Source organism: Pseudorca crassidens, chromosome 6, assembly GCF_039906515.1.
Source record: "Pseudorca crassidens isolate mPseCra1 chromosome 6, mPseCra1.hap1, whole genome shotgun sequence".
Classification (NCBI taxonomy): domain Eukaryota; kingdom Metazoa; phylum Chordata; class Mammalia; order Artiodactyla; family Delphinidae; genus Pseudorca; species Pseudorca crassidens.
The window spans coordinates 26,452,854-26,597,032 of NC_090301.1; the positions used below are offsets into that span (position 1 = coordinate 26,452,854).

Consider the following 144,179-nt stretch of genomic DNA (forward strand, 5'->3'; position numbering starts at 1 on the left):
AGGAGCTTAAAGTTCTTAAGAGCTGTGATTTGTGTTTTCATGTTATTTTCCTTAAAGTTTTGGCAATTGCTATTTGATACCTTGCCCTTGGCCACTCACATCCACCGAGAGCCTTTGAGGTTAAATTATCATGAATTATTTTCAAAGATTTTTGTCACTGTTGTTGCTGATGGTAGTGGTGGTGTTTTGTTTCGTTTGTTTGTTTTTTAAGAAATGAAAGAAAAAGTTTGACAAGTCTCTGGAGAAACATAATCCTCCCCAATTTTATTCAGTTCTAGCGGTAGGACTATGAATATATTCAGATCTCAAAGCAGTCATTTTTTCTCCTCCAGATTAAAAAAAAAAAATTGAATTGAATTCTTATGAATCATCTGGACTAATATTAGTTTACTTAACTGTTTTAAAAAAAATTTTAAAGAGAAGAAAGGTAGGAAATATTGGGTACAGCTGCACATTATTCTAAGATATGTCCCCACTCCAGCCCTCCAAGAATTACATCACCCTGTATCATCCTTTGGAAACCACACTTCTGTCTCTTTAACAAGTGAAAATGAGAAGGGGGCGGGCCTCCGGAGTGGCGAAGGCTCTGATTGGTCCAGCTGGCAGGAAGTGGGCCGTGAAAGCGTCCCTTCTGTTTTTGTCCGGAGGCTGCGGGGTGAGTGGCCCGAGACCGTGCAGGGCTTAGGGACCCTGGGCTGGTAGTTACTTTGAATCGCGAGAGTGCAAACGTGGGGTGCGAAACGGGTCGCATTCTTTGCTGTGGGTTCGGGGCCCTGGCAGCCTTCTTGCGGAGGTGCCACGCCCTAGCGGCTGGGCCGCGGTGGGCCCGGGGTCCGCTCGGACCGCCAGGACCAAGCAGTGGTCCGGCAACTGGAAGGAAGGTGTTCCCGGGGCGCTGGCCGCCGCCTTTGCAACTCGGCCGAGGCCCGTATCTCAACGTAGATTTTCTTTTTCCCCTGTTCTGCAGGCTCGTTTCTGGCATCATGGCGCAAAGGGCCTTCCCGAATCCTTATGCCGATTATAACAAATCCCTGGCTGAAGGCTACTTTGATTCTGCTGGGAGGGTGAGTTTGGGAAATATCTGCCTGCACCCCTACCTCCAGCCCCGAGTGTTTGGAAAGTTCAGTTTTGCCTGAAAGAAAGGGATGAGCATCCTTTTTTAAAAAATATAATAGAGTTTCACTATAAACATACAAAATATATTTTAAATATATAAAGTATATGTGAAAATATACAATTTGCGCTCTAAAATGTTGAACTTCTGTAAGGAGGCACTGTTAATATTATCAACAATAATTAATAATTGAAAGAGTCTCAAACATTGATATCTAAATTATAAAAATTCGCGGCTCTGCAATTTTCTGTGTAATCTTGAATTTTTTGATCACTTTTGGTTTGTTTTTTAAAGAGAGGTGAGAAATCCTGATGGCATTTCACGGGTGCCGTGTTACTGTTTTATGATTGAACAGGCGTATGGACAGGGTAAGGACGAGAGTAAACCAGAATGGGGTGAAGACATCTTTAAACTGAAAGTGCTAAGAGAGATTTGGGACATAGTCCCTGAAATCTTTGTATCATTTCCACTCTTCCCAGGACATCCCCACAACTGGAAAATAAATAAATACATAAAACTGGTCAGTTTAACTGGTGAGCACCTCACAAGTCAGTGTAAGAAAGAGAACCTGGATGTGAGATACCAGAAGCCTGTGTTTTCTCATGCCTCTGCATATAGTTGTTAAGAGGGAATACAGTTCTTTTTAAGAATACCTAGTTGAGAAATCCTAAGAGTGAGTTAGGTTGGAAGAGTGATATCTTTAAATGTGCACACATTTTTTTAAAATTTTACCAGTTTATTTCTTCTAAGCTTATCAGCCATATGAAAAGCATTTTGCATGTGATGTAAGGGCCTTAGAGATTTCATATCTGCCAAGTGAACTTTCAGTGATTCTGTTGGTTCTTTCCTTAAAACACTTGTCATTTATAAATTAACTTGGGTGAGTAATGCAGGTAGGAGGAATGAAAGAGATGGCGAAGAGCTGTAAGATAGAAGGCTGCCGAAGTGTATATGGAGCTAGAATCAATCTGATTCTTTTAAGACCAGAATTGAACTCCCTAAACAAAGCCTGTAATCATTACCTTGAAGTCAGATGGCTTCCTTTTGGCTATTTGGACTTGCATTCTGCCCAGCTCTGCAGATCCTGAAGCTGAAGCATTTGTCTTGTCTTGTTGGAGGAAGACCTGCTGCTTCATGCTTACTTGGCAAAGAGAACACTTGAGGATGGATCCTAATGAAAGCAGCCTTCAATAAAATGTATCTCACTATTTAGGCTGTTTATAAAGTAAATGCTTTTTATAAATTTAACTCTGTTTCTAAGGGGGAAAAAAAATGTTCATAAATTTGAATTCTGGCCCCCAAATAATAGTGTAATTTATTGCCCAACACATGGTTTTTGGACCCATCACAGAAAGAAATTAACCTACCAGTTTTAAAATTGTTTAATGTTGAACATCAAGGATTGGACCCTGAAGATCTGTCCTCCTTAATTTGTTAATGCAAAGATTTCAATAAGGAACTGCTCTATTTCCTGGCATCTATCAGAAAAAAGCGTTTTTATACACTCTTCAAATTATTCCTAGGTTTGAATAATTTTGTGGTCTGCTACAAGCAATCAGTATTCTTAGGCAGCTCACTTCTCTTAAATGCAATTATGTGCCAAATAGAAAGTGACTTCCCTTCTTGAGGCTGAGGCATTCTCATCATTCTTGGTTGCTTACAGTAAGGCCAGGCAAGATGATGAATTATCCATGATCTATGAACAGAATATGACATGTTCTTATGTAGATGCACTCTTCTATCTAGTTGAGATTTATAGACCTTTTATATCAATACTGAAGTATATTTTACCTTACAAAATGTATTTTTAAGGCTTGTTGAAATCTTAACCCCTTGGCAGGCATTGTTAAATAAAGGGAGTGTGTCCATCAAACACTGGTTTCTTCTTCAGATAGTGAAATAATGGATCATAGTGGTGCTTAGAATAAATAACCCAGATATGGTTAATCGTCTGATTTGCCTTATCAGAGATACTCTTCAGAGTATCAGTAAACCTTAATATCTTTTATTATTATTAATAATTCTGATACCACTTTTTCTACTTTTTTCAGTTTTTAAATGCCCTTTTTAAAAAAATGAGGTTATGATGCTAACAGGGAGTAAGTTAGGTTTGTTTTTACAGTCCTTGTGTGATGAAATGTCTTGTATCCTTGTAATGTTCCCCAACATTGTTTCACAGTTTTACTGCTTTGTGAAATCCAAGTCTGGGAATCACAGCAGATTCCTAAAAATATTGAAGGATACATTAAAATGTTCTTTTAAGACACTTCATGATTCAGTGTCTACAGAACTTTCAAAATACTTTTCAGTTACTTTTAGAACAAATAACATAATTATTCGGTATGCCTCACCGTTTGTGCCACATATGTGGGCCTTTATATGGATGTCACTAACCCCACACCCCAGCCTCAGTGTGCTTTCAACCTATATCCAAATTATTACACTTTATAGACCATTGGACTGCTTAAAATAGTAAAACTATCAACATTTACATCCCTGAATGCAAACGACATGAGAGACACAATCTCATTTGATCCTCAATGCACCTTTTGAAATTGGTGGGACAGGTATTATTATCCTGACTTTACAGAGGCAACTGAAGCATAAAGGAGTTATGGGTTGAGCATGGTCACTCAGCTAATAGTGGATAAGGATGTAGCCGGGCTCATTCATTGAGCAGTATTTATGAGGCCCCAAGCCTTCTGGGCACTGTGCTGGGCATGGGTTTTTGATACTTAGTCTGATGTTCTTTCCACTCTGCTGAAGGCTCCTGATATCTGTGAGGTTTTTTTGCTTTTCTTATGCTACTTCTACAATTTTTTAAAAATGTTTATACATTTTTAATAAATGGATTTTTTATAAATGTTTATCTTCATTTTTCAAATAACAGAAGCAATTAGAATGTTTCTTTAGGGGATTAACATTGCTGCTGCTTGAATACTAAAACTCCAGTGGCTTGAAAACAGCAAACATTTATAAAATGACTTTTATTATAATAAAAAATATTGGTTTAAATAATAGATGATTCTTAGTAGGTGGAAATTACTATGATCCAGTTTATCATTGGCAGCCTTTTTTAGTATTTAACTAAAAATTTTATGTAAAACATTTAAGTTACATCAAAAATATTTCCCAACTTGAGTAAGAAAACACAGTAGTACTTTTAAGTTTTGTTAATTTGTTCTTGTTTAAGAATAAAGTAATTGTCCAGTTCTCTTAGGCAAAAAAAATGTAGCTTAAGTGGAAATGAAGTACCCTCCTATTTTTAATAGCCTATAGTCCAGGACACCCAGTGCCCCATATTTTTTGATATTTGTTTTCCCTTTAATACCTACAGCTGACTACCGAGTTCTCACAACGCCTGAACAATAAGATTCGAGAGCTTCTTCAGCAAATGGAGAGAGGCCTAAAGTCAGCAGACCCTCGGGATAGCACTGTTTACACTGGCTGGGCAGGTATGAAGTGCTGACTGTGAACTGGCATAAGCGTGGTAGAGGAGAGCTGTCTGGCTGAATGCTGCACCCTTAAATGCTTCCTGCATCTGCACAGGAGTAATTGCTTCTGGGGAGAATGCTGTGCTCTCAGCCTAACCTGGGCATCTTCTGGATCTTTAACAGTGCTCAGAATTTAGGGCAGGGTAAGCATATTCCTGTAGTTCATGCCTGACACAAATTTGGATGGCTGCCATACTTGGGAGAAAAATTGATGTTCAGCATTACATAGTTAATTCAGAGATGGAATTTCAGTGGGAAGAGTTGGGAAGATTCCCAAAATGCAGTGCATGAAACAGAGGAATTTGCCCATGGAAAATAAAACATGTCCAGAATTGTCTTTTTTTTTTTTTAACGTTACCACATAGCAGGGATCCATACAGGAACTCAGGGTAGAGGATAGATTCCGTGAACTAATCCTCCAGTATAGTTGTTGCTGGCTGGTGTACATTCACTGTTTTACTGGTCATTGAGAGGTTGAGAAAGTTTGGGAGGAAACAGTACATAAATGCCAAAAAAGTGAGAGCGAGAGAAACCAAAGAAGGAAAGTTGAATAACTGCAGCTAGCTTACTAATACAGAGAGATAGACAGCTTTCTAATCTTGAAGAAAGCACAATTTAGAGACTTAGTGTTTCCCAGTTACTCTGAAAAGCAGACAAGGAGGAATAGGTTTTCAGCTTAAGGAGTTTGGATTTGATTTTGAGGCAATGATGCTTATCATAAACATGCAGGTTCCTGGGCTTCACAGCAAGATTCTGCTTCGGTAGTCTTGAACAGGCCAGGAATCTGCAGTTTGCAAGCCTGGGTGGTCTTGATGTAGATGGTCATCTTTAGAGCATACTTTGAGAGCTTTTCTGAGAGGAATTTACTAATAGCAGTCTCTTAGCAATCCTCTCAGTTATGGCAAGTGATTTCTTACGAGGATGGGGAAGGCAGATAAAATCAGTAAAATGATAATCTCTCAGGGACGTTTACGGTCAGTATTTTATAAAATAAAAGCAATAGTGTTGGACCCTCCCTTTTATAGTTTAGTTTTATGATTTTTGTAGATTTTAGAAGCTTAACACAAGAAATGTTAAGGTGAGAATAAAATGAAAGTATTTTGCTTCAAGAGACATTATAGCAACAGCTGTCATTTATTGAGTAGCTGCTGTTTCCAATTGCTCAGTAATTGGTAGATGAATCTCATTAATGAGCATTACTGTTCTTTATTTTAAATTATGAGGATTTGAACAAAACAGGACAACTGAGACAGATGGTTAGATTTAATTCCATAACTGATTGTTAAAAGAATGACTTGAGCTTCCCTGGTGGCGCAGTGGTTGAGAGTCCGCCTGCCGATGCAGGGGACACGGGTTCGTGCCCCGGTCCAGGAGGATCCCACATGCCGCGGAGTGACTGGGCCCGTGAGCCATGGCCGCTGAGCCTGCGCGTCCAGAGCCTGTGCTCCGCAACGGGAGAGGCCACAACAGTGAGAGGCCCGCGTACCGCAAAAAAAAAAAAAAGAATGACTTAAATCTCTAACTCACCTGCTTCAGGTGAGCTTATATTATTTATTATATATTATAAGGTACCTTGCTTTAGGAGAAAAAGAAGTGGTGATCGATTTCAAGTTTGAATTGATAGTTTGGCAGTGTAAGGAAAAGCTCCTCTATTGGCAGGGCTAGTTGAGAAACAAAGTTAAAATTTACTTGGAAATAGAAAGAAAAAATGTTACTCCAAAGTAAAATGCAAGTTTGTTTAAATTTTTTTGGCACTATGGAGTTTTTGGCATCATTTTCTTTGAATTGCCCATGTCCTTCTACTTTTTATGCTTCAGTGTCTATGATACTCATTGCTGTCTCCTGAAAGCAGCTCACAGGGGCAATTGGCACACTAAGCAGTTTAGGATGTCTTCAGTTGCTGGTTAGTTCATGACGTAGCATAAAATTTTCTAGATAAATTTGCTAATGGCTTTCAAGGCAAGGTTCCTAATGTCTCCCCATCAAGCACTGTTAAAAAGCCATTGTTCCTATGTAAAATGGAGTCTCCTCCAGTGTTTTTATAAGTAAAATGCTTTCCTGTGCAGTGTTCCATCTGAATAGCATAAAACTCTGAGTTGCATGAGAAACTAAAGCTGATTCAACCGCAGAAAATCATAATACCTTTTCCTCCCATTATATTATATCTTATCAAGAATCATCTATTCATAACTGCTATTACCAAAAATACATTCACAAACATCTTAACACAATAGAAATACTTGGTGTTATGTCTCAAAGCTGTGTTTACATAATTATGTGTGACTTTGTATGTTACTTTTTGTGCCTCATTATCTTTTCTTTTTTAAATTAATTAATTATTTATTTTTGGCTGCGTTGGGTCTTCATTGCTGCGCCTGGGCTTTCTCTGTTTGCGGCGAGCAGGGGCTACTCTTTGTTGTAGTGTGTAGGCTTCTCATTGCAGTGGCTTCTCTTGTTGCGGAGCACGGGCTTCAGGCCCACAGGCTTCAGCAGTTGTGGCACACAGTCTCAGTAGTTGTGGCACACGGGCTTAGTTTCTCCGTGGCATGTGGGATCTTCCCGGACTAGGGCTCAAACCCGTGTCCCCTGCATTGGCAGGCGAATCCTTAACTTCTGCACCACCAGGGAAGTCCCTTCATTATCTTTCAAAAAGTAATAGTTTTGAGGAAAAGGGGATTATATATTTTTAACTTTGTTCACCAAATTTAGGGTCATATTTCTATAAATATTAACTTATTATTTGCTCTTGTTATTAACTTGTCCAAAATAATATTACTTTGGGAAATACTAATTGTAGAAATCCTTTAAAACTTTATTTTCTTCTTCAGCATTCATGTTTATTAAGCATTTGTTGTCAGTGTGCAATGAAAGCTTTTGCATACAACACATAGTTTATTTGAGAAACTACATGATTGTTAAAACTAGAACCTTAAATTACCATCTTATTTTGTTAAGTTTCATTCCCCAGTGGAAGTACGGTCTGATATTTGTGCTGATTCAGATAGGCTTGGTTTTGGAATAGGATTGGGTTCAGCTGCATATACCCAAAATAATCAAAATTGCAGTGACTTAAATAAGATAGAAGTTTTTTTTTTTTTTTTTTCCTCTAATGTAAAAGAAAGCCAGAGGGAGGGGCTCCAGGGCTGCTATGATGGCCTCAGGATGTCAAAAGGAACCCAGGCTCCTTTCTTTCTGCTACATCATCCCTCAGCCACTAGCTTCTAACCCTCGGCCAAATAGCGACTATATACAGCCATTACATCGGCCTTTCAAGGCTGCAGGGAGTAAAAAGAGGCAAAGATGAATGCATTTCTTCCCTTTAAAAAGACTTCCTGGAAGTCCCACCCAGCATTTCAATTCTACTTTCTTTGCATTGGCTGGAGCATAGTCACATATTCATACCCTTTAGCAAGAAAGGTTGGTGAATGTAGTCTGTTACCTGAGGTTCTGTTACTAAAGGAAAGAGGAACATGGATTTGGGGGTAAGACCTAGCAATCTCTGCTATAAGTCCTGTATAACAAGAAAAATGACCCTTTTTTGTTCCTCTGTTTGCACAGAGTATTTAGTCAGCAACACACAATTTTTTCGTCTGCCAAAGGATCTCTAGCTTCTGCCCACTTCGGGGAAATTTTTATAAGGATAAATTTACCAATGTCTATAAATATTTGAAATTTGCTAAGCAATATTATGCCTGCTCTATATTTCTAGGGAAATTGATATTTGATTTTGACTGAAAATTTCTTATTCATTTTTAAGTTCATTTGCTTATTGCAGTAAGTAATAGTCTTTTCATAAAGCCTGCCATAGAAAGGAAGTGTTATAGAAATGCCAAATCATAAATAATTCTTGAAGAGCCAAGTGTAATTTCAATTTAGAAAGGGGCTACAACAGGTTCTAAATTTGATACTGGGAAATATTATGGTTTTCTCAGCTTGATTAACAGCTCTCTGCCTCCCCTTTCTGCTTCCTCTCAAGTCTTGTTTGCTTCTTTCAGGGTATAAAGTCGTTAATTTGTTTTTTGTTTTTAGTTTTTTCTGAGATATACATTTTAAGTAATAACTAGAATTATGACTTATAACATTATACCAGAACATATAAGACTTTTAGAAATTTCATATAAGATCTGAAACATTTATATTAACATATTTCCATACAAATAACCCAAAGAAAGTTCAGTATTAGTTGTTTTTTTTGTTTGCTTTTTTATACTGCAGGTTCTTATTAGTCATCAATTTTATACACATCAGTGTATACATGTCAATCCCAATCGCCCAATTCAGCACACCCATCCCCACCCCACCGTGGTTTCCCCCCCTTGGTGTCCATACGTTTGTTCTCTACATCTGTGTCTCAACTTCTGCCCTGCAAAGGGGCTCATCTGTACCACTTTTCTAGGTTCCACATACATGCGTTAATATACGATATTTGTCTTTCCCCTTCTGACTTACTTCACTCTGTATGACAGTCTCTAGGTCCATCCACGACTCAAAAAATGACTCAGTTTTGTTCCTTTTTATGGCTGAATAATATTCCATTGTATATATGTACAACAACTTCTTTATCCATTCGTCTGTCGATGGGCATTTAGGTTGCTTCCATGGCTATTGTAAATAGTGCTGCAATGAACATTGGGGTGCATGTGTCTTTTTGAATTTTGGTTTTCTCTGGGTATATGCCCAGTAGTGGGATTGCTGGATCATATGGTAATTCTATTTTTAGTTTTTTAAGAAACCTCCATACTGTTCTCCATAGTGGCTGTATCAATTTACATTCCCACCAACAGGGCAAGAAGGTTCCCTTTTCTCCACACCCACTCCAGCATTTGTTGTTTTTAGATTTTCTGATGATGCCCATTCTAATTGGAGTGAGGTGATACCTCACTGTAGTTTTGATTTGCATTTCTCTAATAATTAGTGATGTTGAGCAGCTTTTCATGTGCTTCTTGGGCATCTGTATGTCTTCTTTGGAGAAATGTCTATTTAGATCTTCTGCCCATTTTTGGATTGGGTTATTTGTTACTTTAATATTGAGCTGCATGAGCTGTTTATATATTTTGGAGATTAATCCTTTGTCTGTTGATTCATTTGAAAATACTTGCTCCCATTCTGAGTGTTGTCTTTTCATCTTGTTTATGGTTTCCTTTGCTGTGCAAAAGCTTTGAAGTTTCATTAGGTCCCATTTGTTTATTTTTGGTTTTATTTCCATTACTCTAGGAGGTGGATCAAAAAAGATCTTGCAGTGATTTTTGTCAAAGAGTGTTCTTCCTATGTTTTCCTCTAAGAGTTTTACAGTGTCTGGCCTTACATTTAGGTCTTGAATCCATTTTGAGTTTATTTTTGTGTATGGTGTTAGGGAGTGTTCTAATTTCATTCTTTTACATGTAGCTGTCCAGTTTTCCCAGCACCACTTATGAAAGAGACTGTCTTTTCTCCATTGTATATCTTTGCCTCCTTTGTCATAGATTAGTGGACCATAGGTGCATGGGTTTATCTCTGGGCTTTCTATCTTGTTCCATTGATCTATGTTTCTGTTTTTGTGCCACTACCATATTGTCTTGATTACTGTAGCTTTGTAGTATCGTCTGAAGTCAGGGAGTCTGATTCCTATAGCTCCGTTTTTTTCCCTCAAGGCCACTTTGGCTATTCAGGGTCTTTTGTGTCTCCATACAAATTTTAAGATGATTTGTTCTAGTTCTGTAAAAAATGCCATTGGTAATTTGACAGGGATTGCATTGAATCTGTAGATTGCTTTGGGTAGTATAGTCATTTTCACAATATTGATCTTTCCAATCCAAGAACATGGTATATCTCTCCATCTGTTTGTATCATCTTTAATTTCTTTCATCAGTGTCTTATAGTTTTCTGCATACAGGTCTTTTGTCTCCCCAGGTAGGTTTTTCCTAGGTATTTTATTCTTTTTGTTGCAGTGGTAAATGGGAGTGTTTCCTTAATTTCTCTTTCAGAATTTTCATCATTAGTGTATAGGAATGCAAGAGATTTCTGTGCATTACTTTTGTATCCTGCAACTTTACCAAATTCATTGATTAGCTCTAGTAGTTTTCTGGTGGCACTTTTAGGATTCTGTATGTACAGTATCATGTCATCTGCAAACAGTGACAGTTTTACTTCTTCTTTTCCAATTTGCATTCCTTTTATTTCTTTTTCTTCTCTGATTGCTGTGGCTAGGACTTCCAAAACTATGTTGAATAATAGTGGTGAGAGTGGACATCCTTGTCTCGTTCCTGATCTTACAGGAAATGCTTTCAGTTTTTCACCATTGAGAATGATGTTTGCTGTGGGTTTGTTGTATATGGCCTTTATTGTGTTGAGGTAGGTTCCCTGTATGCCCACTTTCTGGAGAGTTTTTATCATAAATGGGTGTTGAATTTTGTCAGAAGCTTTTTCTGCATCTTTTGAGATGATCATATGGTTTTTATTCTTCAGTTTCTTAATATGGTGTTTCACATTGATTGATTTGTGTATTTTGAAGAATCCTTGCATCCCTGGAACAAATCCCACTTGATCATGGTGTATGATCCTTTTTTGGGGGGGGGTGGGTGGGTATGCGGGTCTCTCACTGTTGTGGCCCTTCCTGTTGCGGAGCACAGGCCACGGACGCGTAGGCTCAGTGGCCATGGCTCACGTGCCTAGCGGCTCCGCGGCATGTGGGATCTTCCTGGACCGGGGCACGAACCCGTATCCCCTGCATCGGCAGGCAGACTCTCAACCGCTGCGCCACCAGGGAAGCCCTGTATGATCCTTTTAATGTGCTGTTGGATTCTGTTTGCTAGTATTTTGTTGAGGATTTTTGCATCTATATTCATCAGTGATATTGGTCTGTCATTTTCTTTTTGTGTAGTATCTTTGTCTGGTTTTGGTATCAGGGTGATGTTGGCCTCATAGAATGAGTTTGGGAGTGTTCCTTCCTGTGCAATTTTTTGGAAGAGTTTGAGAAGGATGGGTGTTAGCTCTTCTCTAAATGTTTGATAGAATTCACCTCTGAAGCCATCTGGTCCTGGGCTTTTGTTTGTTGTAAGATTTTTAATCACAGTTTCAATTTCATTACTTGTGATTGGTCTGTTCATATTTTCTGTTTCTTCCTGGTTCAGTCTTGGAAGGTTATACCTTTCTAAAAATTTGTCCATTTCTTACAAGTTGTCCATTTTATTGGCATAGAGAGTTGCTTATAGTAGTCTCATGATCCTTTGTATTTCTGCAGGGTCAGTTGTTACTTCTCCTTTTTCATTTCTAATTTTATTGATTTGAGTCCTCTCCCTCTTTTTCTTGATGAGTCTGGCTGATGGTTTATCAACTTTGTTTATCTTCTCAACCAGCTTTTAGTTTTATTGATCTTTGCTATTGTTTTCTTTGTTTCTATTTCATTTATTTCTGCTCTGATCTTTATGATTTCTTTCCTTCTGCTAACTTTGTGTTTTGTTTGTTCTTCTTTCTCTAGTTCCTTTAGCTGTAAGGTTAGATTGTTTACTTGAAATTTTTCTTGTTTCTTGACGTAGGCTCTTTAGCTATAAACTACCCTCTTAGAACTGCTTTTGCTGCATCCCATAGGTATTGGATCATTGTGTTTTCATTGTCATTCGTCTCTAGGTATTTTTTGACTTCCTCTTTGATTTCTTCAGTGATCTCTTGGTTGTTTAGTAACGTATTGTTTAGCCTCCATGTGTTTGTATTTTTTACATGTTTTTCCTTGTAATTCATTTCTAGTCTCAAAGCATTGTGGTCAGAAAAGATGCTTAATATGATTTCAATTTTCTTAAATTTACTGAGGCTTGATTTGTGACCCAAGATGTGATCTATCCTGGAGAACGTTCCCTTGCGCACTTGAGAAGGAGTGTAATCTGCTGTTTGTGGATGGAATATCCTATAACTATCAATTAAATCTATCTGGTCTATTGTGTCATTTAAAGCTTCTGTTTCCTTATTTACTGTCATTTTGGATGATCTGTCCATTGGTGTAAGTGAGGTGTTAAAGTCCCCCACTATTAGTGTGTTACTGTTGATTTCCTCTTTTAGAGCTGTTAGCAGTTGCCTTATGTGTTGAGGTGCTCCTGTGTTCTGTGCATATATATTTATAATTGTTATATCATCTTCTTGGATTGATCCCTTGATCATTATGTAGTGTCCTTCCTTGTCTCTTGTAACATTCTTTATTTTAAAGTCTATTTTTTTCTGATATGAGTATAGCTACTCCAGCTTTCTCTTGATTTCCATTTGCATGGAATATGTTTTTCCATCTCCTCAATTTCAGTCTGTATGTGTCGCTAGGTCTGAAGTGGGTCTCTTGGAGACAGCATATATATGGGTCTTGTTTTTGTATCCATTCAGGAAGCCTGTGTCTTTTGGTTGGAGCATTTAATCCGTTCCCGTTTAAGGTAATGATATGTATGTTCCTGTGGCCATTTTCTTAATTGTTTTGGGTTTGTTTTTGTAGATCCTTTTCTTCTCTTGTGTTTCCCACTTAGAGAAGTTCCTTTAGCATTTGTTGTAGAGCTGGTTTGGTGGTGCTGAATTCTCTTAGCTTTTGCTTGTCTGTAAAACTTTTGATTTCTCCATATAATCTGAATGAGATCCTTGCCAGGTAGAGTAATCTTGGTTGTAAGGTCTTCCCTTTCATCACTTTAAGTATATCATGTCACTCCCTTCTGGTTGTAGAGTTTCTGCTGAGAAAGCAGCTGTTAACCTCATGGGAGTTCCCTTGTATGTTATTTTTCATTTTTCCCTTGCTGCTTTCAATAATCTTTCTTTGTCTTTAATTTTTGCCAATTTGATTACTATGTGTCTCGACATTTTTCTCCTTGGGTTTATCCTGTATGGTACTCGCTGTGCTTCCTGGACTTGGGTGGCTATTTCCTTTCCCATGTTGGGGAAGTTTTCGACTATAATCTCTTCACATATTTTCTCTGGTCCTTTCTCTCTCTCTTCTCCTTTTGGGACCCCTATAATGTGAATGTTGTGTTTAATGTTGTCCCAGAGGTCTCTTAGGCTCTCTTCATTTCTTTTCATTCTTTTTTCTTTATTCTCTTCTGCAGCAGTGAATTCCACTATTTTGTCTTCCAGGTCAGTTTTCCGTTCTTCTGCCTCAGTTATTCTGCTATTGATTCCTTCTTGTGTATTTTTTTTTTTTTTCAGTACGCGGGCCTCTCACTGTTGTGGCCTCTCCCGTTGCGGAGCACAGGCTCCGGACGCGCAGGCTCAACAGCCATGGCTCACGGGCCCAGCTGCTCCGCGGCATGTGGGATCTTCCCGGGCCAGGGCACGAACCCGTGTCCCCTGCATCGGCAGGCGGACTCTCAACCACTGAGCCACCAGGGAAGCCCCCTTCTAGTGTATTTTTCATTTCAGTTATTGTATTGTTCATCTCTGTTTGTTTGTTCTTTAATTCTTCTCCGTCGTTGTTACACATTTCTTGCATCTTCTCAATCTTTGCCTCCACTCTTTTTCTGAGGTCCTAGATCATCTTCACTATCATTATTCTGAATTCTTTTTCTGGAAGGTTGCCTATATCCACTTCATTTAGTTGTTTTTCTGGGGTTTTATCTTGTTCCTTCATCTGGTACATAGCCCTCTGCCTTGTCATCTTGTCTATGTTTCTGTGAATGTGTTTTTTGTTCCACAGGCTGCAGGATTGTAGTTCAAAGTCCTTAATGTGTTTGAAACATTTATCAATCCATAGTGCACCCCATAATAATGCATCTGTGTTTCCGGTTTATGACTCTAAAGGAAACTACACAGCTAGGCTGCCCAACTTCATCATACCTCATTCATGCTATGCCTAGATTTGTCTCAGTTACTCACTTGATCTTGAAAGAGTTTTATTGAAGAGAGGAAGCACCCAGATGTTTTTAATGTTACATATGTACTTCAAACTGAATAACTGGACTCATGTCATTTTTTCCCATTTTCTGTTTGTTTGTTTGTTTTCCATAAAAAATTGAGATAATTAGTGACAGGGTCCTTATTGGAATGTGTGCTAGAGCACCTTTGTGTGTTGTATGTGCTTTAGAAAACAATATAATGCTTTATAGGTAAGGGTGATACATACAAGTTTAAGTTGAAATTTAAAAGAAGCAAATCATTGCTTTAGAAAATAAACATTCATTTCACAAACTATTTTACAGCTGAAATAATGTTGGCTTTTATTTTTAAATGAACCAGAGGATATAATAGAGTGATGAGAGTGGTTCACATAAGCTTTTAATAGGATTCAGACATCATCTTCTCCAAAGCCTGCATATTTATTTATACATGTGGGTTGTCATAGTGCAGTTTTATAAGCTGTATTCTTGGCTTTTACCTTTATTTTTATTCACAGCAGAGAGGTAAAATGCCTTGAGACCCTTAGGAAGGAAAGGAGGGAAGAATTTTTAAAACCCCACAGCTGTCTCGTATTGGCAAATGAAGCAGTTATTACCGTAAATCCTCTCTGTTACTTTTTCAGGAATGAAGTGTCATGAATAATCAATTTTTCAGTTAGTAACTGAGAGTTAACAAATTATTACTATACATTAATGTTCAAAAAACAAGAATTCAATACTTTAATAATAAAATACATTGATTGAATGAATTTTGGTTCCTAAAGGAATGGGGATCATCATTATGCAGTGTTGTCATCATTTGACTGTGGAAAGACAGGAGTAAAGATTAAAACATGATTCTTGTTAATAAAATGTTAATAGGATTGACATTTGAATGACGGAAGCCAGGGGGTGTGTGCATGTATGCCAGTAATTAATGTTAATGCCAGGCACTGATGTAAGTGCTTTGCATTAAATAACACATCTAAATCTCAGAACAACTCTGTGGTGTGGATACTGTTCACATCCTCATTTCACAGATGAGATGTCTGAAGCAAAGTGAAGCTGAGTACCTTGCTCAAGGTTACACAGCTAGTAAGTGCCAAAGATAAGATTCAAGGCAGCAAGCCTGGCTTTAGAACCCTGCTCTTTACCCCATGAGAGTGTGAGTGTGTGTGTGTATGTGTGTTACTTTCCACTCCTACATTCTGGTTTACTCCATGCATTTTGTAAGTGAAGAAGATCTACACAGAAGCTGTAAGATGGAATAATTTGAGTGATACCTACATGATGATGCTCATGATATACAAACTTTTTAGAAATGGCTAATGACTAGTCAATTTTAAGTGTTTTAGGAAAAAAAATTAGAATAAGCCCTGCTCAAACATGACAGGGATTTGGAAAGCTAGAGGGAAACATAGCTTGTTAGACAGGCAACAGTAATTACTATTAAAATGTCTACAGGAAAAAGTTGTTTGGAACTGGACACAGAGGAAACCCTAGAAAGATTTATGGGCATTGGCAGCTAGAAAAGTGTAATCTCCAGCATTGTTCCATAGAATGTGTTTTTCCCCTTCCTAATCCTGATTTAATATATTCAGTGTGGTTTCAGGATAGAAAATTAACTCGGCCAAAACAGAAGCTTTTCCTCATAATTGCTTGTATTTGAAAAGGCATGTTGAGGATCCTCTTGAGTAAAATATTACCCCTAGTCTGAAAGCAATCAGTAGCTCTTGCAACTGTTTATAAGCGATATTTGAAATAAACAGCCTCAGTTCTTTTCACCGAAGTCCTCCTTTATAAAACTTAATACACTGAAGTGCAGCGCATCATGATATTGATGTATGACATACACCAGCAGTAAGCATTGAGTTGTTCTTTTTTAGCCTTAATCCTATCCTGGTAGATTTTCAAGAATTCTTTGCTGCGTGATCCCAGTTTGGGGGCTAAGGGAAGCCATTTGGTTCTTTATGCCTGTGCATATAGCAGACAGTGTAGAAAAATAGCAGGCATGGAAGCCCCTTAAGATCAAATCTAAAGGCCAGCTATTAAGTGATGGTAGGTGGTGTCCAGGGATCTCCGGGGACTCACCAGAGAGCATGACGCCCCCTGCCACCTGGGTTTTGTTTGAAGTATATCTGTTCTAGGGTGGAGAAGATTTTAAAGTGCTTTATAAAATGGAAAACATGAAACACTGTTGAGGAATTGCTGTTATAAAGGATTAAACGAGCAGATGAAGTATTCTCGTGTTTGAAGTAAGCATTTAGTAGGAAAGATCGCTTCCCTCACAGATAACAAAGTAGGAAAGTTAAGTAAACCCAAGGGATGGCTGATCTCACTAGTATCTTTAAGAGAGAATGAGGGAAAGTGCTAGCCCTCATTTAATTGCACTTTTTCCCACTCTTAACTATGATAATTCCCAAGAGAAATGATGATCAGCTCACACTTAGAAAATATACACAGGACTCTAGGGGCTTTAGTTCCAGAAGACATGACCCAATCTTCTATAACCAACTCACAAAGTTAATGAGGCTAAGATTGGCATACATTTCCTCTTTTCAAGTATTAGATAACATTTTAAATAAGAGGATATGCAGCATAATCCCTAGAGTAATATTAACTCACGCTCTAAATGCAAGTTATTAAAGTGTTTCAAGATGCTGTTCCTCTGATCTGCCAAAGGTATACTCTGAGCTACAGCTTTAGCATGTGGGTCTTAGTTTCTGCAGATACCAGACTTGTTTGAAAGGAATTGCACTGGCCAGGTGTCTTTTCTTTGCAATTTGATAATTCTTATCAGTAGCTCTTCATCAGAGCCAGCATTTCATTGTCTAATTTGAGCCCTGACCAAGTGTCCTTCACCTTTATGAGAAGCACTAAACTGTTAGGACCAACAGAAGGCATCAGTGGCGTGGACCTACACCGGGTCTATTAGAGCTCTTCACAGTGACTGCTAGACAGATGAGTGCACCAAGAATGTCGCCTGCTTTCTTCGTGCCTGCACTTTCTATGGTGCTGATATCACTGTGCTGTCAGTAATCTTAAATGGCTGAGACACAAGCTTGAAACAGCTGGAGGGTTTCGATATCACCAGTGTGCTTGGGTGAAGCACAGAGCAGGATGAGAATGTTTGTAGACAGATCAGAAGAAGTAGGAAGAGGTAAAGAAAGAAGACATCTAAGCATTTGATTTTTACGGACAGCACCAGGAGGCTGAGGCCTGTCTTGTCATTTTCATTCCATTAACTTCAGCAGTTAATACAATGCCAGGTCCATAGTTGGTGCTTAATAAATATTTGTTGAATGAACAAATGAATGAATGAATGGAGAGTAGCCTCCTGTTACTACTCTAGCTACCATCTAAGCAAACTAAAAACAATAACAGACATAACTAGGTGGAATGGGGAAAGGGTGGGAATCCAACTCATTTCATGTCTTTTAGGATGTAAAAGAGTCAGTCACATCTCTTTCCCTTCAACCTCTGATGCAATCGAGCATGAACTCAGAAATGAGACAGGGCTCGTAATAGTCACTTTACACCTGGTAAAGCTGAATAAAGAGCATACTGTTTAGACCTGGACATAAAGTGGGCTTCCTTCTTCTTGCACCCGATTTGAATTTACCTCCCTAGACTCAAAGAACGTCTGGACAGCCAAAGAATGGATTATGACATGAGAAACATGATTGAGAAGAGAGAGCGCGTGATGTGGGAAGACTCCCAGAAAGCTCAACATGGTACATATATAGGGAACACTGTGCTAATTCTCCCCAGTCTGAGGAGCCAGTGAGGGAGGAGAGAGGCAGGAAATGGGAAGAGGAAGAATATGGTTCCCTCTGTACTTTCTGTCCCTTTAGATCAGGCATCAGTGATGAGACAAAGTGACTCATTCAACACTCATGGAGATTCACAGTCTAATGGGGTTTGGACATTTATTGAGTAGTTACTATGTGCTAGGGACTATTGTACTGATCAGAATGATTTACAGTAACTGTGGAGTAGCTACTGCTATTTTCATTTTATAGATAAAGATGCTCAGGCACAGAAAGGTTTAGTAAGTGGGGTAAGATCTCACAGCTGGGAAGTGGCAGAGCTAGGCTTCAATCCCAGGCAGTGATTCCTGAACCCGTGCTTCTTAATGACTACTATGCCGAAGGAGTTATCACCTATTATGGTAGTCTGAATAAAAGACTAGAAGCTCTTCCTAATTTGACAGTTACAAAGCAGTACACTGTAGGGCACTGAGGGAAGAAAGGAGGAAAGTATATATCTCCTTTTTTTAAATTTTCATCTCTTTTCCTATTTAGCTCTGGAAATAGATAACAGAGAAAAGAAGACACATCTTCAGAGTGCTCATTGCCTTTCTTAATTTACATTTCCGCTTCTTTGGGCCAATATTATTAAATTAAGGGTGTGGAGTCACAACTAGTTTCCTCCCCACGTTACCTGTATTAAAAGTACTGGAGTATTTGGAAAGCCAGCACTGTGCCTGGCTTTAATCTGAAGACTGACTGGATGCACTAGTCGGTGTAGTGTTTACATCCAGGCTTTGTGGAGAGTAACTACAGTGACTAGGAATGGGAATCCTGCCCTGAAGACCCTGTCATTTAGTTAAAGAAATGGAAACACACACTCAACACACACACTCAAAACACAAACAAAATTTAGACAGTTACAGAACAGCACATTAGAAAGTACCAACCTGCTTAAAAAGCAGGTGATCGTGCTGTATGGGGTTAATCAGAGAAAACTTTCATTTTTTATATTTCCATTAATCTGAAAGGAAAAAAAATTAATTAATGAGCCTTTAAAGTTTCAACTAGGGAACAGTTTATTTGAAACTTAGGTTGGAACAACCCATGCCCCCGCCTTTAGGAAGTTCTTGTCTCCGTATCACTCAAAACTATTAAGACCCATTCTTGGGCATTAGCTGAACATCTCTAGTGGCTCCAGCAGTACCCGTAATCTGAACATGATTTTTCCCACCAGAGTACATGGAGAGAGTCTTCAAAAGCACCTAACCTACAAGGAAATAACTTGCAGATCTGAAGTACCAACGGTTTTTACATCAGTGTAGGCTGGTGGTAAAATAAGTGAATAATGTTAAGGAATAATCTCTAAAATGCAGAATTACAGAGAAGTGCTTTGAGAGCTTCTTACATCTGCGGAGATTTGTATCATCTCCATAGACGTTTGAGATGCATCGAGGTCTTGATTGGTCAAGATGAATAGGACTAATGATCCCTCAGAAATCCAAAGGCTTCGTATTAATTACTTCTCAACAGCTGGCTATATTTATAGTACTACTGGGGATAAGCAGCTGAGTAAGGAAGCCGCAGATTTAGAAGTGTCCCTAAACAATTTACCCTCCCTTCCCAGAGTTGTAGCTACAGAAGGAAACAGAATAGAAAAAATGTGGTTCAGAGCTTCCATGCTGAAAGCCAGGACATATTCCTGTTACAGCGGAGTTTTATTTGTTTTTGTCTTTCAAGTAAATTAGTTTTCAACATTTCAAAACCAAGAGATTCGTGGGATGAGCTGTGAGGCAGTGCCAGACATCCTGAACTTCTTATAAAGAATGACATCTGTCCCTGGTGTTCAAAACAGGGCTGTCCTTAGGCCATTCTGCTGTGATGGATAGTTTCTTTGCTGTCCATACAGCAGCCACTAGCCACATGTGGCTATCAAGCATTTGAAATGTGGCTAGTATGACTGAGAAACTGAATTTTAAATCTGTTTACCTTTACCAACTTAAGTTTCTATAGATACTTATGGTTAGAGTCTGTCACATTGGACACTGCAGTTCTGAGCAACCAAACAGGCTCCAGGAGTTATAAGGTCAAAGTAATAGATATCTGGGTTTCTACCGGCCTCTGAGATCACAGGAGATAAGTAGGTTCTTTTCTCATTTTTTGGAGGACATTTGTCCAGCCTCTCTTCCCCGAACTCAGACTCATATATCCAGCTGCCTACTTGACATCTTCACTTGGATGTCTAATGAACATCTCAAACCTGACCTGTCCAAGGTCTGGCTCCCTCCTTCTGCCACCTCCCTGCCAGGCCCCGTGTTAGACACTTCTAGTGCTCGTCCATATCGGGTTGTCCCTCTCCTTCTGGGGTCCCGGGAGGACAAGACCTCTCAACTTCATTGTAGTTAGATGAGGCCACTTCTTCTGGTCCAGGGGCTCGGGTGGAACCCCTGGACCAGAAGAGGTCACTTCCAAGCCAAAGCATGCAATTGCTGGTATGGTGCCCTGCAGTACTCTTCATGTTATATATGTCCCTAATAAAGTCCTATATATTCAGTCCCATCCTAGAGGACCTGGACTAACACATGTAGCCAAATTTATCTTTGAAAGTTGCTGTTTTTGAATACTCCTCCTCTACATAAACTGACAGTCAATTAACATCAGATCTAAATTTCTATGTCTAGTTTTTAATAATTTGAACCCCCAAGGAGTCCAGCCTAACCAGGTCATCCTCTAGTCTTCTTGTCCACGAGGATTTGCTCAGATAATTCCACGTGCTGGGAGTACTCTCTGCATTTGCTCCATTTCGGGCTTCCCACAAATGAAGCTCCGCTTTCAGTCCACACCCCACCCGTAACTACTTCCTGATGGTGTTTTTTTTCCCCTGGGATAGAGCGGATACTCTGCCCACCTGTCTGTTCCTTCTCCACCAAGTCAGCTTCCAAGGCTGTGAATAACTACGGAATTAACATACCATTTCTAAAATAATTACTGACTTCACATGCTTAATTCTAAATGGTACTTTACTGATATTACTTAAATTTGTCTGGTTTTGCATGTAAAATAGAGATGATATCCCTCTAACAACTTTCCTATACCCTCTGGGAAATAAAGTAAGACATCATCCAGAGTAGGAATAATCTCTTGTTCCTGAAGGAAGGTACTCATTACTTAACAGAATTAGGATATTATCCAAATATTTATTGTAAAGTCACCTTTAATGACTTGAGAATTAATGGGAAAATAATGGATTCGATTTTGCTTTATTGATTTCTCAGCATATCTCTTCAGGTGGATTATTTTTTAAATATATCAGAATGTTTAAGTCATTTATATGAGCAAATCTAACAAGATAGTAAAATTAAGACCAAAAGCATGAGTTTTCATGGCTTTGTGACAGTCATTATCATGGAGTGGACCAGCTGAAAAATAGAAGAATATTTAACTTAAATTTTATATCAATGAAAATGTCAAACTTCATCCAGATTCATAAAAGGTAGGGTGGTCTTCCATTTTTTTAACAAAATAATTCTGAAGTCTAAAACAATTTGGAGCATATTTTTACAATTAAATTCAATCAATTTTAAATCTCATTTCAATCTTTTCTGGTCTAGAAGAAGAGGTGAAAGGGGTAGAAGAAGGAAGCAAATCTTGATTAGTCTACCTTTTGCTTAGCAAACAGTATAGAAGGACATTTTATCTGCTGCTCAGATTTAAGCCCAAGAATATTCTTGATTAAGTAACATATTCTGTGATTAAAGAAAAAAACATTAAAAAGTTTAAACTCCGTTCATCATCCTGTATTGAGCCTCGTGACCAGTTTTGATGGTTGTTATCCTAGAAGCCAGTAAGAAACATTCTTTCTCATTATATTAAATGTCCTTTAGGGACTGGAATCGTATTTGGAGATGAGTTTATGAATGGATACAACTGTAATCTTCCCTCCCAAACCTGGCCCTCCCCTAGAGGTGTTTGCCATCTCAGAGGACGGCACCATTGCCCATCTAGCTGTTGAAGTTAGGCATCTGGGAGTCATCTTGATATTTCCCTCTCAGTCGTTCCCCACCAGGTTCTGTTGACTTTTACCTTCCAAGACAAGTATCTTTCCAGTTCAGTCTCACATCATCTCCTGCAGCTACTCTTGTCTCTCGCTTGTGCTCCTGAACTATCCTCCTGAAATTGCTCCTCCTGCATCCACTGTGCCATATACTCTTTTCCAAACCCTACAGTTCAATTACGGTGAACTTTTAAAAACACAAATTTAGTTATGCTCTTGAATGGTGCTTTTCAAATAAAACCCATAATCCTGAGCTGGTTTACAAGACCCTATGTGGTCTCCCTTCAGCCTACCTCCCCAGCTTTGAAGAGAGCTGTATTCTTTAGGAGTAGGCTTACTAGCATAAGGGGAATGCACCTAAAATAACAGTGGCTTTAACACAACAGAATTTCTGTCTTGCGTAAGGCAATCGGTGTGTGGCAGCTTCACAGTCCTTCGGGTTCTAAGCTTCTTTGATCTTGATGCTTTACCATCCTCATCACAGAGCTTCCACGTCATGGTCTAAAATGGCTGCCCCAGCTACACCATCACATCTGCATTCCAGCCAGGAAGGAAGAAATGGCAGGTCCCCTCCCTTCAAGAACATTTTCTGAATTTACCCCCATTATTCCCACTGTGTCTTATTGGTCAGAACCTACCCATGCACATGGCCATACCCATCTGCAAAGGAGACTGTTCTGGGCCGCCATGTGCCTAGCTAAAAGCCAGGGCAGTATTGTTTAGAGAAGAGGAAGATAGATTTGGGGGGACCACTTAGCAGTGTCTATTATAAGCGCTAAATCCTTATCTTCCAGAGTGAGATGTGAATCAAAAATAACTGATAAAGAAAAATCAAGAGAAAGTACATAGCATATTATTAGAAATATGGAGGCAGATATTAGAGGAAATAGATAAAATGATTGAAAGTGGTTGCTTCTGGGAGACAGGAATAGACTGGGGCAGGAGACTGCAAATGCATATTAAGCCTTATAGTACTGTTTTGACTTCTTCCATGAAGAACAAATTTATTTTGAGAAAAATTACATTTTGAAAAGAGTTTTTAAAAGCATGGACTGAGGCCACGGTTGTGAGTACACATAAGGACTGGATGAGTTTACCCTGCAGAGCCCTTGAAGTTGTGTTTTTATTTCCCACCTTGCCAATTATCGCTCAGCCTTCAGTATTTATGCAAAGGTGTTGTTATATGCGTGAATATTGTCAAAGGTTAGAAGATCATAAGAATCAAGTTCAAGATATTTGGTCACAGGCGATTCCCCCATTTTTTCTATTACTAAATTAGGCCACCTGGGGTATAAAATATTGATGAGGCATTAAATGTCTTTGACTTAGGCGTTTTGTCTTATTTTCCTGACCTAGGCTGATTTGTAATAGGTTGTCCAGGAGGATTTTTCTGATTGGCAGCAGCACTCCTCACTTGAAACCCTTTTCATCCTTTAGTGTCTTGTAGCAGGGAAGAAGGTAGGCACTGTAAACTACAACCTACAGAAGACTGCTTCATCAAAATATGCAGACACAGAGGCCCAGAATGAAGAGACAGAGAGAAATAGAACCTGAGGTGATGGAAAGCTAATTCTCTGCTGATCAAAAAGAAAAAAAAAATTTCATCTAAATGAAATATTGTGAGACTTGGGAAATGATTACCTGCTTTTCATGAGAAATGCATCAAACCTTAAAATTGCACACCTTAATGGGTTTTGTTTGTTAAATGTTTAGGCCAAGAGGAATTGTTGATAATAAGAGACAAAGGTCTGAAAAGGAAAACCTTCATTGGGCTTGTATTTAATCACTTTTTATTTTCTCAGATCTCAGTCATGTCATTATCTGGCCTCGGTGCCTACATAACTTAATTAGGGGAGTACAGGCAGTGATGGGAACAGGAGGGCAAAATGAAAGGCTAACAATTTGAACGGACTGCCTGCAGATGCCTGGTATGGGTGGAGATGAAGCCTATTAAGGACCTAATTCTAGAAGAAGCTCTTGACATTGATCATTTGTGAAAAGCAGAATTTTTTTCTTACCCACGTACAGGTTTTGTACACTTATGTCTACAAAGCTTAAGTATTGGTACATCTGATCAGCAGCTTGTAGAATTACTAACACCAAGTCACTCTGAAAGAATAGACAAGGTTATTAACTTTGGCAGAAAATGAAAATTTGGCCTTAATATACATGTGAAATTGAATTGTCTGTAGCACAAAGCTTTGGAAATTACCCATGCAAGATAAGAAAACTATCTAAATTTAAAATTGTCCTCAGTACAGTGAAAAGTAATTTTGCAAACTGCATTTTTACTGCATTGAAATCCATAAAGAGATTGGCTCTGTGAATTTAGATTTAGACAGAGGTTCAGTGTCTTCTAAAACTGGTAAATGAGATGGAAAATGTACTTTAAGGGGAGAAATGAGTTTCTGGAAATGCTGCAGGAAGGCAGGCTCCCTACCCCACATCCTTGAGTCTGCCCTGAGACTAGTCAGCTTCAGAGGAAAGGCTCTATCTACTGTGGCAGGCATTTGGAATGAGGACATGCAGACAAGGCCTCAATTACATATAGCAGGCTTCAAGAGTAGGATAAGCAAATCAAGTAAAGCCCAAAGCAAAAGGCATTGGCAGCTTTTCTGGTTATAGTTCCTCAAGTGGCTGGGTCCTTGACAGTGAAAAAAACTGGGAAACTGAATATATTTTCTTAGATCTCAAATAACTTAATAGTTTTCTTATAATCCCCTGCCTGGAACAATACTGGGATAGAGGATTTGGTTACTCAACCTGTCTTCTCATGCAAAAAATGATCTTCTATATAAAGAAAAATCTAGTTTTTCATTCCCTAGTCTTTGAATTTCTTTAGCTCATAAGAACAAACATTTCTTGTTTATTATTAATTACATAAATTATTATTTGTAAAATAAATAGGTGATTATTTACCAAAGGTTGATTACCTATCATTTTAACCATCAAAAAGAATACATCAGCACAATAGCCAAGAGTGCAACAAGGATTAATATTAAACTTGGGTTTAGAGTTCTTAGGGTTCCTATTTTAATTTAGAGTTGTAATGATGAGGAAACTGAGAACAAGGAAGTGTCTGCCTACTGTTCTTAGAGCTGCTTAGTAATAAAGCTGAGTCTAGACTGAGGTCATCTGAACTTCCAGATAATTTACGTATTTGTTATAGCTTATCAAAAATCAACACTGCTGAGTAGACAGTACACCAAAATAATATAGTCAACTGCTCTTTCCTCATCTGTACATGATTTTCTTTTTGCTTTTCAGGTATTGCTGTGCTTTACTTACACCTCTATGATGTGTTTGGGGACCCTACCTACCTACAGAAGGCACATGACTATGTAAAGCAAAGTCTGAACTGTTTGACCAAGCATTCCATCACCTTCCTTTGTGGGGATGGGGGTCCCCTGGCAGTGGCTGCTGTGGTGCATCACAAGATGAACAATGAGAAGCGGGCAGAAGACTGCATCACCCGGTAATCATGTTTCTTTCTGAGAATTGTTATCTAAACATTATGCCTTAATTCTGTGTGTGTTAGCAAAAGAACACTTCATTGAATTTACTTTTCTCTGAGCAGTAAATCTTACTGCTGTCATTTGATCAATCACATTATTCCTGAGTTGTAGTTAAGGAACAACCATTATAATCCTTGTTTTATTGCAAGGTATAATGACACTGGGCTTCCCTGGTGGCGCAGTGGTTAAGAATTCACCTGCCAAGGCCGGGGACACGGGTTTGAGCCCTGGTCCGGGAAGATCCCACATGCTGAGGAGCAACTAAGCCCATGTGCCACAACTACTGAGCCTGCGCTCTAGAGCCCACAAGCCACAACTACTGAAGCCCGCACGCCCTAGAGCCCGTGCTCCGCAACAGAAGAAGCCACCGCAATGAGAAGCCCGCACACTGCAACCAAGAGTAGTCCCCACTCGCCACAACTAGAGAAAACCCACATGCAGCAAGGAATACCCAACACAGCCAAAAAATAAATTAATTAAAAAAATTTAAAAAAGAAGATATAATGACACTGAAATGTTCCAGATCAAACATCAGTTCCTTAGCATAAATGAGATCAAAAGCCTAATCATGTGATTACTAATCCAAGGTGCTATCCAGGATCAATAATTTGAAGAAACATGGTGCACGTGCTGCAGTGGGCTGAGAGAGGCCTCCGAAGGGAACACAGAGTCAAAACTGCTTTGCTTACAGGCAAATGACATGCAAATCCAGATTTTCATTTTTAATGTAAATCAGGGCAGCCCACTAGAATTTTGTGAATCATGAAGAATTATGAAACTTTTGTACAAATAAACTACAGTTTTTGCTGTAGTAGAGTTTATTGAACACTCTTTCAGAATTCTACTAAGAAATCTGGCTGCCATGCAACTCTTCATGCCGTGTTAGGCTCCCCATAAGTATGCTAACATGTAGATAGTTGCAATTACAGCAGAGATTTCTTTGTTTTGTTGACTTGTTTTGTTGACTTTGTTTTAATAGACTTGACTTTTTAGAGCAGTTTTCAATTCACAGCAAAATTGAGAGGAAGGTACAGAGATTTCCCATACACCCCCTGACCCACACGTGCATAGCCTCCCCTGTTATCAACATCCTCCACCAGAGTACACTTGCTGCAATTGATAAACCTGCATTGACACCTCATAATCACCCAAAGTCTGTAGTTCACTCTTGGCATTGTACATTTCATGGGTTTGGATAAATGTGTAATGACATGTATCCAGCATTATAGTATCATACAGAGTAGTTTCACTGCCCTAAAAATCTTCTGCGCTCTGCCTATTAATCCCTTCTCTCTTCTTCCTAACCCCTAGCAACTATTGGTCTTTTTACTGTCTCCACAGTTTTGCCTTTTGCAGAATGTCACAGTGTTGGAATCGTATAGTATGTAGCCTTTTCAGATTGGCTTCTTTCACTTAGTAATATGCATTTAGATTTCTCCATGTCTTTTCATGGCTTGATAGCTCTTTTTTTTTTTTAGAGCTGAACAATATTCCATTGTCTGGATGTACCACAGTTTATGTGTTCATTCACCTACTGAAGGACACCTTAGTTTCTTCCAAGTTTCGGCAATTATAAACAAAGCTGTTAAAAACATCCATTTGCAGGTTTTTGTGTGGACATAATCCAGCTGTTTCTGGTAAATACCAAGGAGCATGATTGCTGGATTGTATGGTAAGACTATGTTTAGTTTTAGGAGAAACTTACAAACTGTCTTCAAAAGTGGCTGTGCTATTTTGCATTCCCAGCAGCAGTGAATGAGAGTTCCTGTTGCTCCACATCTTTGGCAGCATTTGGTGTTGTCAGTGTTCCAGATTTTGGCCATTTTAATAGATGTGTACTCGTATCTCATTGTTAGCTTAATTTGCATTTCTCTGATGACATATGTCTCGGGGCATCTTTTCATATACTTTTTTGCCATTTGTATATCTTCTTTGGTGAAGTGTCTGTTAAAGTTTAGCCCATTTTTTAAGTGGGTCTGGCAACATTTTAATTAGTGATCATCTCTGAGTTGACCATGGTTTTTGATTCCCACTGTTCATTCTTATAAATCACTGTTAGAATAGCATTATCATTTCTGATTTTATTTGTTGAGGATCCCTCTGCTTTAGAGGTTCACAAGCTAGTCTCATTCAGTGAATCACTCTTAACTTTCATAAAAATAAATTGTAGTGGCCTTTATAGTCTATTATTATAATGCCAGCCTCTCTCAAAATATGTACAGCCAAATAGTAATAGTTTGGTATGTGAAGAATGTTAATAGGTATTAAATGAAAACAAGAGTTGTGTATTCAGACACAGTGGGGAAACGCTAATTAAACAAAGTTACGTATGTGCCTTTACTGACTGCTCAGAGTGTTCAGTAGCTTTTATACTTGGGGGAAACCCAGGGGACTCTAGGGAACAGAATTTGCCACGCTTGTCATGTAGGCAGCCCTTTTTCCTCAGGACATCTTCAGGCCTGTGGTTCTAACACTTTTTGGGGAATAATACCATATATTAATACTGGTTTATTATAAAACACTCTTAAGAGAGTAAACTAAAATTTCTTTTTTTTTTTTGATACCTTGGTATTGAAGGTGTTTTTCTTATTTATATCTTTTTTTATTACATTTCAACAGTATTTTATTTATAGACTTGCTAAGGTTAAAAATATAAAATGTGGATATATGATAGGAAATAGCCTGTTTGTGGATGCAGATTTAATTTTTTAGATTTCGAGAGTTCATGGCAGACCAGAAGGAAAAAAAGAATTATTTGTAAATTACTTCCACATCTCCTCCCTTTTAAGGGAAAAATTTCTAAGTCTTTTCAGTTCAACTTCAGGAAATCCAACATTACTTGATGTCATCAATTATTTAATAAACCTACTTACTTGTTTTACTTTCTACCTCACCTTTTTCATCACATCACACAGCCCTTTTATATCACAGACACTCATATTCTCCGTGTGGTGTCTGTGTTGTGCTCTACTGCCAGCATAGTATTTCATCTTACCATTCCTGTATTTGCTTAATATAGTGGTCTTTCAGAATCATAATCTTGAGTTTTAGAAACCAAAAGGACCTTTGGGATTAATGAAAGTCTAATCCTTAGACAAACTGAAATCCAAAGAAATCAGTTTCCCTAAGGTAGGGGTTCTTCGCTTTGGAATTTTGAGAATCTTAGGGCTTCCAGAGGTATATAGAAAACCCCCAAACTGCATTCAACATGGAGAGAACATTTATTACACTTTTCTTGGAGGGGTCTGTGACTCCCCAAAAGGAGTGTGTGTGCATGTGTGTGCGATCATGTTCAAATTGTCCTGCAGTTGTCTGAAGCAAGTGTTGGGGAAGATAATAAATAGCACTAGTTCTTCCTACTGCTTGATTTATACTGTCTGTTTTCTCCCTTCCTTCTATATAGAGATAGCTGGTGTCACTACACAAATAAAGAGCATTGCCTGTTTTGTGCCCAGTTAAGTGACTATAGCATATAGCGTGCTTTGGGGCCAGCACTTAGAGTGATGAAGCACTTTGGCTTTCTGGTCAGAAAATGTTATACCCTGTTTCTTTTGTAGTGTGATGAGTAGGAAAAGGACTTCTTTTTAAAAAGTTACAAACTTTTGATGACAAAAGGCAAAAACTCTCCCAGTAACACCCTGGGGAAATATTGCTAGGAGTGGAACAGAATTATCCTGTTTTTATATGTCTTTTTTCTTCCTTCAGTGACTTGCCTCTTCTAAAGATCAGTTGCTATTAATATCAACATAGCAAAACAAATAAATGGAGCTGCAATGATACGGGTTTGAGAGTTTCTGAAAACATATAAAATAACCATTTGATTGATAAATGCTGTCATTTCTTCATTTTATCTTAAGAATATAGCATGTAAAACATGGATTTAAAGTCCTGCTTTTAGTAATTGTCAGATCCAACTAATAAGTTTTATTTTTCATTTTTTTAGGGAACGTACCAACAGTTTTTTTCCTTTGTCTTTCTCTTTCTGACTTTGTTTTTAACGTTTATTGAAATACGGTTGATTTACAATATTGTGTTTCAGGTGTACAATAAAGTGATTCAGTTATATATATATAATATATATATATTCTTTTTTAGAATCTTTTCTATTATAGGTTATTATAAGATATTGAGTACAGTTCCCTGTGCTACCTAGTAGGTCCTTGTTGATTATCTATTTTATATGTAGTAGGGTGTATATTTTAATCCCAAACTCCTAACTAATCCCTCCCCCCACCCTTTCCCCTTTGGTAACCATAAGTTTGTTTTCTCTGTCTGTGAGACTGTTTCTGTTTTGTAAATAAGTTCATTTTATCATTTTTTTAAATTCCATATATAAGTGATATCATATATTTGTCCTTCTGTCTGACTTACTTCATTTATAATAATAATCTCTAGGTCCAGCCATGTTGCTGCAAATGGCATTATTTCATTCTTTTTTATGGCTGAGTAGTATTCCATTGTGTATATATGCCACATCTTCTTTATCCATTCATCTGTCACTGGGCTCTTAGGTTGCTTGGTTGCTTCCATGTCTTGGCTATTGTAAATAGTGCACTATGAACACTGGGTTAGATACATGCAACTAATGAGTTTTAATGAATTTAAATACAGAAAAAATGGAATACTTCCTTCTTAAGTATTATTATAATGAGATGCACTGAACAATACTTTATTTTCGAGTATTTGAAAGGTACCTGCTATCAACTTCCCGGATGCAAATGTGTTTGGTTGCAAAATAATTGGTATGCTAGTTATATATCGCCACCTAGTGGTAATGCAGGTCATAGCATTGGCAAATAAAGGAATGGTGTTTTCTAATTCAGTGGTTCAAACACATTTTATTTAGGTGAGAACATCATTGGAGTTAATGCAATATGCAATAATTGTTTTTAGTAACTCCCACAGAGCAGTGTTTGTTTAAAAAATTGATAGTCATTTCCCTCTTTGAATAGTTCTTTCAATACCCTTTACAAAAATCAAGAGTGCTTTTCTATCTCTAAATTCTATACGGTTTGATACATTTATATTAAAACTCGATAATAAATTCCTATGAAAACTCTGAGATGTTCATTCTGTTTACTACAACAGTTAAGTTTGTATCTAGTAACAGATTTTATTAAGTTCTCAACATTACTGAGCTGCCAGTTCTGGTGTGAGAAAAAAATAGAATTTTTCTTAATAAATGTTATTAAGTTATTTAAAAATATTAGGGGTATTGTTTGTGTGTGTGTGTGTGTATGTGTGTGTGTAGTATTGAAGTAGAAAAAAATGGTCCATAACCACCCAGATAACTCTGTTGGCACTGGGGGGAAAAAAGTCAATCAAGGTATTACAAGCAAATTGAAAGCAACCTCTGACCACTGTGGCCCTATTCCTAACATAACCACTGTTCCACTGTGAGTTAAATGCCTGCGTTTGTAATAGAGAAAAATGCATGAGCCAACATTTGCATATTTAACCAATTTGATTGAGATGCCTCCATTTGTTGAGATATAATATGGACAAATTTAACTTTGTCAGTAACTGCAACCAGCCAAGCTTTTTCAAACCCCTCTTTCCTGTTGGGGAGTAAGTTCCCTTAAGGATGCTTTCATAACTTTTTCTCAGTCATTGTTTCATAACTGTAAGCCCTTTTTACTCACTAAAATCATCTCATTCTGCTTATTTAAACATGTCGTCTTCATTTTTAAGCCTAAGTGTTCCCCTCCCACCACAGGCTTGTGGAAGTGGGGAGGGAGGGGTTGGGAGAGGAGGATTGTTTTCTCTTTCACAAGTACCTTCCTTTCAGAGTTAGGACTCTCTACCTACTGATGTATAGCCTGGTGGTAGCAATTGTTAGGTTTTTGTTTTCTTGTTTGTAGATATTGGTTGCCTCCAGAGATTAGAGGTAGGGGCTATATACCCTCTCAGCTATCACCTTACCACTGAGTAAATGAAGGCACAAGCAGTTAACCAAACTCTACCAAATGTACAAACATTAGGAAGAAGACACACACACACACACACACACACACACACACACACACACGATTGGTCCTCTGCCCTGTTCTTGTGGCTCAGAGAAAGCCACATCATCCTTTGACCCTTCTTAGATCTTACTCATCAAACGGTGCTAGAGCCCGTACCATCTCCCAGATGTCCCACCCATCTTCACCACTCATTCCACCAATGAAATCCATTTTCTAACATTCCTTACTACACTTATTATCAAATCCTCTGGTGTAAATTTTGATAAAGTTATTTGAAGTGCCAAGTCTCTCTGAACGTTGATTCCTTACTAGAATACTTCAGATATAACCAATCACTCCAGGGATATGATTTTTGATACTTCAAATGCTTATTAACCATTCTTAGTATATAAAGTTAAATAATATACATACACAGGCATCGTTTATACGTAACTACTTTAAAAATACATTTTTAAATCAGAAGGGACCATTCATTTTATAGATGAGAAATTTAAAGTATAGAGATTAAATAGCATGTTTAGTGTCATAAACTACCTGGTGACAAGGTCATTTTTTTGGTAAGGCTAATGTCTTCTCATTACTACTCTTTTCCAGAAATTCCCTGACTCTACCCCCCATACTTTTATAGTATACCAATATCATTTTGTCCAGTTTCACAAAAAATTAAATTGTTTTAATAATTTAAATGGTCTCACATTGAATTTATAGAATAATTGAAGGATAATTGGGATGTGCTTTCAAAATTTCATGAAAAATGTATGTGATGAAAAATGTAGAATAGCAAGGACATTTTCCCTACCTATCATATTTCCTGCCCCCCCCCGACCAAAAAAAAAAAAAAGGTTCATTCTCAGAGTTCAGACTGCAAGTACAGTTGCGTCCCTGAGCTCTTATCCCTCTGTGAGCTCCACCTACTTTCTGGTTCCCTGGTACTTCCCTTGTTGGTTCTCTGGATAGAAATCTGAGGCTTTGGTTATCCTACTCAGGCACACACTTCCCACGAATGTGCCTGCATCTTGGGAGTCAAGTGATGGGGAGGCTAGAAGGAGAAGTGAGGCAATGGGCCTTCCCTCACCCCCTCACCCCTGGGACCACAGCCCCTCCAGTCAATGAGGACAGGTCCCTCCCTCAGAGTTTTGGCTCCTGTTGCCTTGGCTTCTGCTGCCACCATGAGATTGCTTGTGGCCTAGGGAGTGAAAGAACAGAAAAATGCAAATAAAGAAAAATGAGGTGTTTTACCCACTCTCTCTGATACTAAGAGTTCCCCTTCCTGGTCTTTCTTGAGATAAAACTAAAGGGCTGGGGCTTCCCTGGTGGCGCAGTGGTTGAGAGTCCGCCTGCCGATGCAGGGGACACGGGTTCGTGCCCCGGTCCGGGAAGATCCCACATGCCACGGAGCGGCTGGGCCCGTGAGCCATGGCCGCTGAGCCTGCGCGCCCGGAGCCTGTGCTCCGCAACAGGAGAGGCCACAGCAGTGAGAGGCCCGTGTACCGCAAAAAAAAAAAACCTAAAGGGCTCTTGCCGGGACTGTCTCTGTCAGCACTTTGATGCCCACTTCCAGGTTTCAGGCGGCACTGAGTTCAGGCCAGGGAAATACCAGAGGGGAAAATGTGGTAAACTCACCACTGATTTGGCAGTACTTCGGATTCTGGTCATCCCCATTCTGCCAGCTACTGGTTAGTTTTCAGGGTTCTCAGTAGCAGCTTCACACATTCTCTCTAGGTTTTGGAGCTACACATACTGACTGGGAGAGGCAGGTTGGCATGTGCTTAGTTACTCCACCTGACCTGGAACCAGAACCGAAAACAACTTTTTTTTTTTGAGAAGTTTAACTGAGTCTATCAATAGGGAGCTAATAAATTATAATACATTCATTCAGAGGAATACTGTACAACTGTGATAAAGAATGAGATCACTCTGTATGTAATGCTAAGGAAGGGTTGTCGAGATGTATTGTTAAATAACAAAGCCACAAAACACTTGGGGAAATATGTTTATAAATAAGTATATGTATTCGTATATGTGCATACAATAGTTCTAGGAATATACAAGGTACTGGTAATCATGGTTCTTTCCAAAGAGAAGGAGTAATAGCTGGGAGACCGACTGATCCCTTTGTGCTGTCGGTATGTGCTACCGTTTGTGGTAACTCAGGCTGCTATACAAACACTTCAGCTAGGCCAGTTGACATATTTAAGAAATAAATCAAGCAAGGAGATAACTGGGGTGCAGCAGGCATTTCATTTTATGGAAATAGGCCCTTTGAGTGTTGCCTTAGTCCTTTCCTCAGACTGAATGTTATAATAGCCAGTAGGTCTTGGCTTCTCTGACCCCAACTGCTGGTCTCAGAGCATGCCTCCATGAGGGGCTAGGGAGGCTGCAGGTGGTCCCAGCCACACTCATGTATTCCTTCATTCTTTGGACTTCTTATTTGTCAGTTCCATTGTGGGCTGAAGAAAAGAAATGTAGTTGATGGTTCATCTTTGAACCCTGATTATTACCCTTTGTGGTCTGGCCCAGCCCTCTTAGTATTTAAAGTATAACAATATATAGGTTATAATATGTAAGTATATTTAAATATTTATATTTTATATATTTTATTATTATATATTTAAAATAATATAATAATTCCATATATGTGTATATATATAACTATATATATATTTGTGTGTGTTGTTTTAAACATATCATTTTTTAAGTATATATCTCTGCCTGGTCCCTTTTACATTATCTTAAGCATGTATTTTTATTCCCAGGCTAATTCACCTAAATAAGATTGATCCCCATGCTCCAAATGAAATGCTCTATGGACGAATGGGCTACATCTGTGCTCTTCTCTTTGTGAATAAGAACTTCGGAGTGGAAAAGATTCCTCAAAGCCATATTCAGCAGGTACTGCGTTTTTGTGCTTTTTGGAGTCTTTTTAGGATCCCACCTACTATCTGCCTAAACTATTGGTTTTGTTTCCCTGGTTGGCACATCCCAGGTAGCTGGAAGGTAAGGTGTATCTTAACCTCTGAAGGTCAGGCATGATCAGAGAACCAGCAGCTTCACTTGGAGTGCTGTTGGAAACTGTATAGAGAGTGACTTGGACTAAGAAGTCCAGCTGCTCCATTTGAGAGTTTAGAGGCCATTCAGAGGAAAATACGGGCCAGATTTCACCTCCGAGGTGCAGGTGTTCCTCTTGTATCTGAAGGAGCTTTGCTTTCCTTTGACAGGTGAATTCTTGTGAGCTGTAGTAGAAAGAGTTCAAAATCTTCCAGACTCTCCCTCTTTTAGGCAGAATAATCCCATGTGCTTCTCTGAGTACAGAAGCAAACTGTGCCCGTCCATGGCCATCAGGTGGTGTCGAATTTGCCATGTTCTCCAGTACCTCTTAGCAAAAAGTTCCTTGGCGCCATTCTCATTCTTTCCTTATTTCGGTCAATTTCTCCCTGCAGATTTGTGAAACAGTCTTAACCTCTGGAGAAGACCTAGCTAGAAAGAGAAACTTCACAGGAAGGACTCCACTGTTGTATGAATGGTACCAAGAATATTACGTGGGGGCCGCTCATGGCCTGGCAGGAATTTATTACTACCTGATGCAGGTAAGAGGGGATGATGATGCAGCTAGAATGTGATTCCTGACTGTACTCTCTAGGGTGAGAAGACAGGTGCTCCAGCCCTATTTTTTCATTTTGCCAACCACTGCATCACTCTCCTGGTAATCACCTGGCCTAGGTAAACAGGGACAGTGCTTGTGAAAGTGCATTTAAAGTGTGTAAAAATAAAAGCCAGTGTGCTTTGAGATGATTGATTTGTAGGTGAGCACACTTGCCCAACTCACGCCGCTTGTGCAGACTAAAGTGTTTTGACCTATTCTTTTAGATGAAGTGCCTTCTGCTCTGCTCTCTCTCAGCAGATGCCTTGAATTAGTATTATTCCACACGATAAGGCACAACCCATTGAGACAAATTTCAGGAGTAAGAACAAAATCAGTAGAAAACAAAGGAGAATATGCTGCCTAAAGCTCAGTTAGAGAGCAAAACTAAGGAGCCTTTTCGGTGGATTTTGTGTAACTTACCTGAAAAATAGCTGAATACGCCATGCTCAACGGTTCTTCGGATCTAAAACTATTGGGGGACATCAGCCAAAGCCAAATAGACTAAGGGCAAATAGAGTTTACTGCATCAGGCATAACCCGGAAGGGGAGGTCAGAAGAGGGCTTCTCATGAGAGCATCATTTCCAGGGGCTTGTTTAACTCTCCTTAAGGAGAAATCGGCACTTTGTGTAAGAATAAGAATTCATGGTAAAAGAATATTGAATTTTTAATGATGGTAAAGGTGCCCCCCTCAACTTCCCAGAGTACAATGTGGCATAAAGAAAAGTGTTTCATTGATATGTTCTACAAGAGTGGTTGGATATAAATACCAATAGCTGGTTGAGTAGCTGGCTATAATAATGCAAAATCAACATCAGACCTATCCTCTCCCTATAACTAAACAAGGACAACAAAGCTGAAAAACAGGGTTATTATTGCTTTTCAATGCAGAGTCACTGAATGTTAGTGGCAGTAGGAGACCAGCTCTTGTATTTATTCTGCACTTCTCAATTCAGAGTTTTATAATTAGGGGTTTTGACAATTCAGACTTAAATTCCTTTACCTTGCTGGCACACTCCCTTGTTGGCTCTCTATTTCCAGAAGTAAATATAGATTCTTGAAAGTTTTCAGGAAAGAAGAAAAACCTTGAAGTTTCAAGGTGAACTAGAATCATACATGTTAATGACTGGATGGCCTCATGACCTTTCTTTGAAGCAGATCATCAGGTGTCTTACCCTCTGCCTCCATGTGTCGGTTGTAGTAAGAAACCTGGAAACCCAAGTATTGAATTTTCCATTTGCACATAATTATCCATTTGAAATGATTTAATTTTTAATCCTAAAAGTACATTCTGGTAGGTGCCTATGTATCAACATAAAACATTATTTTTAGGCCATTTTGGATAACTTCTGCAAGTTTGAGGAGAATCCAGTCATTCACCTCTAGAGTTTTAAACTGAGCTTGAACAATATTCTTTGGGTAAAGTGAAATCTAAATGTGCCCTAAAGAACTTCGTTGCGTGTTCGGTATCTGTGAGCGCCTTATGGTCGGTATCTCCTCGTTCCCTGCCGCCTCTGCCTGTGCTTCACAGCACTGCCTCCCTCTCATCCCAGGTGCTCGCCCCCTGCCTGGCAAAGACAAGACTGAGTTTGTTGTTTAAAGAAGTGTGAGGTGCATTGAATTAAGACCAGGACCAAAAGGAGAAACTAAAAATTGTATCAAAAATGAAGGCTCATATGCCATATGGCAACGAGTCCTATAAATCCATACATTGTTGTATCAAAATAATCCTTCATAAGTATCAGTCCCAGATCTTTTGCAGAAAGGCTTAATCTAGAGTCACACCAATGCCGGGATCTAGATCCCAGGTCTCCCAACTTGTTAGCATCCTCTCCTATTGGAAATATCACCTATCACTTCTCTAAATGCAAGTTGTGCCTGGTTTGTCTAATGCATCTCTTTGTGGTCTTTAAAGTGTATTTAAGGTATCAGAACCTTAGGAAACTTCTCATACACTCACATTCTTAAGCATTGGCTTTGGAAAATTATTCATATGTATATAGATAACAATAAATATCGAAAAATAATACGTACATAAGGCTCCAAGTATTAACTGATAGCCTAATTTTAGTTTGGACCAATAGGTAAAAAAATTGGATGGAATCCAGAACCTCTTAATGACTTTCAGTTCATTTTGGTCATATTTTCCTTCTTATTTAAAACTCATCCCTGAGCCTTAGGAAGGTCTGTTTGTTTCCGCAGAACTGATAATTCCCTTTCTTGTTTTTAGCCTAGCCTTCAAGTGAGCCATGGGAAGTTACATAGTTTGGTCAAGCCCAGTGTAGACTATGTCTGCCAGCTGAAATTCCCTTCCGGCAATTACCCTCCTTGTGTGGACGATACTCGGGATCTGCTAGTCCACTGGTGCCACGGTTCTCCTGGGGTAATCTACATGCTCATTCAGGCCTATAAGGTACCGTGAATTTTCTCATTTTTAGAAATAAATTGGAAAACATAATATAAAATTCTATAATTTAAATTAGTTTTCTGTATAATTCTTGAACAATATATAGACAAACCATTTGTTGGACCTAAAATCACTTTGCTGTATGCATTAGAATTCATTTTCACAGTATCCATCTGTACCACAGCACACATTATTTCATAGAACAGGGGACTGCTTCACGGACAGGTAGAGGAGCCAAGATTAGCATCAGTGGCAGAGCCAAGATAAATATCCCAGGAGCTCAATTAAAAATAGAAAGAATCTCCTTGGGCATTGCTGGTGGGATGTAAAATGGTAAAGCTACTGTAGAAAGCAGTTTGGCGGTTCCTCAAAAAATGAAACACAATTAACATATGATCCAGCAATTCCACTCCTAGGTATATATACCCAAAAGAAGTAGAAACAAGGTTTCAAACAGATACTTGTACAGCAGTGTTCCACAGCAGCATTATTCACAGTAGCCAGAAAGTAGAAACAATCCAAGTGTCCATCAACAGATGAATGGATGGACAAAATATGGTGGATACATACAATGGACTATTATTTAGCCATAAAAAAGAATTAACTTCTGATCCATACTACAACATGCATGAACCTTGTAAACATTATGCCAAGCGAAGTAAGCCATATCCAAAAGGACAAATACTGTAGGATTCCACTTATGTGATGTGATGGTTAACATGAGGTATCTAGAACAGGCAAATTCATAGAGAGTAGAATAAAAGTTACTAGGGGCTGGGAGGGTGAGAATTATTGCTTAATGGGTACGAAGTTTCTGTTTGGAATGTTGAAAAAATGTTGGCAATAGATAATGGTGATGGTTATACAACATTGGGAATGTAATTAATACCACTGAATGGTCCACGTTAAATGATTAAGATGGTAACTTTTATATCTGTATTTTACCATAATTTTAAAAATTCAAATATCACTTCTAAAAAGCATGCTATGACAGAGCCATAATCGAAGAAGAAAAGGTTTTTCTTTGAGGGGGAAAAATGGAAGTAAACCAAGATATCTATGTCCATTGGTGCCCGTTCTACAAATTACAAACCTATAGACTCTAAGTAGGGACTGGCATCTCATGGCCTAAGTAAGCGTTTAGTATATCAGATTTTGCCTTCAGGAAGCTAAATATAATGCACAAACTTTTAAACTGTCTTATTCTACTTCTCTACTGCAATGAGATATTAAAAATGTCAGGAATTCCCAAGCGGTCCAGTGGTCGGGACTCCATCCTTCCACTCTAGGGGGCACAGGTTCCATCCCTGGTCAGGGAACTAAGATGCCACAAGCCATGCAGTGTGGCCAAAAATAATAATATTTTTAAACCTTTGATCAAGATATAGGAGGCCACAATAGATTGTTAAGACGTATCTATTTTTCTGAAAAGTATAGTGTTTTATAATCAAATCAGTTTTTGTAATCAATTTGATAAACAGTTTCTTCTCCAGTGTATAAAGAAACTTTCTAGTAGTGAAGGGTATCATTGTTAGAGAAAAGACAGTGTTTATTCTTTGGAAATTGACTAACGATAACAGCAAGTTGCAAGTAAATAAGGCTACTTCACCAATAACACCCGCATACGCAAACATACATACATATAAAACTTACACCATGCAGACAAGGTCATGCCCAGTTATGTATTTAAAAACAAAAAAAAAAACCTAGTGAATTCTTGTAATTTGTCCCCACTGATAAAACACATCTCTCTGTCTCTGTATTCCTACCCTTCCTTGCCGAGGCACCTCCCTGTCTCCTCCCTTACCCTGTCTCCCTTTCTCTCCTATCAGGAAGGAAGGTCAGTGGAGGTTTCTTTTCTATCCCTTGTAATAAAACTATGTCCCTTGACTCTGCAGGTGTTCAAAGAGGAACGGTATCTCAATGATGCCTATCAGTGTGCTGATGTGATCTGGCAGTATGGCTTGCTGAAGAAGGGGTACGGGCTGTGCCACGGCGCTGCAGGGAATGCCTACGCCTTCCTGTCGCTGTACAACCTCACGCAGGACGCGAAGTACCTGTACAGGGCCTGTAAGGTAGGAGTCAGAACCGCTGAACAGAACGCACCTTTGCACAGGAGGCTGTAGAAGTGTCTCTAGTTAATCTGATTTAATTCATTTATTTTTTTACACCATAAGTCTATAGAACAAACACAGTTTAAGAAAAACCTTCAAAAGCTATTCAGTTGGTCATTTGTAGAGATGTGGATGGACCTAGAGAGTGTCATACAGAGTGAAGTAAGTCAGAAAGAGAAAAGCAAATATCATATAATAACGCATATATGTGGAATCTAGAAAAATGGTACAGACGATCGTATTTGCAAGGCAGAAATAGAGACACAGACGTAGAGAACAAATGTATGGGTACCAAGGGGGGAAGGGGGGGTGGGAGGAATTGGGAGACTGGAATTGACACATATACATTATTGATACTATGTATAAAATAGACAACTGATGGGAACATGCTGTATAGCACAGGGAACTCTACCTAATGCACTGTGGTAACCTAAATGGGAGGGAAGTCCAAAAGGGAGGGGATATCTGTATGTGTGTGGCTGATTCATTTTGTTGTGCAGTGGAGGCTAACACGACATTGTAAAGCAACCATACTCCAATAAAAATTTTTAAAAAAGGAAAAGAAAAGAAAATGAGAGAAGAGGGCATTGGTGGGGCAGTTCTATAAACAGGACTGCCTTAGTTAGTTATTTAGAACTTTGGACTACCCATGTGTTATTAAATGTTTTGCTGTGGAAGAAAAAAATTTTTAATCAAAAAATAAAAATTTAAAAAGCTATTCAGTTGAATTAGCTTTTTTTTTTTTTTTTTAAAGGACATAAATCTACTCAGCAGCATTTGTGGTGGGGTTGGAAGAGTGCTGGGAGATGTAAGGTGGTTTTGTTCCTCTCTTTCTTCTCTGATAACCTTGGAGATGGCTCAGACAGCTCATTAAATTCCTCCCATGCTTCATTCGTACTCTTTTAGACCGTCCATTTCTCTGCATCAGCCCCTTTCTCTGCCTTGAAGATAGTTTTTGACTTTTCAGAGTAAATGTTAGAGACAATCTCTGTCAACTTTTAGGGGTCTCTAGAAGAAATCACTTCAGTAATTTAACTTGGTCTCATTTTCAGTTCGCTGAATGGTGCTTAGATTATGGAGAACACGGATGCAGAACACCAGACACCCCCTTCTCCCTCTTTGAAGGTATTTTTCACACGTTACTTACTTGCCTTATAATATCAGCATCTGCTTCTCTGCTTAGTAATTAATGTATCTTAATTTGAGTTTTGTCAACAAATTAATTTCATAGTTATTTCTTAAAACTGCTTCTTTATTTCCTAATACAATAACTCAGTATTAAAAATCAGTTTTTTTATGGACCACCATGGACCCAATAGTAGTAGTTATTATGGTGACTACTGTTTATGGAGCCAGGCACATGCTGGGCATTTTGCAGATGTTTTATCATAAATCATCGCAGCAAAAATATACATTATTCCTCATGTCACAGATGAGGTTCCTGAGGCTCAGACAGGTAAATGGGGCCACGGTGAAGGAGCTCACATATGGTAACTGGCAGGGCCATGCCTTGAACTTGTCTGGCTCCGCTTTCCCTCCTGTCTTCCACCTGGGTAAAGAGGCTGAGCCTCTCACTCGTGATCTTGTCTAACAAGCTGCAACATATATAAACAGGTGCCCACTTCATTTAAATCATTTAAGTTAATATAATGTCGTTTATGCTGCAAAATGAAGCCAGTCTATAATACATTCATCATTTGGTGTAATAACTTGTGCCTCTTCCTTTTCCTTCAGGAATGGCTGGAACAATTTATTTCTTGGCTGACCTCCTAGTGCCCAAGAAAGCCAGGTTTCCTGCATTTGAACTGTAAGAGGAAAGTCCCCCCAGTGCAACTCACTGCATGAGCCTTTCTGTATATCATACCTGGGCTAAAGCAACAATAGAGTCAAACTGTGTACTTGATTTAGTTGATTTTTTTTTTTCAGAATATGTCTTTAATTCAGTTCCTTTTTTATTATTTACTTTTATTTTAAAATATCCAGGGAAATCTAAATTAACTTCAGTTTCTCCTAAAGGGAGGACAGGTGATATATGTACAGTATTTCGAGGGCATATATGCATATATTTCAGAACTTGGAGGCAGTCGTATTCTTACTAAAGCTTATGAATATAACCGTCTGTTACGGTTCTAAAAATGTTTAAAACAACTAAATGTAGATAAATACATGCTTATCGCTGGATAGTGACCTCCACCTCTTCCCTTTAGTATTTTTTTTTATGACAGTTTTATGACTTTGCTTTTCTCTAAGTGGTTGATAATGAAAGGGGACAAAAATATAACTATACGCTTCCAGGACAAAAATTGCAAGAGTTGCCAACTGGGCTAGGGACCTAAACACCCTTTTTCAAATTCACAATGCTTATTTAAACTAGAGATAAACATACTTTCAAATTTGCCTCTTTTTGTTAGTAGAGCATCCAGGCTCTATAATCCAACATCTTTATCGAAAACTTCTGAAATGTGATGGTCATTGTATGAAAATTCTGATTTGAAAGTTATTTCAAGATAAGCTAACAGAAAGTTTGTTTTCTCCAAATAAGCTAGTATGTTTTGGAACTACTTATGTATATTTGTTTCTTCTTTGGGATTAGTGTAAGATCGGGAAATGAGATTTCTGTGTGTAAATATATTATGACCTAGGATTTGAGTCCACCCTTTCTGACTGACCTTCTAAATTCTGATTTGTGTCTTACTTACTTTGCAATGACTATGCTTTATAAAGCGTTGGCTGCTTGGTACAAGCCATAAGATGTTTTCCTTCCTATCTATCTAGATGTTGATCTTTTCACTAAATAGTAGAGCATTCTACTTGTTTAAAAAGGGGGGGAGGGCTGCTATATTGCAAAATCGCTAAGCTTTCCATAGAAATGCTGGTTCCTGAGAAGGTATTATCCAGTGATTATTCTTAGAACAAATGGCTTTTGTCCCTTTGCATAGCCTAGGCTTTAACACTCATCCATTTCTGAGCCCTCAGGATCGGGTACTGATAAGGTAGGTGAGGAATCCCTGATGCTTCAAATTCTGTACAAGTGTTTTGACTCATCAGCTCCCATTCCTCCTCCTTCCATTGCTGACTTTCCCAGGCTTGTTTTGTCTTTTCTATGTATTTTGACTGATTTTGAAACATTTTGCCGCTTTTAAGAAAACAGGCTCTAAGAATTTTTAATGTGCCTATTTCACAGCTTTCTCGGTCACAAAAACATGCTCTTTTTATTGGAACTTTGAACCAAATCCCCACTGAGTATATGTTGGTTCCTGTGGATAGCAATCCCCTATTCTTTTCCATTTAGCACCAAAATAGCTAATATTATTGGCAATTGCCTGACCCTTTAAAGGCTACTGACAGTAGGATCTAAAACACAGCCCACTGCTCAGTTCCCAGGATTAGCTTATTCCTCTGTGACTCATGCTAGTCAGGGACAACCTTGTGCCTCTCAGATTTTGAAGTGTTGCTGGCAAGCTGTGTGCAAGCTGTGCCTTTCTCGTGAACATTTCACATGAACAGTGTCAGCATCCACAGGAAAGCTAACCTGCCTTTGGATGGGTGTCCAGCTTGAAAGAATAGACCCCGTTTGGTTTAAATGTCTTACTGTACTGTACCTGCACTTTTAGCTACTATAGTTACTAACCAAGGGAAAAAGAACAAAACACTTTCTCTTAACCAGAGGAGACTGATCACAGTGCTTCAGCAAACATCTTAATTTAACCCCAGGAAGACATCAAGGCAGGGAGAAGAACATTTTGAATAAGATTCTTATTCCTATTTGGATCGCTGTTTAGCTACTGCCATCCCTTAACAAATTTATCAATGCAAACACAATTCAGTTTTCATTGTTTACTTTAGCTTTGTAAGTTATTAAACTGGCAGGATTTTATATTTGTGCCATTGTTTGTTTTATTTATGTTTAAGAGCTCAGAACGTTTGGTAGGATTTTAAACTCAGGCAAAGGCTATAAAACTCAGACTAATACCCTAACACCATGGTAGAAACTGAAATTTTTACACTAGTTTCTTAGTTTTGAAAGGAAGAGGCATCATTTCAGTTCTATTTCTGTTACATCATTTTTCCCTCAGATATTTTTCTTTTTGTTAGAAAACAGAACAAGATGAAAAACTGTGCAAAATTGCTTCCCAGAAAACTCAGAAATATCTTGTATCTCCATGTAAAGACTAGGTAGTGAAACCTTAAAACCTTGTCAAGCAGTATTCATTTATCCTGTCGTGTGTTTCTATGAACGTCACGATCAGTTATTTACATCAATCCTATTGGTCCCATCAAGAAGTCAGTCTTTAATCCTTAGAGTCGTTTGACCCTCTTTCATCTTTGATGTCACTTCCAATTATTTGGCATCAAAAGCCTTCACGGTAGGTAGAGTTTTAGGTAAAAGCGGCCGTTTTCTCTCTTATTACAACTTCCCCGCATAACTTGAGAGGTATACTTTGCTCATAAGTCCTCAGGTTAATTGGTGTCTAATCTTATAATGCCCTGCCTTCTCTTGACTGAGTTTGAAATACAAAACGTGAAGAGTAAACATTAATTCATCTACTCCTTTGGCTACTTGAACTCATCTATAATCCTTTGTTATCCATACTCAATTCTGACTTCACCGCTGCTCCCCCTAAATAGGTCAGAGCACCCCACTTCTGTATTGTTAAGCTGTAGAAGAACTGTTTCTCTCCTACAGGTACAAAACACAGTAGGATATTCAGGGATCCTACGCCAATGTTATATTGCCATTTATTGGAAAGGGCTGGAATTGTATGTATTTCTGTGTTCCGTAAAGGATTTGACTTAACTGCTTCTCAATAAAATTTTATTAGGACCATATATTGTCATGTGCTTCTTGTTTGCTTTGGTTTAAACTTAAGAAATATATTTCTTCAATGGCTTTTTCTTTATGCGCTCATTCCCTAGGGTTTGTCCCTGACTTTTTCTTCTTTGTTGGGTCAAACAAGATTTGAAGTACTTCATGAAGGTAAAAATTTATTAGAGGAAAATATTTAAAAATCTGATCATTATAGAATTAGGAAAAATCTACTAGGCTTCAAGCAAAGCAGTATATCAACCAGCTCATACATATGAGAATCCACTCTGAGGTTAGTAACTAAAGGTCTCATTCTAGAAATCGATTTCCCTGCTGACCAGTTCTGAAAGGAACTTTGACTAGAGGGGGAGATTAAATGGGGCATAATTATAAAGTGTATGTGCAGATGTTGGAAAGGAGTTCTGCTGAATCCCCTGGCATGACTGTACTACTTCTTTTCATGACACAGCTATTCAGTGTCACTTAGCACACCAAAATTTGCCAAATTATAAAATACTTGTTTCCATCCCCATATTACATTTTGTCCCCTGGTACATATGATTAAAATGCTTTTCATTCCCCTTGTCAATGGTTTGAATGACTCACAACACTAAGGATAAATGCACAGTTAATTTTATTTTGCTCCTTTGAGTAAAGGTATAGATGATGGCATCACATCTTTAGATGTGGGCAAGGGGGTGTGGAGAGGACAGTGCTTTGTAGAGGCCACCCAGAAACTCCAAAGTGATGCTTGGAGCATTCTCCCTAACTCTCCACAAGATGACATTTCAATTGGTAAGGACAGCTAGCTCTGTTCTCAGGTTTACCATTCCCCGGCTCATCTTCTACCAGAAGAAAAATAATGACAAGCACTTTAAGTTGCACCACAGTTGTAACCTCATGAGCAAACAAAACTTGAAGAAGTAGTTCATCTCCTGCGACTTACCTATAGTAGTTTATTTTTTCCTAAACTTTGCATTAGAAAAGGCCTTTGCCTCCCTGCTTCTCATACTCTCTGAATAGAATAATAATTGTTGTGTCATTTCTTCTTTCCCAAGACAGTTCCCACTGTGGATTCAGTGTCATTATAAAGCCTCATGTATTCTCTACTCTTATAAGCATCATTTAAAGTGAGAAAAATCTACAAGTCAGTCCCCTGATAATTTGCTTTCGCATTGTGTTTCCCATTCAAATTCGCCCTCTTACTTCTGAAGCTGAGGGTCAATTAACAAGGCAAGAGAACACTGGGCTTTTTTTTTTACAGTGGAGAGCATGTTGGCTTCATTGGTCCCATTATGTAAGCTTTCCAAACACTATTTTCTAGAAGCCGTGTGCTAGCGCATCCTCTGGGACTGACTTGACAGTTCTGTGAGTAATGAAAGCAAGCGGCAAACACAGTCAGCCAAGAGGTGAAATAACGAGGACAGATGAATGGATGGTAGCAGGACTGCCGCTGATAGCCAACCAGTTTAATTTCACATTTCTACATTATGTTAACTCTTCATCCACATGCAAATTACAACCATGGTGACGTTACATCTGCAGCTAACGTTCTGTAAGGCACTTAGTCATTGTGCAGGGAAAGGCAGGACTCTTGATAAATCAGTTTATAAAGTAGTGTCACAGTTACCTAATTTCTCTTCTCTAATGGAGCTGGGATATTGAGAAAGGTATTTGTAACCGGAAAAACCCTGATATGGCTCACGGTGAAAGTTGATGCTTAATATTGATTGTTCTCTGAGGATATGGCATTCAGGAATTAACATCACCCCCTTGCTGGTATTATAATCCGAAGTGCTGGCACTGTTTATATGCTGCAGACATGTCATTTTATTTAATAATGCCATGAGCAATGCTTTAGAACCATTTTATCCCCCAAATTCAATGAATGTGTATGTTGCATGCGAGACGCCTGGCAGGGGATTCTGTGTGCATAAGATATACATCCCCACTCTGACAGCTCAGAGTCTGGTGAAGGAGACAGGTAAAGAGACAAGCAATTACAAGGAAATGTTTTCTAATATTCCTGTTAACTCCCCAGTTAACTCTCCAGCTAGTCTTTCCCTTGTTCCACAAATTTCAGGTACATCCAAGTCTCTCCTGTGACCCATGTTTTCTGGCTGTATTTGTAGATACTGGAGTTCAGTACTCCTTCAGAGAGAAGGCACTTAAAAGCCACTCAGGCAGTGCAGAAGCACTCAAGAGTTCTTTCATGTGGACCACCTTGGTGACGAGCAAGGCGGAGGGAAATCTGAGAACGAAAAGTCACTTGCCCCCAAAATTGCTTGCGCTTAGTTGAACGACTTCTCAAAAACTCCCAGCATTAGGTTAGTTAATGATTTAGGTTAAATCCATTTCCTTTAGGAATCCTGTAAAAATGCAAATATTTTTGAAGAGATAGTTCATCCATCTGTGATATATCGCATCTTCGTAAATGGTTCATGACGTAGCAATTAACTTGAAGAACTTTAATCCAAACAATGTTAATTGTACTGCTAGAATATGATAGGTACCTCATTTAGCTAGGATTAGGAAGATAAGGTGATGCATGCTTTCAGCCAAAGACTCAAACAAAAGACTGTTGAAATCAGGCGATAGATATAAACAAGTGATTGCAATGCGATTCGGAACCTCATCAGGACTGGCTTTTAGTGAGTAATCAAAGGGGGAAGATAGTGTGTGAGAGTCACGTAAACTTGTATAAAGAAACATTGCGGTCAGGGCTTCACCACCACCTATGCATACAGATCATTGGGAATCTTGTTAAAATGACTCTAAAATGCCAGTGTGATGGGACCTAGGAGTCTGCATTTCTAACAAGCTCCCAGACGATGCCCATGCTGCTGGCCACAGAGCCTCTGAGTACCACGGGACTAGACAATGCACCATGGAATCCCGACTCAGTACAGAAGAAGGAAGGAAATTCAGGAGTTGGCTGACGAGTTGAGAGAATTGACGTTTGTGATCAAAGAGCACATGCACTAATAGCAAGAGCATGAAAGAGCTGGAATGATTGGAGTCTGATTTCTGATGTGACACGATTCCAAATAATGTCAAGGCAAGGAGTACAGTCTTGAGGTGATCAGTTTTCTGTGATAGTGACTGTAGCAAGTGAAGGAAATGGACTTGGAACAAATATGTGTTTATAATTTTAATGGAAAAATTGCCAAGGATTTGGAATCTTTCAATCCAAAGAGTCATAACCTTCTGGTAATATGAGAATCATGTGGAAGATAATCTAGACTAAATAATTAATTTGAGTCATCTGGAATCAATGCTTGTATGAGGAAAATTAGACCCTTCTGCCCTTGTTTAGAATTTAGAAGGAGCCATGATTAGCCAGCCAACTGTTAAAGGTGTTTGAATAGAAAAGCAGATCAATCACACTCCTTTCTCCATTTTTTTTTCTTAGCGTGTTCTGAGTAGTAAGTGTACACCAGAGGCGTCATCTACCCTTACTTGCCATCATCTGTCATTTGCCATGTTTCCTAAATGAGAATTTCATGAAGTGATGTGGGTCTGTAGTGCCACAGAGGTCATCTATACAGGGATACTTCCGTGCATAAGAACAGGGCTCAACCAGGAAGCTTAGAAACATCATTAGAAACAGGAAAAACCCATTAGTTCTCAACTCCTAAACTGAAAGGCTTATACAGGTGAGTCTGGTCAGATACTCTTGTTCACATAATCGTATTCCCTGCATGTTCTATACCAGGAATTGATCCAAGATTAGATGACTCACATAACCAATGCATTTTCTACCACTTATTTCAGTGAATGGACAGCATGTTTTATCTTTCACCAGTTCTCACCTGCCCAGTTAAAAATTAGTTTCATTCACACATTATTGAAATATGTTAAAAGAACCTCTGTAGTTCTGGCTTTGATGGTCTTTTCTTCCGTTTCCTTGAAAAAGCCAAATTTATCATCTTTCTACCTGTCATTTCTTCAAGTTGACCTTCTGCTGAGTTTCCTAATTCAGCTAATGATGTTACTAACTACCAGGGTGCTCAAGTCAAAAAGTGTGAATTAACATTCTCAGACTGTTGGTTTCCAAAGTGCAGTCTCTGGCCCAGCAATGTGAATTAGCATAACCTGGAACTTGTTAGAAATGCAAATTCTAGGACCCAACAAAGACCAACTTAAGTCAGATATGCTGATATAGAAAGCAATCTGCTTTAACAACCCCAGGTGATTCTGATCACAGTCAAGTTTGAGAAAAATTAAATTTAAAAATAATGAGGTTAACATTATACTGTAGACATTTAATTTAAAATTTAGTGGTTTCAGTTTTCTGTTTTCTTGTATTTTAGAACACACACACCTATCTGTAGGCCCATGAAAAATACCTAGGCCCAAGGTACTGTGTTATTACCTAATGGGCAAAATGATACTGCTCTGGTTGATCCCCTCCACAAAGATGTTCTTGGAACAAACAAACCCCATGATTGTCTTGCTGCTGAAAGAGGAAGCACTCTGGATAGAACACTTTCTGAAATAACCTGTTTAGATACATGTCTTCCCCCACCAGACCCTCCACTCCTTGCAAAGGGCCCTGTCCAAGTACTGAACCCACTGTGCATATAAAGAGGGTGACACATAGAGGGCACTCAGAAAGTACGTGTTTACCAAACTGAATATGGCTCGACCAGCGAAAGAAATGGACTTAGAAGCCTTTTCTTAGATTTATTACATTCTGATTAATGATCTTATGTTTAACTTAGTTCCATTTTCTGTTTTGTTTAGTACAGCTTTGCTAGACTGATTTAATAGTAACAGTCTAGTTAGTAAAACCTGAGTATTAATGAGTTGATAATATAATGAGAAACAAGATTTTGTCCAGCAGATGTCAGTAGAGCTCAGTTTAATAATTTCAACTGTTAATGAACTTAAAAAATTAATGGAGATGATGGGTGGGAGAAAATACTTGCAGCCAGAATTTTTCCTTGACATTTGAGGAAATGGTGTCTACGTCAAAAAATCTACACAGTATTTCAGGCATCTTGGAAATGCTGCAAGTATTAACTTTAAAACCAACATGGCCTTAATGGTAAATTTCTTGCACTTCAAAGTTCAAAGCAGTTTAAATTGGATATTAAGTTATTGTTAACCAGAGCCAAAATCGTGAGACATGAAGAGAGTGCAAGCCTGTATATTTAAGATTATATAAATGTGGGTTATGATGCCGGTTGAGACTCTGAAGATCAGACTTTATTTCACTTCACTAGTTACCTGGATCACTCTTCTTTCTTGAGAGTAATATTAAGCCATACTCTTATACTTTAAGAAATACAAAGGTCCTTCCGTGATTTTACTTAAAAGGAGAGAGGGCAAGGGAAAAGGGAGCCAGAAGTATTGTATTTTTTTTTAATTGAAGGAAAATTCACTTAAAATTCATCAAACCCAAAAGAGACTGATGAAGCCATGACACGAAAAAATTATTATAATTATCATTTGTATTACTAGGCTTTTCTTAGCTCTGAATGTCTAATTTGCTTATACCTAAGAAAGTCAGACCTTTCTAGTGAGCCTTAGAAGGCCTATCTCTATCTAGCATTGTGGCTGGGAATCAGGCCTTCTATCTTTTGGCCTCTGACTCTCTTTCCAGGCTCCTATCCCCTTCCAGCCTCCAGTGTTCTTCTCTCCACACTCTAACCACACCTTCCTTTCAGTGCCTTGAGGGCAGATACATGAAATCCTACGGAAGGACTTCTTTGGTGGTCATTACTTAGATGTCTGTCAGGGCTGCCACAGGGACAGGGCAGAGGTATTAGGTACAAGGTGGAGTAAGAGTCCTTCAGGCATCCTGCCTCACTTTAACTAGGACAGGTCCATTCTAATCCACTGGATGTTATGGTAGCTATTCCTATTTTATTGGCTTATTCTCAGCCAAAAGTAAATGAAATGGATTTCTTGATGCTCAGTCCCCTCCAATACGCATACACACACACACACACACACACACACACACACACAGTCAAACTCAGAGCTCTGTCACGATTTTCTTCATAACCCCCTTTACTCTCTCCCACCCACAGTTCCACCAAGCCTCAAATTGCCCTAAGAGTCCCTGATGTACCATGCACAACAGATAGGTAATTTTATAAAAATCAACTTCCTCTGCAGCAGCCCAGTTACTATACTTTTAAATTACCATATCTTAATGGGGAGAAAGGAAGTTTATATTCTCAGCAATATTAGAGGATAAAGAAAGGCAGGAAGCAACTGACTCTTGTTAATAATGCTGGAAAGTGACAAGGCAACATCTGGAATACTTATTACCTATTTGACATGCCGTTCATCTCCATGGATAAGATTCAACATGACAAGCTCTGTCAAAAGGAAATAAGCTCTATCTAGTTAAATTAGAATGATTAGGGTCATTTAGACAGAGGAAGTTTAATTTGTATGGGTCCAGAAAATTTATACAAACTGGAATAAATACCTAAGCATTTAATGTTCCCTGAAGCTCAATTTAAATTGAAAGAGACGATTACACAGGTCTATAATGAGATGAGACATATTAGAAATTAATCTGTTACTGCACTGTGAGCATGTGGCCCAAGAAATCAAAGAATGTTTCACTTGCAGTTTGTACACACTAATAGAAGAAAACGTTCCGCTACAACTCATTAACCGTTCTATTCTTTTATGAAGTCCTTGAATGGAAACGTGAGCATCCAGAGTGTACTTGAATATATTTTTGCTGCTTTTTAAAAATTCTCCTACCAAATTGATGCTGCAAAGTAAATGTCAACAGAATTCAATCCTAACCTTACCTTCTACAACGGGGGCATTAACCTTTCTGGTGTCATGGACACCTTTCACAGTCTCTTGAAAGCTATGGATTCCTTCTCAGAATAACATTTTAAATATATAAAATAAAATACATAAGGTTTTTGTTTTAAATATGTAAATACTATTTGGATATGTAGGATTACAAAGGAAATCAACTACACTGAAATACAGATGACAAAGTCATTTTAAATAGGATGTAGTACATGTGCTTCTTTATTAGGACATCTAATAGCAAAATCTGGTGATTCATCTAAAAACTAATGTAATATTAAAGCACTGATGAATAGAAATAACTGCTATCATGTAATATAAAAATATGGGTGATTTCTATCAATGATAAAGCCTCAGGTAGTGCAAACACAACTGTGTTTGTTGCCTACATTAACAACTGAGGGAAATGCTTAATTTCAGCTAGAACTTAGTGAAAATTAATACGTGATTGTTTCCCATCCATGTTTTTAGACCACCAAATCTATTTAACGACCACCAAGGGTTGGTTAAGAACTGTTTCTATAGTTAAGTAGATGGGTTATGATGCAGTTAAGAGGACTAAGCAAAAACAGGACGCAAAGCGGGATTGGCAATTTCTTAGCTAATTAACAGCCTGGTCAGATATGAAGGCTAAATTACCCGTCCTGATCACAGAAGAACTGCCAAATCTCTGTTTCACTCCGTGCCATGTAGCCCAGCCTAGACTGATTCTCATTACCTGTTGTAAAGAACTGATCAGAGCCTAAGTCATTTAGCTAATTCTGTATCTTAGGGTACTCTCTTATTTACAATACCCTTTTCACCTGTAATGTAGCAGTAATAAATCTTGAAGTGTTCTTATAAACTCTTTATCACCTTCTTTATTGTAAACAGCATAATACCATCCTTGAAAAGGTTGTGTTTCATTCAACAACATTTATTCAATGCCTAGTCTATGCTAATGCTGTGAGAGCTGAGTGCTAGAGAGTAAGAGCTGACTTTGGCACTGTCCTGCCTTTAGAGAACTCATAAACTACTGGGAGAATCAAATGAGTAAACAGGGCTTCCCTGGTGGCGCAGTGTGAGAGTCCGCTTGCCGATGCAGGGGACGCGGGTTCGTGCCCCGGTCCAGGAAGATCCCACATGCCATGCAGTGGCTGGGCCCATGAGCCATGGCCGCTGAGCCTGCCCGTCTGGAGCCTGTGCTCCGCAACGGGAGAGGCCACAACAGTGAGAGGCCCGCGTACCGCAAAAAAAAAAAAAAAAAAAAAAAGAGTAAACAACCAAATCCAACACTAAGTTGTAATTCTCACAGTAAATATTATCAAGTATCATCAGACTGCAGAAGAGAGACAGTCCTTCTAAGGCTGGAGGAATAAGGACAACTGCAGAAAGGGAAGCCAGGATAGTTGTGGCAAAATGTGGAGAATTATGGAAGACAAGGAAGCATGGGCAGACCAGGCAGGGGGATTCAGATCTTCAGGGGCCATGCAAAGATGTGAAAAGGAATGGCATGTTTAAGGAAAGGGTAAGGTGGGAGGTAAGTCCAAGGATGTAACTGTGAAAGGGTCTTGGGTTTCCTGTTACGCAGCTTGGATATTACCTTGTCGGCCAGTGGTTATCTGAACCGGCATCACCAGCATCACCTGGGAATCTGCTGGAAGTGCACATTGTCGGACCCCATCACAGGCCGACTAACTCTGAAATCTAGGGGGTGGAACCTATCAATCTGTAGTTTAACAAGCCCTCCAGCTGATTCTGATTTATACTAAAGTTTGAAAACCACTGCCATCAGTATTAGGGGGCCATATCACCAGTGAAAGTTTCAGAAAAACCATCCTCTTTTATCTTCAGTATAGTGAAAGAAAAGGCTGGATTTGCCAATGGAAAGACGCTTTATGCTCCACATGGAAGATGAGTGGTAGGAAGGAAAGGCTGGAGGCAGTAGGATCATTAGGAGGCTCCCAGGGAAGCCCCAGGGAAGGACTAGGACCCAAGAAGCAGCAGTGAGGTTGAGCAGAAGGGATGGACTTGTGAGAATGATGGGTGGCAGCCAGCTGGACATGGGACATGAGGGAAGGAAAATGTAAAGGGTGACCTATTATTTTTAGTAACTGCCTTAAGAGTCTTGTGAGGAAGTCCCTGTGGAGGCTAGCACACCTGGCTTTAGATAGTGTGGTCAGAAGTCACATTCCAGGTTCTTTTACAATCACAGCTTAGAAAAGGAATACATAGGCCCACTCTTAGTGATTGATAATGCATATATGTGCGCTGCTTTAGGAAACAGCCTATCCAAGACCCAGGACTTTAAGAACAAAAAGAACATACTAATCAAAAACACCTGATATTGGGCTTCTTGTGGAAGTGATTGATTCCAGGGTCGGGGGAGGGGAAATACAAGAGGAGCCTGGAACGTCTTTTGGTGCCACGAAGCAAAGAAATGCTTGAAAAAAGGTTGAGGAATGTTGACATGACACAGGAGCCGCAGCTCCTGAGGGCCACATGCTGAAACAATACTCGGAGATATTCGGAGATATTTTGGGTTTGGTTCCAGGCCACTGCAATAAGGTGAATATCACAAAAAAGCAAATCGCACGACTTTTTTGGTTTTCCGGTACATATAAAAGTTATGTTTACACCATACTCGAGTCTATTAAGTGCAGTAGCATTGGGTCTAAAAAAACAATGTACGTACCTTAATTAAAAAACACTGTATTGCTGAAAAATGCTAACCGCCATCTGAGCCTTCAGCAAGTCATAGTAGTGACATCCAAGTTCACTGACCACAGATCACCATAGCAATGATAATAGTAAAACTTAAAAGTGTGAAATATTGTGAGGATTACCAATAGAAGTGAGCAAATGCTGTTGGAAAAATGGCACCAATAGACTTGCTTGATGCAGGGTTGCCACAGACCTTCAATTTGTCAAAAATTCGCTCTCTGCAAATCACAATAAAGCGAAAGCACAATAAAATGAGGTATGCCTGTATTGGAGGATGACCCAGGAGCACATCACTTTTGTAGTATTCTTGCCAAAAATATATATATATAAAACCTCAATCTTATTATGAGAAAACATCAGACAACACACATTGAGAACATTCTACAAAATACCTGAGCAGTACTCTTCAAGGTCATGAAAGTAAAGGAGAGACTGAAGGACTGTCACAAATAGGAAGAGACTAAAGGGACAGGACAAGTAAATGTGTGGGATCCTGAACTGCATCCTAAAACAGAAATAGACTAGCGGTGAAAATCTGGTGAAAAACAGGTAAATTTTAAGGAAAGTCTGTACTTTAGTTAATAGTATTGTAAGAGCGTTAATTTCCGGGGTCAATAATTGTATATTGTAAGGTTCAATATTAAGGTGAGGCGGATGAAGACTATATGGGGGGCTCTGCATACTATTTTTACAATTTTCCTATGAGTCTAAATTTATTTCAAAATCAAATTTTTAAACAAAATAAATGACTGCCATGATTTGCATCCTCTCGCTGGCCTGTGGAACTGATCCAGTTACATCAATAACACTAGATAGCTCTTTTCTTGGAAACTCTGATGGCTACAACCCACTGCAATTATCTTGAGGCTGGGAACTCTACCCTTTGTTTCTTGATTCCCTAAAGAACTAGAGGCAGATCTACTTTGAAGCTTCATGAAGATTAAACTTCAGAGTTGCTCACTGGCACAGGCCCCATTGAGCACTAAGAGTTGCTGGGAGCTGTTGAATGTCCCCTAGGTCAGGGGGAAAGCCAGGTTTCATTCAGAAGCATTTCTATGTAAGCAATTCTGGTAAATTGCCTATAGAGAGCTCAGAAGAAAGGGGCTTAAATCTCTAAGCTTCAGTAACTTGTTATGATTTCTTTTCTCACTCTAAATAAATATTCACTTTTGCACCTAAGTTTGTATTTATAATTGCCTTTTTGTAAAGTGGGTCCCCCAAATCATAGAAGATCCAGTTCCAACAAACCTGGATAAGCTTCTGTACCTAGCACAGGTGCTCAATAAACATTTCAATTAAATTATTAGAAAAATAACCCCCACTTCTGTAAAATGGAGTTGATGATATTTAGTCACCTAACAGCAGACTTGGAAAGGACTAATTTGGGAAAGATTTTTATACAGTAACAATTCACTATACAAAACCTTTAATCTTTAAAGATACTTTTACATTTACACTCATAGCATGTTAGCACTTTCAAAACCTTAGAGATTTTTGAACATTTCCTTTTGCAAATGTGTGAACAGTCAGTCCCAAAGAGGTTAAGCAACTCAAGGACACACAGCTAGTGGCAGATTGATTGGGGGTGGAGGTGTACAAAGTACTGATTTTAGTACTTTGAAGGTCAGAGGAGGGTTGTCAGGATTTCTATACATTCCCTAGAACAAAGTCTTCTACTTTTTCCTCTTACTGGTAACTACTATCCCAGAATAGTAAAAGACAGCTTTGCCCCTTTTTGTACCCTTTACACAACATAGTGCAATTTTAAAGGACAATTAAATATTTAGCTAGCCTAGTATATACCAAACTAGCCTAGTAACCAAACTCTTTGCAAAACTCTAAAGTCTAAGCCACCATGCAGCTGTATTAAGAGAATAAAGCAGAGTAATATAGGGTAGGAGTTGGAGTTGAGTTTAGAGTTAGAGGAATGTTCCTTAGGGGCTGCGGAATCTCCTCCAGGCAGGTATGTGCTCCAGGGAACACTTGATGCCCACAGACTTTTGCAGTGACTGCAGTCTGTCGCCATTTCACAATGACTCCAGGCTGAAACCAAATCCACTGTTAGTTCATCCCCCATCAATCTGGAGCCAAGCCTAGAAATAGTTCCACTACTGCTTTAATGTCATTTGGGATGGGAGCAAATGTTCTACACGGTGGCGCCTGTTGGCTCTAATCAGATAAATTAAGGAGTTGAGCGTGTTTCCACCATTTGGTTTAGTTTTATTTTAGTCCCTAAGTCCCCTTGCTCCCATTTTAAGGCCTGGCACTTTCTCACCGGCGAAGCCCATACTGCCTTATCACTGAGAGAAGCTTCCTTAAGTAGAAGCACCACATGCCATACTCATCCTGAGGGACATCCAGGGTCCAGCAAACCAATTGTGCAGCTGTTCTGCAACATGACAGAGGCCATCTCTTTGTTTTGACATGCTTAAGATCATCACCCTTCAAAAATAAACTATGAAGTCTTCCTGAGAGAGAACACTGGGTGCATTTTTAGAGTTAAAGGGTGTTTCTCCAGATTGGGATGTAAAGTTTGGGCAAATTGGCTCTGGCTCTGTTTATAGAGACAGTATAAGGTTAGAGTTTAAGAATAATACCTAATTTCATCTTTGAAGACAGTTACTACACAAATCACAGTTTTTCCTCCATTGCAGTATTATTCAGATGAATCACATTACTTTGACGATAACTACTGGTTTGGACCTACAAAAAACTACAATTTTATATAGTTCACATAAATATGTATTTGTATCTTCAGATAACTGGTTCAGCTCTCTCCTTTTACTTCCCTGTGTAGATACCTCTTGGAATTCCTAATAGCAGGAAAAATCCCAAAATCACAAAAAACTGCAAATGACATTGTTCTGGGGTTACTAGGAAACTTCTTCTATAGTTAATAGTTGATTCAGTGCTGACATGAAACAGCTTCTCTTTGTAAGTTCATATATTGCCCTCAAATATATATAAAGAAAACAGGGACTTCCCTGGTTGGCACAGTGGTTAAGAATCCACCCGCCAATGCAGGGGACATGGTTCAAGCTCTGGTCCAAGAAGATCCCACATGCCGTGGAGCAAGTGGGCCCCTGCGCTACAACTACTGAGCCTGCGCTCTAGAGCCTGGGAGCCACAACTATTGAGCCCATGTGCCACAACTACTGAGCCCATGTGTTACAACTACTGAAGCCCACGTGCCTAGAACCCATGCTCCGCAACAAGAGAAGCCACCGCAATGAGAAGCCCACGCACCACAACGAAGAGTGGCCCCTGCTCGCCACAACTAGAGAAAGACCACGTGCAGCAATGAAGACCCAACGCAGCCTAAATAAATAAATAAATAAATAAAATACAGGCAGGTGAATATGGAATAAAAGAAAACAATACTAATTGCCATTACTTTTGTTTTCTCCCTCTTCCTATCTGCCTAGTTAGCTATAAACTGTGAACCCATGCTATTGACTATAGAAAGACTTATGCCAATCAAGTCATTTCACCAATGATAAGTCTATCTTTTATTTTAGAGATGAACTATTGGCATTGGAATAACATTTACATTTCTAGCAGAAGATTGGTATAATGGCAGAAAAGATTTCAATCCTGGTTCCAATACTTACAAGTTGTGTGATTTGGGACAAACTGCTTAACATTTCTGGGACTTCAGATTCCCCAAATGCAAAATGGGGACAATGACACGGACTTCCACTTTATAGGGCCGTTGTAAGGGTTCGACAAGATAATGTACGATGCCTGGCCCCCAGGCTCCTGGTGAGCGCTCCGTGAATTTTCTTTCTTTTTCTCTTCCTTCCTTCCTTCCTTCCTTCCTTCCCTCCCTCCCTCCTTCCTTCCTTCCTTCCTTTTAGAGCACGATGTTAAAGGCACAGACAGCTAGCTCTTTATCCTTTCTGGAAGGAGTGAGGAGAAAGAAAAGCTGAGCAGTGCTTATTCTATGTTTATCCCACTATCTTTCTGTTTGTGTCTTTCACATTCTGCTTCTTTTCTACCTTCCTTGGAGTCATGGCAAGAAATTACCAATCCCTGCTGCTATAGCAGTTTCATGAGCCTTTGAATTCAAAGGATTTGAGACCAGATAGAAAACTTGACAACAAATCTTGAAAATCAGCTTTACCTGAAAATCATTCAAAATGGCTTTCCAAGGAGGCATAAGGAGGCCTTCTGAGATGTCGAGAGTATTCTATAACTCGATCTAGGTGGTAGTAAAAATTCATTGTGCACTTTAAGTAAATCACTCCTCAATAAAAAAAGAAAATTAGGAAAACAAAAGCCAATTTAAGATTCGCAATCGGTTGGTCCTTTCGGTAGATGTCAGTCTAACAGTGAAAGAGAGAGGTGAGAGCCAAATCTCCTGGTAACCTGGCTACTAGGTTGGAATATTATCTAAGAAGCAAATCTCAGACAGAATTCTGTCATTCATACATGCACCAATTGATGAGCAGTCACAAAGGCATCCATACAGGCATACAGCCTGCTCTGGGAAGCTTTGTGGAGTCCAGCTCACTGGACTTTAGGCACACGAATGAGCACCTTGCACAAAACGGTGTCCCAAGGCAGATACAGTGATGCTCTAGAAGAAGGATCATCAACTTTGTGATCAGGGCCAACAACTGAATTCCTGGTTAAGTTGTAGGAACCAGCAAAAACTCAGTCCTTGGAATAGAGCACCTTCCAAAGGGTGTGGAATTGTTGATTTTTCCATATTTATAAATCCCTTTCTAGAGATGCCTGTTCTATATTTCCAGCCAAACCACATATCTTTAACACCACTCAATTCACCATTGAAAACGCATCTCTAGGGCTTCCCTGGTGGCGCAGTGGTTGAGAGTCCGCCTGCCGATGCAGGGGACACGGGTTTGTGCCCCGGTCCGGGAGGATCCCACATGCCGCGGAGCGGCTGGGCCCGTGAGCCATGGCTGCTGAGCCTGTGCGTCCGGAACCTGTGCTCCGCAACGGGAGAGGCCACAGCAGTGAGAGGCCCGCATACCGCAAAAAAAAAAAAAGAAAACGCATCTCTAACTCCCCTCATGCAAGTTAATGAACTCTCTAACGTGGATTCAGAGAGCAACATTTGAAGGACTTACTGTCTTTGGAGTCCACACTCTTTGGAGTTTTGAATGCTAAAGAATCACCGATGTAAGGAGCATTCCTGCTCCGAGGGAACATATTAAAATAAACTATATACGTACATATCATATTCTCTGTTTTAAAGTATTTAAAATTAAATTACAGACAATATGCTTGATATGCGTTCTGCATCACATATTCAAGTACACAGCCTGGACTCTTGAAACAGCAATAAAAGTGACCCTCCAAGGATCAACACTGACATCCCATTCTCCCCTCCTCCACCCTTCTCCCCAGGAGCAGAAGCTTAGATATAAGCCTTGGGCAAAATGGAGTCATAAGACACATATACATGAACCCGTAAATCATGAAGGTTTAGTGGAAAGGCACTAGAGCAAACACTTTGTAGTAGACCTGTGTTCCTCCTGGAATTCTCCTTTATACAGTGTTCTTTCTATCTCTCCTCTCTCTCCCTTGCAGCTGGCTGGTACGGTAAATGGGGCCTGGAAGTGTCCCCCCATCCCACTTTGGAGGTCAAACAAGGCCTGGTAGAACCAGATGAAGGAAAACTTAAGGTTCAGGCCAGTTCTGTTTGGGGAGTTAAGGATATTGCTCTGGTTTTTCTGTATGTTTCCTTACCTCCTTCTCTAGCAATTAAAGGTAAGCTACAAAGCCTCATAAAGACCTAGGCAAAAGGAAAATAGAAGCAGGTCCTTTTCACCTGCATCAAATCTTAAAAGAGTAAAAGGAGCCATCAAAACTCACATAGATCTGACAAAGTAAAAGACCAGGGGGATTCAGAGGGATCCAGAAACAAATCCCTAGAGACTAATAAGTTGTATGTATGCTCGGAGCATTTCTCAGTACTCTAGCAAGAGTGGCCATGCAGTATCATCAAGACCCAAGTTTGCATCTGCAGCCTACAGCTGTGCCACACACACCCTAGACACTCATTCCTGTCAATTATTTATAGTTTCTGCCGTTTAAAATCTGTCTGAGCGAGAGTTACAAGAAAGAAGAGAGAAAAACAAAAATAAACTGGTATATCTGCTGATAAAACTCATACTCAAACTTGCCAGGGCAAGTACAAAATGTTACAAATTCTGCAATTACATTACCATTACATTTGTTAAAACAATGAAAAAATAGGTGACAGCTCTCAAAAGATATTCCAGTGAGATCTGGCACTTAATGGCCTCCACACTGAAGAGTGCTTAAGATAAAACACTATATTTTTGAGCCATCTAGATTTCTAGTTGGAAAGTCTTCCTGGTTCCAGATGTCTTATTGCTATGAACATTTCCCAGCATCATTTTCTTGGACTTTTTCCCTCATTCATTTTATTCTGAGCTGCTTAGGAGAAAAGAATATTGTTCACATAATCTCTGGGAATGGAGAATAAAAAGACTCAGAGAAGAGAGTTCAGAAATATTCTGCTGGTGTTCATTTTAATACCATAGCTGAAGCTTTGTCCCTTTCCCTTTGAATCCTTCACACAATCAACAAGATGTGTTTCAGGACTAATTACACAAATACCAGCTTAAGCCCCATTATATTCTACAATAGCCTTCAATTAAATGCAACCATACTGAATTTCAAAGAGAACTTTGCACTGCCTCAAAAGCTCCAGTTGAAAAGAAAACATGCGCGTCCAGAGAATTCCATGCAAAATGTTAAGTATTAATGATTTCAAAGAGACCCTCAGACTTTTAGAAACATTTGTCATTAAATTTAGTTACTAAGAGCACTAAATTTTAAAAACATTTAAACCATTCTGGGTACATATTAATTCCTATTATGAGTTACTTATTTGATTTGCAACATTACTAAATAAACTGATATTTATATTTTAATTAAAGAAAAACCCTGCAACTGTTGACTATAAAACCATTATGAAATTAATTAAGAAAACACTAAAATCAGAAACCCATCAACACGGAAAGCAGCAAAGGTGAATTGAGGATTTCTCATGAGCTGGCGTTTTCTCAGTGTAGGAAACCCTAGGATGTGGTTTAGCCCTCTTCCCCTCCTCTACTTGGAACTCATGTATTATTTATTCAAAAAGTATTCATTAAACATTTCTGCCAGGTCTATCCAAGTTCTGACACCCATAATCCAGTTTGACAACAGCTTTACCCAAACCTGGAAACATCTGAGGCATTTCTTTACTATATGAATGACATGTATGACCTCTTGAGGGAAGTCCCACCAAAAACATGACATTCTGAGTAAATTCCATGGGAAATATAGCAACTGTGGGGAAGCAACACTGGTCACTATTTATCACAGTCATGGAGGAAGCCAACCAGAAGAAAAAATTGAATTTTCTCCTGTCCCTGATGTTTTCATTAAAATTCCCTCAATCAGAAGATGAAATGGAATGAGAAGACACAGAGCGAGCAGTAACTGTGGGAAGAATCCTGATCTTGCCTGAATCTCCAGGTTGTTACTGGAGTCTACCTTGAATGGGGATCCATGAACTTTCTATAACCCACATGTTAAGGCTGTATGGTTATGTAAAATTGCTAGAAATCTTGTTTTGAAATTTTCATTCAAGGACATGAGCCGTTCAAATCCTAATAAAGATTTGAGGGGGCATGAAGAAACTTAGGTGTGATGGATGTGTTTATTAAATTGATTGAGGTGATGGTGTCACAGATACAGATATAGGTAGATATATGCATATAAACAAATTGTACACTTTAAACACATTCAGTCTCTTGTATACCAGTTAAGCCTGTTAAAGCTGTTTTAAAAAGTAAACTAAAATAGATCAATAACGAAAAATAATTTGAGTAAGAGGAAGACAAAATTTTAAAGGAGTTTTAGAATTAGGCAAATAATTATTGTTAATATCAAGATGTTTTTTGAAGAAGATTCATAATCAAAAAAGTAATGCTCTGGGTCTACAATTCCAGATTACATCAACAAATTCTAGGAAATGAGGAGAAGGTAAATGTGTACTTAAATGTTCATCTTTCTTAGGGGGAAGCTAGTAGAAACTGCTTAATTGTTAAAATTCATAGTGAAGTATATGTGTAAGTATCTTTAATGTAAAGTTATCCAACAGTGGGTGTAAAACTCCTAAGTAGTAAAAAAAAAAAAAAAGAAAAGGCAAAAAATTAAATAAAGAAAATGTGATCAACTTTTAAAGACAGAAAGGTTTATGTACACTAGATTCATTTTTAAATAAAATTATAGTGAGAAGATGAAATATACAAAGTTGCTACTAGTGACACTAATTTCCCTTCTTTAATGGGATTTTATTGGAAACACTTAATGCCACCAGAAAGCGCTACAAGGTTGGCTTCCCGAATATTTTACAATCATGTCACTTAGCATAGGCCTGTTCTGTGAATATTAATAGCCTGATTCCAAGCTGTTCATCAGCAGTGAACTTCAAGCATGCTAAGAACTCTTTGAAAAGCTTGAATGTAGAGAAAGAGATCTTATAGCTGAGAGTCTAATTTCTTCTTCACAATATAAAAATGAGAGAACTGGAGGGAATAAGGAGGTGCTTGGTTTCTTCTATTGATCATACAATTAGCACTAAATGTATTTTAATTTAAACATAACCATCAACATACTTGAATGTGATATTTCTCCAAAATGGACTCAGTGGGAAAATCATCCTTCTGTGTTGCATGGTTATTGTGCAACTATAGTGACTGTCCCTTGAGATTTTAGCACAGGCATAGAGAAATAGACCAAAAGGGCACAGCAGAAACTCCAGAAACAGATTATCAGGTATATGGACACGCTGTTTATAGGAAGTGTTACAAACCAGTAGGGGAAAAGAAGAACTGTTCAATACACAGCCTTGAGACATTTTATTATTCCTATGTTAAAAAAAAGTCACTACTTTACGTCATACTCAAAAACACAGAAATATGGAAGACAATATGGGAAAATACCCTAAAGAACTTGGATTAGGAAAAAATTTCTTTAGAATGATTTCTTAAACAAAAGGCACAAGCCCTAAAAGAGAAGATTAATAAAATTGACAACTTTAAAATTTAAAACCTGTATATAACAACATATAAATAAAAAGATATATTACAGAGAGAGCATATTTACAAACCATATACAAATTATCTGTATTCAGAATAAAGAGCTCATTCAAATGAATAAGAAAAAGACAAAAAACCTAGTCATAAAACGGGCAAAGGTTATATACAGGCAGTTCACAACAGGTAACTCTAAATGGCCAATAAGCATTATCAGTAGCAATATTCAACCTCATTAATAATTAAAATGCTAATTAAAGTAAGGATATTAATTTATTCCATTCAGATTAACATATATTTTTAAAGCCTAATCTTTTTTTTCAAGTTTTAGTGAGAACATGTAGCATCAGGAACTCTCAAATATGATAGGAATGTACAATTAAGTTCTGTCTTTGGAGATCAATCCAATAATATGTAGCAAAGTTAATACCTGTATCCTATGGACTAGCAAGTCCATTCTATATACCTTAAAGAAACTCTTGCAGGTATACAAAGACATACATACAAGAATGCTCAAACGGCATCAACAGGAGAATGGATAAATAAATTATGTTGTATTTGTACAGTGAAATATTATACAGTCATGAAAAACGACTGATTAGAGCAACATGTATCAGTATGGATAAATCTCAAAAAACAGTTTTGAATGTATGAAGTGAGATACAGAAGTATATGCATAATTTAAGTCCCTATATTTTTATATGGATTAAATACTTTATAATTTTATAGGCAAGGAAACAGAATAAAGACTTTCATTATGAGTACCGGTAAACAGACAATTGGTATCCCTTTTCAGTGTGCCCCATGGCAGCTATATTAGGCATAGGGTTAACTCAAAGTCCACAATGGGTCTTACGTTAACCAAAATTTCTTGAGAGGGCATTTATATTTACACGTGGTTATCCATTAAAAAAAAAAAAAAAGGTTGGAGTCTGACAACATTAAAGGCAAGCACGTAATGCAGAAGCCTCAGTAACATCCCTTTAAATTTGCACAGTGAATCTCAGTATCTCCTGGCACATCTAAACTGTTAGAGGCTGCATCTAGAAGTGTTAAAGAAAAAGAAAGGAAAAGAAGAGAATCAGCCGGACTAACTGGAGAAGGCTATAACTATATGTGAGTAGGGCTGCGAGATTCAGCAAATAAAACTACTGGGTGCTTAGTTAAGATAGAATTTCAGATAAACAACAAATAATTTTCTAGTGTAAGTATATTGTAACATAAAGGCACTCTCATAACTCAGAAATTCACTCTGAGCATGGGAACCAGATCCCACATGACACAACTAAGAGCCCGGGTGCTACAACTAAGACCCAGTGCAGCCAAACAAATAAATAAATATTTTTTTAAGAAAACAGACAGACTCGTCTGTCACCTGCAGTAGACGGGAACACAGTTTATTCATTTTTGCATCACCCCTACACATAACATATGGTACATGTTCAGTAAATGCTTGTGCTGCCTTTCCAAATGGAGCTAGGCTATTATTTCTATAATGCAAATAAACAATTATGATGACAAAATCCCTTCTCAGGCATGTGCCTGAGGATAAGGTTTTGAATCCAGTTGAGACATGAAAACTTAACACATATTTTTTGAATTAAGTGACCCCAAATTGGCAATACAGCATAGCCCAGATGAAAAGACAACTAGGATATATTGTGAAACAAAACAAAAAAAGTTGCACAACAATATGTAAAATATAATCTTGTTTTTATAAAAAATACCATGTTATTATTATTAATGTTAGGCTATGTATAGAAAAAATGCAAAAAATATATGCTAAACTATTATTGCTTAGAGTGGAATTATGGAAAATTTATCTTTTCTAAATTATGGACTTCTGCAGTATTTAAATGTTTTACAATGAGCAGGTGTTAGTTTTACAAACAGAAAAGCAATAAAATTATTAACCTACATTAACTAACCCAAAGAGTCTTGAGTCATGGAGTCTTTTGCCCACTATTGTTTTCATGTTAAAATTTTTACTTTTGCCTAGCATAAAAAATAAGACTTTCCCAAAGGTAAATGACTGGCAGTAAATCTATTGTTAAAGTAAATAAACCCAAACCCTTCCCATGCCCTTCTTCTCTTTTGTATTGGAGTCCCCAAGAAAACAGCAACCTGGAATCAGGACATTAGGACTCATATAAAAGGCAAAAATAGTCAACCAAAATTATTTCCTGTTTTTTTTTTTCTGTCCTTATTAGTCTGACAAACTTAGGTACTTCTTTTTGGTCTAATCATCTTCGATGTTAGTTGAAAAAAAATTTTCTCCCATACTAACATAATGAGTCAAGTGGAAACCAGTCAAGTGCAGCACTGATTTAGCAGAGGGTTAAGGGAAGCACTTCAGTATTTTCCTGCCTCCTTTGGGAAGGTTAAGGAGAACTTAATTCAACCTGAAGTGGTGTAAATATCCTGAGATGAAGCCCCTTTAACAGAATTGATGGAAGGAGGTAGCCGCTGTCTCAAAGCGAAAGTCCATCTTCTATGAACCAGTTTACAGCAGTTTGGTGCAGAGGGCAGAGGCACAAGCCTGGGGGAGTGGGAAGCCTAACAGGCTTCTTGAGCTGGTAAGGAAATTAAAAAGCCCCAGAACTATCATTCATCAAATGTTCTTTTCAATACTTAAGGTACTGCTGAGAAAGTAAAAAAAGAAGCATATCTCATCGGGAAATGTCCTTGAATGTTCAGTGTTTAATTTTATTTGGGGAGCCTCTTGATCTTGGCTGTGAAGAGCTTCCCTTTTCTAGCGTCCTGGGAGGGAACTGAATGGTAGGTGAACCCAAACCAGAACTGAGATGAGCAGCAATCTCCATCCTGTTTAGGATTAGGGAGAATCAACATTACAAGGATACAGTTCAACAAATGCCAAGGGAATAAACAGAATAGAGATGTGGGACTTTCAACTTTGTTTTAGAAATGTTATAGAATCGCTAGGTAATTTTAGTTCTCACCAGCGAGATGCCTTCACTGAGTATTCCTTGTATTTAAAGTTCCCTTCTTTTATTCATGTATTCACCCGTTAATTCAATGAATATGTATTCAATGCTCACTATGTCTAAAGCATTGCTACGTACTCATGATACCATTTCACAGGTGCTTAACACCCAGGGACTCTAATAATAAGTTTCTGCTTCTACTCACATAAGAGGGAAAAATGGACATTACTTCTCCTTACGTGCATCCTGGCTGCCAGCTCTCATTTCTGTGTGCATTGGGCCTGGCTCTTAACAGCATTCATTTAATAAGTTACCTTTAATCTGCATAAACTGATTAAGTGGTGGTTAGTAATATATGTGAATTGAGAGTCAATAAGTTTTGAATCGCACTTTCAGGCCCTCTCATGGAGAAAAAAAATTAATTTAATGCAGTAGTTCATAAACTTTACATTAGAACCACTTGGAAGGTTCTTTAAAATCCTGTTGCCCAGGCTGCATCCATACTACATAAATCATAATCTCTGGGAAAGAGACCAAGCGTCAGTGTTTTTTTTTTTACAACTCCCCAAGTAATTCCAATGTGCAGTCAAGGTTGAGAACCAATCGTTTAATAAAACTTGGGACAACTATGTCTTTGCATTCTGGGATTTATTTTTCCTTATTCCCTAGGTTTTTCATTTGTGGGGTTTTGGGTTTTGTTTTGATTGTTTGTTTGCCATATTGCTGACAGCTAGGATGCTGGAAATTTCAGTTCGTGATACTGAGGTGCTGTTTTTTTTAAGATCATAGAGATTTAAATATGATTATTAGAACTTAGAATAGTACAGCCATTCCAGGATAGCCAATGCCACGTGTCAAAACCCATATTTCTCCAACTAAGGGTAGAATGCTCAGAGACTGTATGAGGGAATTTCCAAAGCACTTGCAGAAATTTAATCTGCAAGTCTCTGAGCACTTGCCAGGTGACAGAAGTGCAACTCTACCATATACAGAAAAAAAAGCTAGCAACCCTCGGAGTGTCCCTTCCTTCATTGTTTCCTCCCTTTCTTTTCCTGAGCCCTCTTGCAACCCTAGAAAGGCAAACAGAAAGAGCAAAAGCACAAATAATTGTTAAATGTTTATATTTTAAAGATTATTTAGAATATGTGGGGGAAGCAGTTTAAAAAATTTTAAGAGGCTAATTCTCCCTTTTATGAACCTAGATTTATTTCTTAAGGTCTTAATTTTTAATATTCAAATTTTTATACTTAAACCAAGTCTTACAGCCAAACTATACATTAGGCCAAAAATGACTTAATGCAACCAACGCACTTTTACAGATGAAAGTGAGAAAGAGGTACATTTGATTTTACAAAAAGTAATCAGTTGGACAAAAGGAGAAATCAACATTGGCAGCAGCAGAGGTATATATAAAAATATGGAAACTCCAATTTAAAAAATCACATAAAATATTGTTTGCACACATGTTGACCATTGTTATAACTCTATCTCAATTTTCACCATTAAGCAACCAAGCTTATGGTTCTCAGAAGATTTCAGCACTTCTTGAATATTTTAAATTATGAATTATTTTGCAAAATACAAATAATAAAACAAAAATTCATTCACCTACCATCTAGCTCAAGAAATAAAACATTACAACTACAATTAAATCCCTCTATCTACCCACCCCAGATCCTATTTACCCTCCCCTCCTTCTTAGAAGGAAAATTTCTATATTAAATTTGAGGTTTGTAATTTTCATTAATACTGTTGTATTTTTATTGTCTGTTTAGACCATAAATAATATAATATTGGTTTACATGTTTTAGGCTGTATAAATGGAATCATATACTATGTATGCTTGTACAACCTGCTTTTTATCTTTCAATGTAATGTTTCTGAGATTCACTTAAGTTGATATGTGTACTATTTTACTGATTTTTGCTTCTGTAGTATATTTTGTTGTATAAATTATATCAATCTTTCATGTTTGTAATGGTTTCTGTTGTCATCCATTTGTGCTTTTACCTTTTACACTTTCAAAATTTTCACTCTAACAATGTTGCCGTGCACATTCTCACGCTTATGTGGTTGAGTGTTACTAATGTATATACTCAGGACTGGAATTACTGGTCCATAGAAAATATATAATTTCAACTCCACTAGATATTGTTAAATTGATCTACAAGTAGTTATGCCATAAATGTATACTCCCACAAGCCCTGGATGAGAGTTCCTAATTTCAGTTTTCTGGCAGTGCTCTAAAATTATCTTTAGCAAAGCCTAGCCACCAAATCACTTAAATGAGAATCATAATAAATGGTATTCTTATGATATAATACTGTCACTTGATGCTCCATTGCTAAAGAAGGATCTTATAGTCTCTGAGCCTTTTAAGGAAAAATAACTTGGGTAGGTATTATTGGAATGTAGATATTATTTTAATCGCCAAAACATTTTATAAATAAGTAGGATGCAAATTTAATGACAGTAGTCGGGTCCATAGGGGTAACATTTATAGATTAGTTTTGTTGATTGATTATAACTAAGGCAAGTAGGTAAAGGATTAAAAATATGCATTCTATGTATTAGTCATTAAATCTAATGGTCAGAATAAACTCCACAAAATGCAAATACTTTTTTTAAAAACCAGAGAAGAAGAACGGGATAAAACTGCTCATGAGTGAAAGTGAAATCGTCCGGTTTGTGTTGAATGGGTTTCAAGTCAGATGGGCATCTACCCAGACTCTGAAAATTAAAAGTTTAATAGCAGGTTTAATTCTTTTTGATTAAAATTTATGGTATTTCCGAAGGCTGGAAACTGTGTATGTAAGTCACAGCACAAAACCAGACCTCAGGTTCATGAGGGAAAAAAACAGATCCCTTTGTTTTTTCAGTCTCTCATTCAAAAAAATTATATTAGTGGAGAACCTTCTATGTATTTTTTCTTTGTGCAGGCACAGTGAGATCTCTGTGCATACAGAAATTGAAATTAGTAAGCACAAACAATGTTATTTTCTTGCATACAGATGTCTATGATGTTATCTCTGTGTCCTGAGGTATCTCCTTATTAGAGGGTCGATGTTGCTATTAGCTGACTGAGGGAGAGAAACAGGATGAAAAACCCCAGAAACCCAAGAACACAACCACATAGGGATTTGAGGAAGCCAGTATCCAAAATGGCCTCCAGTGATTCTTGCCTTCTGGTACTCACACTTTACGTAGTCCCCTCCCATATCAAATAGTAATAGACTGACGTGAGTAACAAATAATATATTGAGAATGAAAGTGTGTGACACCTGAGGCTAAGCCATGAAAGACACTGCAACTTCAGCTTGCTGTCTTGGATCACTTGCTCTGCTGGAAGCCAGCAGTCATTTTGTGAAAACACTCATTCAGCCATACAGAAAAACCTACATACCAGGGAACTGAGCCCTCCTGTCAACATCCAGCCCCTACCAGCTAGCCACCTGCACGGACCACCAGCCCCTTTGCAGATGACTGCAGCCCTGAATAACATCTTAATTACAACCTCATGAGAGTCTCTGAGCCAGAATCACTCATTTCACCTGGCCCTGAGTTCCTGATCCATGGAAACTATGCTAGATAAATGTTTATTGTTGCTTTAGGCTGTTACATTTTGGGGTAGTTTGTGATGCAGCAACAGATGACTAATACAGGGTTGGAAAGAGAAAATAAGACCAACTCTCTTTCTTCCTTTCTCCAAAACTGTAATAAATGTTTCTCTTTACTTTTTCTATTTAAAGGGCTTTAATAGTCTCTATGAGAGAAAAACATCTAAGACACTTGCCTCAGGAAAACCCTGTACAGTAAAAAGAAAACTGTATCACCCAAAATGAGTTTATTCGTTTATTTATTCAACAAATACTGAGGGAGGAACCAAGATGGTGGAGTAGAAGGACGTGCTCTCACTCCCTCTTGCGAGAACACCAGAATCACAACGAGCTGCTGGACAATCATCGACAGGAAGACACTGGAACTCACCAAAAAAGATACCCTACATCCAAAGGCAAAGGAGAAGCTACAATGAGATGGTAGGAGGGGCGCAATCACAGTAAAATCAAATCCCATAACTGGTGGGTGGGTGACTCACAGATTGGAGAACACTTATACCACAGAACTCCACCCACTGGAGTGAAGGTTCTGAGCCCCACGTCAGGCTTCCCAACCTGGGAGTCTGGCAACGGGAGGAGGAATTCCTAGAGAATCAGACTTTAAAGCCTAGTGGGAATTGATTGCAGGAATTTGACAGGACTGGGGGAAACAGACTCCACACTTGGAGGGCACACACAAAGTAGTGTGTGCATCGGGACCCACGGGAAGGAGCAGTGACCCCAGGGGAGACTGAACCAGACCTACCTGCTAGTGTTGGAGGGTCTCCTGCAGAGGCAGGGGGTGGTGGCTCTGTTTCACCGTGGGGACAAGGACACTGGCAGCACAAGTTCTGGGAAGTACTCCTTGGAGTGAGCCCTCTCATTGTATGTCATTAGCCCGACCAAAGAGCCCAGGTAGGCTCCAGTGTTGGGTTGCCTCAGGCCAAACCACCAGCCCCACACATCAAGAGTCAAGTGGATTAAAGTTTTACTGAGCTCTGCCCACTAGAGCAGCAGTCAGCTCTACCCACCACCAGTACATCCCGTCAAACCTCTTAGATAGCCTCATTCACCAGAGGGCAGACAGCAGAAGCAAGAACTACAATCCTGCAGCCTGTGGAACAAAAACCACATTCACAGAAAGATAGACAAGATGAAAAGGCAGAGGACTATATACCAAAAGAAGGAACAAGATAAAGTCCCAGAAAAACAACTAAATGAAGTGGAGATAGGCAACCTTCCAGAAAAAGAATTCAGAATAATGATAGTGAAGATGATCCAGGACCTCGGGAAAAGAATGGAGGCAGAGATCAAGAAGATGCAGGAAATTTTTAACAAAGACCTAGAAGAATTAAAGAACAAACAAACAGAGATGAACAATACAGTAACTGAAATGAAAACTACACTAGAAGGAATCAATAGCAGAATAACTGAGGCAGAAGAACAGATATGTGACCTGAAAGACAGAATGGTGGAATTCACTGCTGTGGAACAGACTAAAGAAAAAAGAATGAAAAGAAATGAAGACAGCCTAACAGACCTCTGGGACAACATTAAATGCAAAAACATTCGCATTATAGGGGTCCCAGAAGGAAAACAGAGAGAGAGAGGACCCGAGAAAATATTTGAAGAGATTATAGTTGAAAACTTCCCTAACATGGGAAAGGAAATAGCCATTCAAGTCCCGGAAATGCAGCAAGTCCCATACATGATAAACCCAAGGAGAAACATGCAGAGACACATGGTAATCATATTGGAAAAAAAAAATTAAATACAAAGAAAAATTAATGAAAGCAGCAAGGGAAAAATGACAAATACCATACAAGGGAACTCCCATAAGCTTAACAACTGATTTCTCAGCAGAAACTCTACAAGCCAGAAGGGAGTGGCATTATATACTTAAAGTGATGAAAGGGAAGAAACTACAACCAAGATTACTCTATCCCGCAAGGATCTCATTCAGAATTCGATGGAGAAATCAAAAGCTTTACAGACAAGCAAAAGCTAAGAAAATTCAGCACCAACAAACCAGCTCTACAACAAATGCTAAAGGAACTTCACTAAGTGGGAAACACAAGAGGAGAAAAGGACCTACAAAAACAAACCCAAAACAATTAAGAAAATGGTCATAGGAACATACATATTGATAATTACCTTAAATGTGAATGGATTAAATGCTCCAACCAAAAGACACAGGCTTGCTGAATAGATACAAAAACAAGACCCATATATATGCTGTCTACATGAGACACACTTCAGACCTAGCAACACATACAGACTGAAAGTGAGGGGATGGAAAAAGATATTCCATGCAAATGGAAATTAAAAGAAAACTGGAGTAGCTATACTCATATCAGATAAAATAGACTTTAAAATAAAGAATGTTACAAGAGACAAGGAAGGACACTACATAATGATCAAGGGATCAATCCAAGAAGGAGCTATAACAATTATAAATATATATGCACCCAACACAAGAACACCTCAATACATAAGGCAACTGCTAACAGCTATAAAATAGGAAATCGACAGTAACATAATAATAGTGGGGGACATTAACACCTCACTTACACCAATGGACAAATCATCCAAAATGAAAATAAATAAGGAAACAAAAGCTTTAAATGACACAATTCAGCAGATAGATTTAATTGATATTTATACGACATTCCATCCAAAAACAGCAGATTACACTTTCTTCTCAAGTGCGCACAGAACGTTCTCCAGGATAGATCACATCTTGGGTCACAAATCAACTCTTAGTAAATTTAAGAAAATTGAAATCATATCAAGCATCCTTTCTGACCACAATGCTATGAGATTAGAAATGAATTACAGAGTAAAAAACACAAACACATGGAGGCTAAAAAATACATTACTAAATAACCAAGAGATCATTGAAGAAATCAAGGAGGAAATCAAAAAATTCCTAGAGACAAATGACAATGAAAACACGATGATCCAAAACCTATGGGATGCAGCAAAAGCAGTTCTAAGAGGGAAGTTTATAGCTATACAAGCCTACCTCAAGAAACAAGAGAAATTTCAAGTAAACAATCTAAACTTACACCTAAAGGAACTAGAGAAAGAAGAACAAACAAACCCAAAGTTAGCAGAAGGAAAGAAATCATAAAGATCAGAGCAGAAATAAATGAGATAGAAACAAAGAAAACAATAGTAAAGATCAATAAAACTAAAAGCTGGTTCTTTGAGAAGATAAACAAAATTGATAAACCATTAGCCAGACTCATCAAGAAAAAGAGGGAGAGGACTCAAATCAATAAAATTAGAAATGAAAAAGGAGAAGTTACAACAGACACTGCAGAAGTACAAAGCATCCTAAGAGACTACTACAAGCAACTCTATGCCAATAAAATGGACAACCTGGAAGAAATGGACAAATTCTTAGAAATGCACAAGCTTCCAAGACTAAACCAGGAAGAAACAAAAAATATGAACAGACCAATCACAAGTAATGAAATTGAAACTGTGATTAAAAATCTTCCAACAAACAAAAGTCCAGGACGAGATGGCTTCATAGGTGAATTCTATCAAACATTTAGAGAAGAGCTAACACCCATCCTTCTCAAACTCTTCCCAAAAATTGCAGAGGAAGGAACACTCCAAACTCATTCTATGAGGCCAACATCACCCTGATACAAAAACCAGACAAAGATACTACAAAAAAAGAAAATTACAGACCAATATCACTGATGAAATTAGATGTAAAAATCCTCAACAAAATACTAGCAAACAGAATCCAACAACACATTAAAAGGATCATACACCAAGATCAAGTGGGATTTGTCCCAGGGATGCAAAGATTCTTCAGTATACACAAATCAATCAATGTGATACACCATATAAACAAACTAAAGAATAAAAACCATATGATCGGGCTTCCTTGCTGGCACAGTGGTTGAGAGTCGGCCTGCCAATGCGGGGGACATGGGTTCGTGCCCCGGTCTGGGAAGATCCCACATGCCGTGGAGAGGCTAGGCCCGTGAGACATGGCCGCTGAGCCTACGCATCTGGAGCCTATGCTCTGCAATGGGAGAGGACACAACAATAAGGGGCCTGCGTACCACAAAAAAAAAAAAGACCATATGATCATCTCAATAGATGCAAACCAACTTTTGACAAATTTCAACACCCATTTATGATAAAAACTCTCCAGAAAGTGGGCATCAAGGGAAACTACCTCAACATAATAAAGGCCATATATGACAAACCCACAGCAAACATCATTCTCAATGGTGAAAAATTGAATGCATTTCCTCTAAGATCAGGAACGAGACAAGAATGTCCAGTCTCACCACTATTATTCAACATACTTTTGCAAGTCCTAGCCATGGCAATCAGAGAAGAAAAAGAAATAAAAGTTATGCAAATCAGAAAAGAAGAAGTAAAACTGTCACTGTTTGCAGATGACATGATACTATACATAGAGAATCCTAAAGATGCCACCAGAAAACTACTAGGGCTAATCAATGAATTTGGTAAAGTTGCAGGATACAAAATTAATGCACAGAAATCTCTTGCATTCCTATACATTAATGATGGAAAATCTGAAAGAGAAATTATGGAAACACTTCCATTTACCACTGCAACAAAAATAATAAAATACCTAGGAATAAACCTACCTAGGGAGTCAGAAGACCTGTATGCAGAAAACTGTAAGACACTGAGGAAAGAAATTAAAGATGATACCAACAGATGGAGAGATATACCATGTTCTTGGATTGGAAGAATCAATATTGTGAAAATGACTCTACTACCCAAAGCAATCTACAGATTCAATGCAATCCCTATCAAATTACCAATGGTATTTTTTATGGAACTAGAACAAATCATCTTAAAATCTGCATGGAGACACAAAAGACTGCGAATAGCCAAAGCAGTCTTGAGGGAAAAAAACGGAGCTGTAGGAATCAGACTCCCTGACTTCAGACGATACTACAAAGCTACAGTAATCAAGACAATATGGTACTGGCACAAAAACAGAACCATAGATCAATGGAACAAGATAGAAAGCCCAGATATAAACCCACGCACCTATGGTCCACTAATCTATGACAAAGGAGGCAAAGATATACAATGGAGAAAAGAGTCTCTTCAATAAGTGGTGCTGGGAAAACTGGACAGCTACATGTAAAAGAATGAAATTACAGTACTCTATAACACCATACGCAAAAATAAACTCAAAATGGATTCGAGAGCTAAATGTAAGACGGGACACTATAAAACTCTTAGAGGAAAACATAGGAAGAACACTCTTTGACATAAATTACAGCAAGACCTTTTTTGCTCCACCTCCTAGAGTAATGGAAATAAAAACAATAATAAACAAATGGGACCTAATGAAACTTCAAAGCTTTTGCATAGCAAAGGAAACCATAAACAAGATGAAAAGACAACCCTCTGAATGGGAAAAAATATTTGCAAATGAAGCAATTGACAAAGGATTAATCTCCAAAACATGTAAACATCTCCTGCAGCTCAATATTAAAGAAACAATCAACCCAATCCAAAAATGGGCAGAAGAACTACATAGAAATTTCTCCAAAGAAGACATACAGATGGCCAAGAAGCACATGAAAAGCTGCTCAACATCACTAATTATTAGAGAAATGCAAATCAAAACTACAATGAGTTATCACCTCACACCAGTTAGAATGGGCATCATCAGAAAAGCTACAAACAACAAATGCTGGAGAGGGTGTGGAGAAAAGGGAACCCTCTTGTACTGTTGGTGGGAATGTAAATTGATACAGCCACTATGGAGAACAGTATGGAGGTTCCTTAAAAAACTAAAAATAGAATTACCATATGACCCAGCAATCCCACTACTGGGCATATACCCAGAGAAAACCATAATTCAAAAAGACACATGCACCCCAATGTTCATTGTAGCACTATTCACAATAGCCAGGTTATGGAAGCAAGCTTAATGCCCATCGACAGACGAATGGATAAAGAAGATGTGGTACATATATACAGTGGAATATTACTCAGCCATACAAGGGAACGAAATTAAGTCATTTGTTGAGACGTGGACGGATCTAGAGACTGTCATACAGAGTGAAGTAAGTCAGAAAGAGAAGAACAAATATCGTATATTAACGCATGTATGTGGAACCCAGAAAAGTGGTACAGATGAGCCCCTTTGCAGGGCAGAAGTTGAGACACAGATGTAGAAAACAAACATATGGACACCAAGGGGGGGAAAACGTGGTGGAGTGGGGATGGTGGTGTGGTGAATTGGGCGATTGGGATTGACATGTACACACTGATGTGTATAAAATTGATGACTAACAAGAACCTGCAGTATAAAAAAACAAACAAAACAACTAATACTAAACTTTGAGTTATTTGTATGGAAATATGTTAATATAAATGTTTCAGACATTACATGAAATTTCTAAAAATTTTATATGTTCTGGTATAATGTTATAAGTCATAATTCTAGTTATTACTTTAAAATGTATATCTCAGAAATAACTAAATTTCCTTGTCAATTGCATTACTATGAAGTTTCATCAAATCTTTAACCGTGGTCATTTTTACGTCTTTTGTCATTTACAGACAGTTCTGGGTGTACTCTGATGCTTTTGCAAAAATGTTCCTATAAAAGGGTTTCATCTTCAAGGAATTCATGGAAAAGATTCTGACAAGTGGAGAGAGGGGAAAGATGGCAGAAGAGTAAGACGTGGAGATCACCTTCCTCACCACAGATACATCAGAAATACACCTACACGTGGAACAACTCCTACAGAACACCTACAGAACGCTGGCAGAAGACCTCAGACCTCCCAAAAGGCAAGAAATTCCCCACGTACCTAGGTAGGGCAAAAGAAAAAAGAATAAACACAGACAAAGAATAAGGACGGGACCTGCACCAGTGGGAGGGAGCTGTGAAGGAGGAAAGGTTTCCACACACTAGGAAGCCCCTTCGTGGGCGGAGACTGCGGGTGGCGGAGGGGGAAGCTTCGGAGCCATGGAGGAGAGCCCAGCAACAGGGGTGCGGGGGGCAAAGCAGAGAGATTCCCGCACAGAGGATTGGTGCCGACCAGCACTCACCAGCCCAAGAGGCTTGTCTGCTCACCCGCCGGGATGGGTGGGGTCTGGGAGCTGAGGCTCGGGCTTCGGTCAGAGCCCAAGGAGAGGACTGGCGGCGTGAACACAGCCTGAAGGGGTAAGTGCACCACGACGAGCCTGGAGGGAGTCCAGGAAAAGGTCTGGAACTGCCGAAGAGGCAAGAGACTTTTTCTTGCCTCTTTGTTTCCTGGTGCGCGAGGAGAGGGGATTCAGAGTGCCGCTTAAAGGAGCTCCAGAGACGGCCGCGAGCCGCGGCTAACAGCGCGGACTCCAGAGACGGGCATGAGACGCTAAGGCTGCTGCTGCCGCCACCAAGAAGCCTGTGTGCGAGCACAGGTCACTCTCCACACCTCCCTTCCCGGGAGCCTGTGCAGCCCGCCACTGCCAGGGACAACTTCCCCGGGAGAACACACGGCGAGCCTCAGGCTGGTGCAACGTCACGCTGGCTTCTGCCGCCGCAGGCCCGCCCTGCATCCGTACCCCGGCCTCCCCCGGCCTGAGTGAGCCAGAGCCCCCGAATCGCGGCTACTTTAACCCCGTCCTGTCTGAGCGAAGAACAGACGCCCTCCTGCGACCTACACGCAGAGGTGGGGCCAAATCCAAAGCTGAACCCCGGGAGCTGTGTAAACAAAGAAGAGAAAGGGAAATCTCTCCCAGCAGCCTCAGGAGCAGCGGATTAAATCTCCACAATTTGACGTACCCTGCATCGGTGGAATACCTGAATAGACAACGAATCATCCCAAATTGAGGAGGTGGACTTTGAAAGCAAGATATATTATTTTTTCCCCTTTTCCTCCTTTTGTGACTGTGTACGTGTATGCTTCTGTGTGAGATTTTGTATGTATAGCTTTTCTTTTACTATTTGTCCTAGGGTTCTGTCCGTCCATTTTTTTGGTTTTTTTTTTTATTTAAAAAAATTTTTTTTTCTTAATAATTATTTTTTTAATAACTTTATTTTATCTTACTTTATTTTTCTTTTTCTTTCTTTCTTTCTTTCTTTCTTTCTTTCTTTCTTTCTTTCTTTCTTTCTTTCTTTCTTTCTTTTCCTCCCTTCCTCCCTTCCTCCCTTTCTCTCTTTCTCTCCTTCTCTCTTTCTCTCTTTCTTTTTCTTTCTACTTGTTCTCCCTTTTATTCTGAGCCGTGTGGATGAAAGGCTCTTGGTGCTGCAGCCAGGAGTCAGTGCTGTGCCTCTGATGTGGAACAGCCAACTTCAGGACACTGGTCCACAACCGACCTCCCAGCTCCACGTAATATCAAACGGCGAAAATCTTCCAGAGATCTCCATCTCAACACCAACACCCAGCTTCACTCAACGACCAGCAAACTACAGTGCTGGACACCCTATGCCAAACAACTAGCAAGACAGGAAAACTACCCACCCATTAGCAGAGAGGCTGCCTAAAGTCATAATAAGGCTACAGACACCCCCAAACACACCACCAGATGTGGACCTGCCCACCAGAAAGACAAGATCCAGCCTCATCCACCAGAACACAGGTACTAGTCCCTTCCACCAGGAAGCCTACACAATCCACTGAATCAAATTTAGCCACTGGGGGAAGACACCAAAAACAACGGGAACTAAGAACCTGCAGCCTGCAAAAAGGAGACCCCAAACACAGTAAGATAAGCAACATGAGAAGACAGAAAAACACACCGCAGATGAAGGAGCAAGATAAAAACCCAGCAGACCTAACAAATAAAGAGGAAATAGGCAGTCTACCTGAAAAAGAATTCAGAATAATGATAGTAAAGATGATCCAAAATCTTGGAAATAGAATAGACAAAATGCAAGAAACATTTAACAAGGACCTAAAAAGGAAACAAGCAACAATGAACAACACAATAAATGAAATTAAAAATACTCTAGAAGGGATCAATAGCAGAATAACTGAGGCAGAAGAATGGATAAGTGACCTGGAAGATAAAATAGTGGATATAACTACTGCAGAGCACAATAAAGAAAACAGAATGAAAAGAACTGAGGACAGTCTTAGAGACATCTGGGACAACATTAAACGCACCAACATTCGAATTATAGGGGTCCCAGAAGAAGAAGAGAAAAAGAAAGGGACTGCCAAAATATTTGAAGAGATTATACTTGAAAACTTCCCTAATATGGGAAAGGAAATAGTTAATCAAGTCCAGGAAGCACAAAGAGTCCCATACAGGATAAATCCAAGGAGAAACACGCCAAGACACATATTAATCAAACTGTCAAAAATTAAATACAAAGAAAACATATTAAAAGCAGCAAGGGAAAAACAACAAATAACACACAAGGGAATCCCCATAAGGTTAACAGCTGATCTTTCAGCAGAAACGCTGCAAGCCAGAAGAGAGTGGCAGGACATATTTAAAGTGATGAAGGAGAAAAACCTACAACCAAGATTACTCTACCCAGCAAGGATCTCATGCAAAATTGATGGAGAAACTAAAACCTTTACAGACAAGCAAAAGCCTCTCAAGTTCAACACCACCAAACCAGCTTTACAACAAATGTTACAGGAACTTCTCTAGGCAAGAAACACAAGGAAAACACCTAAAATAACAAACCCAAAACAATTAAGAAAATGGGAATAGTAACATACATATCAATAGTTACCTTAAATGTAAATTTAAATGCTCCTACCAAAAGACACAGACTGGCTGAATGGATACAAAAACAAGACTCATATATATGCTGTCTACAAGAGACCCACTTCAGACCTAGGGACACATACAGACTGAAAATGAGGGTATGGAAAAAGATATTCCATGCAAATGGAAATCAAAAGAAAGCTGGAATAGCAATTCTCATATCAGACAAAATAGACTTTAAAATAAAGACTATTACAAGAGACAAAGAAGGACACTACATAATGATCAAGGGATCAATCCCAGAAGAAGATATAACAATTGTAAATATTTATGCACCCAACATAGGAGCACCTCAATACATAAGGCAAACACAGACAGCCATAAAAGGGGAAATCGACAGTAACACATTCATAGTAGGGGACTTTAACAACCCACTGTCACCCATGGACAGATCATCCAAAATGAAGATAAATAAGGAAACACAAGTATAAATGATACGTTAAACAAGATGGACTTAATTGATATTTATAGGACATTCCATCCAAAAACAACAGAATACACATTTTTCTCAAGTCCTCATGGAACATTCTCCAGGATAGGTCATATCCTGGGTCACAAATCAAGCCTTGGTAAACTTAAGGAAACTGAAATTGTATCAAGTATCTTTTCCAACCACAACACTATGAGACTAGATGTCAATTACAGGAAAAGACCTGTAAAAAATACAAACAGGTGGAGGCTAAACAATACACTACTTAATAACGAAGTGATCACTGAAGAAATCAAAGAGGAAATCAAAAAATGCCTAGAAACAAATGACAATGGAGACACGACAACCCAAAACCTATGGGATGCAGCAAAAGCAGTTCTAAGAGGGAAGTTTATAACAATACAATCCTACCTTAAGAAACAGGAAACATCTCGAATAAACAACCTAACCTTGCACCTAAAGCAATTAGAGAAAGAAGAACAAAAAATCCCCAAAGTTAGCAGAAGGAAAGAAATCACAAAGATCAGATCAGAAATAAATGTAAAAGAAATGAAGGAAACGATAGCAAAGATCAATAAAACTAAAAGCCAGTTCTTTGAGAAGATAAACAAAATTGAGAAACCATAAGCCATAAGCCATCAAGAAAAAAGCCATCAAACAATAAGCCATACTCATCAAGAAAAAAAGGGAGGGCTTCCCTGGTGGCGCGGTGGTTGAGAGTCCACCTGCCAATGCAGGGGACACGGGTTCAAGCCCCGGTCCGGGAAGATCCCACATGCCACGCAGCGGCTGGGCCCGTGAGCCATGGCCGCTGAGCCTGCGTGTCCAGAGCCTGTGCTTCGCAATGGGAGAGGCCACAACAATGAGAGGCCCACATACCACCCCCCCAAAAAAAGAAGAAAAAAAGGGAGAGGACTCAAATCAATACAATTAGACATGAAAAAGGAGAAGTAACAACTCACACTGCAGAAATACAAAAGATCATGAGAGATTACTACAAGCAACTCTATGCCAATAAAATGGACAACCTGGAAGAAATGGACAAATTCTTAGAAATGCACAATCTGCCAAGACTGAATCAGGAAGAAACAGAAAATATGAATAGACCAATCACAAGCAGTGAAATTGAAACTGTGATTAAAAATCTTCCAACAAACAAAAGCCCAGGACCAGATGGCTTCACAGGCGAATTCTATCAAACATTTAGAGAAGAGCTAACACTTATCCTTCTCAAACTCTTCCAAAATATAGGAGAGGGAGGAACACTTCCAAACTCATTCTACGAGGCCACCATCACCCTGATACCAAAACCAGACAAAGATGTCACAAAGAAAGAAAACTACAGGCCAATATCACTGATGAACACAGATGCAAAAATCCTCAACAAAATACTATCAAACACAATCCAAGAGCATATTAAAAGGATCATACACCATGATCAAGTGGGGTTTATTCCAGGAATGCAAGGATTCTTCAATATATGCAAATCAATCAACGTGATACATCATATTAACAAATTGAAGGAGAAAAATCATATGATCATATCAACAGATGCAGAGAAAGCTTTCGACAAAATTCAACATCCATTTATGATAAAAACCCTGCAGAAAGTAGGCATAGAGGGAACTTTCCTCAACATAATAAAGGCCATATATGACAAACCCACAGCCAACATCGTCCTCAATGGTGAAAAGCTGAAAGCATTTCCACTAAGATCAGGAACAAGACAAGGTTGCCCACTCTCACCACTCCTATTCAACATAGTTTTGGAAGTTTTAGCCACAGCAATCAGAGAAGAAAAGGAAATGAAAGGAATCCAAATCGGAAAAGAAGAAGTAAAGCTGTCACTCTTTGCAGATGACATGATACTATACATAGAGAATCCTAAAGATGCTACCAGAAAACTACTAGAGCTAATCAATGAATTCAGTAAAGTAGCAGGATACAAAATTAATGCACAGAAATCTCTGGCATTCCTATACACTAAGGATGAAAAATCTGAAAGTGAAATCAAGAAAACACTCCCATTTACCATTGCAACAAAAAGAATAAAATATCTAGGAATAAACCTACCTAAGGAGACAAAAGACCTGTATGCAGAAAAGTATAAGACACTGAGGAAAGAAATTAAAGATGATACAAATAGATGGAGTGATATACCATGTTCTTGGATTGGAAGAATCAACATTGTGAAAATGACTCTACTACCCAAAGCAATCTACAGATTCAATGCAATCCCTATCAAACTACCGCTGGCATTTTTCACAGAACTAGAACAAAAAATTTCATAATTTGTATGGAAACACAAAAGACCCCGATTAGCCAAAGCAATCTTGCAAAAGAAAAACAGAGCTGGAGGAATCGGGCTCCCTGACTTCAGACTATACTACAAAGCTACAGTAATAAAAACAGTATAGTGCTGGCACAAAAACAGAAATATAGATCAATGGAACAGGACAGAAAGCCGAGAGATAATTCCACGCACATATGGTCACCTTATCTTTGATAAAGCAGGCAGGAATGTACAGTGGAGAAAGGACAGCCTCTTCAATAACTGGTGCTGGGAAAACTGGACAGCTACATGTAAAAGGATGAGATTAGAACACTCGCTAACACCATACATAAAAATAAGCTCAAAATGGATTAAAGACCTAAATGTAAGGCCAGAAACTATCGAACTCTTAGCGGAAAACATAGGCAGAACACTCTATGACATAAATCACAGCAAGATCCTTTTTGACCCACCTCCTAAAGAAATGGAAATAAAAACAAAAATAAACAAATGGGACATAATGAAACTTAAAAGCTTTTGCACAGCAAAGGAAACCATAAAGAAGACCAAAATACAACCCTCAGAATGTGAGAAAATATTTGCAAATGAACTAAATGACAAAGGATTAATCTCCAAAATTTCCAAGCAGCTCATGCAGCTCAATAACAAAAAAAACAAACAACCCAATCCAAAAATGGGTAGATGACCTAAACGACATTTCTCCAAAGAAGATATACAGATTGCCAACAAACACATGAAAGAGTGCTCAACATCATTAATCATTAGAGAAATGCACATCAAAACTACAATGAGATATCATCTCACACCATTCAGAATGGCCATCATCAAAAAATCTAGAAACAATAAATGCTGGAGAGGGTGTGGAGAAAAGGGAACACTCTTGCACTGCTGGTGGGAATGTGAATTGGTTCAGCCACTATGGAGAACAGTATGGAGGTTCCTTAAAAAACTACAAATAGAACTACCATATGACCCAGCAATCCCACTACTGGGCATATACCCTGAGAAAGCCATAATTCAAAACGAGTCACATACCAAAATGTTCACTGCAGCTCTATTTACAATAGCCAGGACATGGAAGCAACCTAAATGTCCATTATCAGATGAATGGATAACGAAGATGTGACACACATGTACAATGGAATATTACTCAGCCATAAAAAGAAACGAAACTGAGTTAACTTGTAGTAGGTGGATGTACCTACAGTCTTTCATACAGAGTGAAGTAAGTCAGAAAGAGAAAGACAAATACCGTATGCTAACACATACATATGGAATCTAAGAAAAAAAAATGTCATGAAGAACCTAGGGGTAAGACAGGAATAAAGACACAGACCTACTAGAGAATAGACTTGAGGATATGGGGAGGGGGAAGGGTAAGCTGTGACAAAGCGAGAGAGAGGCATGGACATATACACACTACCAAACGTAAAATAGATAGCTAGTGGGAAGCAGCCGCATAGCACAGGGAGATCAGCTCGGTGCTTTGTGACCACCTAGATGAGTGGGAGGGAGGGAGATGGAAGAGGGAAGAGATATGGGAACATATGTGTATGTATAACTGGTTCACTTTGTTATAAAACAGAAATTAACACACCACTGTAAAGCAATTATACTCCAATAAAGATGTTAAAAAAAAAAAAGACTCTGACAAGTACAGGTTTCTGGTAACTGACTATACTGCTGAACTGAATGAATAAGCATTTTCAGAACTCTAATGGAAAACTGATGAATTCATATAAGTGCTAACAAAAGATCAAGATAAAAAAAAATAATTACATAGGACTGAGTGAACTGATGAGGATGATTATAATTTTTGTGACTTTCTGTTTGAATAAAAAAAAAAGTCCCAGAAGGACTCAGAGGCAAAAAATATACAAATCAATTTTCACTGCAAAGTAAAGGAGCTGTTACAGTGGTGGATTACTGGACCGAATGTCAATATTATGACATAGTATGAGTGTGTTTCGTGTTTGGTAATTGCAATCATTGTTGCTTTTGTTGTGGTCATCCATTTACAATGCCTGGTGTCAGTTCATTTATCTCTTGTAAAAATATAATACAATGTGTGTGTGTAAAAAAAGAAAAACAAATACTGTGCATAATACTATATATGTCAGACACTATGCTAAGTTAGAGAAGTACAACACTAAACAAGAGAGCCATGAATGCTGCCTCATGGAATTTACATTATAATAGGTAAAATGCACAGTAAGCAAGTAAATAAATAACTCAAATTCTGATAAGTGCCAGGAGTCCCTCAAATGGAGTGTTGCAATGTGGAATGGGGGAAATAAAATACTTTACATAGTGCGATAGGTAAGGCCTCTCTGAGGAGATGACATCTAACACTTAAAGGACAGGAAAAAATAGTCACTGAAAGAAAATTGGGAAGGTCAATCCAGGAAGAGAGAATAGCATACCCAAAGGTCATGAGGTACAGAGACATAATGAATGAACTGAAAAGCCAGAATGACCAGAGTCCAATGTGTGAGGAGGACATGAGATAAGGTAGGAGCTCGTTCATTTTTCTTCCACTATGAAAATAATCCCACTCACACACAAGGCCTGCTTTAGATGGTCCCTCTCCTTCACACCTAAAGAAATATAGACTGAGGTAAGACATGGGACCAAACCACGCATCAAACTTGAGCACTCAGATTTCCCACTCCTCCAAGCCCCAACCAAAGGTCTTTGTCCCTCTGCCAGGATATCTTGGATTTCTAGACTTGCAATATCAATGCACGTCCCTATAGAAGGTCTCCATACCCCTATGAAGGTGGAGTCCAGTCTTAATGCTGGAGAAATGTACAGGAATATGTATACAGCTCAAAAGACTAAATTTGAGGGGAAACCTAGGGCATGTTGGATTTAACAATTATTGGAGACATAAAAAGTTTACTTGAAAAGTTCCTGGCACTTCTCAGGGGATTGTGTGACAGCTTTGGAGTTTGAAGATCAATTTTCCTGAGTGTTCAGACTTAAAATTCTGTCTCTCTGTAAGACCTTTCAGACTGTTTGCTGAAGAAAGAGGCTGTGAAATGTAAAGGCTGGAAGTCACATTGTAGCACTGCTTGCTGGCCAGGTGCTGAGGGGCCCCATGCTATTTATCTAGCCACAAAGTAATGCCCTTTCCAATCCCAAATTCATTCTCATCTCTAGAAGATTATTGAAATGGGACTTGTGAGATATACAGTCTATTTCAACAAACAGCAATCTAATTCTTCCTTTACACATTCCAGGGAAGGATAAAAAAAAAGATCACCTTGCCAGCTGGTACACAAGCTGCAGTGCACTGAAGCTCACAAGCATCCTAACTGCCAAAAGGACACTGAGGGGATTTTAATATATACAGTGTGGATGTGTCAGAAGAAGCATCTTATGAGGAGTTTAATCTGTTCATTTGAAAGAGTGCAGCAGGAACGGTCCCATGGGGCTCACCTCCAGGGCAGGCGATGCTTTCACTCTAAAGAATCTCACTTGATGAGAATCAATACGCGAGTGCTTGGTCTTGACTACAAATAGTTCATTACAAACTGAGAAAGAAGCCGGCAGCTCCATTTTGCCTTCTTCCCAGCTTTCATGGTCCTAACTTCCCCCATGTCAGAAAAGCCCACAATTATTTGACATACAAGAATGTATGAGGTACTTAAAAAGCCAGAAATCTCACGTTGAAATTTCTAATTACAGGGGAACAGGTGTCTGGCATTTTTTAGACCCTGGTGCCGGTTTACAGTGGGACCAGCATGCCCTTTGTGCTGTCCTCTCTTCTAGAACTCGTCCAAATGCACGGGCTGAGGCTGCCAGTCCCTAGAGAATGCTTAACGTGCCACAGTGTGGCCTCCTAGAGATACGGATACTCTCCTGGACACGAATTAGAAAACCTTGACCAGGATGACAAGTAGCAAATGCACTGTCAGCCACGGGCTATTCCTGTCCCTGAAGTTGCTGGCCATCCTCAAAATGGAGACAGCCACACACATGCCACCTGAAGCCCCTAAAACACACTTGAAAACAGGGTCCCTCAGTCCCTTTGATTCCATCTACTGTCACTTTACTTTGGAGGGCAGTATTACTTCTTTTCCTTACTGAGCCTTTTGTTAAGTTATAACATACATTTGGGACAGTGCAAAAATCTTCAGTGTACAGGTTGATGAATAACCACAAAGTGAACATAGTCATGTAACCACTGGCCTCTTTACTCATCATCACTTCCCCACTCTCTTCTCAGAGTTAACCACCACCCTATCTTCTAATGCCATCAGTTACTTTCACTTGGTTTTGAACTTTATACAAATGGAATCATATTATCCATACTGTTTTTTAATCTGGGTTCCTTAACTCAACACTATGTGAGACTGATCTGCGTTATTACACGTACCTGTAGTTTGTTCCTTCTTATTGCTGTGTAATGTATCATTATATGAATATACCACACCTTACTTATCCTTCCTACTGTTATTAGACATCTGAATTGTTTTCGGCTTTGTGCTGTTTTGATAATGTTGCTAAGAATGTTTACGCACATATGTAGACATTGTTGTAAGGCATGTGCATAGGAGTAGAATTACTGGCTTTTAAGGTATGCACATAATTAGAACTTCTTCTTAATATTTTCGCCCTGGAAGATACTTTGCACTTTATCTTCCAGAAAAACATCAACTCTCCAATGCCTCCTCTTTGGCCAGTTTGTTCTTGGAGCTATGCTCAATACTATAGAATGATAGTGAGCTAACAGACAGTTATTGTCCTTGGGCACTTGTGCTCTCAGCTGTCCTTCTCAGGAGATAACCACAAAGCATTTCTGACCGGGAGTCTGACCAATCAGCGAGTGTTCTCCTGCTGCCACAGCCCCTTTGCTTGAGGTAGCATCCATACCATGTGCCCTTCCATGACCTTACCCTCTGGGATTTTCTGTCCCTTTCATACTCCCCTCTTACCGAAATCACATACTACAGTATCAGAATTACACAATGAAGCAAGCTCTGAGCAATTTTAATCACTATAAATGTCCTTCCTTAAGAAACATTACACCCCACCTCCAAGGGAAGCAGCATGCTAACCATGTAAAGAATCACGCTGACTCCGTTTCCACATGGCTCACCATCTTCCTCTGAAGACAGGATTCCTAAGCACTGACCCCAGCTTGCCCTGGATGTGGCATGACCTCTAAGAAGGTAACTCTAAGAGCAGAAGGAGAAAAAACCACCAGCTTCTACTTACACAAGGGTGGGATTTACTGACTGTTAAATAAATAACACTGGTTAAAAACTTAGTGTAAATATCAAAAAAAAATTTATCTTTATTATCCACCCCTAATCCTTTAGCATACTTGCACTTAAATACCTATTTACTCTTAAGAAGAAACAGTTTACAACATCTCAGAACACTTTTAGAGTATCTCACAATCCCCAGTTGGTAAATTATTCATTTTTAACAGAAAATCTCTTCACTCACCCCACTTAGTCTCATATTAAGAACCACTGATGAATAGTCTCATAACAGTAACATTTTACATAATTAAAATTGCTTTTAAGCCACTGTTTTCCCTTCCTTCCACTAAATAATGCCAAAGTCTTTATCATCTCAGAATGGGTTCTAGTAGTCAATTATCTACTCATTGCCATTCTTCTAATCTAGCTATCCAAGTTCTTCCTAGCTCTCAAAATTAGAGCTCCAAATTGTCGAGTCATTTAATTATAATTAACCAACACCAAAACCCATTCCACTCATTTATTTATTCATTCATTCAATAAATAAATGAAATATTTTGGGACTTCCCTGGTGGCACAGTGGTTGAGAATCCGCCTGCCAATGCAGGGGACACGGGTTCAAGCCCTGGTCCAGGAAATCCCACATGCCGCGGAGCAACTAAGCCCGTGCGTCACAACTACTGAGCCTGCGCTCTAGAGCCCACGTGCCACAACTACTGAAACTCGCACACCTAGAGCTCATGCTCTGCAGTAAGAGAAGCCACTGCAGTGAGAAGTCCGCGCACCGCAACAAAGAGTAGCCCTCGCTCACTGCAACTAGACAAAGCCTATGCGCAGCAATGAAGACCCAACGCAGGCATAAATAAACAAACAAACAAATAAATAAATGTTTTGAACTTACTATGAGTTGAGAGCTTGAGATTCAGAGTAGAACCAGACAGATGAGTCCCTCATCTCATGGAGCACACTTCCTAAAATATATTAGAAGACAAATTTAAATGTGAAACTTATAAAGGCTATGAGGAAAATAAAACCAAATGCTGGCCTAAATAATGGACTGGGATAGGGACTGCTTAAGATAACATGACTGGGGAAAGTCTTTCTGAAGAGGTAACACTTAGACTGAACTCTAAATGATCTCAGGAGGCAGACATGAAAAGGTGTGTGGAAAAGTATTCCAGGCAAAGGATACAGCCTACGTACAAATAGGATACAGCCCTGAGATGGGAAGGTCAGTGTGACTACAGCTTGATCTGCAAAGATAAGAGAGCAGTGAGGGGAGGCAGATGGGAACCAGATCAAATCCACCTTGTTGAACATTGTTAGGAGTTCATCTTGCAAGTTCCATAGGGTAATGATTCCATTAATGAAAGATCGTATATATGTTTTTCCCTGGATAGTAAATGCCAAGAGTATGATCCTATCTGATCCTATCACTATTGTGTACTCTCTTCCACTCTGTGGTTTCCAGTATTCCCAAGGTCTCTCTGCCATTGGCATCTCTAGCCCCCTGGTAGTTCTCTTCCATCTTTGAGCTCCTCTTCTGAAACATAATGTTCAGATCAATCATTTTTTACAAGGCAAGATTTAATTCTAACATAACTGAACAGCTGAGGTGCAATCCACATAGTTTTTCACATGTAATTATTCTTCTCTCGGCCAACAGGAAGCAATAGTTAAGAGCTTAGGCTTTAGATTATCAAAACCATGTTCTATTTCTGTTTTTGACACTTTTACTGTGTGTACCTAGTGCATTACTTTATCTGTCTGAGTTTTTTTGGTCTGAAAAATGGATAGTAGGCTATATCCCTACCTCAGAATTGTAAGTTTTGATGGAGATAATACACAGTAATCCTCAGCAGATGGCCACTAATAATAATGCTGTTCAACAAGCAAAAACCATAGAACTTTGCAGTAAAAAGAGATGATGGATCTTACCTTATCAATTTCTCTCATTTTGTATTTAAGCCTTTCTGAAAATAAAATAACTGTCAGTGGTAACTTCCTTCCTTCTTTCCTTCCTTCCTTCCTTAGAAGTAAACCAGATTTCCCTAGCCAATATTCTCATGGAGAAATAATTCAACTATTCACTGCTGGCTTTAGCTTTGAGGTTGGGCTATAGGAACTACACAGTCATTACTTAAATAAATCACAGATACAGTCTTATTCCTGATGGGGCAAACTGTGATTGGAGTAGGTATGATTTAATAAATGCTACTCATTAAAGCTTGAGAGACTCAGAAACATGAACTCTACTTTTTATTCAATTTGTTAAGTGGGAAAAGACAATAAGAAGATGTGATTTCCATACAGATCTTACCCACCAAATGTGGACTGTAATTTATAGACAAAACTCAGACAAGGAAATAAATTGTAGGCGATAGAAGAGCTGTAGTAAGCAAATATTGGGGCTTCGTGGATATGTCAACTAAGGGCTAACATCTAGAGAAGTAGCTGTTGGGGCATGGAATTGTGTGAAGCCCACTTATTCCAAGTGCCTGTCACTGGCAAGTTTTCACATAGTTATCACACAGACATGAATTTAGCTATATAAGCATTAAGGGAAAAAATCCTGAACCTTTAGTGAAAGTTTAACAAGTGGGCTTTTACATGAACTCTGAGTATTGTACCCATATCTAATCCTTATTGCTGGCTTTTAAAATTATTTTATTATTTATTTATTACATAAGCAAACGGCAACCACAGAAGAAAAACAGAAAGTATAGATTAGCAAAAGGAAATTCATTCATAATTTTCCCACTCAGAAAGAACGATTATTAACATCATGCTCTTTACCCACACACATATACACATTAATTCTTCACACATATATTTTACCTAAAGAGATATAACAAAGGAAATTGAGACAAATTTCTAAACCTAATACTTTGTCACACCAAACAAAAAATAATTATCACAAATGAAAAACACGTTTCATATGGAGAACTTCAAATTTTCACAGTTATTGTTTACTACATAGTCATCCCTCAGTCTCCAAGGGAGACTGGTTCAGGAACCCCTCCTTCTCCAAAGGTACCAAAATCTGCAGATGCTCAATCCCCTCTATAAAATGATGTAGTTATTTGCCTGTAATCTATGCGCATGCTCTTGTATACTTTAAATCATCTCTAGATTACTTATAATACCTAATTCAATGTAAATGCTATGTAAATTGTTGCTGGCATGCAGCAAATTCAACTTTTGCTTTTTGGAAGCTTCTGGAATTTTTTTTCAAACATTTTTGATCCACGGTTGAATCCGAGGATTCAGAACCCATGGATATGGAGAGCCAACTGTACTCAATTGATTAACAACTCCTTTTCTTCAGGAATGTATAAAGGGGTTATGACAACAAATTCCATTCTAATTCAGTAAGACTTTACTAAAAACTTTTTAGTGTGGGGAAATACAAAATAAGTGTCTATGCTTTTGAGGAAATATATCTGCAGGGAACACACACACACAAACCTCAATTATTTGGGCAGAATAATTGGTGAGGGGCAAGAAAAACACATTGAGTTTCTGGAGCTGACGAGGTCAACGTCCATCTTTTTCAAAGTCTTAGCTATGAAGTTGGAATAATACTACCTTCTCCTCCTTTCCTCACAAGAGGAAAGATAGCGTGTAAAATCCATTACACACTTTGCATTCTCAAGATTTTTCTGAGTTTTCTATCCCTACTTTTTATTCCAGTTTGCTGGACAGATGGGATTTCTAAGTTAGTTTGCAGATACAGACTCAACCAAGAAGGCAAATATTTACATGTTAAATGTCTTTTTGATTTGTCATGAAGGGCAACTGATGCAGCCACTTTCAATCCCTTTTTAATTTTAACCTCCACTTAATTTTTTCTAATTTGCTTTAATATTTATTTGTTTTATTATGTATGGCAACCCTTGTTAAGATGTCCTATACACTGCTGCACCCATTGGCTAGAATCCTCATCCACTCTCCTTCACCTATTACCTCCTGTCTTCCTGTTCTGAACCCAATTATCCTTTCCTCAGGGAGAACTTCGTTTATGCCCTCAAGATTCTCCAACTTCATGGTCTCATAGCCCCATTTACATACTCTCTCAAATTCTCATCTCAGTGTAATTTTAGATTTATTCGGGTGATGTTTCACTAGTGCTTTTCTCCCTCACCAGACTATAAGCTCAAGTTTTTGGTCACAACTGTATTCGCAGTGCCCAGCGCAGTGCACAGAACATGGGAATATTTAACAAATGTTTGTTTGATAAAATTTCCTGAGACAACAGATACTTTTTTTAACCTCATTTGATTGCATCCCCGATCTCTATTCAGTGCTGTCTATAAGGTAGATGTAGCATATGCTAAATGCATGGCTTTCAATAAGTCGCCACGAAGGAACTACTACACATTTGCATGACTCTAATTTTTCAAGATTCATAAGCAATATCTTTTTACCCATTCTACATCTAAAGTGAGTAATCCCTTTTTAACAAGAACAGCTTGCTCTAAACCTGGTTCAGTCATAGAAGTACATACAATAGGCTCTGTATCCTGTATTATCACCAAAACAGGAATAGAGTAAATCTTTACTCTCTGTCCATGGCTTATGGAAAGATCTGACTCTGAATTTAGCAATGATTTATCTTATACCTAAGAAATAGGAGTACCAAATTAGCTCACGGCCCTGATATAAAAGAGGAATCTAAAAATTCTATTAAAAGTTGTTGCCAGGGCTTCCCTGGTGGCGCAGTGGTTGAAAGTCCCCCTGCCGATGCAGGGGACGCGGGTTTGTGCCCCGGTCCGGGAAGATCCCACGTGCCGCGGAGCGGCTGGTCCCGTGAGCCATGGCCGCTGAGCCTGCGCGTCCGGAGCCTGTGCTCCGCAACGGGAGAGGCCACAGCAGTGAAAGGTCCGTGTACAGAAAAAAAAAAAAAAGTTGTTGCCATTTATTCACTTGCTAGTTGACACATTTTTAATTTAAATTGACTTTATAAAAATCACCTTGCTTTTCCTTGTGGTTTCAAATAAAACTCATTTAATTAATACAATTACATGTTATTATCCAAAATTATCTATTCATCATAAACTTTGAGCATCTAATACAAATCAGCCACAACACTGAGTGTTGACACAATTAAAGAAATCCAGCCTAGACAACAGTTTCTACATTTCATTCACTTCTCTTTCTCTAAAACATCAAGAGTCCAAGAACTTAGTTCACTACAACCTTTATTACAATATTTTTTATCATCTCATTCTCTAGTTCTTCAAAATTCCCAAGTCTCTCCCTCTCTCTCTTTCACTCCTAGAGAATATTATAGTTTATAAGCACTCAAAACTCATCTCCTTTGATAAATAGTAAGAAGCTCTTAGCATGATCTAATTCTTCAGTAACTTGGTTACTGAAGAAAGGTGTGTGTGTGTGTGTGTGTGTGTGTGTCAGTGAGTCTGTGTGTCATTATAGGGGTGCGTGTGTGTGTGTGCGTGCTGGGTATGTGTCCCAGAGATCCACAGCTCGGGCACAAATAAGAAAGAGTGGAGAGGAAGGGACCAGTGCCATCAAAGAGAGAGCACCACAAGGGAGAATGTGAAAGTGAGTCCTGATAGCTTCTTTCTCCAAATCCCAAGCCCCTTTATACTATCACCTTTCTGTTGCAACATACACAGCCATGGGCATTTTGAGAAGCACAGTAACATCATCTTTCAAATTCATGTCCTAAATCATGATATCATGCTTCAGTGTTCTGAGGCAGCATGGGAGGTAGTTTTCCTAATCTTTCCCTATGATCTCTCGATCGACACTCAGCTTGGATCTTTCTGAAGTTCCCAAACTCCTTTCTCGCCTGTCTGAACAGTAGCCAACTTAGACTTGTATTCATGCATGCATATGGAATTATGTAGATTTTTGTGGGTATATTTACATACATGGTGTCATACTATATATCATATTCTGCAACTTGCTGTTTTCATGTCTTAGAGATTTTTCCATATCAGTATATTTTTACCTACCTCATTATTCCATGGAATTGCATAGAAAAAACACACGTACCATGTCATTTTAACCAGCATTCATTGATAGGAAAAAGATCACAACAAAAATGCCTATTAGAAAAAATGCTGTAGTAACACCCTTGTACAGGATCCTGTCTCATAGGCATGAGTGTTTCATTATGGCTAATGTTTCTCAAAACTGGCTTTACATAAGAATCATCTGTGGAGCTTTTAAAAATACTGCTGCTCGGGCTTCCCTGGTGGCACAGTGGTTGAGTGTCCGCCTGCCGATGCAGGGGACACGGGTTCGTGCCCCGGTCTGGGAAGATCCCACATGCCGCGGAGCGGCTGGGCCCGTGAGCCGTGGCCGCTGAGCCTGCGCGCCCGGAGCCTGTGCTCCGCAATGGGAGGGGCCACAGCAGTGAGAGGCCCGCGTACCGCAAAAAAAAAAAAAAAAAAATACTGCTGCCCATGCTCCCCAGCCCCTCCCCAACCTGACCAGTTAGATCAGAATTTCTGAAAGTGGAACCCAAGCATGGGGATTTAGTAAAATCTCCCTAAGTAATTTTAATATCCAACCAGGGTAGAGAGTCATTACTAATTGTCAAGAATTCAAATTGCTGACTTGAAGGATATATACATTTTACATTTTGAACTCATTTTACAAATGGTTAAATTCCATATAATTGCAAGTTTTGTACTATCATTACTTCTTCTGCTCCAAGTCTCAGAAAATCTAAAAGTATAAACCAAGTACTAGGAAAGGGTCTCCTTTTCAGCTAAAATGGTAGCTCCCCAGAGATCTAAAGTGGGTGTCCACCCCATCTCAAATAAATATTTTCACAGCACTTGGTTTGCTTTCTTTATCAGTTGTGACAATTTGCCATCATTTCGTTTTGTTGATTACTGTCTTTCACAGCCCCCAATCTTCAGCAGAACTCCAAGAGAACAGGAACCAAATCCATATTGTTCACCCAGTAAGCCTAATGCTATTATAACAGGGCCTAGCGTATTATAGGTGGTCAATATGTGTGATAAATAAATCCCTGTGGTTGCCTGGTCAGTGGATAATCATGTTAGGTTGTGATAAGGAAGTGAAGGGGAAATACTGTCTGCTCTCATTTTCCAGGCCCAAACCTTCCAAATAGAAAACAAATATTTTATCTTAGCCAAAAAGAACCTAAAAACCTACACAATCATTTAAGAAAAAGATTGATGTGTGTTGAATCTTGACCATGTAGTAAAAAAAAAAAATACAAAGAGATTAGAAGGTAGAATGTGATGAACCACCTTCAGTAGTGAATTTGTCCTTTCTCTGCCATTCCCCTGCACTTTGATAAGACTCTAAAAAATGTATACAGTAAATGGTACAGTTAAGCATGAGAAACACTTGGAGATCTGAGCACAGGGCAAATCAGCTGCCACTAAGAACATGATTCCTCAGCTGTTACCCTTCTTTCTCCTCACAAGTAAGACTTGTCACATGGGCCTACAAAAAGGAAGGGTCAAGAGAGAAATTTCACTTTGATTCTGATTATTATACTAAATTACTTAGGATCATAGTTGCAGATAGGCTCTAAATTCTTCTTTCTCTGCATATAATTTCTGTGTGCAACTAGTAACACCTAACCAAGTAACATTTAGTGATATATCGTGTCCAATAGGACTAACCATTTCAAAAAAGGCCTCAGTGCTATAAATTGTGTACACCTTTAGACCTTCCTTCTATAATATGCCTGGCCAAAACATAAAGATTGTTGACTAAGTAGGAATGAGATCTTACACCTCCTTTCTTTGAAGCTTCAGGGTGAATTAGTTTTACTTCTTTTAGTTCATGGGTTTTTTAAATAAATTATTTCTTTCAGGATAGTTGTAGATTTATAGAAAAGTTGAGGGGAGATACCATGTACTCCACACCCAGTTTCCTCTATTCTTATCATCTTACTTTAATATGGTACATTTGTCATAATTAATGAACCAATATTGATACACTAATATTAGCTGAAGTCCATGCTTTATTCAAATTTCCTTTATTCAACTTTATTTAGAAACTTTATTCAAGTTTCTACCTAACGTCCCTTTTTTATTCTAGGATTCCAACTCGGATACCACATTTACTCGTCATGTTTCCTTAGGCTCCTCTAGGCTGTGAAAGTTTCTTAGACTTTCCTTGTTTTTGATAATCTTGACTATTTTTTAAAGTGCTCCTCAGGAATTTTGTAAAATGTCCCTCAATTTCAGTTTGGTGTTTTTCACATGATTAGACTATGTTGTGGGTTTTGAGGAGGAGCCTGTCAAATACCACCTCAGCCTCATGGTCAAGGTTAATATCAAGAGTAATGTCATGTTGATAGCATGTACCCTCAATAAGATATGAATGGCATTGTACCTTCGTGATTTCCACTTTTCAAGAAGAAAACTTTACACCAACATATTTTTCCTCTGTGAATTTATAAACCTATGATACATTATTTCCTAACACAAAGGATTTAGACATACAGTGAGATCAAGCCATTCCCCCCCTTAATATGAAATAAAGTGTTCCAATTTCAAATCGTTTTGCTCAGAAGACATAAAGCTCTTTTACTTGTAAGCCTGTCACAGATATTAAGGGATGTCTGCACATGGAGCAAAGTATTAATATAGGCTGTGAGTTAAAGTTAGAGCATAGCCATCACTCAGTAATTCATTTGATAATCCAAAGGAAAACAAACTGGTGGACAAATTTCTGCTATTTACAAAAATAGTTTCTATTTTAAAACACTGCATTATTTTCTTAATTCTAATTATTTAAATTTGAGACAAGGAATATGCTTAGGTGAAATATGTTCTGATTCTCATGACTGTCTTACCTGTCAGAAATGAGTATGAGCAGCTAATTTAGGTAATAATTGAGCCCTTGATATGGGGTAGCATGGGGGAGGGAGCTAATAAAAAAGCTTCTCCCGAACCTATGTGGATAACATAATCCAGTATATCAGGCCACTATGTGAGATCAGACTAACTGCGGGTCAGTGGTGACTTAATGAATGATTGCTCATATGAGTCTTAATCCCTCTTAGCTATAATATATGGAGAGGAACAGTGACCTTCCCCAAGTTCGGGAATGCTTTTATATCAGACCAAAAGAAAATGGCTAATAAATCTATATCTTTAAACACAATTATATTCAACAATTAGAATATATAATGTGTGTGTTTACACATATACACTTATATATGTATACTTTATATGTATAAGTAAACATACATATAATGTTTATATATTCTTATATATGTAATGTGTAAATTTGCTCTTTTAAAATCCCAAACTTGGGGCTTCCCTGGTGGCGCAGTGGTTAGGAGTCCGCCTGCCGATGCGGGGGACGCGGGTTCGTGCCCCGGTCTGGGAGGATCCCACATGCCGCGGAGCGGCTGGGCCTGTGAGCCATGGCCAGTGAGCCAGCGTGTCCGTGTCCGGAGCCTGTGCTCCGCAACAGGAGAGGCCACAACAGTGAGAGGTCCGCGTACCGCAAAAAAAAAAAAAAAAAAAAAAAACCCAAACTTGCTACTGGGTTTTTTTGGTTTTGTTTTTGTTTGTTGGTTTTTTACTGATTAATGACTACTCAGTAATTATATATCTCACAAGTTAACAGAAGTGAGGGTTGTGCATTGGCTAATCACAGGATTAGCACATTGGCTAATCACGTGTTTCTTCATATGAAAGTCTAGTCTTGCAAACTGAGAAAGCCAAGGACAGAAAAGGAAAAACTTTCAAGTTACTCACCAAAATTTCCACCTACTGATAAAGTCCTTTTCTCTCTTTATCTCTCTGGCCACTTAGGTAAATTTAAAATTTTATCTTATCTCCCTAGTATGGATAAAAAATTTAGGTGATAACTAATTAGGTTTAGTTCCATTTAGGAAGTAAAATGGATAAATATCTACTGTGATTGAAAGTTACTTAACTCTTAGAAAAAGTGTTTGGCAAGAGGGTAAATCTTCCTGTTATTTCCATCCCATTTGATATTTTTCATTATAGAAAAAAGTTAAGTGACAGGAAGGGGTTTTTAATTATTTTTCTTAGCATACAATTCACCACCATTTAAGAGAGAGTGTCAGAGTTTGTACTCCCTAGAAGGGAAGCCACTTTAAGACTTAATGGGCTTTCCTTATACGTCTGCTTTTTATTTTTAAACACCACCACCTCTTTGCTGACAAACATTTTCTTGCAAATTATGGCAAGGGAGGAGGGGCATGAGAAAATAAGCTGCATGAAAGCTGGTGATACTGCCTCTGCCAAAATTCCAAGTTGAAATCAAATCCTTCAGGAAAGTTTCTTAGGCATAGGGGGGGAAAAAGATTTACAACTTCAGCCGAACTGTCATTCTACCAAGAGAAAGGATCAGTCAATCTACTTTACTTTCACCAAAGGATCTGAATCTGCCTGGCTTTGTCATACTTCTTTCTCCTTTATACATGGAGGTAGAGGGAGGGGGGAAGAACAGCGCACGAGGAGTTAAAAAAATTGATGAAGCCCTGACCCTTTAGTTTCCATTTATAGTCTGGGCCGGAATGCCATCCCCCTGGACTAGCAAACTGTCCAATCCAGCCTCAAGTGTCAAGATGCTGTTAGGCACTAAGTGAACTATATATGCATGCCCTTATACCATTTAATGCTCTGGGTCCACCTTCAAGACACCAGTCTGTGGATCAGGCGAACCACCACTCCTCTTCCAAGAATCAGTTTGACAGGTTCTTTAGGAGGTTCTCCTTCTCTTTTTTTTTAAACCCATCCTTTTAAACACAATGGCACCAAAGAAGGACGTGAAGAAACCTGCTGCCGCTGCTGCCCCAGCCCCTGCCCCTGCCCCGGCACCTGCACCTGCACCTGCACCTGCACCTGCCCCACCCAAAGAAGCAAAGATTGACCTCTCTGCCATTAAGGTAATGAAAAGGGTGAACTGTTTGGTCACTGAAACATCTTTCAACAGTAGGGAACACTAGGAACTTTCAGAGGGGCATATTTTTCATTGAGAGGAATGGAATTACTAAGCCAACTGGTGGATTTGGGTAGAAGAGAATCTTGATTTAAAAAGTAAATAAACTGTAGCATATAATTTCACTAAAATTATTATGAGTATGGCATTATATTTGGAACCTGTATTTGCTCTACTTTTTGTTTGTTTCCTTTTTTCCCTAAATTGTCGAAGTGCAAAATGTATAATTTTACAAACATTTAAACCAGTGGTTTCTTTTTTTTTTTTAATAAAATCTCTATGGAAACTGGATCTCTTCCTTAAAGCTACATCAAAAGGAAAGTTTTAGTCCCTACTTGTTTCCAAAAGTTTAAAAACAGCTGATGACCCAGTTGTCCGAGATGTATTTATTTGACATCTGCTTTATTTCATATGAAAAAGAGATTTTTGCAATTCAATTCCCCCTCCAGCTTTGCTTAATAAAGTTTGATACCACACTAAATGACATCCCAGTGCAGACAACTACGCACTCAAGTGTTTCAGTGACTATAACTGTCATCTTGTTTATTTATATATACATTATTTAATTCAGAATGTGAGTTGCTTCTAAATGAAACTAACCCCCCCCCAAATATGGTAAAACTTGCTAGTTATACGGCTTTGAGCTTATGTCTTTGACCTCTTGCATACTGATCTTCAACTAAAGAGAATGTGATTGATTTTCATGTCAACACTTTGCTGTGATCAAAGTTCCCACTGCCAAAAGATTATCCGCTTTTGGAAGAATGACGCCATGGATGTGCCTGTTTCCTCTTGGCAATGTGACCCATCAAATGTGCACCATCTCTTCATTCATTGGGCTCTGATTGGTCTGAATGACAGTTTGAAAATCTTCATCTAGGGAACCCTGCCTTATATGGAAAACTAGTGGGTGAAAGTGCCTAGGAGGTGATCATTTCACTTAAGCCAATAGTTCTGTGCTTAATAAATCTGAATTTTGCTAACTTAATACTTGCTGACATTTAATATGCTGTTTACTTGCAACAGCCAAGCTAACCTATAAATAAATAATTCATTGACTATTTGAGTATAACTGTAGATTCTTAAAAATATTCCTGAGATAAATATTGAATCAGATCACCCTTAGATGTATATGATGATATTAAGTAAATATATTCCAAATTTTTATAGCATTCCAATTAAACATGAAATTTTATGTTTCAGAGTAGAAGTAGATCTTGACAGACATTTTCTCTTGAGTTAGTAGGTAACTGAAGTCATATTTGGAAAATAGTTGGTCGTAGAATCTAATATTGATCAGGAACTATTCTTAATTTATATCCACTTAGGAGACAAAAATGAATGTCATATCTTCCAGTAAATGTTTTTCTGTCTTGAGGACTGCATGCATACAGTTCATTATGAGGAAATCAAATTTTTCATCTCCAGCAATACTAGTTAATATATCTTATAGATGCACACTGACTACATTATACAATAAGCATGATTATAGCCACTGCAATAATTCCAATTGCCTCTATTCTTTGACTCCCCATTTTATGAATCAGTGTCAAAGCTATTCCTCTTTATATTTACTGTGATTTATAAGACAATACCATCCCTTTGTATCTGGGACTACAAGCATTTGGAAAGGAAAAAAATGTGTCTTCTTAAGGAGAAAAAGAAGTATCCCACTAATGAAAAGAGGCATTAATTTTCTTCCCCAAGGAACAGAGTAAGAATAAGTAAATAAATAAAAATTTAGTTTGGCAGGTAAGAAGTCTCCAAGAAAAGACAAAAAATCACTTTTTAAATCCAAAAAAATAAACTGATTGCTTCTTCATAGCAGAGAAGTGATGCTTTTCTGTATCTTGAAAACTGGTTTATCCTTTCATCTATATCTTGAATTAATGCTAGTGTGAACTAGTACAGCTAAGCAAAAGAAGGAAATACTCCTAGAGAGTCTCTGTAAAGATGGGATATGCTCCATCTTCACTATTTCATTGTAGAATTAAAGATGTGATGGATGTTGATAAGGGACACAAACCAAAAAAGGAGAAGTTAAATGAATCTAGAAGAAACAGATTATCTTTCATTCAGAGAGCCCGCTCCTAATGGAAAGAGAACAAAGAAAAGAAGCATATTTTTGCAAAAGAATTTAAATGGCTTTAATGATATGCATTCAACAATATGAAATCAGTGCATATTTATAGATATTATAACATAGCCAAAGAATGTGATGCAACTTGAGAACTTTATAAAATCTAATTTCATCCCAATAGGTAAGAAGACTAATTAAAATGTGCATTAAAACATTTCATATTATGATGCTTTTAATCATGTAATGATATTTCTAGATATATTACCTCATATAAGTTATAAACGTTTTTCAAGCAGAGAAAATGAACTTTAAAGAAATTAATCGAGTTGTTATGTGTTCATTAACTTTCTGAAAACTCGATAAAGAACAAAACTTAATTGAATTTTACACTTTCTTTCATAAATCATATAAGATTGGAAATCTAGCTGTTCTTTACACTTTGAGTAGGGCTGACGTTTAAGTGGAACTATTTTAGTGTAATATTATAGTCATTACAATCATAGTACTTAATCCCTCGATACTATCCCAGTTAATATCTATGTTCCATATTATAATATACTATGTTACTAGCCACATATTTGACTCTGCATAAACTCTGAACAATATGAATGAGTTTTATCAATTTTTTAAATGTGTTTTTCAACCTGATTTCCTGCTTTATTGGTTATTTCTTTAGAACATTTCTTTGGTTGTTCTGACATAAAACCTTTTATATTTTCTGAAGGAATGCTTACCTGATGTCCTAGCCCCATGGATTTTCTATGAATATCCTTTTCAAAAACACAAATACTGCTGATATCTGAACATTAAAGCTACCGTCCTGGGTGGTTCTAAGCACTCTTTGCTTTCAGAGAGCTGATACTTCCAGCAACAATGCCCAGACTAAAGCCTGACAGAATCGCCAAGTGTGGGAAGTAAAACCCAGCATAAGTTTAGTTTCAAGTACAAACACAAGAATTAACACCTGTTGCCCAAAACTGCAACCAAATGAAATAACAAAAGTAAATAAGTATGAGATGACCATGTGCCTAGATTTTAAAAGATCTTCAATGTTTAAGCAAATTTTTTGCATGATGCATGCCTTAGCTGATATGTCAGGATTGCTCTGAGGTGATGGGACTTTGAATCATGTCTGTCATTGTGCTGCTTAAATTTTAATTCTCGTTGTATTCACCACTCAATCAGGTCATCCCTGACCAGATACTGCGGGCGACATTACAAAAAGTGGTAACGGTACAGAATGCATTGACAGAAACTCATCAAATAACAAATCTCACAGCAACAATTGACCATATGCTTGGGAAGATTTAAACTTTCAGTTAATAAGGTGGAAATATAGTATTCTCAATAAATACATCTACTTACTGATGAGTATTCAGTGGAGGCAAATATTATGTATTCATTGAAACACCTGACTTGTCCTTGTCCAGGTATAGGACCTTTTGTGTTAATCTATAAATTATTTTTTCTCATCTCTAACAAAGCTGATACAAACCCAGTCCTACTTAGAAGGATTGTTGGAAAAATCAAATGAGGTCATGGCTCATGAAAGGCTTTGAAAATTATAAAGTTTTTTGTAATATAATAATCAATATTTATTATGAATTTACTCTGTGCCTTATTATCTTATTTAATCCACAAAACATTACACTAAGGTTGTTTTTAGCCTCATTTTGCAAGAAAAGAAGCTGAGCCTAAATGAGGTTCAATGTCAGGCCCATGATCAAATAACAAGTATGTGACAGAGCTAGGATATAACCTAGCAGGCCAAATCCAGAGTCAATTGTGTTAACCATATCCTAAACTACCTCCTCTTTATAAAAAGGAAGTTGCTGTTTCCAAGAATGTGAAAAGGAACCTTTTTTGCTCTTAAGGATATGAGGTTAAGAGTGGTCAATATAAGGGTGATTCTCACATTGCCCTTCACAGCCCTTCGGTAGCCAGAAGAGGGGGTGAGAGGCACACATCAGAGCTAGTTCATCAAGACTTTTGACCTTGGCAGTTTATTACTGTTTTGTTTTCCTCAGCTTCCCCCTATCTTAGCACCTGTTGCTGACGGGTTGGGTGTTCTCATTTACAGATGGAAGGTGAGATATTAAGAAACTAGAAAGACCCCCAGTCACTTTGCTCCAGCTTCCTGTAAAAAGTTGTAAATGGAACATGGATGTTAAAAATGCTATTATGAGAGTAGATTGGTAGTTGCTAGGGTCGGGTGGGGATGGGAGAAACGAGTGAAGGTGAACGGAGGGTACAAACTTGCAAGTTGTAAGATTAATAAGTTCTGGGATCTAAAATACAACATAGTGACTATAGTTAACAGTACCATATTGTATACTTGAAAGTTGCTAAGAGAATAAATTTTAAAAGTTTTCACCACAAAAAAAAATATATATATATAACTGTGTAGTATGATGGCTATGTTAACCAACTAACCTTACTGTGGTAATCATTTCACATATCAAAATTATCATGTGTTAAATCATCATGTTATACACCTTAAACTTATACAATATTATATGTAAATTATATCTCAATAAAGCTTGAAAAAAACTATACCAAAGTATTTTTTAATATTGTTAAATGTAGTGAAATTTATTGTATTTTAAAATAATTTTGCTTTTGTTTAATTAAACATACACATATTTCAAACATGACCTCCAAATTTTTCCATCAGGTTAATATTCTAAGAATGGGATGGGTTTCTATTTTGTTTACAAATAAGTAGCATGATTTAAACTGGAAATCTCAACAAATATTCTTTGGAGTCATATATAGAAATATAATGCCATGTGTATAATGATTAAATCTTAACTAATCTGAGGAAAAGAAATAGGAATAGAAGACATAGTCAATTTCTAATTAGAAGTGAAGACATATGTCTAAATAAGTGAAGACATAAGTTGTTTCTAAGTTTTCTTTATATAATTTTAAGAGTTTGTCTTCTTTTACTCTGGCCTTTTAATACAGACTAATTTTTAATACAACTAAAATCTCAACCAATTGCGATATTCATCCATTTGTGGCATGATTATAACCTCAGAAGCAAACCAAAATTTATGTGAGATTATCACTAGGTATCAGTAACAAGATTCCACTTTGAAACATCTACTCTGTAAAAGAAGAGAACAGGTGGAGTGGAGTGGGAAGATATTAAAGGGCATTCTGTAACTCTGTCTAAAATTATATTTTAAGTAATATGTAACTGGATAATGTCTTTGCAATGTAAAAGGCAGTTTGGAAAGGAATATGTATGTTCACCAATTAATAGTGAACAGCACTTTTAATTTTAAAGATAATGAAATTTGTGCAAGACAAGGAGACCACAAAGTGACAGTGCCAAATTTAGCCTCTCGACATTTCAGTGCTGAAATGAACCCCCTGGCAAGTTGTCTTTAGAAGCCTTTCCATAATTACCCGGCATTAAGCACCATCTGACTCATGGAAACTGTGGAAAGGATTATATTTAGTCTGCTGATACTACACTTTCTTCTGCTTCTCTTCATACTGGAATAGTTTTTTTATGAAAATAAGATTTTCCGTAGTTTGTTTCTGCATCAACTTCTACGGTTTGTTTCTCCCCGCAAATCATAACCTGGAGGGCAAAAATTGCAATATACTAGTAGTAATGGCTTCAGTTATACTGGCTAAAATGTAAATTATATGGATGATAAATCTTTGTTATTCTGATCATAAATTAATAATAGTGAGTTGAAGCCAGAGCAGAAAATTTTTCCTAAAGATAAGCACATCTTATTCAACTTTATCTTCTTCCTTCCACTGTGGCAAGTGAGGTTCTTTGTACCTAGTAAGTACCCAATGATATACCATCTCCTGATATAAGTGAGCTATAAAATACTCATCTGAACACAGTGTTATGAAATTTTATTTTGCTTAACTCCTCTTTATCTAAACTACTTCAAAATAATATCATTTACCAAATTTTTAGGCAAATTGCCCTTTTCCATTAAAAAAAAAAGTGAGTTGCTATAGATACTACTGACAAAAGGATGGAAAACTCACAACATTATAGAACCATAAGCAACCACAGAAATCATGCAGTTTAATATTTCATATTTGAGAAAGCTATAACCCAGATAAAAGAAGCTATTTAATCAAAAGACACATGATTGTTACAGGAGAGCCAGAACAAAATTCAGAATACCTCAATCCCCATCTAAGTCTCTTTCCACCATATCAAAGACCTGAAATCTCCAAAATAGTAATATCAATATTCATATATCCCTGTTGTCACTAACAGAACTTCTACTCCAGATATGGAGGAAAAAGCAGATACTTATAATTTCTTAAAACACACACACAAAGCATTTTTCAAAACATTTTTCACAAATGCTTTTATTTTAAAAATAAAAAGAGGAAGGAAAGAACGTAAACGCAACTTGGATTTTTAAATTAAATTGCATACAAACAAATGCACAAAGTAGAGCAGGTGCAACTCTCACGGGAAAGCTGATAAGAAATCCAAAGTAGTATAGACTTAGGTCACACTTTTATTAAAATTCACTTAAACCTCTTTGTTAATTCCTGTGGGTCTAAATTGTATTATTTTAATAATTCAGCCTTTGCTCTAATGTGACTGAATTCAGTTGACTAGTCTAGGCATCCTAACCACAGAATTACTCATTTCCTCTTCTATTCAGATCAGTTTATCCAATATAACCATCTATTCTCTCTTGTATTAGACAACCTGGGCTGCTACTGTATTCTCATTGATCTTAATTTCTCCTTTTTATACCATATTAGAGTCACCAGCCTAAATATATCCTTTGTTGAAATAAAAAACTGCAATAAAAATATCTATTTCCTTTAAATTAAGTGAATTGTTCTGAAGCACAAAACTCTCAGAGTTCCAAAATAGTACTTCTGCTAGCCTTTTACAATGATTCGTCATAACTCTAAGATTGGAGTGAAAATTATTAAGTTTTTGTTAGGGTTTGCATACATCCAGGTCTTTGTTCTCCCTGCCAGGCATTAAATCAAAGAACATGCAGCAATGTTTTCTTGATTGAAAACTGGCCCTGGTTAGATTAAGGTCTTTACTTAGCCTCACCAGTCATTAGCCCTATTGTAATATCTAGCAGTGATGATGAAGTTCTTTAAAGACTGTAGTCTATGTTCCTTCCTAGGGCATTAGCCCTCAGTATTCAACATCACATATCTTCCAGATCGTCTTTAATTATAGCTCTTCTTGTTATACTAAAGCTTAAGATACATCAATTCCAGAACCTGTTTGATTAAATGCATTTTAATATTTTTCTATAAATCAACTCCTTCTATATACCAGAAATTTTATCTTGTCTTTAATCAATTAACCAAACCTCATGATTACTATTAGAAAAGTACTTCACAAAGTGAAAAATAATCTGAAAACATTGCAATAAAAATCTTTTTTAGTACCAGTACCTTGCTGACTACTACTTACCTAAATCCAATACTAAATAGTACATAAATCGTAAAAATGTGGAAGGCAGTTATTTTACCAACAGTCTAAGATAAGTATTTAGGCTAAAATGGAAACACCCTTTAAAAAAACAAATTGGGGGTTGGCAAATGAGAAGTCCTGATCATAACATTTATATAAAATCTAAGGAAAGATTCTGGAAATATAAAGGTATATACATCAATAACTTAAAATGAGCATGCCTACTATATGCATGGCAGTTCTAGGCGCCGGAGATACAGCACCAAAGAAGAATGTGTGCCCCTACTCTAGAATGTAAGCTCTTTGAAGGAACTGACAAGGTCCGTTCTCTCAAGGAAGATAATATCCTATGGACCTAGAGTCTGTCATACAGAGTGAAGTAAGTCAGAAAGAGAAAAACAAATACCGTATGCTAACACATATATATGGAATGTAAAAAACAAAAAACTGGTTTCTGAAGAACCTAGGGGCAGGACTGGAATAAAGACGCAGAAGTGGAGAATGGACTTGAGGACACAGGGAGGGGGAAGGGTAAGCTGGGACGAATTGACAGAGTGGCATGGACATATATACACTACCAAATGTAAAATAGATAGCTAGTGGGAAGCAGCCTCATGGCACAGGGAGATCAGTTTGGTGCTTTGTGACCACCTAGAGGGGTGGGGTAGGGAGGGTGGGAGGGAGACGCAAGAGGGAGGAGATATGGGGATATATGTATATGTATAGCTGATTCACTTTGTTATACAGCAGAAACTAACACACCATTGTAAAGCAATTATACTCCAATAAAGATGTTAAATAAATAAATAAATTTTTTAAAAAAATAAATAAAAAATAAATCTTCAGAAAAAAATAAAATAAAAAATTTTTTAAAAGATAATATCCTAGAGGAGAAGACTTGTTTGAAGGAGGAACTTACTATACATCTGTTCTAAAGATTTTAATTTAATTAAAATTCTGCTGAGCATATAATATAGGCAAGGTATTTTATAGAGTTATGGAGGATACAATCTAAGTATAAGGCAGGGGTAGCATTCCAGGAGGGAGAGGCTCACACTTGGGTTCACATCATGGACCAAGGGAAATGGTCTCCAGTAACAGCCTGTGCTTCCCAAAAGTTTACAGTCAGGAAGGTTAAAACATATTTCAGTGGCAGAAAGGATAGCTCCTAGTATCCTAGGAGCTAGGCAAATAGTAAAGGTTCTTTCAAGGGCTTTGAAGGATAGTTAATTTCTAAGAAGCAGAAATGACAGGAGAACATTCCAGATAGAAGAGACTTAAAATATAATTTTCAAAACAAACCAAATGATGACATAGCAAACTGAGTCCAAAATCAGCTGACATTTTGTATTCATATCACGCCTTTCTTCAAAGGGTTGATTACTTCATCATTATAACACCCAGGAAGAGATACAAGAGAATGTTTTGGCCATTTGTAAAAGTGTACCAGAGAATAAATAGCATCTCCCACTTATTCTATGGGCACAATAGCTAGGTCTTCTTACTTTTAAACTATAGCTTATTGTCTAGACTAGACTAAACTGTAGCCTTCTCTACCATTGCCAATAGCTTGCTTAAATGTTTACTTTGATCCTCAGTAAGGACAAAAAAATCTACACTCTCATTCTCTATGTGATAAAGATACAGGTAAAAACGAGAGTGAAATAGTTTAACTGCCTCCATTATATTTTAATAAATAATAAACCTTTACATAATAGGCAAGTGGTTATGAATAGCTTATTTATAACGTAAATACAGCTATTAAAACGACTTTCCAGTTTACTTGACAGATCTGACACAAATTGATTGTATTTTATATGTATTAAAGGACACATTTTTCAATCTGAAAAAAATGAAAATGAGCATTATGTAGGTTATATGATGGGATGGGCATTATGTAAGACAACTTTGATGAGTTTGTTTTGTATTATCTATAGTTATTAATTCTACCAAAGATATATGCTAGTGCTCAATACTGATCATAGGGCAATTCAAATTTAAGGACACAATACCTAAATACAAGAGTAAAACACAAAGAAACATGGTCTGCTCTAATGGCTTTAATTTTTGCATCAGAAATCATGAGACTCCAAATTACACAACTATCAAAGGTGACAAATTTCTACCTTTGTCCCTCCCTCTCATTTTCCCCTAATGAGTCAAAGGATTTAAATTTTTTCTATTAACTTCCATTTCCCAACAACCTCTCAAAATGTCAATCTATTCATGAAGATATGTCTACCTGGCTACTTTTTTTTTTTTTTTGGGTGGTATGCGGGCCTTTCACTGTTGTGGCCTCTCCCGTTGCGGAGCACAGGCTCCGGACGCACAGGCTCAGCGGCCATGGCTCACGGGCCCAGCCGCTCCGCGGCATGTGGGACCTTCCCGGACCGGGGCACGAACCCATGTCCCCTGCATCGGCAGGCGGACTCTCAACCACTGCACCACCAGGGAAGCCCCAACTACTAATATTTTTTAAGTTATATTTTCAATTCTAATTTTGGGACTCAGACTCCATGAGATCTTTTTCACTACTTACAAACTTTGGACAAAAAATGATATGCGTTTAAATGCTGATTTCTTTTCAAATGGCATGGGGAAAAGCTGCAAAGTATACATCTGCCTAGCAGAGGGAGATTATGCTTTTTGTGACCATTCCGTTAAAAATAGTTGCTGAAACAGTACTTAAATTAGAATTTATCTCTAACATTCTTTATGCCTTTGAGCTGCTTTAAATATGTAGAAAACTGATAAACATGTCTGAACTTTAGTTCTGACTAGACTGGTCTCTGCTCAGTACCATTCTAGGAAGGGCGTTGTCCCCTATTTTCAGGTAAGCTGTCATAAAAACTTACTACGAGCCAATGCCATGGATACCTTTAAAATTCTAAAGTACAACTTTGCATTTCACAACACCTGCTTTGTATTCTTTTGGTTCTCAGTCTGGTGACTGAGTCATAAAATGTTTGACATGGCAGAAAGGGAATCAGCACATTCTGGTAAGAACATAAGCAACATTTTTACATTTTAAAAGAACATGTACAGAATGAGAGAAAAAGAACACAAAATGGTCCATCAGCTTTCCCTCCTAGAAGAACTTCATGAATTCAAAAAATATGACTAGTCAGCCACCATAAAGGTAACAGGTAGGAAAGCAAATACCAAGCCCTAATGTAAGAAAACTGAGGGAGAGTGCTGAAAATGGAGATTAAAACCATTCCTGGCTTAGATAAACTCTATACTCCTGAAAATACAAGGTACAAAGAGTGGTCTTTAATTGGAGATTTCACAAACTGACCAGATTTTCACTTGGGTAGACCCTAGAAACACACAAAATGTATGTACCCCTTTCAAGTCCTCTGAACTTTACCATAAGGGACAGAACTGCAGAGAGTGTTTCTTCTATAGCAGTTGCCATTTGAAATCCCAAACCAGTCCCATCCAGAAAGTTCCATTTACACCAAAACTGCTGACTTGAAGTTTGCAAAGTCCATAATTCACCAAGAGAAGGGATCAGCTGTAGCCTTTAGAGAACTTCTAAGCTCCTCTGCCACTGAACAAATAGGAAGTTTCTTAAAGGAAGATGCTCAAGAAAACATCTCAGGGATAAAGACCATAAAAGTACTGATAGGCATTGGTCTCACCATGGCTGTCCACTCTTAGGTTCTGATTTCCTAAAAATAGACCTCAGGGTACAGATCCCTCTTTCCCTTTGCCCTAAGAAAGCTAAAAAACTCTCCAAGGGGAGTGGCTACTTCTCTCTGAAACCTGATGCTAGCTGTGAGGTCACAGCTTCTCCAGAAATAAAAGGCAGCCTCGGCAAGGGAGGCCCCCACTCAGGGATTGGAGCAGCCCTCAACTCACTCTTCAGCTTCGCCGCTGTCTGCAGCCCAGAAGCTCCATCATGGTGGGTCCTGTGAGAAAACTACTTGTAATTTATAGACAGATATAGACAGTAGGTAGGAATAAAATTGAGGAGAGAACATATTCAGTATGTGTGTAGAATCTACTTTTGGTTTTTATTAAAGTGGGTTGAGGACAGGAGAGATTAATTCAAGGTATTATGCCAACTGGAAAAATATGTCTTACTCCCAAAAACAGTACTTTATGCTTCACCAACTTTCTGTATCACATAAGTTTTATTATATCTAAATTTAGGGAAAAACCTGCAAAAGGTATAGCAAAATACTATACCTTAAAAAAAAATCCAATGATGCTGATAACTAAAATTAAATAAACTACTTTCCATGCATTGGGTAAAAATATACTGGTTAAATAGAAGAAAGACTTCAAATGACCTTTTTAATGCAGTGTGTCTATATTAGACATATGTTAAATACACCATAGGTTATTATATTATTCCAGAAAGAATTTGATTTAGCATTTGTTAAATCATTGACTCATGGATTAAGATATAGAAAGATGTTCCCTAACTATCTTTTGCAACAGCTTTTTATTTTTCCTAGATTCAAAAGTATCCTAAGGCAACCTTCTTATTCTATGACACCTACATAGCTTCCTAAAAATCTCAGAGCAGAGAGCACTCTCTTCTGTCAACGCATTTGAAAGAGTACTAGTTGTTTCTTTCTTTCTTCCTCTCTCTCGCCATTGCAGTCCTTCAGTGCTGACCAGATTGCTGGTAAGTGAATTGAGCTTCTCTATTCCAGAGGCAGGCAGAGCGCTTCTTAGCCTCTGAAATATCACTCATCTCCAAGACATGTTACTGCATGGCTCAACCTCTTAGTATCCAAGCTATGCCTGAACTCTGAAAAGTAGGCATACAGTTTCAGCTTACTTTGAAGATTACTCAGGGAATGAGCTGGGATACATTTAAAAATCAGGACATTTTTGTTTGGTTAAAATATTCTTTGTGGTTAATTTCTTTCTAACAGATCGAGTTCTCTCAGCAACAGCAGGATGGTAAGTCTAAACGATATAATATGTGCACACTCATAAAGATGGCATGTGAGAAAACCAACTCTCTTGAGATGAGATTAGCTCTTTCTAATTATCCCCACTGATGTTGTCACTCTAAATAGAAATGCTCTCAATCACTCTAAATATAAATTCTCTCAACATAAACCCTTCACGTATAATCAGTAATCAAAAGTTTAGGCAAACAAAAGCTAAATACCACAAAATAATTTCTTGTATTCACTGATTTCTAAATAGAACCAATTTGATACAGTAGGTAATACCATACATATACCCCCCCAAAATATGTGGAGTCTGGATGTCTAATTTGTTAATCAAATCCCTAAAGAGTGATTTGGCAGGTCTAAATTATTCAATTTAGAAAACAAAATTGATTCTAAAACTGCCCAATTACCAAATACACATAATTTCAGTGGGCACCATAGTGAGTTGAGAGAAATAGCAGGTGAAGTGGATATAGAAAAAATGTGCAGTCAGAGAAAATGAGGGGAAAATTATTTATCAAAAAACTGTGGGAGGAGCCTTAGCCATCTCCTGGTCCATCTTTAGAGATGCAGGACAGGCTCCCAGAGAGGTGTTGAGACTGACTCGAAGATCCAAAGAATTAGTGATAGGGTCAAAATCTAATATTACTTTAAATTAATTAGAAATTTATTTCATAGAAACAGTTTCTAACTAGAAGACTTCAAATTCTGGAGATTCAAAAGAATATGAATAGTTTCCCTAAGACTTCCACTTTTGCTTCTTCAGGTCTTTGGATCCAAGAGATCCTGTGCCCTAAGACTCTTGTTTCACTGGAAAGTGTAGGGCAGAATGTCTTATGAAGTGAAAGAGTCACATATTTAAATAAACTGAGACAAAAATACATCTATGGAAGGGATGGAAGAAAATTTCAGTTATACAATACTGTATAAATTGGATATTGGTCATAATGATAAGTATGTATATATGTTATGATTTATAATATATAAATAATTGTGATAATACTCATAGGTACATAATTATAATTATACTCAGTTCTCTATCTAAAGGATTCAACATTTTTCAGCCTGTTTCAGTGTCTGGAATATCTCATGTTTGGAAATCAGTTAAGAAAAAAAAGGGTATTTGCTATTGTACAGACTCATATATATCTACATCATGGTTAATGCCTTCATGCAGACAAATTAGATGACCTGATGACTCAGAACCCATGATCATTTGAAATTATACTACAAAGGACTAATTTTTCTTATTGAAAACAGTTGGTAATTCTACTCTAATTTGTTTGATTTTTAATGTATTTTAACTAATGATGCTGCTACATTATCTGCTACTGTACCCCAGTCCTCTTAAATATCTAATTTATGTGTCATTATGACTGCCAAACTATGGTAGCACCAAGCAATAGAAGACTTAAAAACCCTTTCAGAGACAGAGGACTTGGTGCTGAACATTAACCACATTACTCCATATGTAAAATAGGTTTTAGATATAGAGGTTCAGTAAACATCGGTGTGGTGGACTGGTTTTCTCCTGTGCCAGGAAAACAAATGTAAGCATTTTAAATTAAAAGGAAATATTACATTTTAAGAAATAAATAAAGACATACTTTGTTTGCTTCCTTCTTCAATGATTAGAGTTTTTCTCATGGCTGCTCTACTTGAATGTATCACAAGTTTGGGGTAAAGAAAAAACACACCAGAAAATTATAGCATTCTAAAGGTGTAAGTCCTGTGCTGTCCAGTAGAGTTGCCACTAGCCACATGTGGCTATTTAAATTTAACCTGTAATTAAGTAAAAATAAATGCATTTAAAAGTCTACTTTCTCCTTTGCACTAGTCATATTTTAGTGCTCAAAAGCCACAGGTGGAAGGTAACTACTACCCTTTTGGGCAGCCCAGATACAGAACATTTCAATCATCACAAAAAGCCCTAGAACAGTGTTGTTCTAGACTAAGGGCTGGCAAATTTTTTCTTAGAGAGCTAAATAGTAAATATGTTAGGCTTTGTTGGCAGAACAGTCTCTGTAAAAACAACTCAGTTCTGTCACTGAGGTATGAAAACAGCCATAGACAATACATAAATGAATGGGCATGTCTGTATTCCAATAAAACTTTATTTACAAAAACAGGCAGCCAGCCCGTAGGCAGTCATTTGCTAACCCATGTTTTAGACTCTTCAAGAGAATAACTAAGCCTTAAAAATCTGGTGTAGGAGGAGCAATATTTTTCTGGCCTTGGCCTTTAAATCAACAAAAGGGTTCATGTCAGAGAGATTCTATTACAGCTCATAAAACCCTATTTCTACATCAAGATCTGACCAGGGTAATAGTGAGCCCTCTGAGCAATCTGAATGAAAGCCTGGAGCCAGTAATAAGGATAGTTCAGTTTCACACGTCCCGTAGAAAGATAAAATATAATATTTGACTAATGACCCCACAGTGCCTGCCGCATGCCTTTTAAGTTGGGGAAATGATCTGTGATGTCAATTTGCATAGAACTTGAGGCGGAAATTTCAGCAAAGAATGATAACATGATCTATAGTTGATTGTTAACATAATGTCTGGTGCAATCTTAGATTAGGGGATGAAGGGATAGTTAAATAGGATGTTTTGCTGAGTAATCTATCTAGATAGCATCTCTCGATCTGAGACCACTAATGGACTAAAAAGAATGTTTTCACCTCTACCAGTTCATTCACAAATGGGTTTTTGAATGTTGTTGGTATTAACTCCAACAAGTTGCCATCAGTACTTTTAGGTTCTCCAGAAATTTTAATTTAGTTAAGTTTTAAAAGTTCAATTAAAATATCTTTACTTGCCCCTAAATCCATAGTAGCACCTCTTTCTGTCCTTTTGGTGTATACTTCTTAATTCCTTGTTAATGTAATCCTGAAAGGCAAAACCAATTCTAGCAAAGGAGAATGACAAAATTTAGGGAAAGTAAACAACAGAGTGATTGTGATAAAAATAGGCAACACTTAAAATATGTGCTTACATACACACATGAATACAAGTAAAACTAGGGAAATCTGAGTAAAATAGGTGGAGTCTATCAATGTGAATATTCTGGTTGTGACAGTGTACTATAATTCTGTAAAATGGTACTATTGGGGGAAACTAGACAGAGTATTTAAGAGATCTCTGTATTTTTTCTTAAAATTGCATGTGAATCTATACTTATCTCCATAAAATTTTAATTTAAAATGTGTACTTACATTCTAAAGCTAATACAGCAACATGTTATCATATGTGATTATATGAAAAAAGAGTAAAGTTTAAAGTGATCACCATAGCAATAGATTCAAACAAATAAGTCTTCAGAATCAGTTACACTCGGAGCCTATTAGAGTCATACATTGAAGTGGTTAAATGACACTATAGAACTTAGAAATTGGCCTCATCTACTTTTTTTCCTGAAAAATGAAGTTACTCCTGAAGAAAACTAGTTAAGAGAAGAGCCTAGGAAATTTGTACCTCAAGAGCAGGTTTTTCTGTATAAGTTAAGAAGTTTGGTTTAACCTCACATGACACAACCCCGATTGAAAAATTTGTTTTCTTGAAATTTTATTAACGTTGTTAATTATATAAGGGATTTTATGAGGAATTCTTAAGATTTCTCAAGGCCTCAGAATTTCTTAACCCAGTCCTGTGTCCAAGGCAGATGAAGGAGATATGAATAAATATGACTAGCAGTTTCAATTTCCATATCTGATGAATAAGAACATATGACTTGAAATTGGAAATCCTGCTTTAAAATAGACCCCAAAAGAAATGTCCAAAGGGAGTTGTCAGTTGAGCTTAGAAAAGGGAAAGCCCAACAATAAAAACTTAAGTCACTGGCAAAAGCTGTAGAGGAGAGTTTGAACTGGATCCCTGATGAAGTTTGGATTAATTTATTGGTCTGAAGTAGAAAAAAAGCATCCTAATGTTTCTTGCTTCTTTCAGAATTCAAGGAGGCATTTCTCCTATATGACAGAACAGGCGATGGCAAGATCACCTTAAGCCAGGTTGGTGATGTCCTTCGGGCTCTGGGCACAAATCCCACCAATGCAGAGGTCAAGGCGGTTCTGGGAAACCCCAGCAATGAAGGTAAACACATGTTTTTCCAAGAAGTTGGGAAGTGTGTGTGTGTGTGTGTGTGTGTGTGTGTGTGTGTGTTTATGTGAGAGAGAGATTTATAGAGAAGTTCCACAGAATAGGGTTTAATTTACTTTTTATGGTAAGTGTGCCTCTTGGCCATCTAGAGTCTTAGTTTTTATCCTCATAAAATAAGTTAACCTTCCTTTAGAATTTGTAAGCATGATATAATTTCATGTTAATGAAAGGAAATGATATCTAATGCTGATATCATCATCATCACCATGTTATCTAAACATACCCTACAGTACTTCCCCGGTGGTCCAGTGGTTAAGACTGCACGTTTCCAATGCAGGGGACATGGGTTCGGTCCCTGGTTGGGGAACTAAGATCCCATATGCCTGCCGCGGGCTGCGGCCAAAAAAAAAAAACCATCTTAAAGGAAACTCAGCTTTCTAATTTAAGAACACACAGATGACACCTTAATAAAACTATTTTCTGTTTCCAAGAACTGTAAAAAGACTTAAAAACCTAAGCCAAAATCTGCATTCAGTCCCCCAAGGTAAATCCTAAGGCAAAAGTCAGTGATCTGATACGTAAGAGGCAAAACTGAAGAAGTCATTGCTGGATACAGTAATCCAGTCATTAGTCTGGAACAAGGAAATTTTTTCCAATCCCCTGATTCATGGCAAGTATAATAGTCTATTGAAAAATACCACTCTGAACAAAAAAAAAAGGAGACAAAACTGAAGTTTTTTCAAGTAGATATTTGGGCTATTTATCCTTGCCATAAGGAAAATAAGGAGGGGAAGGCAAATAATCTTTTTTTTTTCCAGAAAAGACCATTTTCCTTTATTACAAAAGAAAAAAAATTTGATTTCAAAAAAACCTACCTCTAAATCAGTCTGCAGGAATTTTCCTCAAACTTCATTTTCTTCAGAGGAAAATGTCCAAGTAAATCATGCAAAAAGTAGCTGGGAGCATGAGATAAAGGAAGAGCGTAATAAGCCAAATTCATCTTTAAATGCCATTTTCTAACTTACCAAACATTAATCTTTAATGGAATTATTAGGTAAATGTTCATTTATTCAGCATTCAAATTTAATCTTCTTAATATTACTCAATGTACTAGATTTCTACACTATAAGGAAAGACTGCTGAATGGGAATTTAGATTTTAGGGGTACATAACTTTATCCATTTGTATACATCTGGATAGTCTGTTTTATACTTTTGCTGTGAATACTGTTTATCTTGTCAGAAGATACTAAAAAACTTCTTATCTCCAGGCCTCTAAAACCGCAGAGAAATCAGGAGATCGCAAAGTATTTAACACACACACTCTCCTCACAGGCTTCTTTTCTGAATTACTTAAAATTTAAAGAAATTGAAGGCTCTACAAAAGCTCAGACAAAAGTGGAATATATATTAAAGTTCAGTTAGGTTTTGCTACATTTACATGTTAATGGATTTGTTATCAGTATATTTCTATATTGCTTCCCTAGTGTTTATAGAAAATATTAAATTGACAATACTAATAAAATCAGTAGCTAACACTGATTAAGCACTCAGTTTGTCCCAGGTATTGTAAGAGATTTTGCATGTATTATCTCATTTAATGCTCACACTACCACTACAAGGTATCTCTTTTGAGAGATGAAAAAGTTGAGGTACAAAGAGGTTAAGGAACTTGCCCATGGGGCTTCCCTGGTGGCGCAGTGGTTAAGAATCCTCCTGCCAATGCAGGGGACACGGGTTCAAGTCCTGGTCCAGGAAGATCACACATGCTGTGGAGCAACTAAGTCAGTGCGCCACAACTTAAGCCTGCGCTCTAGAGCCCGTGAGCCACAAATACTGAGCCCCCATGATGCAACTACTGAAGCCCCCATGCCTAGAGCCCGTGCTCTGCAACAAGAGAAGCCACCAGGATGAGAAGCCCACATACCGCACGAAGAGTAGCCCCCGCTCACCGCAACTAGAGAAAGCCCATACACAGCAACCGAAGACCCAAGGCAGCCAAAAATAAATAAATAAAATAAATAAATAAATAGTTCACTAAAAAAGAAGAAATTTGCCCATGATCACACAGTTGTAAATGGTGGGCTGAGGATAAAAGCTTAAGCACTACGACTCCAGAGCTCATGCTATTATCTATTACAAACATTTTGTCATCAGTCATTTACCAACTGAAATTTAAGCTGTATGAAGATTTTTCAGATGATCTAGAATGAACTCTCAAGCTTAATTTGTGACTCAGAGATGGCATTTAATGATAGATAATAACTCTCCAAATTGCAATTTCTTCCAGAGATGAATGCCAAGAAAATTGAGTTTGAACAATTTCTGCCCATGATGCAATCTATTTCCAACAACAAGGACCAGGGCACCTATGAAGACTTTGTTGAGGGTCTGCGTGTCTTTGACAAGGAAGGCAATGGCACCGTTATGGGTGCTGAACTTCGTCATGTACTAGCTACACTAGGTAAGAAGTATTCATTTCAGTGGACTTAATAGGACAGAATATATAGGAAAGAGCATGAATTAGGGCAATCATGTTATAACCAAAATAAGTAGGGGGAAAGACTACAAACAGAAAATGAAAAAGAATAGTCAAAAGTTAATGACCATATCAATTAACCTCAATGTCAATGAGTTTATTTGGGGGAAATGATAACTTAAATTATTGGTATTGAATAAGTAATGTGCAGCATTGTAGTTCTTACAGGATAGAGTTTGGATGATCAGGTATATAGTGTGCATTTAAGTCATTTATTCAAAAACAATTTATTGATAACCTTCTGGCTAGAGAACAGGAAGGGCTTAGTTTCTATCCTCCGAGAGGTTATAGTCTCCAGGAGTCCAAAACTGATCACTTACAGTGGAATGTTCAAAATATTCTCTGGTTTTCTTTTTGAAGAAAGAGTTTTGTTTCATCAGGTGAAAAGATGAAAGAGGAAGAAGTGGAAGCCCTGATGGCAGGTCAAGAAGACTCCAACGGCTGCATCAACTATGAAGGTACAATCTCACATGCTCTGGTGGTTATAGCAACTCTGAACTGATTGGGTTGACGATGGACAACTTTTGAGCTTAAAACAACTTATCTTCTCTATCTCTCTTATTCAATAAGAGAACATACAAATGTTACTTATTATCAATCAGTTATATAATAACTCTAAAAAGATATCTTGTAAGGACCTGACTATATACATAAGATTTACTCCAGTGGGTTTTAACATTCCTGTGCATTATTATACAGGTTAAAATGTGTTTTCACTTTTATCTTTTCTTGTTAGATCTTCACAACATCTCTGTAAGATGGGGTTTGTGTCAGAATAAATTTTAATATTAAATACTAATATCCTTTAATATTACAGTTGGAGAGATCTCAAAATCCTTTACAGCAAGCAGTTATGAAAATGAGGAATCCGAAGGCCAAAGATATTTAGCTATTTAGTGAAGGTCACATCATTAATGGCAAAGCCGGTGCTAAAATTTATATCTCCTTTTCTAGTGTTCTTGCTTAAATTAAATTTATCTCATAGTGGCCAATTCTCTACTTCCTGCCACCAATTTTTTTTAACATCTTTATTGAAGTATAATTGCTTTACAATGATGTGTTAGTTTCTGCTTTATAACAAAGTGAATCAGCTATACATATACATATATCCCCATATCTCCTCCCTCTTGTGTCTCCTCTCACCCTCCCTATCCCACCCCTCTAGGTGGTCACTAAGCACTGAGCTGATCTCCCTGTTCTATGCAGCTGCTTCCCACTAGCTATCTATTTTACATTTGGTAGTGTATATATGTCCATGCCATTCTCTCACTTTGTCCCAGCTTACCTTTCCCACTCCCCGTGTCCTCAAGTTCATTCTCTATGTCTGCGTCTTTATTCCTGTCCTGCCCCTAGGTTCTTCAGAACCTTTTTTTTTTTTAGATTCCATATATATGTGTTAGCATATGGTATTTGTTTTTCTCTTTCTGATTTACTTCACTCTGTATGACAGACTCTAAGTCCATCCATCTCACTACAAATACCTCAATTTCGCTTCTTTTCATGGCTGAGTAATATTCCATTGCCACATCTTCTTTAGGCGTTCATCTGTTGATGTACACTTAGGTTGCTTCCATGTCCTGGTTATTGTAAATAGAGCTGCAATGAACATTGCGGTACATGTCTTTCTGCCATCAATTTATAGCAGCTTCACCCAGAGGGTCTGAAAAGCAACACACCACACAAAATAAAGATGCAAGATAAAGCTGCATGATATAGGGCTTCCCTGGTGGCGCAGCGGTTGAGAGTCCGCCTGCCGATGCAGGGGACACAGGTTCGTGCCCCGGTCTGGGAGGATCCCACATGCCGCGGAGCGGCTGGGCCTGTGAGCCATGGCCGCTGGGCCTGCGCGTCCGGAGCCTGTGCTCCACAATGGGAGAGGCCACAGCAGTGAGAGGCCCGCGTACCGCAAAAAAAAAAAAAAAAAAAAAAGTTGCATGATATAACTTGTAAATTTAAAATTTTGCAACAAAATTGAAAAACTTATCCATCCCCCCAAAAAACTAATCTAACCACATCTCAATAAAGCTATGTTGACAGCTTTGATATAAATATGGACTTATAAAGTCTAACAACTTAGAAAAAAGTAAGACAAGAAAAGCAGAGGGGCGGGAAGAGAAGTGGAAAGGAGAGAAAAAAAGAGAACAGGAGAAAAGAAAAAACTAAGCCAAGCATATCTTCACTGACAATCTTGGTTAAACTTTACTTTTTTCCTATAAACTATGTTTTACATTCAGGTACTGCCATAAGTACATTAGATAAAAGAAGAATCATTCAATAAATATTGTTTGGACAAGGGTATAGTCATTTAGGAAATAAAGGCAGATCTCGATCTCCTACTAGGATAAATTTCACATGAGTCAAACATTTGAATGTAAAAGCTAAAAGTATAAAACCCATGGAAAATTATTTATAACTTTTGGAATGGGAAGGCATTTCCAGCACTGATACAAAACCCAGAAGGTATTACAAATTTCAATAAATTCAACCACATTATTTTTTTTATCTAAGTGGCCAGCCACCAGAAACAAAGTCAAAAGACAAATAACAAACCAGAAAAAAAAATCTGCAGTCAACATCAGAAAGTTCATTTGCCTAATTTTAAAAAAAGTTACAAATTAATAAAAAGACCACAACCCAATAGAAAAATTAACAAGTACATGAACAGACAATTCATAGGAAAGGAAATAAAAATATATATGAATATAATATGCTGAACTTCACTAATAATAAAAGAAATGCAGATTAACACTACACTTAGATATACTGATTGCCAAAATTAAAAGTTTAACCACACTTTAGGTTGAGGACAGTGTATGGAAACAGGTGATCTCATGCATTCTTGTTGGGAATATAAATCATTAAAATCCCTATGTGGTGATGTGGTATTAATTATTAATTCCAGCAAATCTACTTCAAGGGATGTAGTCTTTACACATACATGCACTCAAGTGAAATGAGTGATATATGATTATTCATATTCATTATTCATTACTGTGTTGCTCACGATAGCCAAATATTTGAACAACTTAATGTCCATCAATGTACAATGTATCGAATAGATTTTGGTACATCTTCACAGTGAATTTCCCTACAGACCTAAAAAAAGAACAAGGACACCCTTGTTTATGATTATGGTAATATTTCTAAGATACATTATGAAGTGAGAAAAGCAAGTGCAAAAGAGTTTGTAGAACATGCCACCATTTGTGTAAAAAAGATTTTTACAAACATATATTTGTATTTTCTTATACATGCATAATAGCTCTACCAACTTAGCTATAAAGAGAGGAACTAGATAGCTGGGAGACAGTGGTGAAGAACATTTTTTTTTTATAAACTCTTTCATACTTTCAAGAAAAAATTTTAACCATGTGAACATAACACGTAATCAGAAAGCTAAACTTACAAAATCTGGGAAAAGCCATAAATCCAGTATTAAGAACAGTAAGCTATACAGAGTTTAAATAAACTCTAGAGTTATAACTAGGAATAATTAGAATTGAGTTAACTTACTATACTGCTCTCTTATTAAATTTGACTGTGTTCTAACTCTAAACTGTATTATCCCTACAGCTTTTGTCAAGCACATCATGTCTGTCTAAATGGAGCTCTCAAGGTATCTATCTGTTTCCTCTTTAATATATAAGGGTTTCTCAATATTGTATTTTTTTAATGTAACAGCCTCACTTATATGCTGTGGATATAATTAGTATTGCTTCTTAATGAAGTTATTTATATTAACCAGAACACATTAATATAATTAATATTATATTAATACTAACAAGTTATTTATATTAACCCATCTCCTTGATATGGGTTATTTAGAAATACAGCATTTTTGTAAAAGTGTACAAGCAAAAGCTTCTGAGGTTTTTGCTTTCATGTATAGATCCTATCTTTGTCTGTACTATAATTAAGCAGTGGAGATTCAACAAACCAGAGAATAGCTGATTAATTTAGTTGGAACATAACAATCATAAAAGCATTAGCCTATATTCTTTGAAAAACTGAAGTAGTTTTTAACAATTACTGCTCTAGAAAACCATACTATCACAGTCCAAAGTGCAGCACTTGAAACCAGGTTCTTGCAGCAAGGAAATGCCTTACCTTGGAAGTGATGGTTCATTTTGTGCTTTTTCTTCTTTTTCACTTTACACTATTTCCTTCCCCATTTCCTTTCTGAAAAGATGCAATCAACATCTAACTCTTTTTCCTTTACAGATCAAGCATTGTTTATGAAGACTGGCTGGAACCTTATTCTAAGAACACCCATGACTAACTGTCCAAATCTGTTTACCATCATTCAGAAAAACAAAACAATTTGGACCATTTTAGACTGAAGGACTCCCTGAATTTTTATACACCTTACGTTTCTCTCTGAATTATATTCATATCACACAAACCAAGTGTCTGCTGCTCTAGACAAGAAGGATAAAATACTGACAATCTCAAATCCAAGCACTGCTCTTTATTTTCTACAATGGGTCAAAGAACATCCTTAAAATAATAAATCAATAAATAATTTTGGTCAGTCTGGAATGTTCAAGTCGCACTGTTTTTATCTTCTTGCTTAGAGAAACTTATTTTTAAAACCCCAATTCTTTTGTTAATGTACAGAATATTGATGAATTATAAAATTTTAAGAGAATAATTATAGTCTACACAATAACTGAATAATAATGATAATCATATATCATTGAAAATGCAAAATAGAAAACTGAGGAAATTCAGATAGGATCAGAGATGGTTTAATATAAGCTATCCGGCAATTTAAGATGAAAGCAGGTTTCTTCAGTTTTGTGTAAATCACTGTATACATAGCTTGACCTATTTCACTTCTAGTGACAGTCTGGCCTATTAGAAAATTCTAATAAGCCCTTGATATGTCTCACCGAATGTCTTCAAGGATAAAATTTAAAGTGACCTTTCAGCTGTTACTTAAAAAAACGTCTCTGGGGATGAGACTCTTGCTCAAGAACTCAAGATCCTGTCTATTAAAATTCTCTCTCCTGCTATGATTTCCTCTACTTTGCATGTCCATGTCCCCAAAACCTTGGTTCTATCTTTTTTATTTTTTAACATCTTTATTATATAATTGCTTTACATTGTTGTGTTAGTTTCTGCTGTATAACAAAGTGAATTAGCTATACGTATACCTATATCCCCATATCCCCTCCCTCTTGCGTCTCCTTCCCACCTTCCCTATCCGACCCCTCTAGGTGGTCACAAAGCACCGATCTTAAATACATGCTCTAAATGATAAGATTAATTGATAGACAAGTTTATAGTGTAAACTCACTTCATCATATCATATTGCTATCATGTATCACTTTTCCTTTAGAATAGAAGCAGAATTTGCAAGTTAGTAGTTGGATTTTTAGAAGAGATGAAATGATAAATAGTTCTCCCACTCTCTAAAAAGATATCCTTAAAATATATGGGATTTCAAAATCTCTGAAAATTACCTGCCTGCCTATACATTTTTGGAACCTGAAACAATTTTGTCCTGATGTCGGGCACTTCAGGTCATCATGCTCCTATCTTTAGCAAGGGTCACTCAGATTTCAGTAGCCAACAGCTTTAACTTTGACCTAAGTTTCTGTAGCCAAGATGATGTTGGGACATCACAATCATTCTTTTAAGGAGAATTTACTATGGCCTCAAGATCTTTAAGGCTAAGTTTGCCTAAGACCAGAAATTGGATATTTCACACAGCACTATGCAATAGAGCCTTCAGTAAAAATGGAAATTTCTATCTACACTGTTCTGTATGGTAATCACTAACCACATTTGTTGACTGAAATGTGGCTAGTGTGACTGCAGAATTGAATTTTTAATTGTATCTCATTTTAATTAATATAAACAGCCACATGTGGCTCATGCATACCATGCTGAACAGAGTAGCTCTCAATACATATTTATATTTGGTTGTTACATCAGGAAATAAAATGTGTTTTTAAAAATTATAAATGTCAGCATGTAGAGAAATTGACTGGTACAAACAGTCCAATCATAAAAGGGTAATTTTTGCTTTGGAATATGTGGCTAAATTTCCCATCTTCTACACTCCTTTAACACTTTTCAATTAGAAAAACGTGATGTCTACAAGGCACTAAATTTTTTGTTCTCAAGCTTCATATTTAATATTTTTCTCTCAAGACCTCATAAAACTGCTTTAACTCCCCATGGGATAACAATCTAGTACACTGTCATGGGACCTACCCTTATTAAATTACCATGTGTAAGATGCCCATAACTCAAGTTGTAGCAGGTGCAAAATAGAGTAGCAGGCGGAAGAGTGACAGTAATTTTTAACATCTACACCAGCTGGCAAAAATGACAGGTGCTTAATTCCTCAGTCTTTAAAAATAACTGTTGAAAAGTCTACACAGCAAAGCAAATATTTTCAAGTTTGCTTTTTAACTATCTTCAAGTTAAAGACTGATATATATTAATATAATGTAATATTATACATTAATTTTTTGCCTTAAAGTATATTTAAACTTAGCACACAAGAACTTAATTTTTTCTCCTCTATGAATGAAATAAACAATGATTATTAAATTAGAGAAATAAAATTTTATTTTTCTCAATCAACATAATATCCAAAATAACTCTTGATGTATTTTTCTGTAACTGTATTTACATGTCTTTTTCCATGGTGGCAAATATACCTTGAAACTTAAAAAAGTGGATAAAGAATATCTTCCTTTAAATTCTAAGTCTAGAGAAAATCATGAATCCAAAGACTTATTCAACAAACCAAGTCAAAAAAAAAAAATAGAGGAGATTGAACGGCAAGTATCTGAAATCTAGATTAAAGAGTTACATCCTCTTGAATTATCAAGATAACTGAAGCTAAGGAAGAGCAAAACCATGGAATAATTCAGGCAATTTCACAGTTTGATGAGTGAGCTCCAGGCTAAGAGAGTCAGTGCGAAGGAAGGGTGATGAGATTCCAAACACCTGCTGAGAATTTTGCCAGAAACTTCATATCGAGATAATTTTTTTTTTAGTTATTCAGTAATATATGGTAGGAAAAAGTACTAGCTATACCCTACTTTGTCCTTCACCTGCCAGCACCTGTGACTGGCCAGAGTCTGCTTCTATCATGGCCATGCAAAACTGCCATGCAAAACTGCCATGCAAAACTGAAAGGCAGAACCACTCTTTGGCCAGGGCAGATGTGGCCCATGACCTGGACCTCACACTGTAGACCTCACACTCTGGTTCTCCTCCAGAGCCAAGGAATCTACCCAAAAATAGAGTACGCCCCTTCTGGAACCCATGTCCCCACTCCTACACACTCTGGATACCCAGAACCCCAGATTTCCTTGCCCAAATGACCCCAAGCTCTCTTCCAGAACGTGGGTGGGATTCTTCCTAGGTCTATCCTCCTAAAGGAAGACTACAAACCAAAGACCAACAGATGGCCAAAGCCAGCTATTTTTGTTTTGTTTTGTTTAAACTAAGGATAGAATTAACCACAAGGTCCCTGCAGTGCAGGATGGAACTGGAGGTGGGAACTGAAGGAGGGCAGGCCACAATATCACCAAAGAGTCCAAGAATTATAACCTGCCCTTCCAAACTATTATGAAGCTATATTTGTCAAGGGAGTTACAGAGTATATATTATGCAACAGTCTATTAGTTTGATAACTTTTAAGTATTTAAACTTATGATTAGTGGACCTCAATTTGAACTCTTGCCCCAGGCCTGCAAACATAGGGGTAGACCTGCTGAGCAAGGATAGAACTCAGACTTTTCAGGGACAGATCTTTAAGTGGCCCATAAATACTCCAACAAACACCAGAAATCCCTTGAACTTTTAAAAAATATTAACAGTTACCGCGGTCAAGATGGCAGAGTAGGAAGACCCTGAGCACACCTTCTCCCACAGACACACCAAAATTACAACTACTTACAAAGCAACTATCTATGAAAACAACCTGAAAGCTAACAGAAAAGATTTTCCACAACAGAAGACATAGTCACAATGAGATGAATAGGAGGGGCAGAGACGTGGTATAGTCAGGACCCCAGTCAGCAACCCACAAATGGGAGGAATATCACAATTGTAAAGTCCTCCCCAAGGGGCAAGAGCTCCAAGCCCCACATCAGAATCCCCAGCATAAAGGTCCTTCACCATGAAGACAAGCCCCCAAGACATCTGGCTCTGAAAACCAGTGAGGCTTATGTTCAGGAGAGCTAGAAAGCTACAGGAAACAAAGACTGCTCTTGAAGGGTGTGCACAAAATTTCACATGTTCTGAATCCTGGTGCAGGGGAAGTAGTCTGAAAGGAGCCTCAGTCAGACCCATTTGTTCATCTTGGAGACCCTCCCAAAGAGAGGAGACACCTGGGACGCCCCCTGAGGACGGAGATGCAGGCAGCAGTCAATTTGGGAAGCTCGTTCTACAGCAATAACACTGGTACTGGCAAGAGTCATTTTGGAATCCTCCCTCTAGCCTAATTAGCACCAGGAGCTTACCTACCCCGCCAGCAAGTGGGCACCAGCCCAGAGCACTCTGGGCCACGTAGACAGTTATGCAGGGGCCCAACCCCACCCACCAGTTAGCTAGCACCAGCTCCATATACCCCTCCCAGGTCACACGGGGACCTGGCCCAAACTTCTAGCAGGCTGGCACCAACATGCGCCTCCTACCCCTCTGCCCATCCATTCAGCCAATCACATGGAAAGCCTACCTCACCTTCTAATGGACCTGCAGCCACTATAAAGTCAAGTTCTTGTAGTCAACTGGGCTGGGAGCCAGGCCTGCCAACCAGTGTGCCTACAGTAGTTGGCCCCACCACGAGAAGGGCACATGCAGCCCACATAAGAGCACTCCTAGAGCATATAACTCTGGTGACAAGAGGGGAGCATGCTGCTGGGTCCCATAGGACCTCTCCTACATAAGGCCACTTCTCCGTGATCAGGAAATGTAACCCACTGACCTAACACTTAGAAATAGATACAAAGAATTGGGCAAAATAAGGAGACAGAGGAATATGTTCCAAATGAAGAAATAAGATATGACCTCAGAAGAAGAATTAAACAAAGGGGAAATAAGCAATCTATCCAATAAAGATTTCAAGGTAATAATCAAAAAGATGCTCACTGAACTCAGGATAAGAATAGAGGAACACAGTGAAAAGTTTAACAAAAAGTTAGAAAATATTGATATAAAGAAGAACCAGAGCTGAAAAATACAATAACTGAATACAATGGAAAGAATAAACAGTAAATTAGATGATACAAAGGAACTGATCAGTGATCTAGAAGACAGAGTAGTGGAAATCACCCAAGCTGAACAGAAAAGAGTAAAAAGAATTTTTTTAAATGAGGATAGTTTAAGAGACCTCTGGGACAACATCAAGTGTACTAACATTCACATCACAGGCGTCCCAGAAGGAGAAGAGAGAGAAAAAGTGGCAGAGAACTTATTTGAAGAAATAATAACTGAAAACATCTCTAACCTGGGGAAGAAAACAGACATCCAAGTCCAGGAAACACAAAGAGTCCCAAACAGGATGAAAACAAACAGGTCCACACCAAGATATACTATAATTAAAATGGTCAAAATTAAAGATGGAGGAGCTTAAAATCAGCAAGGGAAAAGCATTTACATATAAGGAAACTCCCATATGGTTATTAACTGATTTTTCAGCATAAACTTTGCAGGTCATAAGGAAATGGAACAATATATTCTAAATGGTGAAAGAAAAAAACTACAACTAAGAGTACTCTATCTGGCAAGATTATTATTCAGATTTGAAGGACAGACAGTTACACAGACAAGCAAAAGTTAAAAATGTTCAGCATTACTAAACCGGCTTTATAAGAAATGTTAAAGGGAGTTCTCTAAGCATAAAAGAAAAGACCACAATTTGAAATATAAAAATTATGAAAGGGAAAATCTCACTGGTAAAGGCAAACATACAGTAAAGATAATAGATCAACCACTTATAAAGTAAAAAGAACAGTTAAAAGAAAAAAGTAGTAAAATCATCTATATCCACAATAACTAGTTAAGGGATACACAAAACAAAAAAAATGTAAAACATGACATCAAAAACATTAAACATAAAGGGGAAGGTAAACTGTAGGGTTGTTGGAATGTGTTTGAACTTAAAAGGTATTCAACCTAAATATATATATATAATAAATGTGTTGTTATATGTAAATCTCATGGTAATCAAAAAACAAAAACCTATACATAGATTTTGGCATCTACCCCTCATAGCTCAAAGGCTAGATCCATTCAATTATTCCCCAATCTACACAAAGGAAGAATTAGACAAAGACCCAAAATGGGACTTCACTAGAAGTTTAGGGAGCTATGGGTGGCTAGTTAATGAACATGGACAACACTTCTTTCCCCAAACTGTAGGTTGCCAAGCCATCAGGGAGACCCATCAAGGAATTCACTATGGAAGGAAAGCCCTATAAAATTAGTCAGTAGAGGTTATGGTAACTCCTGGCATGAAAAGTATAATCAGTCAGATAATGGAGACATGCCCCATCTGCACAAGGAACAACCCCAAAACCACACCCCCCAGAGGCCCCCAAATAAGGTCCATGCAGACCAGAGGGACATATCCTGGAGAAGACTGGCGGACTGATTTCACTGTCACGCTGAGAGTACTGGACAATTTCACGTATCTCTTGCTGCTAGTGGACACATTTCTGGGTGAATAGAAGCATTCCCTGCTAGAACTGAAACGGCAGCTGAAGTGGTTAAGGCATTACTGAAAGAAATAATCCCCAGGTTTGGGTTCCCTGGATCCCTAGAAAGTGATAATGGTCCAGCATTTGTGTCTCAAGTGAGGAAGGGGATAACGAGTGCCCTGAGCATAAAACGGACCTTGCACTCAGCCTGGAGACCCCAATCCTCAGGGAAACTGGAGAGATCCAATCAGAACTTGAAATGGGCCTTAACCAAGCTATGTCAGGAAACTCAAGAAAGCTGGATTACATCGCTTCTGATTGCCCTGCTCTGCATGCGCTTGGCCCCAAGGGTAAGCGCATTAAAGGTAAAGTTAAAGGTAAGTGCATTTGAATTCATGTATGATAGATCCGTTCCCCAAGCCTGAGAGAAGGGACACCTTAACCTCCTTGAAATGAAACAACTTAAATATGCCCCTTCACATAGCAGAAACCATGAAATCTCTCACGGAATTCGGTAACCAGGTGCCGCCTACACCCACTGACCTGGCCGCACACCCCTTCTGGCCAGGAGACTGAGGGAACCTAAAAACCTGGAAAACCAGCAGCCCGCAAGATCAGCTCTCTCCTAAGGAGGACAGACCCCACTTGGTGATTCTAACCACCCGTGCTGCCCTAAAGTTGCAGGGGACCACTCCATGCGTATATCATACTTGAGTGAGGAGGGCATCCAGGCCCCAACCTTTGGAGAGACAACCCGGGGCAACGGACATCCCACCCACCCCCACCCCGGTTACTCCTGTGAATCTCTTTTGGACCTAAAACTCCTTTTCCGAAAAACAACAAAAGATAAGTAACCCTCTTTGCCTTGCCAAGCAGTAGAGATTTTGGGATAAACGAATTGCCCTAGATGATCTATTAGCTGACCAGGGAGGAATCTGTCCACTGGCCAAAAATACATCATGTTGCTTTTACATCAATGCAAGTGGCCTGATTGGAGAAAGTACAGACAGGCTCCTGGAAAAAGCAACTTGGCTAACAGAAGCAGCCAGCCCAACCTGGCCGAAAAATGTGGAGCAGGGTAAAACAGGCCCTCTCCTGTGTCACTTAGTTTCTACCTTTCCTGGGATGCTTAATAACCATTGTTCTCTTGCTGATATGTGGGCCCATGTACCTTAAATTGCGTGGTGTCCTTTTCTCCAAAAGGTTAGAATCTATAAAACTACCAATGGTGCGTGCTCAGGGATACGGACCATCAGGGCTCAGGCCCGGGGACAATCAAACATGTCTAAAGCCAGCTGGGGAGAAGTGCTGCTCCTCTCCCTGGGGGTATGACGGTGCCCACACTCAGCAGGAAGCAGTTACAGAAGTTGAAACTGCACCCTCAGTGCCCCTCAAGAATGAGGCGCGGGCCTCCCTGGTGGCGCAGTGGTTGAGAGTCCGCCTGCTGATGCAGGGGACGCGGGTTCGTGCGTGCCCCGGTTCGGAAGGATCCCACGTGCCGCGGAGCGGCTGGGCCCGTGAGCCATGGCCGCTGAGCCTGCGCGTCCGGAGCCTGTGCTCCGCGACGGGAGAGGCCGCAGCGGTGAGAGGCCCACGTACCGCAAAAAAAAAAAAAAAAAAAGAATGAGGCGCAGGGCAAAAGGCAGAGGAGGGATTTGTCACCAGCAAAGCCCATTAACAATTCCCAGGAAACATAGGACGGAATCTAGGTGATAAGATAAGGTCTAACCTCTTCTTTTGTGCATGGTCTGGTTTCACTTGCCTGTGCAGAGGCCTTGCACCTCACACGTTGGATTAGACTTCCCAGCACGGAGCCGCTGCGCCTGACGCCTCCGCTTGGCTGGCCTGCACGGATACTGCAATTCAAGATGGCGGCCGCGGGCTGCGTGCGGAGGCGTGGTGCTCTGCGCTGCCATCTAGAAGGTGAGCAGCGCAGCTGTGCCCGCCCTGCAAGAACCCCGCCCCCTCCCACCTCCCCACCCCCGGCCACGAGATCCGTATAAAGCAGCCCTGCCCATGGCCTGTTGGGGAGAGTAAGTGCTCTAGAGCATGACCTCACACCTCTCGATTTTCTGATCAAAGAACAAGGCTTTCCTTTGCTTCTGAACTGAACTTGGTTTCCATCTATTGGCACGAACGACACCAGGTAGGAGGACCCTTGTTGGGGCCTGACTGAAAGTTCGGTAACAAACAGACTCAGATACAGAGAACAAACAATTGGTTGCCAGAGGGGTGTGTGTGTCGGGGGCGGGGGAAGGGTGGTGGTGGTGGTGGTGGTGCTTAATAGGTAAAAGGGCTGAAGAGGTACAAACCTCCAATTACAAAATAAATAAATTACAGGGATGTAATATAAAGCATAAGGAATATGGTCAATAATATTGTAATAACTTTGTATGGGGACAGATGATTACTAGATTTATGGTGGTGATTATTTCATAATGGATATAAATGTCAAGTCACTATGTAGTACATCTGAAGCTACATAATACTGTTATGTCAACTATATTTCAGTAAAGAAATTTTAAAATTATAATAAATTCCTTTGTCAATGATCACATAGGTGACAAAGAAGAATTCAAGTAGCAAATAGGTTAGGCTTTTCTTTCTATCCTTGAAAAGACAGAAAAGGTTTGTCTTTTCCTATTTTATTTCTCCAACCTGTGGAGAAAATCAACTCATCTTGTAATAGTCATTGTATAGGGTGAGAAAAATGTACTGCTATAAGAATAGTAGTAGATAATCAATAACGGTTGGTGGTACAATTTAAAAAATCAATTTAAAAGCAATAAGTAAAAATATATTGGGGGAAAATATTTTTATACTTTTAAAAAGTATATTAATGACAACTCATCTATAAAAGCATACTTAGTGGCAATCATTTAATACCAACTGGGAAAGTTTAATTGGAACTATAATTCAGCAGAAATGGCCAAATGGCAAACATTTACTCACTCTTGCTTACTTTTCCGCCTTCATCAGTTAGACTTTCTTAGGAAGAATCAGAGCATACCTTAAAGAGCAGGTGCTTTAAAGTCAGGCTTAGGTTTGAATCCTACTGCTACCGCTTCTGAGCTGTGTGACCATAGGGCAATTATTTGATCTTTGCAAGTCTCAAGTTTATCTTCTATAAAATGGCATTTACAAGGGCTGTTTTGTGAATTAAAATAAACTAAGAATGTGAATTATTTGGCATGTAGCAAGCACTCAAATATTTTTCTTCTCGGTTTCTTTACTACTCTCCTCTGGGTTTTCAATTAAGTATCGGATTAAATCTTTAATAACTCCCCACTGCCTAGGGGATAAAGTTCAAAGATTATCAAGACACATAAGGCCTTTTAGGAAATTTTTCAGTTTTTTATCCTGCTATTTCTTCTTAATTACTCTTCTGCTGAATGGTGCAGTGGGTAAGAGCAGACTTGGGTTTCAGTCTGTTCTGTCACATCCTAGATGGGTAACTGATTATACTATATATAAAATAGAATACTTAGGGAGCCCTGATGTAAGAATTAAATGAGACAACACAGATAAAGTGCCTATGTAAGGGTTGTTTATTGTAAGGACTAAATAAATGAAATCATGGCTTTTATTTTATCACCTATTGAAATTGTTATGAAAATGCCTATTCGGAAAAATTATTTTACTCTTCCAAGACTTTGCTCAAGTATCGTTTCTTCCACTGACATTTCCTCACTTCATCTACCCACAAACACCCACCAATGTGTGCCTATAGCACCTTGTACCTATTATTATATTTATAATATAGCATAATTATTTGTTTACATCACAACATAGCCATATCCCCAGAACCTAGAACAGTGCCTGACACATGGTTGGCACTAAATAAATATTAACACTCGTATCCTGAATGTTTAAGTGAGTAATAAAACCAGTAGGTACCCAATAAAAGTTTTGCAAATGTATTAATAAATGAAAACTCCCACAATTATAGTTAAGATAACCCTGAAGTATGTATCTTCCTTCTAGAACTAGATGGCAAATGGGTACAAACTCTTTTCAATTGGTAGTGTTTGTCTAAAACACTTTTTTAGCCAGCATTATGTAGCTATGCCCAAGTTTAATAGGAAAGAATGTTGTGCTTGATTAGAACTGAAAGAATTTTGTGAACGTTATGAAGTCTGCCATAAGGTAGGATGGGGGAGCAGTGGCATGCGTGCCATGGACTTGCTGCTCCTGAGGGTCTAGGGGGTTTTCTTCATCAAATGAGTCTATTTCAATAATGTTAAATATTATAAAGACAATATTGAACTGATCAATTTTTTAAATTATTTATTTGGGCTCTGCTCTATCTAGACACATCAGTGAACAAAATATTTAAAAAAAAAAACAGCAGTCCTCATGGATTTACATTCTGTTGATAGGGAAAAATAAGTAACCAAATTTATAAGTAAGTAGCATAGGAAGTTAGAAAGTGATAATGCTAGAAGGAAATATAAATTAAGGAAGATGGAATAGGGAGCCCAAAGGGAGGAGGAGGGCTAGGGGCAGGAAAACCAGGGAAAGCCAGAGAAAGTTGAGAAAAAAACTCAGAATAATTTAACCCCGTGATTGCATGTCTTTTAATTCCAAAAACAGTTTCTTCTCTATAGCTAAGTAATCTAAATTATTCCTTTATTTCCCCTTACTAATATATGAGTTCAAAGTTTATCTGTCAAATTCCTTAAGCTGTAGTCCCTGAACAACACATGGCAAATAAAATCTACCAGTATTAATCCAGTAAAATTAGTGCATTTCTGCAGTTGATTTTTGTATCAATATTCCAAATTCAAGTTCCATTAGTTTTAACAAATAAAACACAATAAAACTTTATGCTATAAAATGTGCACACATACTCAAAGGGTTGAGAAAGATGTCATTAATGGTTATGTATAGACAGGTATAATTATGAGATTTTCCTCTGTTTGCATGTTTTCTTTATGTAGGCATTCTTGACTTTGCATAATTAGGGATGTATTGCTTTTGTAATTAGCAACTAGAAACAAAATTAAAGTTTCTTTTGATTTTTAAATTACATAATAGTAGTACAACTAAAGGAAGACGCAGTAAAAAATATATATATTTTTTAAAGACCAGTGTTTTGCTTTCAAAAAAAAAGAAGTTTGCAAAGAAGTCTAGGTTTTAAAACAAATGTATATCCAAATAAAAATTAAATAGATACTTAATGAAAACTTTCATACCATTACCAAATAACCCAGTTTTCATTCAGTTTGTTTATGGTAAAAAAAAAAAAATTCTCCTATGATTTCAAACAACAGAATTTAAACTATTTCTGTTAAGAAGTACTTCATAAGAAGGCTCCAGTTTTCATTTATTTTGGAAACTATTGCTAAACAAGGTGGTCCTGGTTTGTTGGTTTCTTTGCTTAGCTTTTGCTCTCATGATGTTTGTGCTATCCAAGATGAAGATAGAGCCAACTGTCAGATTGCTTCCAAGTAAAATGATTTGATTTGCCTTTTGCTTCGGTGGTCGGAAAGCTCAGAACAAATTTAATATATTTCACAATTCTCCCCATATAATTATTTTTTTCTTTACATCTTTTTACCTCAATTTTTACCTTTATTTTTAACTGCCCTATTGAAAATGCTTTTATTGTGAGCCATATCAAATCTGTTTGGAAAAATTGGTGATATAAACTACAATAACCGTATTGATAGACTTTGCAGTTTCATCTTTCCAGATATAAACTTTATTTACTACCCATGAAAATCAACTTCCTGAATCAAATTTTAAAAAGATGATAAAATGGTTCATAAGGTTTCTGGACATCAGGCATTTTCTTTTTTTTTTTTTTCAATTTAACATCTTTATTGGAGTATAATTGCTTTACAATGGTATGTTAGTTTCAGCTTCACAACAAAATGAATCAGTTATATATATACATATGTTCCCATATCTCTTCCCGCTTGCGTCTTCCTCCCTCCCACCCTCCCTATCCCACCCCTCCAGGCGGTCACAAAGCACCAAGCTGATCTCCCTGTGCTATGCGGCTGCTTCTCACTAGCTATCTATTTTACGTTTGGTAGTGTATATATGTCCATGCCTCTCTCTCGCTTTGTCACAGTTTACCCTTCCCCCTCCCCATAGCCTCAAGTGCATTCTCTAGTAAGTCTGTGTCTTCATTCCTGTTTCACCCCTAGGTTTTTCACGACATTTTTTTTTCTTAAATTCCATATATATGTGTTAGCATACAGTATTTGTCTCTCTCTTTCTGACTTACTTCACTCTGTATGACAGACTCTAGGTCTATCCACCTCATTACAAATAGCTCAATTTCATTTCTTTTTATGGCTGAGTAATATTCCATTGTATATATGTGCCACATCTTCTTTATCCATTCATCCGATGATGGACACTTAGGTTGTTTCCATCTCTGGGCTATTGTAAATAGAGCTGCAATGAACATTTTGGTACATGACTCTTTTTGAATTATGGTTTTCTCAGGGTATATGCCCAGCAGTGGGATTGCTGGGTCATATGGTAGTTCTATTTGTAGTTTTTTAAGGAACTTCCATACTGTTCTCCACAGTGGCTGTATCAATTTACATTCCCACCAACAGTGTAAGAGGATTCCATTTTCTCCACACCCTCTGCAGCATTTATTGTTTCTAGATTTTTTGAAGATGGCCATTCTGACTGGTGTGAGATGATATCTCATTGTAGTTTTGATTTGCATTTCTCTAATGATTAGTGATGTTGAGCATTCTTTCATGTGTTTGTTGGCAGTCTGTATATCTTCTTTGGAGAAATGTCTATTTAGGTCTTCTGCCCATTTTTGGATTGGGTTGTTTGTCTTTTTGTTATTAAGCTGCATGAGCTGCTTATAAATTTTGGAGATTAATCCTTTGTCAGTTGCTTCATTTGCAAATATTTTCTCCCATTCTGAGGGTTGTCTTTTGGTCTTCTTTATGGTTTCCTTTGTTGCGCAAAAGCTTTTAAGTTTCATTATGTCCCATTTGTTTATTTTTGTTTTTATTTCCATTTCTCTAGGAGGTGGGTCAAAAAGGACCTTGCTATGATTTATGTCATAGAGTGTCCTGCCTATGTTTTCCTCTAAGAGTTTAATAGTTTCTGGCCTTATATTAGGTCTTTAATCCATTTTGAGCTTATTTTTGTGTATGGTGTTAGGGAGTGATCTAATCTCATACTTTTACATGTACCTGTCCAGTTTTCCCAGCACCACTTATTGAAGAGGCTGTCCTTTCTCCACTGTACATTCCTGCCTGCTTTATCAAAGATAAGGTGACCATATGTGTGTGGGTTTATATCTGGGCTTTCTATCCTGTTCCATTGATCTATATTTCTGTTATTGTGCCAGTACCATATTGTCTTGATTACTGTAGCTTTGTAGTATAGTCTGAAGTCAGGAAGCCTGATTCCTCCAGCTCCATTTTTCGTTCTCAAGATTGCTTTGGCTATTCGGGGTCTTTTGTGTTTCCATAAAAATTATGAAATTTTTTGTTCTAGTTCTGTGAAAAATGCCAGTAGTAGTTTGATAGGGATTGCATTGAATCTGTAGATTGCTTTGGGTAGTAGAGTCATTTTCACAATGTTGATTCTTCCAATCCAAGAACATGGTATATCTCTCCATCTATTTGTATCATCTGTAATTTCTTTCATCAGTGTCTTATAATTTTCTGCATACAGGTCTTTTGTCTCCTTAGGTAGGTTTATTCCTAGATATTTTATTCTTTTTGTTGCAATGGTAAATGGGAATGTTTTCTTGATTTCACTTTCAGATTTTTCATCCTTAGTGTATAGGAATGCCAGAGATTTCTGTGCATTAATTTTGTATCCTGCTACTTTACCAAATTCATTGATTAGCTCTAGTAGTTTTTTGGTGGCATCTTTAGGATTCTCTATGTATAGTATCATGTCATCTGCAAAGAGTGACAGCTTTACTTCTTATTTTCCGATTTGGATTCCTTTTATTTCCTTTTCTTCTCTGATTGCTGTGGCTAAAACTTCCAAAACTATGTTGAATAAGAGTGGTGAGAGTGGGCAACCTTGTCTTGTTCCTGATCTTAGTGGAAATGCTTTCGGCTTTTCACCATTGAGGACGATGTTGGCTGTGGGTTTGTCATATATGGGCTTTATTATGTTGAGGAAAGTTCCCTCTATGCCTACTTTCTGCAGGGTTTTTATCATAAATGGGTGTTGAATTTTGTCAAAAGCTTTCTCTGCATCTATTGAGATGATCATATGGTTTTTCTCCTTCAATTTGTTAATATGGTGTATCACGTTGATTGATTTGCATATATTGAAGAATCCTTGCATTCCTGGAATAAACCCCACTTGATCATGGTGTATGATCCGTTTAATGTGCTGTTGGATTCTGTTTGCCAGTATTTTGTTGAGGATTTTTGCATCTATGTTCATCAGTGATATTGGACTGTAGTTTTCTTTCTTTGTGACATCCTTGTCTGGTTTTGGTATCAGGGTGATGGTGGCCTCGTAGAATGAGTTGGGGAGTGTTCCTCTCTCTGCTATATTTTGGAAGAGTTTGAGAAGGATAGGTGATAGCTCTTCTCTAAATGTTTGATAGAATTCGCCTGTGAAGCCATCTGGTCCTGGGCTTTTGCTTGTTGGAAGATTTTTAATCACAGTTTCAATTTCAGTGCTTGTGATTGGTCTGTTCATATTTTCTATTTCTTCCTGATTCAGTCTTGGCAGATTGTGCCTTTCTAAGAATTTGTCCATTTCTTTCAGGTTGTCCATTTTATTGGCATAGAGTTGCTTGTAGTAATCTCGCATGATCTTTTGTATTTCTGCAGTGTCAGTTGTTACTTCTCCTTTTTCATTTCTAATTCTATTGATTTGAGTCTTCTCCCTTTTTTTCTTGATGAGTCTGGCTAATGGTTTATCAATTTTGTTTATCCTTTCAAAGAACCAGCTTTTAGTTTTATTGATCTTTGCTATCGTTTCCTTCATTTCTTTTTCATTTATTTTTGATCTGATCTTTATGATTTCTTTCCTTCTGCTAACATTGGGGTTTTTTTGTTCTTCTTTCTCTAATTGCTTTAGGTGCAAGGTTAGGTTGTTTATTCGAGATGTTTCCTGTTTCTTAAGGTAGGATTGTATTGCTATAAACTTCCCTCTTAGAACTGCTTTTGCTGCATCCCATAGATTTTGAGTCGTCGTGTCTCCATTGTTGTTTGTTTCTAGGTATCTTTTGATTTCCTCTTTGATTTCTTCAGTGATCACTTCGTTATTAAGTAGTGTATTGTTTAGCCTCCATGTGTTTGTATTTTTTACAGATCTTTTCCTGTAATTGATATCTAGTCTCATAGCATTGTGGTCAGAAAAGATACTTGATACAATTCCAATTTTCTTAAATTTACCAAGGCTTGATTTGTGACCCAAGATATGATCTGTCCTGGAGAATGTTCCATGAGCACTTGAGAAAAATGTGTATTCTGTTGTTCTTGGATGGAATGTCCTATAAATATCAATTAAGTCCATCTTGTTTAATGTATCATTTAAAGCTTGTGTTTCCTTATTTCTTTTCATTTTGGATGATCTGTCCATTGGTGAAAGTGGGGTGTTAAAGTCCCCTACTATGAATGTGTTACTGTCGATTTCCCCTTTTATGGCTGTTAGTATTTGCCTTATGTATTGAGGTGCTCCTATGTTGGGTGCACAAATATTTACAATTGTTATATCTTCTTCTTGGATCGATCCCTTGATCATTATGTAGTGTCCTTCTTTGTCTCTTGTAATAGTCTTTATTTTAAAGTCTATTTTGTCTGATATGAGAATTGCTACTCCAGCTTTCTTTTGGTTTCCATTTGCATGAAATACCTTTTTCCATCCCCTTACTTTCAGTCTGTATGTGTCTCTAGGTCTGAAGTGGGTCTCTTGTAGACAGCAAATATATGCGTCTTGTTTTTGTATCCATTCAGCCAATCTGTGTCTTTTGGTGGGAGCACTTAGTCCATTTACATTTAAGGTAATTATCGATATCCCATTCCCATTTTCTTAATTGTTTTGGGTTCACTATTGTAGGTCTTTTCCTCCTTTCGTGTTTCTTGCCTAGAGAAGTTCCTTTAGCAGTTGTTGTAGAGCTGGTTTGGTGGTGCTGAACTCTCTCAGCTTTTGCTTGTCTGTAAAGGTTTTAATTTCTCCATCAAATCTGAATGAGATCCTTGCTGGGTAGAGTAATCTTGGTTGCAGGTTTTTCTCCTTCAACACTTTCAATATGTCCTGCCACTCCCTTCTGGCTTGCAGAGTTTCTGCTGAAAGATCAGCTATTAACCTTATGGGGATTCCCTTGTGTGTTATTTGTTGTTTTTCCCTTGGTGCTTTTAATATGCTTTCTTTGTATTTAATTTTTGACAGTTTGATTAATATGCATCTTGGCGTATTTCTCCTTGGATTTATCCTGTATGGGACTCTCTGTGCTTCCTGGACTTGATTAACTATTTCCTTTCCCATATTAGGGAAGTTTTCAACTATAATCTCTTCAAATATTTTCTCAGTCCCTTTCATTTTCTCTTCTTCTGGAACCCCTGTAATTCGAATGTTGGTGCGTTTAATGTTGTCCCAGAGGTCTCTGAGACTGTCCTCAGTTCTTTTCATTCTTTTTTCTTTATTCTGCTCTGCATTAGTTATTTCCACTATTTTATCTTCCAGGTCACTTATCCGTTCTTCTGCCTCAGTTATTCTGCTATTGATCCCATCTAGAGTATTTTTCATTTCATTTATTGTGTTGTTCATCATTGTTTGTTTCATCTTTAGTTCTTCTAGGTCCTTGTTAAATGTTTCTTGTATTTTCTCCATTCTATTTCCAAGATTTTGGATCATCTTTACTATCATTATTCTGAATTCTTTTTCAGGTAGACTGCCTATTTCCTCTTCATTTGTTAGGTCTGATGGGTTTTTATCTTGCTCCTGCATCTTTTCATTTTGCTTATCTTACTGTGTTTGGGGTCTCCTTTTTGCAGGCTGAAGGTTCGTAGTTCCTGTTGTTTTTTGTGTCTGTCCCCAGTGGCTAAGGTTAGTTCAGTGGGTTGTGTAGGCTTCCTGGTGGAGGGTACTAGTGCCTGTGTTCTGGTGGATGAGGCTGGATCTTGTCTTTCTGGTGGGCAGGTCCACGTCTGGTGGTGTGTTTTGGGGTATCTGTAGACTTATTATGATTTTGGGCAGCCTCTCTGCTAATGGGTGGGGTTGTGTTCCTGTCTTGCTAGTTGTTTGGCATAGGATGTCCAGCACTGTAGCTTGCTGGTCGTTGAGTGAAGCTGGGTGCTGGCGTTGAGATGGAGATCTCTGGGAGATTTTTGCCGTTTGATATTATGTGCAGCTGGGAGGCCTCTTGTGGACCAGTGTCCTGAAGTTGGCTCTCGCACCTCAAAGGCACAGCACTAACTCCTGGCCGCAGCACCAAGAGCCTTTTATCCACACGGCTCCTTAATTTGGGATGATTCGTTGTCTATTCATGTATCCCACAGATGCAGGTTACATCAAGTTGATTGTGGAGCTTTAATCCGCTGCTCCTGAGGCTGCTGGGAGAGATTTCCCTTTCTCTTCTTTGTTCTCACAGCTCCCAGGGGCTCAGCTTTGGATTTGGCCCCGCCTGTGCGTGTAGGTCGCCGGAGGGCGTCTGTTCTTTGCTCAGACAGGACAGGGTTAAAGGAGCCGCTGATTCGGGGGCTCTGGCTCACTCAGGCTGGGAGGAGGGAGGGTCACGGAGTGTGGGGCGGGCCTGTGGCGGCAGAGGCCGGCGTGACGTTGCACCAGCCTGAGGCGCACCGTGCGTTCTCCCGGGGGAATTGTCCCTGGATCCCGGGACCCTGGCAGTGGCGGGCTGCATAGGCTCCCCGGAAGGCGGGTGTGGATAGTGACCTGTGTTCGCACACAGGCTTCTTAGTGGCGGCAGCAGCGGCCTTAGCGTCTCATGTCTGTCTCTGGGGTCCGCACTTTTAGCCGCGGCTCGCGCCCGTCTCTGCAGCTCCCTTAAGCAGCGCTCTTAATCCCCTCTCCTCTCGCACCAGGAAACAAAGAGGGAAGAAAAAGTCTCTTGCCTCTTCGGCAGGTCCAGACTTTTCCCCGGACTCCCTCCCGGCTAGCCGTGGCGCACTAACCCCCTGCAGGCTGTGTTCACGCCGCCAACCCCAGTCCTCTCCCTGCGCTCTGACCGAAGCCGGAGCCTCAGCTCCCAGCCCCGCCCGCCCCGGCGGGCGAGCAGGCAAGCCTCTCGGCTGGTGAGTGCTGGTCGGCACCGATCCTCTGCGCTGGAATCTCTCCGCTTTGCCCTCCGCACCCCTGTTGCTGTGCTCTCCTCCGCGGCCCCGAAGCTCCCCCACTCGGCCACCCGCAGTCTCCGCCCGCGAAGGGGCTTCCTAGTGTGTGGACACTTTTCCTCCTTCACAGCTCCCTCCCGCTGGTGCAGGACCTGTCCCTATTCTTTTGTCTCTTTATTTTTTCTTTTGCCCTACCCAGGTACGTGGGGGGTTCCTTGACTTTTGGGAGGTCTGAGGTCTTCTGCCAGCGTTCAGTAGGTGTTCTGTAGGAGTTGTTCCACGCGTAGATGTATTTCTGGTGTATCTGTGGGGAGGAAGGTGATCTCTGCATCTTGCTCTTCCGCCATCTTCCTGGAAGTCCTGGACATCAAGCATTTTCTACCAAATAATATTTGAATGAGTAATATATAACTAAATCAGAAAGATTTAATTTCCCTTGAAATTCACATGGTTTCAGACTAACAGTTTAACTCATTATTTGCTGAGTTTGCTAAACCCAGATAAAAAGAGAATTAGCTAAACTTTTCTAAACAGTCAAAATTCTCATTTTTTTCCTGTTTCAAATGAAAAAAAAAAGATCAAAAGTGGGAAGTGTCATAATAATATAATAGAAAATATGAAGACTCTCAAGGGAGTAATGATGATAAAATTGACCTCTTATTGTGAGTTTCCTTCCTTCAGAGAAAAAACTGACGTTTGAAAGTTCCTTCATAATAACCTGTAAGTAACCGGAATTGAAATTAAAATCCTATGACTTCTTTCCTTGATTGTGGCACCAGCACTTCCTCACGTATGTTATTTTTCTCTTGAACTTCTCTAAGCTTGAATATAACCTAACATAACTTGTACCTAACATAAACTTGTTTCCAGAGTCTTGAATAGGCTTAGAGGTCAATCTTGTCATTTGATGAATTTCTATACTTTATTAGAGAGGTTGTGGAGAACAAAGATCAGTTACACACACTGAAGACATTTTTCCAAACGGCAAACTCTTGATTCTTAAAGGAAGAGAAATTAAGTATTCATATCACATAGGTTTTCTCTTTTAAATAAGGCTGTCTCCAAACCAGGAGAAGTTGTCTTGGACTATGGATATTCTTTTCCAACTTATTGTAAAACCTGTAACTCATGTTTTTTTCTCTTTGCTGTGATCTTTTGGACACATTTGCAACCCACCTCTAGCATCTGTGTAGGAAGGATTCTACGACATGCGTGTCTATGTGTGAGTCTTTGAGATTTGACTTTTGTACATCTTATTCTTTTGGACACTATTTAGTGACGGTCTTTAACCAATTCTCATATACAAACTTTTTGAGTTTTTTTGGCCTCCAGTCAAATTGCTGCTTCCAGCACTTTTTGTGCTATTACACATAACAACTAACAGTCCCCCTTTGTCCAGCAATACTATCTGGGTTTGTGCAATGGATTGCACCTGTCTTTCTAAAATTATTTGAATATTTATTGCATTTTGTACATATTCTATGAAAATGAATTCAGAACTTAAAGTGTTTATGATATTGATAAGAAGCATAGTTTCCATAAATTCAAAACAAATCAACAAGGATGAAAACTATTAAGTACACCAAGCAGCAAATCAGCCTCAATTCTTTACTCACGTGTTGGTTGACTAGCTATTTAATTATGAAGTTAAAGAACATTTATGAAATACTGGCAATGTATAATTAAATACTGTGACTAAAAAGTGAGAAGGATTCCCCTTATTGTGTAAGTCTTTAGGTCCACACTTGCAATACAGCTTTTCTACATACTTTATTACGATAAATTATTATCTCTCTTGATTCACCTATTTTGCTTTCATTTTTGCTGTACCAACTTTTCTTTCCTCTTTTATAGCCTATTGAGTTTACTCTATTTGCTTTGATAAGCTTCCTCATCCTTTTTGGAATGAGATGGAATATACAATTATAAATTAAATATTTATTGAATAAATGATGGCTCACCATTTTATAAAGTACTGAGGAAAGTAATTTGCATTTGTTTTGCTCTTTGAGCAGAATGTTTTGAAAGAAGGTTATGGGCTAAAAAGCCGGGAAGATTTAGATATGAGATTATAGGCAAGCCACTTAATCTTGCTGAATTTCTTTTTCCTTTTCTATAAAAACGGGGATAAAAACACCTTCCCAGGTATGGTGGGGATTAGACAGCCTGCACTCTAGGTGGCCTTGCCTGAATTTGCCATATTTAGTAGTTATTCTCTGTGTATATAGAGATAGATAGATGTATATATAGATATAGATATATGAAATATATAATAATTGTCAGTAATTATATATCAAATAATTGTCAGTAATTAATATAAGCTTCTATGATGTATGTGTATATATCTATATATCTATATCTATATATTACAGCAAATATCTCTGATTTCTTCAGTTAACTTTTCTTTAAATATTTGTGGTGAGTTCTTTCTAAAACTTGCTTTCGGAATCTAATATAAAAGATATTAGGGAGTGAACTATCATAGCTTTGACCCTGGCTTTTATTTGGTTGTCTGTCATCCTAAAGATGCGTGTCACTATATTGACAGGGCTAAAATGATTCTGGAAAAGAAAATATAAGAATTGGCCTCTTAACAAATACCTAGAAAGTCATGAAAATGGCCTGCCTCAAAGGAGAAATTCAAGTTGGTCTCTAGTGACTCCCTGTGGAAAGAGAGCAGAGCTGATGTGCAGGAAGCAGCAGGCGGCTGGAGGAGAATGTCATTGCAATGACCCAAGCCTTTGAAGTGGAGGAGAGTGGAAGTGGGATTAATGTGTTTCCAAAAGTAGGATAAAAGCACTCCTCCAAGAAAAAAGCCCCAATTTACGTAATTACTGACACTTATTATCTCACCTTGCAAGCTCTAATTATCTAAAGCAAAGGCATTGGTGTTTCCCTTTAATAAGTGCTATTTTGCAAAGTGACAGCCATTAAATCACTTAATTACTGTAGATGTTCTCTGTCAGGAAGACTTCTCTAATCCAATGCATATTCCATCAGACAGGGGGCAAAGTCAACAAACTAAAGGCTCATTTTTCACAACTTCCAGTCTCTTTGTCCATTTAACTCTACCACTCGTGTTTTATGTAATGAGATGGAGAAAACTATATTGAGTAGAACTTTTCTGGGGAAGAATGTTGTATGTGCTTTTAAGAAATGCTTTAATAGGCTGACTAAAAGTAACAAGAATGTTTTTACCACATAAGAGTGACTGGAAAATTCATTGTAAATGATGGAAGATTTGATCCAGGAAGGAAGATATTCAACAGAGAGGCTCTCCAAAGGAGAGTGGTGAGACTGAATCAAGCTGTTTCCTGCTTGCATCCCATCAATGCCAACACACTTAAAACAGTTATTTTTGGACTATAATTCCTTGTTATCCTGCCTCCATCATATAAAAAGATAACGATGCCTATGCAGCTATACCACTGCCTCTGTATTGTGGCATCCTATCTTTCTGCAAAATTAATCAGTAAATCAAATACCAAAAAAACTTTTCTAAGGGGTTTTCTCACCTCCCCAAAAGTCATTTTCTTCTTCATTGAAACTGACCAGCCAGTTAATTTCTAAAATCTATTTGTGCATCACTTACTCAATGACCCCTCCCCGCCTCACTTCCTTGTCATTTTCACCTGTTCAGCTAGCACACTTTTATTAAAGTTATTTATGGAGTATGGAGGATCATTTCTTCTTATGTTAAGAATTTATTGTAGGATTATTTGGATGTGGCTTGTACAACACTACAAAAGCCTATCAAATTTTCTTTCTCAGAAAAAAAGT

General features: G+C 38.2%; 2 protein-coding genes across 5 annotated transcripts; both read left to right on the forward strand.

Annotated features, from left to right (window-relative positions):
- The first annotated feature begins 584 nt into the window (after nt 1-584).
- LANCL1 (LanC like glutathione S-transferase 1) lies at nt 585-44,699 on the forward strand. 2 transcript variants are annotated; one of them, XM_067740712.1, is made up of 10 exons: nt 585-655; nt 968-1,064; nt 4,452-4,569; nt 25,491-25,698; nt 34,464-34,599; nt 35,148-35,294; nt 37,579-37,761; nt 39,654-39,830; nt 40,922-40,994; nt 41,604-44,699. In XM_067740712.1, the coding sequence occupies exons 2-10, from the start codon at nt 984-986 to the stop codon at nt 41,678-41,680; spliced, it is 1,200 nt and encodes a 399-aa protein (XP_067596813.1). In that variant the 5' UTR covers nt 585-655; nt 968-983; the 3' UTR covers nt 41,681-44,699. The 2 variants fall into 2 exon arrangements, with proteins under 2 accessions (XP_067596813.1, XP_067596814.1); XM_067740713.1 differs by lacking the exon at nt 585-655 and adding an exon at nt 660-733.
- A 53,369-nt stretch (nt 44,700-98,068) lies between these two features.
- On the forward strand, nt 98,069-122,017 carry MYL1 (myosin light chain 1). Of its 3 annotated transcripts, none has more exons than XM_067740715.1 (7): nt 98,069-98,354; nt 110,820-110,847; nt 114,791-114,934; nt 117,230-117,403; nt 117,859-117,936; nt 121,052-121,094; nt 121,700-122,017. In XM_067740715.1, exons 1-6 carry the CDS (start codon nt 98,217-98,219, stop codon nt 121,078-121,080), a joined length of 591 nt encoding a protein of 196 aa, XP_067596816.1. In that variant the 5' UTR covers nt 98,069-98,216; the 3' UTR covers nt 121,081-121,094; nt 121,700-122,017. The 3 variants fall into 3 exon arrangements, with proteins under 3 accessions (XP_067596816.1, XP_067596818.1, XP_067596817.1); XM_067740717.1 differs by lacking the exons at nt 98,069-98,354; nt 110,820-110,847 and adding exons at nt 109,723-109,834; nt 110,542-110,566; XM_067740716.1 differs by lacking the exon at nt 98,069-98,354 and adding an exon at nt 109,747-109,834.
- The last annotated feature ends 22,162 nt before the right edge of the window (nt 122,018-144,179 follow it).

Excerpts from the sequence above, each read along its gene's own strand:
- LANCL1 (XM_067740712.1), top strand. The coding sequence starts at position 984 with ATGGCGCAAAGGGCCTTCCCGAATCCTTATGCCGATTATAACAAATCC. Across the intron at positions 34,600-35,147 it reads CTCAAAGCCATATTCAGCAG|ATTTGTGAAACAGTCTTAAC; the intron begins GTACTGCGTTTT and ends TTCTCCCTGCAG. Across the intron at positions 39,831-40,921 it reads ACCTGTACAGGGCCTGTAAG|TTCGCTGAATGGTGCTTAGA; the intron begins GTAGGAGTCAGA and ends TCTCATTTTCAG.
- MYL1 (XM_067740715.1), top strand. The coding sequence starts at position 98,217 with ATGGCACCAAAGAAGGACGTGAAGAAACCTGCTGCCGCTGCTGCCCCA. Across the intron at positions 110,848-114,790 it reads CTCTCAGCAACAGCAGGATG|AATTCAAGGAGGCATTTCTC; the intron begins GTAAGTCTAAAC and ends TGCTTCTTTCAG. Across the intron at positions 114,935-117,229 it reads GGGAAACCCCAGCAATGAAG|AGATGAATGCCAAGAAAATT; the intron begins GTAAACACATGT and ends AATTTCTTCCAG.